We start from the raw sequence: 112,162 nt of genomic DNA, 5'->3' as shown, positions 1-112,162 counted from the left end.
ATTTTTTAAGATAAAAAGGACTGGGGATGTAGCTCAGTTGTAGAAGACTTACCTAGCATGTATGAGGCCCTGGGTTCAGTCCCCAGCACCAAAGAGAGGATGCCGATGACACAATTATATAAAAGAGAACGTAGTAAAATATGGAGGCTGGACACGCCTTATCACACTCTTAAGAAGCGCCAACAGGCTGGTCCAGGTGGCCCACCCCTGTAATCACTGTGCCTCAGGAGGCTGAGGCAAGCGTATGGGAAGTTCAAAGTCAGCCTCAGCAACTTAGCCAGACCCTGTCTCAAAACAAGGCAAGGCTGGGGATGTGGCTCAGGGGTTAAGTGCCCCTGGGTTCCATCCCTGGTGCCAAAATACATAAATACAGAAAGAAATCCCTACAGGGCAACAGGCTGGAGACATAGTGGAGTGACAGAGCACTTGCCTCACATGCTCAAGTCCCTGGGTTTGCAAACCCAGTACAAGGAAAAAAATCCAGAATGGATTTCCTGAAATAGATTTGCAGAGTATCAGAAAAAACCCTCATCTTCCTGTCCTGTGTCAGCTGTCCAAGGAGCAAAGGAAGTGATGACCACTTGACACTAACACCCATCTGCTGAAAGACAGGCCAAGTTCCCAGTCTCCTTATCAATGCAGAGGGAGCCTCCAAACACCTTGAACAGAATTTCCAGAACTACCGACTTACTAATTGTGGACCAGGTTAGGCTCTGCAGGTTGATGTGGCTGAAGTTCCAAAGTTAATGTTTTTCTAAATTTGAATGATAAAGCACAGGATACAGTTTATTACTGAGCATTACTGCTTTTGAACAGTGATAATGAAATTTTCTGTTCATTTACGACATGACAATGTTGGGATGAAAAAAACACATTCCTCAGTGTCAAAAACAATAGTTTTTAAAAATGTGTTTAAGAATGCGTCCAGCCAGGCACACTGGTTCACACCTTAATTCCAATGACTTGGAAGGCTGAGGCAGAAGGATCTCCAGTTTGAGGCCAGTCTCAGCAACCTAGCAAGACTTCTTGAAAGAAAAAATAAAAATGACTGGGGATGTAGCTCAATGGGTAAAGCACCCAGGGTTCAATCCCCAGTACCAAATATAAGGAGGTGGGGAGGGGGAATGAAGTTGGCTGCTATACTGAATTAATGACCCCAAGCTAGAAAACAAATCCATTTAAATATCCCACTTAAACCAACAAAAAGTCCTCTAGCAGCAGATATTTCTTGGTCTCTTCTTTGGTGTTTTTTCTTCTTTAGCCTGATGCGAAGCAACTGTTGGCTTGGTCAGTAGGATAATAGGAAACTAGTCATTTGGACCTGCGAATGCTGATGAGGGATTGTACACACAGGCCACATGAGAGTGGACCTTGACGATGGTCACTCACTTGAACAATTCCTCTCCACCGTGGGGGTGTTTACCCTTGTTAGGCAAAGAAATATGGTAGGTTCCCCCCAAAAAATTTATATCATTTTAAATAGTAAGTGCAGAACTGGGGTTGCAGTTCAGTGGTAAAATGCTTCCCTTGTGCCCATGAGGTCCTGGGCTCCATGCCCCATACTACAAAGAAAACACCTTAAAGAGCACACGGGCTGGGCGGGGTCTCAGTGGGAGAGCCCTTGCCCAGCACATGAGACCCTGGGTTGAAGCCTCACCACCACGTAAAGGTAAATAAGTAAAGGTATTGTGTCCATTCACAACTAAAAATATATTTTTAAAAAGAGTACATAGAAAGTACCTATGCAATAGCCTTGATTCTGTTTGCCTGCAAAATCTAAAACTTTTTTGAAAACTATTTGCCTTTTGGTGAGAACAGTTGTTTGAAGACTAGATAATATTGAAACATCCATAATCAATTTAGAAAGGATGGCTAATGATTTTCAGTGATTTCCCTCAGCTCCTGATTAATGGAAAGAAGTTATTGATACTGCTCAATTGTTGCTATTTATTCCAGGAGCCAGTGCAGAGTTTTCAGTTAATGAAGAATTAAACATGCCCAGTTATCTCACTCCTCAGTTTATACCCAAAGGACTTAAAATCGCCTACTAGAGTGACACAGCCACATTAATGTTTACAGCAGCTCAACTATGGCACCAACCTAGGTGCCCTTCAACAGATGAATGAATAAAGAAAATGTGGTACATATACATAATGGAATAATACTCGGCCACAGAGAAGAATGAAATTATGGCATTTGCCAATAAATAGATGAAACTGGAGACTATCATGCTAAGTGAAATAAACCAATCCCAATAAACCAAAGGTCAAATGTTCTCTCTGATATGAGGATGCTAACTCACAATAAGAGGAGGGGGAGTTAGGGAAGAATAGAAGTACTTTGGATTAGACAAAGGGGAATGAAGAGAAGGGAGGGGGATGGGAATAGGAGAGACAGTAGAATGAACTGGACATAGCTTTCCTATGTGCATATATGATTACATAACCAATGTAATTCTACATCAGTACAACCAGAAGAATGAGCAGTTATGCTCTATAGATGTATAATATGTCAAAATACACTCTATTGTCAAGTATAACTAATAAGAACAAATGAATAATAAAAAGACTGACCACACCAAGTGTTGAAAGGATGTGGAAAAACTAAAGACCTAAAACATGGGAGTAACAGTCACACTGGAAAACAATTTGACAAATTTTTTAAAGTTTTTAAAAAAGAATTAGAGGACTGGGGAGATAGCTCAGCTGGTAGAGTGCTTGCCTCGCAGTCACAAGGCCCTGAGTTCGATCCCCAGTATCACACACAAAAAAAAGAATTAGACATGAATATGTAGATGAAATGATTACAGGCTAGGATATTTCAAAGAGGTTGAAAATACATTAATTCAGTAAGACCTGAGGTGGGATCTACTGCATGCGTTTCAACTGAAAATTTATGCAGAGCAGAAAAAGGACTAGATGGGCAAATTTACAAATTTTCAAATTAATGTAAGGCATTTAAAACCTATAGGTGGGCTGGGCGCGGTGGTGCATACCCGTAATCCCAAAGGCTTGAGAGGCTGAGGCAGGAGGATCATAAGTTTAAAGCCAGCCTGAGCAATTCAGCAAAGCCCTAAAAAATTAGGGAGACCTGTCTCTAAATTAAAAAAAAAAATATATATATATATATATTATATATATATATAACATATATATATATATTATATATATATATATATATATAGAGAGAGAGAGAGAGAGAGAGAGAATGCAAGCTCACGCAAGTGCAAGCCAGGGATGTGGCTCAGTTGTTAAGGCCCCTGGGTTCAATTTCCTGGTACAAAACAAAAAACCTACCAGTATTCCTGGTGCTGTTCATCTGCAGACATTGTGTGGGAATTATCTGAATCCTCCACGTGTTTGGTAAAACAGTGGTGTCAGTGGTGAATCGTGTCCACGCTCAGGAGTTGAAAGCCATCAGTTCTGTGAAGCTGGGTATCTGGACTCACTCTATGCCACATCAGGTGGGTGGTTTGGCATTCGTGAAGTCTTACTTACTTTTTGGTGGCACTGAGTGACAGGCTGTCACTCTATTCCTGGATCGTACTCCCAGCCCTGTGTTTTTGTTTTGTCTTGGTTTTTTTTTTAAATTCAAGGCTGAGATTAAATGTTTTTTGAATGAGAAGAACTACCCTCAACCATTGTTATCAAATACCAAAGAGCTTGGAAATTAGTATTTGTCACAGACTCAATACTATGTCCATCAAGTCTGGAATGACAGTCTCTGGTGAATATGAAGAAAAGAATTGAATTATAAAAATGCTTTCCAAGTTGGGTGCGGTGGCACATGCCTATAATCCTAGCGGTTTGGGAGGCTGAGACAGGAGGATGGAAAGTTCAGAACCAGCCTCAGCAACTTAGGGAGGCCCTAAGCAACTTAGGGAGATGCTGTTTCAAAATTTAAAAAAAAAAAAAAAAAAAAAAAGGGCTGGGGATGTGGCTCAGTGGTTAAGTGTCCCTGGGTTCCATCCCTGGTACCAAAAAATAAATTAATTAAATGCTTTCCAAGCAATGAATATGTTGAATTCATTACATGTGGAAAATCATATGCTTATGGATTAATGTAAGTACTTGGGGCTGGGGATGTAGCTCAGTGGTAGAGCACTTGCCTAGCATGTGTGAGGCCCTGAGATTGATCCCCAGCATGTCAAAAACAAGTACTTGGCAGTGCCCATATGTATGAAGAGACATTTTCAAAGACGAAATAATGTAAAATTTCCTTATAGATCACTATTAGCAGATGAACATTTACAGTCAGTTTGGATGACAGGAAACACATACAGCAAACCTAAATTATTTCCAAAACAGAGAGTTCTGTTCTTATTTGTAGACCCAGATAAAATATTGTGCTCAATTTATTATATTTTGAATTTTGTTATTAAAAATATTGTGAAAATTTCTTTTCTCTCATTATGTAAGTACCTACATAATATCCTTCATTCTTCCTCGTGGCCTATGTTGGTTGGGGCTCAGAAAAAAATGTCCCAAAAGATGACACGTTGATATGCTGAGTAGTTTGAGCTAAAAGACACTGAAAGTCCTCAGAACCAGCCTCAAAACTCAGATCTCTGTGACCTTCTCCTGTCCTGTCCCTCATCCCTCATTCTCTCCCCTGTTAGACATGGAAAATGACAAACCCCAAAAATAGTGTGGCCTGGGAAGAGGGAGTGAGGAAGAAGGCAACATATTGATAACATTGATCCTTTCCCAATACATCCTTTCCCAGTGACAAGACAGACCCTGAGGAGGAAATGTCCATCAAGTCTGGAATGACAGTCTCTGGGAAGAGGCCAAAGCATTGATCCTTCCCCAAACAAATCCTTTCCCAGATACTGACTGCTGACCCCAGGCCCCCCATCTTGCCCAGTAAGAACAGATCTCAAATTCCTGAGTGCCCAAACTGACACGCTCATGAATTAAGTCACCTCTCAGTATAACCTGTGTAAGCACAGACACCCCCTTCGGCCGGTGGCTCGTTTTCCATCAGGAAAGTGAGTCCATCAGAGGCGTGACTCCATTGGTGAATAAAGGCTCTGCTGATCCATGAAGTTTGCACACGGCTCAGTCCTTGTGTGCTAACATCCCCAAAGCAAGTTATAGAAACCAGAATTCCTCGTCCCCAAGTTGAGCCATAGGAACTAGAGGCCTGTTTTCCAAAGTCAACCATAAAAGCTAGAAAGATCACTCTTAACTTTCCTTAGTCTTTCTGTCTCAAGCTGGCCAAAAGGAAATTCTCTCCCCTACCTTTGTCCAGTAGCAGGTCTCCCACTGAGAGGCCAAGAAGAATCTGAACAGACAGGCTTTGCCAGGTTTCCCCACTTGGCTGGTTACCATCAGATTATATCCTTCTTGTTGAATGTCATTTCTACATCTCTGTTCCTGCTTCTTTGAACTGAGGCGCAAAGTGGACATTTTCCCCTCACGTTTTTGGATCTTTATTCTAAGGCTCCCATATCTCATAAAACTATGATTAAATAAATAAATGCATGCTTTTCTCTTGTTAACCTGTCTTTTGTTACAGTGGAGTAGGCCGTTGAACATTAATGAGGAAAGGAGTCACCCCTTTCCTCTCCCAGACTTGTAAACACCAAAGCATTCACTCTCTGGTCATTTATATGAAAAGTTAGCTGACATCGACTTTTTAAATATCAGAAAGTACTCATTTCTCCCAGAAAATCATTTTTATTTTTATTTCTATATTTTTGGTACTGGGGATTAAATCCAGGGGTGCTTAACCACTGAGCCACATCACCAGCCCTTTTTATTTTTTTATTTTGAGACAGGGTCTGGCTAAGTTGCTTAGGGTCTGCTAGGTTGCTGAGGCTGGCGTTGAACTTGTGATCCTCCTGCCTCAGCTTCCAGAGCCACTAGGATTACAGCGGTGTGGCCCACCTCACCAGACCAGAATTTTATTTTTAAAGTTTAGTTTTTGCAAAACACACCTAGATTATAAAAATACACACTAGAAATTTGAGGAAAACGTCTAGATGTGGTTCGTGCCATATTTCCAGATATGTGCCCTTTGGAACACCAGTGTTCAGGTGAACTTAATGAAAGAATTTGCGCTAGGCGCGGTGGCGCACGCCTGTAATGCCAGCAGCTCGGGAGGTTGAGACAGAAGGATCTCAAGTTCAAAGCCAGCCGCAGCAATTTAGCGATGCCCTAAGCAACTCAGCCCCCTCCTACCTCCTAGGGAGCCTCTATCAGACGGCAGCCAGAGGCGGAGGGAACCACTCCACGCAGAATTCTGGGTCGACGCCCTAAGGCACAGTGCAAGGAGAGGGAAAGAGGGTGACCCGCAGGGCAGACAGACAAGCCGCAGCGAGGTCACTGCGAAGCGCACATCTACATTTATTAACGTGGAAAACCGCACAGCCTGTGGCGTCAAAGAAAGCAGGTACGAAAGGCCCTGGCTTGATCTTTGTGTGTATGTGTGTGCGCGCGCGCGTTATGTGCCTAGGAAAAAAGCTTTGAAGGGTGGATCCTAAAATGCGTAAATGATACTCCGAGGGTGGAGGGAGTGAATGCAAGGGAATTTTTAAGTTTTTAGTCTGTTATGGTGTTTTTTGTGTTTTTAACTTTCTGCTTAACACTCAGCAGGTCCTCTTTCCACATAGAAAAATAAGCGTTCAGCGTCCAGCCTACCGCTGCGCTGAGGACCCTGGGTCCTCGCGCCACTTCGCCGACAGTAGCACGAACGCGTTTTCTGAAGAAACAGGAGCACCCTCGAAGGCCTGTCTAACCCGGGACCGCGGGGACTTGGTGTCCGGCGGCGCGCCAGCGGCTCGCGGCCGAGGGGAAGGACTCCTCGGCGCTAGCCTCTGGGCGCACGAGCCGCTTCCCTTCGCCCCAGGTCCATCTGTGTCCCCGCACCCCGGACCGCCTCCACCCTCCCTCCGGCTTTTTGCGCCACCTGCAGGCGCTCATGGGCTCGACCGCCCCCACCCCTCCAGGACAAGGCAGTCATCGCCGGCAAGTTGGGGGTTCGCGATGACCCGGATCGGATAGCAAGACGCTCGGGACCTCGCCGAAAGGGGTGAGCGGGTGCCTGAGGGTGTGAACCAGCATCCCACTCTGCGCGAATTGCCGAGTGCTTTTGCACAGTTGGAAAGTTCGCGGACGTTCCTAGGGGTGCAACCCTGCAGTCGGTCCTGGGCGCGGTCACAGCGAAACTCTCTTTATCATGTTATAAATCACTTTTTAAAATTTTGGTACCGGGTCGGGCGCGGTGGCGCACGCCTGCAATCCCAGCGGCTTGGGAGACTGAGGCAGGAGGATCACGAGTTCAAAGCCAGCCTCAGCAAAAGCAAGGCACTAAGCAACTCAGTGAGACCTTGTCTCTGAATAAAACACAAAATAGAACTGAGGATGTGGCTCAGTGGTTCAATACCCCTGAGTTCAATACCCGCTAACAACAACAACAACAACAACAAAAAGTCTGGTACTGGGAGTCAGGCGCGATGTGCTCGCCTGTAATTCCAGCGATTCCGGAGGCCGAGGCAGGAGGATAGCAAGTTCGAGGCCAACCTCGGCAATAAATTGGTTTTCCTCTCATTCGATTACAATTAACGCTTCTGTAAAGTCTGTTAGTGAGGAACGTTTTAATCAACTACGAATGTTGAAAAAAGGAGGCGTGGTTGCCGGCCAGTGGGCTGTCACCTACCCGGCGGGTCCTTCCTCCGAACCACCTGTTCCAAAAGGAAACGCCCTGCTTCGACCAATCTGGAAATGAGTCTCGGGCTGCAAATCTGGGGCAACGGAAGCCCTGCGGGTGGAGTAGAGGAAAGAAGACGCCCGGATTGGGAACCTGCACAACTCCACCGCACAGAGAACTTCCTCTGCCTCCATCCATCCGCTAAGCCATGGTGGTCCGTCCTTCCCACGGAAACAGGAGGAAAGAGCTCCAGGGGCCAGGCCTCCGCAACCCGTCGAAGTTCCGAGGGCCTGGAGCTTCAGCTTCCTCGTCTGATAGACGGAAATGGCGATAAAACCCTTCCCTTTTAAGGTAGTTGCACAGATTCAATGACCCTGTGCATGCAGTGCCTGCTTCGTGGATTAGTCACCCGCCTCTCCTGGGCTTGATGTGCCTGTCATCTGTGTTCACATGACTGAATAGGATACTTACTTCATCACACTGCATTCTGGGTTTTGGTTATCTCTTTGTCGGTTGTCTCTAAAATTCTTAGATCCTATTGTTTTGTTGTTGTTTGGTACCCGGGATTGAACTCAGGGGCCCTCACCACTGAGCCACACCCCCAGCCCTATTATGTATTTTATTTAGTGACAGGGCCTCACTGAGCCGCTTAGCGCCTCGCTGTTGCTGAGGCTGGCTTTGAACTCGAGATCCTCCTGTCTCACTCTCCCAAGCCGCTGGGATTACAGGCATGTGCTACCAAGCCAGGCAATTCCTTAGATCCTTAAGGGCAAAGACAAAAACCAGACCTACCTCAATGTGCAATGAATTAGTGCTTTTGAATGAATTGAACCAGCAACAGCCATGAGAACTGGGTGAGCATGGGGAGTGGGGTAGGGATTTTACCTTCTTTTTTAGTATAGCATGTTAGGAATTTGCGGAGAACCTACCGGAAGCAAGGCTAAGATCTACAGAGAATCCAGACCAAGAGGATGCAGAAATTGAATCAGGTAAGCAAATACACACTTAGATCTTAAATATTTGGGTTTGGATTTAGGGGTGAGAGATCAAAGTAACCAGGCAGAATAATCAATAACCACAAATAGCATGACAAACCATTGCTCTCAATAACAGAGTTCAAAAAAATCTTTTTACAACTGCAAGATTCCAGCAAACCGTCAGGCATGGTAGCATATGCTTGTTTAAAAAAAAAAAAAAAAAAAAAAAAAAAAAAAAAACAGAGCCAGGTGGTGCACGCCTGTAATCCCAGCAGCTCTGGAGGCTGAGGCAGGAGGATATGGAGTTCAAAGCAACTCAGCAAAAGCGAGGTGCTAAGCAACTTACTGAGACCCTGTCTCTAAATAAAATAGAAAATAGGACTGGGGATGTGGCTCAGTGGTTGAGTGCCCCTGAGTTCGATCCCCAGTACCACCACCCTCACAAAAAAAAAAAAAAAAAAAAAAAAAGATTTCAGCAAACCAATTTCTTGTTATCACAAGCTCAAAACTTATCCTGCTCTGGTGACAAATATTTTGTGAAATCTACTATACAACCAAGACTTGTGTGGACACAGACTTTTATGTTGTCTCTGCTTGTGAACATAAAGGGAAAATTTTAAAAATCACTGCCTTGTTTTCAATGTTGTGTGTAGGTGGAAAATTAATACAGATGCTACCTGTACATAGAATGCAGCACTGTTGTTTAAGAAATCTGAATAGCATATCAACACATACTACCTACCTCTCACATTACATATATATTTTTTTTCTTTTTGGGTACTGAGGATTGAACCCAGGGGTGCTCTAGCCTAAGCTACATCCCCAGTCCTTTTCAGTTTTTATTCTGAGTCGGGATCTCACTAACTTGCTGAACTGGCCTCTAACTTGCCGTTCTCCTACCTCAGCCTTCCAAGTAGCTGGGATTTCAGCCAGGTACCACCATCCCCAGCTCACTGCTCATATTTCTTTAGAAACACAATTAACAGGGCTGGGGAGATAGCTCAGTCGGTAGAGTGCTTGCCTTGCAAGCACAAGGCCCTGGGTTCGATCCCCAGCACTGAGGAGAAAAAAAAAAAAAAAACAAACACAATTAACAGTGTCTCTCAGGTGTACCACTTGCACTGTGGGAGGATTTGAAAGATATGAGCAGATTCTGTCCCAATCACTTGTTCATTCAACAAATATTTATATGAATGGTTTTTATAACTATGTGCCATAGTTTGGACCTGAAATGTCCTGCCAAGACCTAAATGTTAAAGACTCGGTCCCCAGCTCATGGTACTGTTGGGAAGTGGTAGAACCTACTTGAAAGAAGGTAGGTCTTCGGGGGTGTACCATTGAAAGTTGGGATCCTGCCCCTTCCTCTCTCTCTTTGCTTTCTGGATACTATGAGATGAGCTCCTGTCATAATGTACAGTCTCAGCACAGGCCCAAAGCAATGGGGACAATCAATGTGAACTGAAACTTTCCTCTCGTAAGTTGATTATCCTCAGGTATTTTGTCACAGTGACAGAAAATTAACAACACACCGTATAAGACATATTTGAACCAGATAAAATGAGAGACCAAAAAGAGTTCTTGGAAATTAAAAAAAAAAAAAAACTTCACAGTAGATATGAAAAACTCTATAGAGAAAGTGAAAGGTAAAATTGAGGTTATCTCCTAAAATTACAGTAAAAATGCAAAGAGTTGCAAAAAAATAGAGAAAAATTGTGAGAACCAGTCCATTAGTTCTAACAAATGGCCATTAGTGGTTCCAGGAAAAAAAAAAAAAAAAACAGAAAATTAAGAGAAGGAAATCTTGTCAAAGATTTTTCATAATAAAGTATCCCATAAGTGACAGACATGAATTTTCAGATTAAAACTGAATGCCCTGGGGCCGGGGTCGTGGCTCAGTGGTAGAGTGTCTGCCTAGCATGTGTGAGGCCCTGGGTTCGATCCTCATCACCACATAGAAATAAAATAAAGGCATTGTGTTCACCTACAACTAAAAATATATAATACATATTGAGAAAAAACCTGAATACCCAGCACATGGTTGAAAGTAAATCTATACCAAATGTGTTAGTCAGCTTTCTGTCACTGTAACAAAATACCTGAGAAAATCAACCTAAAGGAGAAAAGATTTGTTTTGGCTCACTGCCTCAGAGGCTGCAGTCCATTGTCACTTGGCTTCATGTTTCTGGGCCTGTGATAAGGTAGAGAGTCATGACAGGGGTGATGGTGAAGTTGAGTTGCCTAAGCTCCTGGTGGTCCAGAGACATGGGCAGAAATGCAGCTGGGGGAGGGATGACAAAATACCCTCTTCCTAGGCATGCCCCCAGTGACCTATGACTTACTTCTTCCAACTCAACCCCTCCTCCTAAAGTTTCTGCCACCTCCCAGTATCCCACGAGGCTATGAGTCCATCAGAGTCTTCATCCTCAGCACTCCTGTGACCCAATCACTAGGGACCAAGCCTTCAGTACATGCATGAGCTTTAGGGGGATGTTTAAGATCCAAACCATAATGCCAAGGCACCTCATCACAAAATTTCACAGCAGTGAGGACAAACAGAGGATTCTATAAGCTTCTGGAGAGAAAAAATAAAGATTACACAGGGTCAGGAAAAATGGCATCAAATTCCCCACACAGTGCTGGAAGCAAGAAGACCAAGGAGCAATACCTTCAAAATTGTGAAGGAAAATGGTTTCTAGCCTGGAATTTATACTCAGCCAAACAGCTGAGCAAGTACAGGAGTAGAATAGACAAGTCTGGGTCATGCAAGGCTCAAAAACAAGCGTCACCCATGGGCATGGTTTTCTTTTTTATTTTGTTTTGTTTTGTTTTTTGGTACTGGGGTTTAAATCCAGAGGTGCTTTACCCCTGAGCCACATCCCCAGCCCTTTTTAGTTTTTTCTTTTGAGATGATCTTGCTAAGGACCTCCCTAAGTTGCTGAGACTGGCCTCAAACTTGAGACCCTCCTGCCTCAGCCTCCTGAGTCACTGGGATGACAGGTGAGGGTCACAGCGCCAGCCCCACATGCCTCTTCTTAATCCACAACCCCACCAGCGCTGGACTGCCATGACCTAACTTCCAGGGATCCCTCTGTGGCCTCCCCCTCACAGCCTGGAGGGGTCCCCCAGACTCAGGGAGGCTGAGGCCAGCCTGTCATGCAGACTCTCCTTGTCTTCTCTTCTTTTGGACCCTGGGTCTAATGGGGACATATTGGTCTTTCTTGGCATAGCTGGGTTTTGCATGACACTCACTTTTTCAAACTGAGCAAGAGATCAGACATAAATAGCAAAACTCAGGGAAGTGCTTACCTCTGGGGTTCCTCTCTGCCACGCCCCGAGGAAAGGGTTAACTGCCGGAGGAGGATGTTGGCAGTTTTTCTATCTATTACCCAAAAAACTTATCTACTCAATGAACACACAAGAGCCAGTACTCGTTTTATGAGAGGAGGCTGGCGGGCATGATCATACCAGCTCTGGCCTTATAACAACTGGCCCAGCTCTTCTTTATTTATAACACACACGTAAAGAGGACAGGACCCGGAGGAGCTTCTTCTGTGATGGACAGGATAGGGTGCAGTTAGGGAAGCCATTCTCTTAGGGAGAAAATTCCAGAAGGAGACAGGGAGCCACTCCCACGCAGCGCCACCTGCATCCCTGAAGTTCCTAGAAGCAAGGCCTCTGCATCCCATGGCTCAACCTAGTCTGATTCTGCTAAATATGGAAGGTTTCCCACAGGGGTTGACTTTTACTATGTTTTTTTTTTTTTTCCCACCCTGGTTTTGCTTCCTATCCTGTTGGCTTTCCTGAGGGATGTTGCCCAAAGGCTAGGGATGTTCCAGAATAAGGACACGGTTGGGTAGAGAAACTTTGTTCAGCCAGAGGTCCTGAGTTACTGGGGAAAATACATCACAGATTACATCTCAAGGAACAGCAATAACAATAATCACCCTGGATTGAGCCCAGGGGCCCCAAGCCACTAAGCCACATCCCCATCCTTTTTATATATTATTTAAAGACAGGATCTCGCTAAGTTACTTAAGGCCTCGCTAGTTGCTGAGGCTGGCTTTGAACTCATGATTCTCCTGCCTCAGCCTCCTGAGCCCCTGGAATTACAGGCATGCACCACTAAGCCCAGTTAATTTAGTGTTTTCAACATCCCTATTTTATAGACAAAGACCTGAAGGCCCAGACAGTATCAAGCAACCCAATTCAGTGTTTTCTAAAGACAGATCAAGTCTTTTATTCAACTTGGTAAGTTTGGAAATAAAAACTTGACTCAAAAACCCTGGGACTAATAAAAGTCTGTATTTTAGTTTTATATTATATCCATCTAAAGAGGACAGCTAAAGGCCAGATGTGATAGTGCACCCCTGTGATCCCAGGAGGCAGAGGCAGGAGGATTGCAAGTTTGAGGACTTAGTGGGGAACTTAGACCCTGTCTCAAAGAAAAAAATAAAAAGGGCGGGGGTGTACCTATGTGGCACAGTGCCCCTAGTTCAATCCCCAGTACCACAATAAATGGATGGATGAATGGATGAATGAACAGAGGAGAGGTAGACAGAGAGGATGGAGGAAAGACTAAGGAACTAGGTGCAGACAGAAGACCAAAGAGGAACAAGGTCACAGGCAGGCAGACCTTTTGTGCCTAGTAGGTTTTTTAAAAAAATATTTTGTTTTAGTTGTAGGTGGACATAATACTTCTATTTTATTTTTATGTGGGGCTGAGGATGGAACCCAGTGCCTCACACATGCCAGGCGAGCGCTCTACTGCTGAACCAGAGCCCCAGCCCCCCTAGTAGGCTTCAGTGGCCAGTTCCCTATGGGTAAAGCTGGTTAGTCTGGACTCATTTGCACAGAAATCATTTAAAATTTGGAGCCCTGAGTTATTGATGGGGGACAGGGATGTGGAGAATGTGACCAGTATATATCTATCTGTCTGTTCCTTTACCGGCCAGGGCTCTAGTCTCTGCCTCTACCAAGATGGCAGACCCCCTTGTTATTGCTATTGGACTTCCTCCTTGTTTTGCTTTTTTATCTGCCTGCTGGCTGGGGTTTGACCTCAGGCTCATACAGCAGGTGGACTCCTCCTGGCCACAGCCTTCCCTGCCCCTGCCCTTGAGGGACTCAGTTCCTATCATCGGGCTGCTCTGTGTCTGTCTGCATTCATCACCACTTCCTGCCACAGGCCTGGGGAGGATGGTGACTTGGGTTCCTGTAGCAGAACCTATTCCCCAAAGTCCCCCAACATGCTCAGCTTTTTCCTTAAAGCGTGGAGGTTGGGAGGACGGCAAGAGGGAGGAATCAGGTGCGCGAGGTGGGCCAGTGGCCCTCTCCCAGCAAACAAGGCTCTGCATTTCCCTTCGGATTGTATTCGTGCGCGTGGTGCTGGGGCCGGCTTGCTGCCCCAAGCCCTGCGTTCACTTTCACTTTTAGTTCACTTGGAGCTCCAGGTCCTCTGTGCTGACTCAGTGGCTTTCAGTGCGACTGTGACTATGGGCTTGCTGCACCATTGTCATGACAACACTGAATTCTCTTCATCCAAACTGCAAAGTCTAGAATGTGACCCTATTTAAACAAGCTCCTTACCGAGACTCCAGGTCAGGGACAAAAGACTGCCTTACTCAGGGCACAAGCACCCAGTTTATCCAATTCTCCTTGCTCTCCCAAGACTCACAGGGGCAGCACAGAGGGGCCCAGGTGAATGCAGTGTGGGGAGTGGTTTGCAGTGTAGACAAGGAATTCTGATCTTGGGGAAACGACTTCTTTCATGCCTGTTCTTTTCTTTGTCCTGGTAGGAGACGTTACCTCATCCCTCAAGGTTTCTTGCTACAAGCACAATTCTGAGAAAAGGCCTCGTAAAGAGTGGTAAGAGCCTTGCATGCTCAGCACCCCAGAAGATGCAGGGCTGCCTGGGGCCCTGGCAAGCTGCCACTTTCAACACCCACCCCAGGGTGGTTATGGAGATGCAATGAGACGAACACCCGGCACAATACACTCAACAATGCCAGTTATTACGTCAGCAGTAGAGTTGGTCCTGAAAGTTAAGGCAGTTCTTAACTCATTATAATGCTCAATTAATATTAATGTTAATTATTAATAAAATTGAGGCAGTTCTTTTTTTGTCCCAGTTATTGAATCCAGTGGCACTTAACCACTGAGTTATAGTGCAAGCCCTTTATCTGTATTTTATTTAGAAACAGGATGCTGAGTTGCTCAAAACCTTGCCAAGTTGCTGAGACTGGCTTTGAACTTGGCGATCCTCCTGCCTCAGCCTCCCGAGCCACTGGGATTTTACAGATGTGCACCACCGCACCCAGCTGAAGCAGTTCTTCACACACTCCTTAACGTGCAAAAGTGCTTGTGTACTCGTTGAGTAATAACTTCAATGCTGTGAGGAAGAAGGGATTCCATTTTCCAGGCCTTAAAAATATGTATGTAATATCTAATAACATCTTGCCTTTTAGATATTTTCTTCAGTGACACTTCCAAATCATTTGCCCACATTCTTTTATTTTCCAGTTGAACACATAATTCATTCGCTCAAGTTCAGTGAACTCCTAACCAGATGTGGAAAAGGACTTGCCACTTCTGACCCACCTGTTGGCATCCGACCATAGGTAAGTCATGAAACATTTGCTTTTTATCACTGTCAGTAATTTTCATTTGGGAAAATTTCCATGGACTTAATAACAGGGTAAAATGCAACAAAATATTAATGACTCCAGTACTGCGACACTGGCTGAAGCTGAAGGGCTGCTTGTCACTTGAAAGGGGACTGCTGAGGCCCATCATGAGAGGCAGCCTCTGGATGAAGAACCAAGGACAACACAGGAAGCTCTAAGATTGTTCCTCCTGAGCTGGCCTCTGGCTGGAAGTAGCTGTCCATGCCTTCACTAAGCCTGCCCTCAGTCACCTGCGTCTGCCTCTAAGAAGAGCTGATATTTGGTGACCTTTCTGCACAATCCTGTGTGCACAGGGGGCACTGCTTCGTGCTTATCAACTTATTTAAAAATTTGGGGGCTGCCAGGCGCAGTGGCGCACACTTATAATCCCAGCAGCTTGAAGGCTGAGGCAGGAGGATCATGAATTCAAAGCCAGCCTCAGCACAAGTGAGGCGCTAAGCAACTCAGTGAGACCCTGTCTCCAAATAAAATACAAAATAGGGCTGGGGCTGGGGCTCAATGGTCAGGTACTCCTGAGTTCAATCCCTGGTATCAAAAAAAAAAAAAAAATTGGGGGCTGTAGCTGTAGCTGAGTGGTAAAGCACTCACCTAGCAAGCATGAGACCCTGGGCTTGATCTCCAGAACTGCAGTGGGGTGGAGACTGGTTCTTGGATACACAGTTGGGAAGGCTGTGGGACCTCAGGGGGAAAAAATCAGAGCTTGGGACTTAGATGTCATTCCAAACCACAGTCCTAGGCTTGAAGAGATTAATAGGCAGGGACTTGAAGCTACCAAGATGAAAGAAAATTACAGCCCAAAGCGGAAGTGCAATAAAGTATATACCACAGTCAGGCACAGCGGCATAGGCCTTGTAATTCCAGGGGCTCAGGAAGCTGAGGCAGGAGGATTGCCAAGTTCAAAGTCAGCCTAAAGCAACTTAATGAGGCCCTAAGCAACTTAGTGAGATCCTGTCTCTAAATAAAATATGAAAAGTGCTGGGGATGTGGCTCAGTTTTAAGTACCTTGGGTTCAATCCCTGTTACCAAAAAAAAAACAAACAAAATAAAACCAAGTATGGCAACCTGCACACCAAAATGAGTTCTTGGTCACTGCAAATCAGTGATAAGGTAATGGTACTTAGTCTAAGAATGCAGCCGCAGCTCAGAGCATCCTGGGAAGAGTAACCCCATCTGTAGTGATGCTATTGAACATACCTGTGCTGTAACCTGTCTTCAGTATGAGGTCTGGAGTTGGGGAACTGCTGACAGTCACCCAGAACAAGCTTGCAGGGTGGAAGGGCCACAGGTTGGATAAGACCATGTGAGAGAGGATGGATACAACAAAGAGGCATGTTTCCTTAGTGAGTCACGCACTTCCTGCAAACACTGAAGGTTTCAGAAATGCTTTTGAGAAATGCAGAACTGTAGGACAATACCTTACACTCACTACTTCCTAGCATAGTTCTGGGTGCCAGGCAGCCCTACCAAGTAGGGAAAACTATCTCGGTTAGACACAGAGGAGCTGAGAACTTGCCTAAATTTACACAACTCACAAGGGGTGAAGCTGGGATTGGAACTCAGGTAGTCTGTCACAAGAGTTGACACTTGGGCTGGGGATATAGCTCAGTTGATTGAGTGCTTGCCTTGCAAGCACAAGGCCCTGGGTTCAAATCCCTAGTACCGCAAAAAAAAAAAAAAAAAAAAAAAAAAAAGAGTTCACACTTTTTGTGGGGAAGGTGGGTACTGGGGATTGAACTCAAGGGCACTTGGCCACTGAGCCACATCCCAGCCCTATTTTGTATTTTATTTAGAGTCAGGATCTCACTGAATTGCCTAATGCCTTGCTTTTGCTGAGGCTGGCTTTGAACTCTCCATCCTCCTGCCTCAGCCTCCTGGGATGCACCAACACCTTTTATCACTACATCAAGTTGCCTCTTGGTTGAAACAAAGAGCATTACCCTCTAGGATGCAGATCTGGAAGGGAACAAGCCTGTTTAGAAACTGTACCAGATAAATTAATTAGAAAATCAATTTTGCCACTACATAGTTAAGTCTTACATAGAGGGACATAGGCATCTATATGCATCTGTATATTTTGTAGTACTGGGGATTGAACCCGGGGCACTGTGCTACTGAACTACACACCTAGTCCTGTCTCCTTATAAATATTGAGACAGGGTCTTGCTAAGTTTCCCAGGTTGGCCTCAAACTTGAGATCCTCCTGCCCCAGCCTCCCCAGTTGCTGGGATTACAAGCATGCGACACTGCACCTGGCTATATCTGTCACATTTACTGTTGCAGCCCTGGAACCTATTACAGTGCCTGGAACACAGAAGAAAATAAAATTTGCTAAATAAAAAAATTAAATGAATACAAGTCTTTTAAAATGTGCATTACTGGATAAACCGATGTACAAGGCAAATAAAGTACTGCCATTTATAAGGTCCCTTCTCCATTTAAGAAACCAAATCATACTCTCTAGAATCATTTGGATAGTTTGGTTTAGCTTCAGTCCTACCCTGTAAGAAGCATATTCTATCCTAGATCAGGAGGGCTTTCACTGTCCAATATGCAAATTATAAGGACATACTAGGCTTTTGGGGGACCCAGCACCCTGCCTTCACAGTCCCAAGATCTCAGGCAACTTCAGGGCTTCCTGGAAATGCCAAAGACAATCACCAAGTCCCCAGGAGTTTTACTAGGTTTCCGGCATTCCGTAACTGCTGGTCACTTGTTCTCCATCAGGCACACGTAGCCTCTTGCTCTACCTGCCCTGGCTTCCCAACTGTGCTCTGTCTCTGGTCCTGACATGCCCCACCACCCTTTTACCTGGTACCCTTCCCCAGGCTCAGCTCTGTGAGAAAGCCCTGTACATAGGATCTGGAATGAGAAGGCCTGACTTCAAGGCAGATGTCGTATCGCTTCTTGGAACCTTGGTTTCTTTGCTGGTAAAATGGGAAACATCAGTATATTTCATAAGACTTTATAGGAATTAAACAAAATTATGTACCTGGAACTGTGCCACTTCATTTAGTTGCTTCTCAAGCATTCATAGGTACACTAAACTCCAGGAGTACTTTTAAGGACTCAGAGAAAAACAAGATGCAATTAGGATCCTTGAAAAGTTATAGTCTTGCTGGACAACAAAACGTGTAAATAACTGGAATTATAAAGCAGAATGCAAGCTGGGCATGGCGACCCATACCTGTAATGCCAGCTTCTTGGGAGGTTGAGGCAGGAGGATCTCAATTTTGAGGCTAGCTTGGGCATCACGGTGAGAGACAGTCTCAAAAAAAATTTTTTTAAAAAAAGCAGAATTCACTCAGTGCCACAGGGCATAAAATATGCTAAAGAGGAACTCTGCAAATGTTTGTCACATGCAAAATACTCTAAGGTTTTCCTTTCTGATCCAACATCTGCGGTGGAAGCACTGTCGAGATACACATTTTCCAAAAAACCCTTGCAAGGAAGATTATCATGCTCAAGGTTAAATCCTTGAATACTATAGAAAATGTAAAGGCCAAGATTCCAGGTTAAGGAAGGATTTCCTCCTGATCAGCAGAAACTGATCTTTGCTGGTAAGCAACAGGGAAATGGACAAACTTTGACTATGACAGTCAAAAGGAGTCCACCTTTCATCTTGTGCTGAGTCTTCGTGGTGGTGCTAAGAAAAAGAAGAAGTCTTGGGGCTGGGGAGATAGCTCAGTCGGTAGAGTGCTTGCCTTGTAAGCACAAGGCCCTGGGTTCGATCCCCAGCACCCAAACAAAAAAAAAAAAAAAAAAGAAGTCTTACACCATCTCCTGGGAAGAGTAGCATAAGAGAAAGAAGGTTAAGTTGGCCAACCTGAAATAATGAAAACGGAAACATTCGTCGCCTTCACTGCAAGTGCCCTTCAGATGAATGTGGTGCTGAAGTCTCATGGCCAGCCACTTTGGCAGACATCATTGTAGCAAGTGTTGCCTGACTTACTGCTGCAACGAACCCGAAGATGGCACACCTTAGTCCTAGCAGCTCAGGAGGCCGAGGCAGGAAGATCACAAATTCAAAGCCAGCCTCAGTAACTTAACAAAGCCCTAAGCAACTCAGTGAGACCCTGTCTCTAAATAAAATATAAAAAGAGTTGGGGATGTGGCTCAGTGGTAAAGCACCCCTGGGTTCCCTCCCCAGTACCAAATACATAAATAAATAAATAAATAACATGAACTAATGGCAAAAGACAAGAATACTCTGTAAGATTCTGTTTAATCTAAATGCTAGTCCCTCTTATCAAATACATGCTGAGAAGCTGTAAAAAAACAAAATCCTTCCAAAAGAGAAAACTATGGCTTCCAATTGTCTCCCGAATAAAGTAAAAACTCTTTATAATGGCATTCTTTCTTCAATAAAGAGATCACAGACTCTGTCTTGGCTTTGTTCCATTCCTTACATTTGCTCTGCACCCAGCTGAACCCAGCTCTTCCCAGTTCCTGAAACATGCCTTTGGCTTCCCACCTTCATGCTTTTGATTTTTTCTGTATCCCTTTGAAATCTCCCACCTCCAGCTTCTACTGAAATCCAGCCAGACTTTATGGCACAACCACCATGCCTCACCCAGTCTCCTAAGGCAGAAGTGATTTCTCTGATCTCTCCCTGTGGCACTGACCACATCCTGCTTTTGTGAGTGTGTGTGTGGGGGGCGGGGCCTGGGGATCTAAGCCAGGGCCTCAGGCATGCTAAACAGAAGCTCTGCCTCTGAGATACACCCTACTGCATCCTGCGTCTTACTGCAGTTATCTGTGTTCGATGTCTCCTGTAAGGCTCTAACTTTCCAAGATCTTGAGAATTTAGTGCACATATATTTGAAAGGTAACTAAATGAAGTGACAAAGTCTTAAGGTACAGAAATGCAGGGCCCCAGGCAGCTGTCCGAGCATCCTGATCAGGCCCAGGTTGAGGAGCAGAGAATTCTGAGGATCTTCTTTAGGAAGAGGCCCCACAATGGAGCACACATAGACCTGAAAGAAGCTCAAGGTCCTGACTCTCAATCTGTCTTGGTAACTAAAGTCACTCTAGGGATCTTGGTCTACCAGGGTGCCCCTGGACCCTCAGCATCCTGAGGATAATCCTCTTAAAAACTGTTTAAACCAGGTGTGGTGGTGCACACATATAATCCCAGCTACCCTGGTGGTGGAGGCTGGAGGATTTCAAGTTCAGGGCCAACCTTGGCAACTTAGTGAGAACTTGTCTCAAAATATAAAATAAAAAGGGCTGAGAACAGTCATTTGTAGAGCATTCCTGTGTTTGAGCCCCAGGACCACAACAAAACAAAACCCCAACAACAAAACCCTTTATTGAGATATAATTTATAGACATGATTCTTTCACTTAAAAATGTAATGTTCAATGTTTTTTCATCTATATTCAGAATTGTGCACCAATAGCCAGCATCATATGGAACATGTTTCGGTTCAATTTCCTGGCATCATAAAAAATCCAAAGAATATTTTCATCACTCCAACAAATAAGAAATTTGTTCCAATTTTCAGTCTCTCTCTCTTCCTCACCTCCCATCTAGGCAACCATTAATCCCTTTTCTCTCTTTCCTACTTTGGAGATATATATATATATATATATATATATATATATATATATATATATATATGGAGTCATATGATATGTGGTCTTTTGTGACTTGCTTCTCTCACCTAATGTTTATTTTTTGTACTGGGGATTGAATCCAGGGGCACTCCACCACTGAGCTACATCCCCAGTCCTTTTATTTTTCACTTCGAGACAGGGTTTGCTAGTTTGCTGAGGTTGGTCTTAGACTTGCAATCCTCCTGCCTCAGTGTCCTGAGTCACTGGGATATAGGCATGTGCAAAGGGGCCCATTTTTCCCACCCTTTTGCGTCAGGAAGGACAGAGTACAAGTCAGCCTTAAGGATGTGGATTAAAATAACCTTCAGGGAGCCCCTACCTTGAGTCACACACTTCCTTAGTGCTTTCAAACATTCTACCTTATTTAATCACAACAGTCTTATGTGGAAGTTTTTATTGTCTCAAGCTACAAGGCTTACCCGACTGTCCCTTGGAAGGCTTAGATTTAAAAAGGAAAAAAAAAAAAAAAAAACATGGGCCAGAGTAGCAAACTCCAGGCCTACAGGGACAGGGTCCTAACAGCAAGCAGGGAGTTACCAGGTATGGGAGGACAGGTGCAGTGGGAGGAGCACGTGTGTCCTCTGACGTTGGCAACTGCGGATTAGCTCTGGGCAGGTAAGCCATGTAGGCATGGGGGTCTTATATAGCCAGTTTCCTGACTCCGCAAATGATGAGGGAAATGCAGATTTTTTGTGAATCATCCGAAATTTTAGACAAGAAGCCAACAGTGGGCCAAACAAAATAACAGCACAGGTGAAACTGGACGGAGGAGAGAGACGGTCGCTGTGGACGGATTCCTATGGCTCAAAACTCATCCTCGGGCTGGAGATAAAGCTCAGTTGGTCGGGTGCTTGCCTTGCATGCACAAGGCCCTGGGTTCAATCCCAGCACCACAAACAAACAAACAACAACAAAAAACCTCATCCTCATATTCATCCCCTCCCCAGGACAGTCATCATTCAGCTGTGAATTGCCAATCCCGCTGGAGAGAAATGGTGGATGGACGCGCGATGTACTGGGATAGGGAGGGGTTTGTAGCTGCGGAGGAAATTAAAGTCACCGTGCTTGAGGATTTGGCCCCGCCAGGAGGGTAGCCGCCTTCACCACCGCTCCCAGGGCGCCCCACGCCTGTCATTCGGCTGGCGGAGGACGAGGGTCTTGCAGACTGCTCGACACGGAAGAAAACCCAAATACGCACACACGAGTTCAATTGCTCTCTTCGCCCAGAAATGGCGCTAATTAGTCCTCCTTGCCTGCCTTCCTCACAAGTCAGTGTCATGGTCGGGGAGAGCAGCGGCAGAGAAAGCGCTGTGATTACAACGTGAGAATTCAGGTCCTGGGTCCCAAGCCCCAGCAGGTGTCCGGAACCAGAATCTAGGGGAAGATATGTCCCGGGACCAGGAACCGGCGTGCACAAGCCCCGCCCACTCCGCCGGAAGGCCACTAGAAAGCGGCGCGCGGTCACCGGAAGCACTTTTCTTCAGCGCACGACCCGGAAGCGGAAGGGAGTCCGTCTTTTTTCTCTGTCAAGTGCGTTTCACCTGCGTTCCTTGCATCCCCCGGGAACGGTTCGGAGCAGCGGTTCGCAGCTTGCGGTGAGAAGCGGTGCTGTGAGGTCCCCGAGCAGCCGCCGCCATGGCGGATGTGACCGCCCGAAGCCTGCAGTACGAGTACAAGGCGGTGCGTGGGATGTCGGGGGAGGACTCTGGGCGACCGAGTGCAGTTGGGGAGCGGGAGGCTGTGGAAGGGTGTTTCAGTCTGAAGGCCTCCTGGAGAGCCACGGAAGCGAGGGGGAAATCGGATCTGGGCGAAGGTGGGATCACACGGCAACGCTTAGGTTAACCCCAGGAGGCTGCTGGGATAGGCTCAGCGCTCTCTAAGGAGGGTTTTTCCAATTCTTGGCTCTCAGTCCGCCCCCTTCCGTGTGTTCCTCCCATACTGCTCAACATTTTTCTCAGATGGGTACTGTTAGGAGCAGGGATTATCAACTGATGATACAGGACATAGGGCTCAGCTCCAGGTTCATGCGCAGCAGGATATGATATGCTCTTTTTAGAGAAAACGTTGCTGTGATTCTTTCATCAGCTGATGTGATTGTGATTGTCTCATGTCGAAGTTTTGCTAATGTATAATCTTTTCAGAACTCGAATCTTGTGCTCCAAGCCGACCGCTCTCTCATTGACCGGACCCGCCGGGATGAACCCACAGGAGAGGTGCTGTCTCTGGTTGGGAAGCTGGAGGGCACCCGGATGGGAGATAAAGCTCAGCGGACCAAACCGCAGATGCAGGAGGAAAGAAGAGCCAAGTATGTAGCCAAAGGGACACTAGTTTTTCTTCAAAGTCCACCTTCCCTTTACCAGTTGAGCAGCATTTTTGCTGCAATGTGTGATGGAAGGCTATACATCAGTGTTCTTAAAGCATGTTATGAAAATTTACCTAAAATTTGTTGGAACCTGAGTGTTTTAAAGACTCTTTGGTCTTAAATGCAAGTAAACTGGAAAATAATTTATTTGAACATAAGTTATATAAGTTATATAAGATCCACAGACATCTTAATTTTCTTCCAGGTTTTCAAGACCCTTGCTACTCCCTTGTCTCAGTAATTCTTTTTTCTTTCTCTCATTACTAACTTCCCACCACTGCTTCTTTCTCTTTTTCTACTGTTGTTTATTCCCTGCTTATTTTTTGGTAATAAACTAACTCAAGCATCCATAATATAAAAGACAGTTTTAGTTTTGTTATAATTTTTTGGGAGTTGGTTAGAAGTAGATTATATTGAAAGAAGTTTCTTTGACTAGAGAAAGGTAATGTATCCGAGAGATGAAAAACTAGTAAGAATTCGTTATATAATCTTAAATTAATGGGGATGCTTAATAGGGAGGATGTCTTATACCATTTTGTTCATCTAGTGAGAGGATGGCAGGATTTCCTCTGTCACTATGTCCCATGAATAAATGCTGCCATAAATGATTAAGGACAAGTTGGAATCATTTGCTGGAATACAGGTTCCTGTTCTCAAATATCAGACGTGTGCCATGAGACTGAGCAGGAAAGGAGGGTAGGCTTGAAGTGGTCTTGCCTAGGATGGGAAAGGTCTTCTCTTCACTTCATATCGTGTATCCATTAGGCGAAGAAAACGTGATGAGGACCGGCATGACATCAACAAGATGAAGGGTTATACTTTGCTGTCAGAGGGCATAGATGAGATGGTGGGCATCATCTATAAGCCCAAAACTAAGGAGACCCGAGAGACTTATGAGGTGCTGCTCAGCTTCATCCAGGCTGCTCTTGGGGACCAGGTAAGGTGGCCAGAGGGTGAGTTCATGTATTTGGAAAGGGAAAGTGTCACATTTGGAAGACACCAGAAGAACCTTTCTTTGGATTTCAATGTTTTCAGAATGAGCTAATACTGAGCACTTAGTTTTTGTGGAACAGCACATCAGCTCTTTGAGTAGTACTACTAATAATCATTTTCCATTTTACAGAAGAGAAGTGAGGCACAGAATAGTTAAGTAATTTTCCTAAGTCACAGAGGTAGCACTGGCAGAGTCAGCATGTATTCCAGGTGATTTTTCTCCAGCATATGCTCTTAATTTTTTCCCATGCATCATTACATTGTAGGCCATCATGAGTCTTTGAGAGGCTCTGGTGAGGTGGTGCTAGGGGAAGTATGGACAAAGGACTACCAAAAGTGTGTTGAGATAGAAGAAGACTGCTAAGTGCCTCTCTCACCTGGCAATGTGAGGCAGACTGTTGAGGAAGCTGTGTCCTGCTTTTGGAGACCACCTAGCCAATCTTTTATTTTCCCCTCTCATTGCTGGGGATTGAATCCAGGTCCTCATGCATGCTAAGCACTGTGCTCTACTATTGCGTGACATCTCCAGTCCCTCTAATATTTTAAAAACAAATGAATTTTCCTTCCATTGCATGACTTTTTTTTGTCATTGCTGGGGATTGAACCCAGGGCCTCATGCATGCTAGGCAAGCATTGTACCACTGAATTTGCAACCCTCCTGACTGTAGGTGGTATTTTTATCAACATTAATAGAAATTACTAGAGCCAGGAGTACTGCAGTTTTGAAGCCATGTAGCTCATCACATCCTGGCAACACATGAAGGGGATATTCTGCATGTCAGTGTTCTAAAAGCTGATTGTTTTTTGCTGCCAGCCACGTGATATCCTTTGTGGGGCAGCTGATGAAGTTCTTGCTGTCCTGAAGAATGAGAAGCTGCGGGACAAGGAAAGACGAAAGGAGATTGACCTGCTGCTGGGTCAGACAGATGATACCAGATACCATGTGCTAGTAAACTTGGGCAAAAAGATCACAGACTATGGGGGAGACAAGGAAATCCAAAATATGGGTAACTAAGCTCTTTGTGTCCTAATAGTATTAAATGATTTTTGTTGACCCTAAAATGTGCATCTTCTAGCACCATTTGTTAAAGGATCTGAATGTCAGGGATTTCCCATCACCTGTTGTGTGGGTTTTTTTTTTTTTTTTTTTTTTGAGGGGTTTGGCAGGTTGTATTCAAAACTGGCTTTAAGGAAGATAGAGAAAATTTTTTTTCTTAAATCTCCATATTCTTATTTTGTGTTTTTTGGAGAATCCCTTAATTCCAGTAGCCATTTCTCACTGAGATATCCCTCTCCTGCTTTTTTTTTTTCTCCTGTATAGAACTTGAACCCAGGGGTGTTCCGCCACTGAGCTACACCCCTAGCACTTTATATTTTTTATTTTGAGACAAGGTCTTGGTAAGTTGCCCAGGCCACCCTTAAAATTTTGGTCCTCCTGCTTCAGCCTCCCAAATAACTGGGATTAAGGAATGTACCACTGTGCCACCTCTGAGGCCATTTTATAATGGAGAATGTGGAAGAGGACTTGGGCAGGGCCCATGGGATAAGCTGGTAGAGAGAAGTGGAACCCAGTATCAGTGGGAGGAAGACTGCCTCAGTGCTGGCAGCACATGCGGCTGTCTCATGGACCATTTAAATCCTGTGTGTCCTTAGGCCCTAGTTCTGTGCCTCTTCATTAACTGCTCACTGCTCTCATCGTTGCAGATGACAACATTGACGAGACCTACGGTGTGAATGTGCAGTTCGAGTCTGATGAGGAGGTGAGCAGTAAGCAGTGGACCCCATCTGTGTCATTGTTTGAAATTGTTAAGGCGACAGGACCCCTTTTAGTGTAAAGAGGTCCCCCAGCCCAAGCCAGGTAGATTTTACGGTGATTTATGAGTCTCAGAAATTTGGTGTTCTTTTGCTGAAAATTATGATGATTATCTTTAGGTTTTCCAAAGCAAATTTAAGCTATTAAATATAAATGTACAGTTTTTTTCCCATGTTTTTCTCATTGGTGCATCTCAGTTGTACGTAATGATGGAATTCATTGTTACATATTCATATTCACACACAATATTATAATATAATTTGACCAATATCATTCCCTTGAATTGCCCCTTTCACTCCTTTCTTTTCTCCCCCTGGTCTCTTTCCTCTACTCTGTTACTCTCTCTTTGATTTTCATGAGACCTGCGTTGCAATCTTTCTTTTCCTTTTTCCTCTCTTGCTTCCACATATGAGAAAAATACAACCCTTGACCTATGTTTGGCTTATTTCATTAGCAATATTTTCAAGTTCCATTCATATTCTTCCAAATGCCATAATTCATAATTTCATTTTTCTTTATGACTGAATAGAATTCCATTGTGTATGTATATCACATTTTCTTTATCCGTTCATCCATTGATGAATACCTAGGCTGGTTCCATAGTTTGACTGTTGTGAATTGTGTTGCTATAAACATGGGTGTGCATGTATCACTATGATGACTTTAATTCTTTAGGATAAATAATGAGGCATGATATATTTGGGTCATATAGTTGTTCCATTCCTAGTCTTTTGAGGAACCTCCATACTGATTTCCATGGTGGTTGTAGTAATTTGCAGTCCCACAAGCAGTGTAAAGAGTTCCTTTTCTCCACATCCTCTCCAGCATTTAGACAGGGTCTTGCTGAGGTGCTTAGGTTCTCGCTAAATTGCTGAGGATGGCTTTGAACTTGTGATCTTGCCTCAGCCTCCCAAGCTGCTGGGATTATAGGCATGTGCCACTGTTCCTGGCTTGATTTTATGATTTTAAGTAGCAACAAAATAATAGACTACTCTGCTCATAGCAGTTCGTTTAATAAATACTTATTATTTATTTAGTACCTGCATTGACCATGATACTGTTTTAAGTGCACATTGTATGATGTGAGTAAACACAGCGGTGAGCAAGCCAAGTGTGGGCTCTGCATTTCTGGATCACTGCTTCCCCAGGCTTGCATCTGTATAGCTTTTCTCTCCTGTTAGCCAGCAGCTCTTGGTTGCAAGGACTGTGTGTGTATTAGGTTGTGGTCCAGGCGGTTGTCTTTGTGGCAGCTAGGGTGAGAAGCAGAGGAGAGGAGAGATGCAGCTAACGAATCCCTACCAGGTGGTCACTCTGTTAATGTGCTCTGGGATGAGGCTGACCCGAGGGAGGGGCCTGGCAGGAGGAGCTACCATAGAACAAATGGGACTTCACTTTCCTGTCTTCATATATGAATGCACACCAGTGTAACTCCACATCATGTACCACCACAAGAATGGGAAGTTAGGGCTGGGGAGGTAGCTCAGCTGGTAGAGTGCTTGCCTCGCAAGCACAAGGCCCTGAGTTCAATCCCGGTACTGCAAAAAAAAAAAAGAATGGGAAGTTAGATGGCGTGTTTGTGTGAAGTGTCAAAGTACATTCTAAAAAGAACAAATTTAAAAAAAAAAAAAAAAAACTGATCCGGTTTCAATAAGCTATTGATTTCACCCCAAAGCCATTGCTCTAACCCAGGAGCTCATCAAGAGTAACTTGGGGAGCGGTTCTCTGGTGGCACAGGATGAGTTCTGGAGCATGGTTGAGATTGGGGCCATTTCCACAGGAAGGTGATGAAGACGTCTATGGGGAGGTTCGAGAAGAGGCATCTGACGATGACATGGAGGGTGACGAGGCTGTCGTGCGCTGCACCCTCTCCGCTAACGTGAGTACCGTCTCCTTTCCCGGGCTGTGCAGCCTGCTGATACTTGGCTGTAGCCCGTTTTCCTGGTGCCTATTCCAGTTTTGCATTACTTATTGAGACGTGTTTTGACAGAGCGAGCCTCAATAAACGTTTAGTGTCCTGATTCTAAGATTTCAGCCAGTTGTCCTCCTGCCTGAGGCACGTGGTGAGGAAATCTTAGTGCAATGTTTCTGAACTCTGCAGAGCACGTTTTTCCCTCTGGAAAGGCCTCAAAAGAAGGCTGGTTGTGGGATGGCGGGGAAACTAGTTGCAGGGTGATGAGAGAGTGGTTGGGACCTGGCGAGCTAAGGGCCTGGCTGCCTTTTTAGCTCGTAGCCTCAGGTGAGCTGATGAGTTCCAAGAAGAAAGATTTGCACCCTCGGGATATCGACGCGTTCTGGCTTCAGCGGCAACTCAGTCGTTTCTACGATGATGCTATCGTGTCACAGAAGAAGGCAGATGAAGTGTTGGAGATTCTGAAGGTATGACCGAGGTGGCATTTCTGTTGAGTGCAAGCTTAGCAGATGGGGATGGTGTGTGGAAGAGCAGACAACTGTGTCCTTGATGGTGGCATTGCCTTCTCTTTAGACGGCCAGTGACGACCGAGAATGTGAGAATCAGCTGGTCCTGCTTCTCGGTTTCAACACATTTGACTTTATTAAAGTGTTGCGACAGCACAGGATGATGAGTGAGTCCTCGCCAGCTTCTCTCGTTGTGTGTGGTACCGGGGACAGGCGGGGTGGCGCTGCTTTCGTGTCTCCAGCACTTAATGATTTTCTCTGTGCCCCAAGAATGAAGACTGATTTTACATTGTGCTCTGCCCCCTGCCTCCTGTTTCTCCCCTGTGGTTGGCAGTTCTGTACTGTACCTTGCTGGCCAGTGCTCAGAGTGAAGCTGAGAAGGAAAGGATCATGGGAAAGATGGAAGCTGATCCAGAACTGTCCAAATTCCTCTACCAGCTTCATGAGACTGAGAAGGAGGATCTGATCCGAGTAAGGACTGACTTGGTCTTCGGTCTCATTCCTCAGCTGGACTGTTTGTTTACTTCAGAAAAGGAACATGGCTAGATGATTTAAAAGCAGAGATCAGAGTAGTAAAGCATTTCTCTTAAATTCCTTGGGGTTTCTCAGTGGGTACTGATTAGAATTGACACATCCACATTGGTGTGGCTAGTAACTCATCACCAGCACTATGTGGACTTTTACTGATTTCACAGTAAAAGCAGTGTTTACTTGAATCAGGAACAGAACCCATGTGTTTGCTTAAACCTGGGACTTACACTGTGGCACCTTAGGGGGATGGCCCTAGATTCTGACTTGTGAAATTCTGCTTCTGAGGTCCCTGTCCTGGGTGCTGTTCTCTCTATGTCATTTGTTTTCTTGGATCGTTTGGTGACCTCTGTGGCAGGTGTCTGAATGTGAAGTGCCATCTTTTGGTTTGGGGACTTAATAGTACCCATGAGTCAAGCACAGACAGCTAAGTGGAGACTGAAAGGGGCAGATCCCAGCACATAACGAACTGTCCTGATTCTTTTCTTTTCTCCACTGTAGGAGGAAAGGTCTCGGAGAGAGCGAGTTCGGCAGTCCCGAATGGACACAGACCTGGAGACCATGGATCTGGACCAGGGTGGAGAGGTGGGAGGCAGGCCATCCCCTAGGCCATGACAGGCAGAAAACTTACTTGTTCAGCTGGCTCACTTCCTGTGGATTGTTGTTTGTCATATTCCCAGGCACTGGCTCCACGGCAGGTTCTGGACTTGGAGGACCTGGTATTCACCCAAGGGAGCCACTTTATGGCCAACAAACGCTGTCAGCTTCCTGATGGGTCCTTCCGTCGCCAGCGTAAGGGCTATGAAGAGGTGCATGTTCCTGCTCTGAAGCCCAAGCCCTTTGGCTCAGAAGAGGTGAATGTAGTGTTTTTGTCAGTTCTCTGCTCAGTTCACTTCTTCCAGTTTGAATTTCAACCATTGCCTGAAACATAGCCTTGTCTTTTAGATAGCTTATTCCTGAAATGAACACTGCTTCAGAATTTTCCTGTTCTAATTTTTTTTAAGTTGTTGATGGACCTTCATTTTATTTATTTATATGCGTTGCTGAGAATTGAACCCAGTGCCTCACACATGCTAGGCAAGTGCTCTACCACTGAGCCACAGTCCCAGCCCTTCTGTTCTAATTTTGAGCCCAAGAGATTTTATTAATCTCTCTGGACTGCACCTTAGTGGAGGCTCATGCAGGGAGATGGCCAGGGAACGAGATTTTGGCAGTCCCACAGGGATGGGCAGTCTGCTAAAGGATCATACCTGTGAGAGATGTGCGTGGCATTTCTTCCTAGCAATTGCTCCCGGTGGAAAAGCTGCCCAAATACGCCCAGGCTGGATTTGAGGGCTTCAAAACACTGAATCGAATCCAGAGTAAACTGTACCGTGCAGCCCTGGAGACGGATGAGAACCTGCTGCTATGCGCTCCTACCGTAAGGGCTGCCCTGCTGCTTTTTCTTAGAGAATGTGGTCTGGAGTTCTCGTTGTGACATCATTCTTAATCTTCTCCCCTAGCCTATCTTCTTTATTTGATGAGAGACTTGGTAAAGGGTAGCTCGTATGTCATGACCTGCTGTTCTCTGTTTTGGAGATAAGCTCGTGGAAGTTGGGGCAGTGAATATAACCAAGTAAACAGGCTACTTGTCCCTGACTTCTGTCTCAGGGTGCTGGGAAGACCAACGTGGCCCTGATGTGCATGCTCCGAGAGATAGGGAAACACATCAACATGGATGGCACCATCAACGTGGATGACTTCAAGATCATCTACATTGCTCCCATGAGGTCCTTGGTGCAGGAGATGGTGGGCAGTTTTGGAAAGGTAAAGGTCAGATATTTGCTCCAGAAGAGATCGGTCACAGCTCTCTAAGTACTGGGAGCACATCACTGCACATCACTGCTGCTTGTGTTGGAGCATTCTGAATGCTTCCGTGCATTGGAACTTGACGCAAGTACTGAGAGCTACTGAGGCAAGAATACCTTGCACTCTCTTCTACAAGGGTTTACTATCTTTCTTTCATTTTCTGTGTAGTGATTTTCTTTTCTTTTTTTTAAAGAATTGGTGTTTTTAAAAAGCTTTTTTTTTTTTAGTTGTAGATGGACATAATACCTTTATTTATTCATGTTTAATGTGGTGCTGAGGTTCGAACCCAGTGTCTCACATGTGCTAGGAAGCACTCTACTACTGAGCCACAACCCCAGCCCTGCATAGTGATTTTCTGACGTTGCTGTTACTGCATTTTGAAGTGTTTGTAAAATGTCTCCTGTATATGTTGGTAGTAGACCTCATGGTGTAATACTAAGTCTGTGTCTGTAAAGTCCATTTCCCCACCCTTATATGCAGAGCTACCAGAGAGCCTTTGTCTACTTCATTTGCTTGAGTAAAAGTTAGCTTCGTTTGAGACTTGTTACCTATTCCCAGTACCTGACACTGAGACTACCCAGACAGGACATGGAGTCTAGGCCCTTATGTACAGTGCTGGGCGTTGGACCCAGGACCTTGTGCAGGCTTGGAAAACACTCTACCACTGAGCTCTGCCCCAGCCCCTTCAAGCATTCTTGCCTGAGGTACCTTTTCTCCCTCTAGCGCCTGGCCACTTATGGCATCACTGTTGCTGAACTGACTGGGGACCACCAGCTGTGCAAGGAAGAGATCAGCGCCACACAGATCATCGTCTGCACCCCTGAGAAGTGGGACATCATTACTCGTAAGGGCGGTGAACGCACCTACACTCAGCTGGTGCGGCTCATCATCCTGGTGAGCAAGGGATCGTGAGGACACCTGGAGACTGTTGGGATCAGGAGGGTTTATTGGGTTTAATGGTAAAGATTTCTTCAGGGCCTTTTCTGTGGGCACTAGTATTTGGAGTGACAGCCATCGTCAGCTTTGTTGTTACTATTAAACAAGAATCTGCACTTCATAGAAAAACTTAGCAGCGTGGTATCTGCTATATTTCTCATGTCTTTATGTCTGAGGTGATTTTGAAAAAAATACATACAGACAAAAAAAGTATCCTCCCAGAACATAGAAGGACTTTATAAATCAATAATCTACTCTCAGAGGCAACAAACAAGTAAGGAGTCAAGACATAGTGTTCCAGGTGCACAGAAGCATGTGTGGAAGGGCTTTCGGCCTGAGAGTCATTTCTTTGAGTGGGAAAGCAAGAAAGGAGAGCTTGGCAGTCTGGCCACTGGTTCTGTTTATTGGAACACAGCCATATCCCCTTGCTTGTCTTATTTGCAGCTACTTTTGTGCTACAGCAGTGGAGTCCAGTATTTGTAATAGGGACTGTGTGGCCCACAAGCCTAAAATATTGTCCATTTGGTCTTTAAAGAAACAGTTTGCTAAGTCCTGTGTTGGAGGACTGATTCTCCTCAGCAGGGACCTGGAATAGGAGCTCCTTAGGAATGTGGAATCCCTGGACCACCCCTTTCATTTGAATACAGTCTGCATTTTAATAAGGCCTCCAAGTCTTCTGTGCTGGCTGAAGTCTGAGAAGTATTGCAGTGGGCCATGCAAACTCGTCATGTGATGCATGAGAGCTTTTGTTCTTATTTGATATAAATATGGTCTGATCAGAAGCTTCATTTTTCATAAGGAAATTTATGTGAAAGTTAGGAATTTACTCACTTGAAGTATCAGATTTTCTTGCCATGAAGTACTGCGGCAAAGCAGCTCACACTAAGTTATTTCCTGGGGTATCTCATTGTGAATACAGTCTTCATTCTTGGATTTCTTTAGCTTAAAGTTCCCTTTTTTGTCTTCTTTGTTGGCCTCTTAGGTTATATGTCTATAAAATGGGAGTAGTTTCAGGAAAGGGGGCTGTATTTCTCTGGACTTGGAGGTAATTTGCTGCCCTTCCATTTCTTAGGATGAGATCCATCTTCTCCATGACGACAGAGGTCCTGTCTTAGAAGCTTTGGTGGCCAGAGCCATCCGAAACATTGAGATGACCCAAGAGGATGTCCGACTCATTGGTCTCAGTGCCACCCTCCCCAACTATGAAGATGTGGCCACCTTTCTGCGTGTCGACCCTGCCAAGGGCCTCTTCTACTTTGACAACAGGTATAAGAAAGGCTGGGAGAAGTGTAGCCAAAGTGACCTTCCCGCTCTCCTTACCTTTTCCAAGGAGCACTCCTGGATTGAGCTTTAGAAGGCCTTTGGGTTTCTGTGTGTCAGTCCAAAAAGACAAATATTGCCCCCAGGGCATGGAATGTACTCTTTGTTCCTGCTGCATCCCTGCCAAAGACTCATTTGTCCTCACTGTTGAACTTCTAGCTTCCGCCCAGTACCTCTGGAGCAGACATACGTGGGCATCACAGAGAAAAAAGCTATCAAGCGTTTCCAGATCATGAATGAAATAGTTTATGAGAAAATCATGGAACATGCTGGAAAAAATCAGGTCTGTTCATGGTTTGTTATTGATCCTTTTAAACTTTTGACTTAACTGATAATTAGGCAAGATTGACATAGGTATTGGATAATACAGATCACCAATATCAGAAGTTAAATGACTTATTACTGTAAAACCTGCCATTAATGGGGTAATCAGGGGGACCGGGCACGTGGCTTAGTGTACCATTCTACTAGGGAAAGAAAGGATAACCAGGGAATACACTGAACAACTTTACACTTGAAAATGAGAAGAAATAACCAGGCCCTGTGGCACATGCCTGGGATTGTCCCAGAGGTTGAACCCAGCAGGGTTTATTAACCACTGCCCTTTTTTATCCCCAGCCCTTTTTTATTTTGGGGCATGTGCCACCACACCTGGCTCTCCACAGATTCTTATTTGAAACCTTGAGTGTGTATTCATAGCATATTTAAACTTGCTGTGCAAGATTGGGTGCTATGGTTGGTATAGTTTCCCAGTTGCAGGACTATTACTGTATTTGGTGGGTTCCTTCCCCTTGGGTCTTGCTGGTCTTGTTAGGCTTCTGAACCAGCATACCTTCTTGCCATTGCTCCTTTTTCCAAGACAATTGTTTCTGGTTATTATAGTGCAGTGTCTTTTCCTGCTGCTGGCGCCCTGCGGTTGTAAGAGTGGCTATCGCAGTTGTGTTTCTTAACTATAGCAAACTGTTTTCTCCTTAGGTGCTGGTGTTTGTCCACTCCCGGAAGGAGACTGGCAAGACCGCTAGGGCCATCCGGGACATGTGCCTGGAGAAGGATACTCTGGGTCTGTTTCTGCGGGAGGGCTCAGCTTCCACAGAGGTCCTTCGGACAGAAGCAGAACAGTGCAAGGTGAGGAGGGTCCTGCTTACTTCTCGTTCCTGCCTGGTAGCTGGCCCCATGTTACCAGTTGGGTTACAGAAGCTCTGCTGGGACTGTGTGCCCCAGGGTGCTGTTTCACATAAGGGAAGGGTCATTGGATGTGGTTCTGGGGATGGGTAAGGGGCAGGGACTCAGGTGAAAAGAGATCCTTTTCCCTGGGAGAGATCCACAGGAAGATTCCCCTCGGCCCTGGGTCTTTTTTGTTTGCAGAACTTGGAGCTAAAGGATCTTCTGCCTTATGGCTTTGCTATCCATCACGCGGGCATGACCAGAGTCGACCGAACACTCGTGGAGGATCTTTTTGCTGATAAACACATCCAGGTGAGGAAGCAGGTGACGCAGGCTTAAGACCTGCTGTGTCAACAATTGTGCTATAGGTGGCTCCTGGTACTTGATGTTTTTCTGGCCCAGCTGGCTGATGTTGGAGGGTGGTGATGGATACACTAAATGTAACTTCCTGCCACCTCTCCAAGCACTCCGCACCCTGCAGGAGGGAAGGCGAGTGCATTTAGGGAAGTGTCTTAGGGGCATGGCAGAGTAAGGACCCTGCAGTTCCACAAACTCCACAATGCCTCCCAAGGTCATGACTGTTTCCTTCCCTCTTTCCATGTTGCCCAATTTAGCATTTTCTTTTTTTTTATTTTATTTTATTTTTTGGGTGCTGGGGATTGAACCCAGGGCCTTGTGCTTACAAGGCAAGCACTCTACCAACTGAGCTATCTCCCCAGCCCCCAATTTAGCATTTTCTTAGGACCCTAAGTTTATTAACATAGGCCTGTACTTCTGACTCTTAGGTGTCTCTGAAACTGAAATGTTAATTGTGGAATAGATGAGGAACTCAAGGAATTGTTTCCTCATTATTCTGGTGTCACATTGACAAGTGCTGGGACACACCCTAATCCAGTGTCCTCCTGCCCTCCTGACAGTTCCCTTAGAGGCTCTGGGACCAGGAGTCAGGGCTGTTGTCTCTCTGCTGGTGCCATCCCTTTGCCTTATCCTCTTGACTTGCCTCTCTAGGTCTTGGTTTCCACAGCAACTCTAGCTTGGGGTGTGAATCTCCCTGCCCACACAGTCATCATCAAGGGCACCCAGGTGTACAGTCCAGAGAAGGGGCGTTGGACAGAACTGGGCGCACTGGACATTCTGCAGGTACAGAGCTTTGAGTTGATTCTCAGTGGGAAAAGTATACTGTACCTGAAACGCAAGGATGCTGGAAAGAGCAGCTCAAAGGCCTTGTTCTCTAATGCCAGATCCCTAGGTCCTTTTTCTATAGCATTCTTTGTTTGCTGTCTCTGACGTAGATGCTGGGACGTGCTGGTCGACCCCAGTATGACACCAAGGGTGAAGGCATACTCATTACGTCTCACGGGGAGCTACAGTACTACCTGTCCCTCCTCAATCAGCAGCTTCCTATCGAGAGCCAGATGGTGTCAAAGTTGCCCGACATGCTCAATGCAGAAATCGTGCTGGGGAACGTCCAGAACGCAAAGGTAGAGAAGACCTGGTGCCTCGGTGGCTCCCTCTGCTGCCCCAGAGACTGAGGGAGCAGGGGTTGGATGGTCCTTGCTGTGGCACTGGGGCTGTCAGCATCCTCAATCCCCACCTTGCACCCACCTCTTCAGTGCAAGCTGCCTGGGTCTGTGGCACCTTTCCTCTTATGTCCAAGATCTTTGAGAGGACTCTTTATCTTTCTATTAATGAAACATTATAAACATTCAGAAGATGATAAACTACGTAACCTAGTAGCTGGGTGTTGATTTCTAAGCCATCTATGGAAGCCTTTTGGACACGAGCGGGTCTCCATGCTGAGGACTTTGGCTGTCTCTCATAGGACGCAGTGAACTGGCTGGGCTATGCCTACTTGTATATCCGAATGCTCCGATCCCCAACCCTCTATGGCATCTCTCATGATGACCTCAAGGGAGATCCCTTGCTGGACCAGCGCCGACTGGACCTGGTTCACACTGCTGCCTTGATGCTGGACAAGAACAATCTGGTCAAGTATGACAAGAAGACAGGCAACTTCCAGGTGAGTGGCATGAGGGGTTGGAAGTGAAAGTCTCAGCAAAAATTGTAGGCCTGGGCAAAAATTCCTCAGCTTGCTGCCTTGGTTTGAGTACTGCCTCATTACTTGGAGCAGGTCATGGACTGTGCCCTTTGAACTATGAACTTGTACAGTGATGCATCTCTCCTGTAATTTGAGTTGGGTAAATCTTTCAGCTGTGTGACTGCCCAGGCACTTGCACTGCAAGGATTTCACCCACTTGTCCTGCAGGGCCACAGCCTTTTGTCGATGTTAGAGGTTAACAGTCAGCACTGCACTGAATCTCTCTTTTCTTCTAGGTGACAGAGCTGGGCCGCATAGCCAGCCATTACTATATCACCAACGATACTGTGCAGACCTACAACCAGCTGTTGAAGCCCACCCTGAGTGAGATCGAACTTTTCAGAGTTTTCTCCTTGTCCTCAGAGTTCAAGAACATCACTGTCAGGGAGGTGAGCCTGTGAAGCACCCCATGATGGGGCGCTGGTGTGTACCTCCGAGTTGCTGAATGACTTCTTTCCTTGGCCATTTGGCTTTTCCTTGACCCGTCTCCCCCTTGTGGCAGGAGGAGAAACTGGAGCTGCAGAAACTGCTCGAGAGGGTGCCCATCCCCGTGAAGGAGAGCATTGAGGAGCCCAGTGCGAAGGTGAGCCCACCTTCTCTTGGCTTGGAGGTTTTCAGAATCGTCCAGAGCATGAGCCTTGAGGCTGGACTCGTGCATGGTGATCTGCTAGGGGTCATTGAACCCAAGGGCAACCCCCGAGCAGCACTTCCATTCCAGTTACGATTCTTTTTATACGGAGTAATAGTTGTTTAATATCTGTAAGTCAAGAGCTGTGGAAGATCTCTTGCACGGATGCCTAGAGCAGAAGTGTAATTCACTTTGTGGGACTGTCCAGTGATTGACCTATGGCCGTTGACCTTGCTTTTTTCCAGATCAACGTGCTTCTTCAAGCTTTCATCTCACAACTGAAATTGGAGGGCTTTGCATTGATGGCTGACATGGTATATGTTACCCAGGTGAGGGCAGAGAGGAACTGTGGCTGTGTGTTCTGTAACTCGTGTGATGTGTGCATCTTGAAGAAAGGCAATGAGACAGATGGAATGCCTAGCTCTGTCCTGGCTGGCTAGTTGGTTGGTGCCCATGTGGCACCAACTGTACTACGCCGAGCCCACATGTGTGGGTAGGGCAGACCTTGACAGGGGAGGCTCTGTGGGCCCTTGAAGAGACAACAGATTTACTGGACACAGGATCTTCCCCACCATGGCTGCAGTGCTCATAAATAAATTCAGAAATGGTAAAAGGTTTTATTAGTGACTCTGTCTTTTCCTGCAAGAACAGGAGAAAGGACTAAGATTGGAGGATACTTTGTCTTTTTTTTTTTTTTTTTTTTGGTACCAGGGATTGAACCTAGGAGCACTTAACTACTGAGCCACGTGCCCAACCCTTTTTATTTTTTATTTTGAGATAGGGTCTCACTGAGTTGCTTAGGGTCTTGCTAAGTTGCTGAAGCTGGCTTTGAACTTGCAATCCTCTTTCCTGCTTAAACTTCTGGGGGCTTTGAGTTAGTGTGGGTAATTGCATCTGAGCTTGAAGTAGTTAACCATGATGGGGGATTTGGGGGCAGTTGAGACTTCACAGAGGAATGCTCCATCTTCCCTCAGTCGGCGGGTCGGCTGATGCGAGCCATCTTTGAAATTGTCCTGAACCGAGGATGGGCGCAGCTTACAGACAAGACCTTGAACCTCTGCAAGATGATTGACAAACGCATGTAAGGGCCCAGTGAGCTGGGGGCTGGTCACCATGAGTTGGTCCCCAGACTGAGGGTGTGATGGGGAGGCCTGGGAGTGCCTCTGACCTGTCCTGATGCTCGAAGCGTGACTTGGCCCTGGGCGAGAGTGGGAAGGGGGAGGCCTGCTAGCATGGGGCCGGGGAGTTGGGGAGGTGCTAGTTGCCACTGTATCTCTCTGGTCTCACTGCTGACAGTTAGGTATGTCTTCCTCTGGTGACTGTGTCTTGTGTGGTTATGGCTAAAGTGTTGGAGGCGGTGATGAAGCTGCTCGTTACAGCCCTCAGAAGGGACCAACAGCTTTGTCTCCTTCCTGGGTAGGTGGCAGTCCATGTGTCCTCTGCGCCAGTTCCGGAAACTCCCTGAGGAGGTGGTAAAGAAGATTGAGAAGAAAAACTTCCCTTTTGAGCGCCTGTATGACCTGAATCATAATGAGATAGGTGTGTGGGGAGCTTTCGTCCTTATCCTACCACCCAGGCTCCAGTTCCTCAGCCTCGGGCACCCACAGCCTGTAGCCTCTCACATCCACTGAAGTACAGGCTGCTTTTGGTCTTGGGCCTTAATTCTCTGGGCTCCGGTGAGGTCAAAGGGAAGAACCTGCCCACGGCATAGAATCTGCCTGTTTCCCACGGTGATCCTCAGGCCTCCTTTGCAGACGTGCCAGGCCAGCTGGGCTGCAGCCCCCACACTCTCTCATTTCCTTGCAGGGGAGCTGATCCGCATGCCAAAGATGGGGAAGACCATCCACAAGTATGTGCACCTGTTCCCCAAGCTGGAGCTGTCGGTGCACCTGCAGCCTATCACACGCTCCACCCTCAAAGTGGAGCTGACCATCACTCCAGATTTCCAGTGGGACGAGAAGGTAAGACCTCGATGGATGGAGGGGACTGCATGGCAGGTGCTGTGTTCCCATGCTGGCTCACGTTCCTTTCGCCTTGCTGGGGTTGCCAGGTCCATGGTTCATCGGAGGCGTTCTGGATTCTGGTGGAGGATGTGGACAGCGAGGTGATTCTGCACCATGAGTATTTTCTACTCAAGGCCAAGTATGCCCAGGACGAGCACCTCATTACCTTCTTCGTTCCCGTCTTTGAGCCACTGCCCCCTCAGTACTTCATCCGAGTGGTGTCTGACCGCTGGCTCTGTGAGTGTCCCTCTCTGGGCCCTCTAGGAACAGGCCTTCCAAGGACAGTGGACAGGTCTCTTGCTCTGTCCTGGGCTTGCCTTTGTTGGGAGAGAGATGCATATGCCACCTAGGGCTTCCACAGATGGGGTGTCGGGGGCTCTGGAGGTGCGTTAGAGGAGGGCCTCCTACCCTCCCTGTCTCCTTCCTTGCAGCTTGTGAGACCCAACTGCCTGTCTCCTTCCGGCACCTGATCCTACCAGAGAAGTACCCACCTCCCACTGAACTGCTGGACCTGCAACCTTTGCCCGTGTCTGCCCTGAGAAACAGTGCCTTTGAGAGCCTCTACCAAGATAAATTTCCTTTCTTCAATCCCATCCAGACCCAAGGTGGGTGTTTGAGTGTCAGGTAATTGGTTCTCTGAGAGGCCCTTTAAGGTCACCTGGAGACAGGTGTTTTGTGGCAGGCAGGGGAGGAGGGGTGCTCAGGTACTTTGGCAGGTTTGGGAGCTCCGGGATGTTTCCCCTTGGTCACTGTTAGGTTTGTTTGCTGCTCTGCGTGGCTCCCAGAGGTGGGGTCAAGAGAGCAGGCCTTACCATGGCATGTTGTCATTTTCTCCTGCTCAGGGTGCCAGATGCCTGCTTCTGATGCCCAGCCTTGAACCTGGTGTGTGGCATTGGTTGAGACCTCCCTCCATCATTGTAAACAGGCAGGGCTGTGCTTCAAATACTTGGCTGAGAACAGTGCCAGGGTGTCCCCTCTGTTCCCACCAGTCCTGCGTTGGGTTACTGGTGAGGTACTAGTCAGTGCCTCATTTTGTGCACAAGGAAGCAGGCATAGGGAGCTGCCCCAATTGAGTCAGCTAATAAATGGCAGAACTTGGATTTTAACCCAGTCTTGATTCCAGGACTTCTGTATTAGATTATGTCTAGAAAATGCAGGAGAGTGCTGAAGGGGACAGAGAAAGGGGTTCTGCTCCCTTTAGTTGTGTATCTGGCCCCCGAGAAGCAAAGGAGGATGCTTGGCCTCTTTGGCTTAGGTTGTCCTACAGGTCTCCAGGGGACCAGACCTTGATCTTGGCCTCTCCCCTTCCTGTTTCATGGGAGGAGAAGGCAAGGCCCAGCAGGCTGGGGCAGCCTTCTGGGCTCCTGTACCATTGCTGTACCATTCGACTGTGACACTGGCCTTGTCTCTGGTTCCTTGGTCTGGAGGAGTGGGCTGCCTGCTGGTCTGTCTCTCCTCCCTCCTGACATGCCTACCGCTCCTTGGTTCTCAGTGTTCAACACCGTGTACAACAGTGACGACAACGTGTTCGTGGGGGCCCCCACGGGCAGCGGGAAGACCATCTGTGCAGAGTTTGCCATCCTGCGGATGCTGCTGCAGAACTCAGAGGGGCGCTGTGTCTACATTACCCCCATGGAGGCCCTGGCAGAGCAGGTGTGTGGCACACTGTGCCCTTTGTGAGTTTCCTCAGAAACCGTTTTATCTGTGATCCTGGATTTGGGTTTTCTCAGCGTGGCATTTTCAGAGTCATTTCTTAAAGAAGAGCGTCCCCATCCCTTAAAGGCTGACCGGGATCAGAAGGTCGTGCGAGCCGGGCTTGGTGCCCTGTAGGCGCCCAGCATGGCCTGCCGTTCTGACGCTCCCTCCCACGTGCCAGGTCTACATGGACTGGTATGAGAAGTTCCAGGACAGGCTCAACAAGAAGGTGGTGCTGCTGACCGGGGAGACCAGCACAGACCTGAAGCTTCTGGGCAAAGGCAACATCATCATCAGCACCCCTGAGAAGTGGGACATACTCTCCCGGCGGTGGAAGCAGCGCAAGAACGTCCAGAACATCAACCTCTTCGTGGTGGACGAGGTCCACCTTATCGGGGGCGAGAATGGGGTATGGCTGGACCTTGCAGCACAGACGAGGGGCTGGGGCTGGCTGAGTGCTTTGGCATTGGTCTGAGGCCACAGACAAGGCACTTCTCCACAGAGGACTCTGCCCATGGCCTCACTCCAAGTGGGTGATGTGAGGGTTTTTGCTAGAACTCTTGGTAAATAGCGTTGCTTAGTGGTGGGTGGTCTCTATGGGGCGGGTAGAACCACACACAAGAGCCCCTTGTTAGAAGAAAGGATTTTAGATCATTTTAAGTCTGTTGGGCTTTTCATGAGGCGGAACTTGGGCAGAAGATGGGGCGCCCGGGCCTGAGGTGAAGCCCTCCTCCCTCTCCCCAGCCTGTCTTGGAAGTGATCTGCTCCCGGATGCGCTACATCTCCTCCCAGATCGAGCGACCCATTCGCATCGTGGCGCTTAGCTCCTCGCTCTCCAATGCGAAGGATGTGGCCCACTGGCTGGGCTGCAGCGCCACCTCCACCTTCAACTTCCACCCGAACGTGCGCCCTGTGCCCTTGGAGCTGCACATCCAGGTGGGACCCGCACTCCCTGTGCTGTGGCCGCAGGGATCCTGTTAGCCAGCTCAGGTGACTGGTGTTGTTTCTTCCCCCTCGGTCTCCAGGGCTTCAACATCAGCCACACACAGACTCGCCTGCTCTCCATGGCCAAGCCTGTGTACCACGCCATCACCAAGCACTCACCCAAGAAGCCTGTCATCGTTTTTGTCCCGTCTCGCAAGCAGACCCGCCTCACTGCCATTGACATCCTCACCACCTGTGCAGCTGACATCCAGCGGCAGAGGTGGGTGGGGCTGGCTTCTGGGGTGGGACTGGGGCTGCAGGTGGCAGGGTGTCTGCCGGGGATCAGCCCCTCCCGGCTGAGTCGGAGCTGTGGCACCTAGGTTCTTGCACTGCACGGAGAAGGACCTGATCCCGTACCTGGAGAAGCTGAGTGACGGCACCCTCAAGGAGACGCTCCTGAATGGGGTGGGCTACCTGCACGAGGGGCTCAGCCCCATGGAGAGGCGGCTGGTGGAGCAGCTCTTCAGCTCAGGTAAAGGTAGCTCATGGAGCCATCTGGAGGTGGAGGCAGGAGGAGGCAGGAGTTCAAGGCCAGCCTGGGCAATTTAGCAACGCCCTGTCTCAAACTTGAAACTACAAAGGGCTGGGCATGTGACTTAGTGGTAAGAGTGCCCCTGGGTTCAATCACCAGCACCAAAACAAAACAGAAAAACCCTCGTGGCAGAGTGAGATTACATCCAAGGCTTCATTAAGCAAATAGTAAATTTTAGGACATGGTGCTGTTCCTGGACAGAGTACTAGCCATCCTCACTGTACTGTTAGGATTTCTGTGTTCTCATTTGATCCCCCAAGGCCCCTGTGATGCAGGTGAGAGAGATCACCCCTGCTTGCTAGATGAGGCACTATCTCAGAACCTGGTTTGCTAGTGTCCAGGCCTATTGGCCCCTAGACTTGCTTCTGTGTGGATGCCAGATTCCTGGGGAGGGGTGGACTCAGAGATGTACACGGGAGGGTTGTTAGTTCTTAGTTGTGTCAGAACTTGTCTCCAGCCAGCCTCACTCTGAGAGAGCTAACACTGCTACCAGCGGGAGCTCCGTGCTAGCTGGGCCCAGGTGAAGCAGGTGTACTGTCTCGGGGGTGGACAGTGGTTAACCTTGGGGAATCCTCCCTCAGTCTGCTCCCTTCTGCTGCTCAGGGGCTATCCAGGTGGTGGTGGCTTCTCGGAGTCTCTGCTGGGGTATGAATGTGGCCGCCCACCTGGTGATCATCATGGACACCCAGTACTACAATGGCAAGATCCATGCGTGAGTACATCTAAAGTGAGCGTACAGCTGCCGGCACAGAGACAGGCAGATCCGCCTGCAGCCCTGGTGCCCCTTGGCAGGTGTGGGAGGGTCTTCAGCCTTAGGACCTGGGCTCACATTTGCCTCTTGGTCATTGTCCTTCAGTATTTCAGCATGTTGGAGAAACAGGAGCCCAAAAATGTCAGAGGTTAAGCCACTAACTATTTGTTTTAGATTAGGAAAAGTGATTTGGTCAAGGTTATACACCTATGTAGTGACGAGAAGTCAAAGGTTCAGTCTTTCTTAGAAAAGCCTGAATAATTTACTTTTTCCAAAATGCAGATTATTTTGAAATAAATGATATATTATGGGTTCATTTTTAGTGTCTGAACCTGGTTCTTGGATTGGATTTAAGTTAGATGACTTTATAACTAGTGAAATGTGCAGCTCTCAAGTTTGGAAAGCTTGCCTTATGCATTTGATTCTTTAATGGAGAATTATTTTGCTTTTGGCATTAGATGGGTTTGTAGCGTTGGGTCAAAGACCTTGCATGACTAATTCATGGCCCATACACTCAAAAACTACTTGATGTGTAGGTGAACAAGTGAAGTGACTTCCTGAGTATCTGAGTTCACCTCTCCGCTCCTTGTATTTACTCTCCCTTTGACGTGGAAGGTGGCCACGCCTCCTGAGTGTGGTCTCCTGTTGATGCAGCAATTCCTCTTTCCCCTCCTCTGCCACCAGCTATGTGGATTACCCAATCTATGATGTGCTTCAGATGGTGGGCCACGCCAACCGCCCTCTGCAGGACGATGAGGGGCGCTGTGTTATCATGTGTCAGGGCTCCAAAAAGGTCAGTCCTGTGCTCCTGCAGCGCCGTTGAGAATCTGAGCCTCCACAGAGTTTGCAGCATCTCGATAGAGTTCTTCAGTGAACTTCAAGTTTTTTCTACCAGCCTCTGCTTCTTATTGCCCATTGTTTTTATAACAAGCCTGAAGCCACAGAATGTGGCTGCCCTGTTGTCTGTGTCCATGGAGGTCTGCTGTTGGTTGGTTCTGTCCCCTCGAGTTCCTCACTGCTCTGCCTCCATGACTTGGCAGTTGCTTACCCCTACCGTATGTCGCTAAATGTGTGGTTTCTTCATTTTGCTATTGTGTCTCACTCAAGGGCCACTTGCTATTGGTTTACCCTGGGCCCTTTTGTGACCATGTCGTCAGTTCCTTAAGACTATCCCCCCTTCCCCAATCCACAGGATTTCTTCAAAAAGTTTTTATATGAGCCATTACCAGTAGAATCTCACCTTGACCACTGTATGCATGATCACTTCAATGCTGAGATTGTCACCAAGACCATTGAGAACAAGCAGGATGCCGTGGACTACCTCACCTGGACTTTTCTGTACCGCCGGATGACACAGAACCCCAATTACTACAACCTGCAGGGTCAGTGGACTCAGGAGCACACGCTGTCCTTGTTGGTGTTCTTGGCCCTTGCTGGGCATCTCCTTGCCCAAGACTCCCCACTTACCTCTCACCCCGACAGGCATCTCGCATCGTCACCTTTCTGACCATTTGTCAGAGCTGGTGGAGCAGACTCTGAGTGACCTGGAGCAGTCCAAGTGCATCAGCATCGAGGATGAGATGGACGTGGCGCCTCTGAACCTGGGCATGATTGCCGCCTACTATTACATCAACTACACCACTATTGGTGAGGAGCCTCCCTGTGTGGGGCATATGGAGCCCATTGACTGGGCCTCAGGAGCGCAGCACAGCCCAGGCGCTGGCTCTCGTTCCTCCTGTTCCTTTCCATCTGTCTTGGCTCCTCTCACTTCCTCTTTCTCTGGCAGAGCTCTTCAGCATGTCCCTGAACGCCAAGACCAAGGTGCGAGGGCTCATTGAGATCATCTCCAATGCGGCAGAGTATGAGAACATTCCCATCCGGCACCATGAAGACAACCTCCTGCGGCAGGTGAGCACGTCCTGGAGTTGAAACTTGGCCTGTGCATGTGTGGACTACCGCCAGGCCCCCTGCAGCCCCGTCTGCCCACCGTCCTCCCCGCCCTGGCCCTCCAGGGCCTGGACCACATAGTGCATTTGGCCTGAGCATCGCAGGCAGGGTCACCTGTTCAGCACCAGCTCTCTTTCCTCCTCATTGCAGCTGGCTCAGAAGGTTCCCCACAAGCTGAATAACCCTAAATTCAACGATCCACACGTGAAGACCAACCTGCTCCTGCAGGCTCACCTGTCCCGCATGCAGCTGAGCGCCGAGCTGCAGTCAGACACGGAGGAGATCCTTAGCAAGGTGGAGTGCAGCCGTGGGGTTGGGGTGGGGGGGGCCTGGCAGCCTGGGAAGCCTCGCTGCCAACCCCGCATGCTCTCTGCTCTGCTCCCTTTCAGGCAATCCGGCTCATTCAGGCCTGTGTGGACGTGCTTTCCAGCAATGGGTGGCTCAGCCCTGCCCTGGCAGCCATGGAACTGGCCCAAATGGTCACCCAAGCCATGTGGTCCAAGGACTCATACCTGAAGCAGCTGCCACACTTCACTTCAGAGCACATCAAACGTTGCACAGACAAGGTAAGCCAGTAGCCCAGAGGGCTGGGTGGTAAGCCCGAGAGCTCCGGGTCCCAGTCTGGGCAGACTGTGGGAGGTGAGTCTCAGGAAGTGCTAGTAATGGTTCCTCTGAGGGGTCTGGCGTTGAGATGCTGGAGGCTGCCAGCCATGGGCTGTTCTTCAGACACTGCTAGTGTGGTCCTTGGGGGCCAGGGCCATTCGCTGTGGTTTGTGTCCTCTGACCTCTGTGCACCCACGGCAGGGGGTGGAGAGTGTTTTCGACATCATGGAGATGGAGGATGAAGAGCGAAACGCGCTGCTGCAGCTGACTGACAGCCAGATCGCAGACGTGGCCCGCTTCTGCAACCGCTACCCCAATATCGAACTGTCCTATGAAGTGGTGGATAAGGACAGCATCCGCAGGTGGGTCTGGCACCCACCCTGGGTCCCTGGGGGCACAGCACGATGCTGTGCGAGAGCCCACAGCCACGTCACTCGTGTGCTGCCCTGCTCTTCCACAGTGGCGGACCAGTGGTGGTGCTGGTGCAGCTGGAGCGCGAGGAGGAAGTCACAGGCCCTGTTATTGCGCCTCTCTTCCCACAGGTACGTCCTGGTGTCTGTGAGGCCCTGTCCCCTGGGCTGGTCCTGGGTATGGTGTACCTTTTCCATTAGGGGAAGGAAGTGAGTGATAATGAACTCACAGGGCTGAAAATTCATCTTGGGCCATGGGTTTTTATATGCTTACTTTTTAAACAACTTTGATGGCGTCATTATTAACAACATTGGGGTAGTGCTGTCAGCCTGACTTACTCTCGTGTGCATAAATGGCTCCAGAACCCGGGACTTTTCTAGTTGGTGTTTCTTGTCTGTCATCCCACTTCCCTCTGCTTCTAGTTTCTTGTTCTCTACCACCAGAAAGAAATCTGGTCCTCTTTCTATGGGAGAATAACTGCAGGCCAGCTGCAGAAGCCAGACAAACTTTGTGTTTATTTCTGTGGACGCATTGTTCAACAGGCTGAGGAGAGCTTATTAAACTGGGCCACAGGGGCTCTGACCGTGGAGTGGCCAGCAGGGAGGGCTCCCCCCACAGGCAGGGCTTTAAAAGAGTCTGCTTTCAGTCCTCTGGGGCAGGTTCGTCTCCATGTTAAGATTTCTCCTCTGGCCTGTTTACATTGTGCTTAAAAAGTCTCTGAGGAACAAAGCTGCCTGACCCCCAAAGATCAGAACTCTGGTGGTGGCATCAGATTCAGTGCAAACACTAAATGAGAAGGTCTCCTGGGATGAGGAAATGAGCCAGGACCAACAGATGAGGTCATCTGCCTACTGCAGGATGAAAGCCACTTGAGACGCTTTATTTCTGTGGTGGTGGGGCTGGAAGGCGTGGTAGGGTTGGAAGGCAGGGCCTTTCCGAGGGAGGTGAGCACTCTACCATTAACTAGCCTCCAACCCCCGCCCCCTTGCCTTTGGATGGTTTCAGAATCTTGTTTTTATCCATTTGTGTCACCAGAAGGAACACTGGGAAGACTGTCTGTTACTTTGCTCTTGTGACCATTCTCTCAGCTGCCTGTAGCCATCAAGTCTGACATGCTGCCGTTCTTGGTTTTTGGTCACTGCAGAAACGTGAAGAGGGCTGGTGGGTGGTGATCGGAGATGCCAAGTCCAACAGCCTCATCTCCATCAAGAGGCTGACCCTACAGCAGAAGGCCAAGGTGAGAGTGGGCTCTGGCCCCAGCTCCTGTCCTGGGGTCGGGGCAGGGTGAGAACACTTTCCTGGGACCACATCTTGACTCCCGCCTGCTCTCTCTAGGTGAAGCTGGACTTCGTGGCCCCAGCCACTGGTGCTCACAACTACACCCTCTACTTCATGAGTGATGCTTACATGGGCTGTGACCAGGAGTACAAATTCAGTGTGGATGTAAAAGAAGCCGAGACAGACAGCGACTCGGATTGAGTCCTGAGTCTCAGCTTCTGAGGGCGGGTGAGCCTGAGTCAGGGCTGGGTGCAGCTGAGGGATCTTGGTTGTGAGACCAGGTGTCTGGTCCTGCCAGAGGTCCAGCCAGTCAGGGCTGGAGTCGTCCCAACCCACCAGCACTTGCCCCTTTTCCACCTTGTCGTTTAAGCCCTGGTCCCGCGCCTGCACGTGTTGTTTCAAGTGTGAGCGTGCACAGCATTTCTGGGCATGCTCTTTGTAGCTCCTTTTGTGTCAGACATTGTAATAAAGAACTTGGAGAGATCATTTGTCCTTGTAGTGGCTCCCAGTTAAAAGCTTCTTTCTCCAAACTAAGGCCTTGGCCAAAAAGATTTGTTTTAGCCACTGAACTTCCTAATCGAGGACTTGTGGAGGACAGAACTGACCTGTCTTTTAGTTTGGTTTTAGCCTAGAGAACGGAATGTGGGCAGGCAGCATCTCTTCAGTTGGGCTAAGATGCCTCCTCCCCCAGTACATTACACAGCTGCAGGAGCCCCCTCCACCCAAGAGGTAGAACTCAGGTTAGAGGGTTCTCAGATCCACGTTGCGAAACGCCAGCGTTCCCTCAGAGCAGTCCCAGAAGGGGGGTTCAAATGCACCAGCTGGATGCACCCAGGCTTGGGAATTGATTTTGTAATGTACACCTTCAGAGCTCTTCAAATTCCTGCCTTCTGTTCTTTAGGAATGAATGTGCTCAAAAGGTAGCCGACTGTCGTGGTTCACTCTGTAATCCCAGCTACCCAGAAGGCTGAGGCAGGGGGAGTACAAGCTTCGGGTCAGCCTGGCAATTTAGAGGCACCCATGTTAAAATAAGCACCAGGGATGGAGCTGTGGTAGAGTGCTTGCCCAGCGTCTGTGAGGCCCTGGGTTCCATCCCCACTAACGGGTGGGGATTCTGAAGGGTGATTTCCTTAGGTTGGCAATTGTTTCAAAACCCCTTTACGCTGCAGAAAATTAATCCCAAGTTTCTTTGTATTGATGTTATATTCTTTTCTATTTACTATATTAAACATTTAAAAACAACTTGTTTAAAAATAACCTCATCATGTTACATAACTTCCATAATGAATCAGAACAGTAGCATATTAAGATTCTGCAGTCACTTGAAGGCCTGGCCTAACAAGCCAGCTGGGATTCTCATGACCGCTGTGTTCAATCTGTTGTATGTGGTTTGAGTTGAAGTGAGCGGACTTCACATAGAGGGGGCCAGAAGAGGGAGTTTTAAAATAACCTTTTCAGGTAATAGTTAGTGGTTGTTCTTAGATACTCTACCAAGACGGCATGTAGTTTGTTTTGGCAGTACTGAGGATTCTACCACTGCTACCTCTCCAGTCTTTTTGAGACAGGACCTTGTCCTTGAATCCCCTGGCAGGTTTGTCTCCATGTTAAGATTTCTCCTCTTGTCCTTGAACTTGGCAATCCTCCTGCCTCAGCCTCCCAGATTGCTGATTACAGGCCTGTGCCCCCCTGATGCATGCACTTGTTTCTCAAAGACAACATGGGCTCTGAAGCCTTACCCAGGCCCCCCTGTACTCTTATATTTAACCCACTGGTCTGTCCCATGCTTGGAATCAGCCTCTTAACTACCAGTGATTTTGTAACATCATTACATCCATCTTTGGGAAAACACTATAATTTGTTGAGTAACAGATCTTCCAAATGTTGACACGTTTCATTACACAAGTTACACTTGTTAAGTTATAACAAATAACTATCAGTAAAGCTCATGGTGGCAACATGTTTTCAGAAATTCTAATTCTGAATCAGCTTTCATTTTACCATTGGCAACAAATGCTGTCAATAAATGGTTCATCCTATTCATTTTCCCAAAAATATCAGCCAAATAGCCAAGTCCAAATACTAGAATTTGCTAGTTCTTCCTAGTAAAAATGGTGTGCCGTGCAGACCAGCCTGCTTTCCCTCAAGACAGCTACTTTAGTGTGTGGAAGTGCTTTATGCATCTTTCCCATTTTCTCAGTGTTAGAAATGTTCTCTAGGGGCTGGGGACATAGATCAGCTGGTAGAGTGTTTGCCTTGCAAACACAAGGCCCTCGGTTCAATCCCCAGCACTGAAAAAATAAAAAAGAAAAATGTTCTCAAGGGTAATGCTTAATACAATTAACCATTTTTACTGCTCCTATCAAGGACACACCTATGTGAAGGTGACAGTATGTTCACTGTAGGTGCCAGGCAGTAACTACTACTACTACTAGTTAGGGGTCACCACCATGATTGTGCCCAGTGTCAACCCCCAAAAGGGTCTCGGGATCCAGGAGCTGCAGTCACCTTGAGAACCACTGTCTTGCCTCAGCTGTCTTTCCAAAATCTAAGGTCACAAGTTCTATGATGTAACAAGTTAGGTGAAGGCTGCGCTTTGGGGACAACTGTCACATCCAAACCCTGGGTCTCTCAGAAACAAGCTGAGACCAAGAACTAATTATAGTGTCCCTCCACTTGTTTCCACTCCCACTCCCTGCAGCCCTATTAGACACCTCAAAAGTGAGACCCCACAGGTTGGTGGCAGTGGTCCTGGAGGGCCAGAAGCTACTGCCTCTGCAATGTGTTTTGCCCCCAGTGATGAACCAATTTGCATCTTTACTGAGAATGTACAGCTTGTGGCCAAGAATAATTCTCCCTTTTGGGGCTCATGTCTTCCCCTTTATTTTTCATTTCCTCAGTTGCCATTATAGAACAATGGCACAGGAGATGTGTGAGGTTTTCGAAGGGAAAGCAGAGTCCCCTTACTCCAAATAAACCTAAAGGAAAAAAAAATTCCTTCAGTATCGAATGTCTTAAATGCAAGGGTTTATCTATTAATTGGAAAAGCAGGACCTACTTCAAACAATTTGATGGGAAAAAAATTGAATGTTCTCATGAAGTAGGACTGTGGACTTGAACAGATTAGTTCTGTAAATCTTACAGTTTCAGAAAGGTCTGAAGTACACTCCCTGCTACACACCTAGACACACACACACACACACACACACACACACACACACGTACATAGCAATTATAAATACTATATTCACCCCCCCCAAAATGTAACAATGCCCCCTAAAGCAAGCAAACTCTGGCTAACAAGGTACTGATTTCTGTGGCTCTTTACCAAGGCCCTCGTGTCAAAGGACGGAAAAGTCCTGTGGCTCCACACTTCTACCCAAGTCCGAACAGAGGTGAAGGTCAAGGAAGCTTCTCCAGGTCCTTGAGGACTAGGAAGGTCTCACGACTTTCTGGGGAACCTTGACTCTCCAAAGTTGCAGTAGCTCAGAGGCCTTCGGGCCGCTGGTACTTCCAGAAGGCCACCTCCCCATCATCACTGCAGGAAGCCAGGAGCCCAGGCTCCTTGGGGTTCCAGGCCACACAGTTGACATCCTGGGAGTGGGCCTGTCGCGAGTGGGCAGCCAGGGAGAAGGTGGGCTGCTGCGGATCTGAGCTGGGATCCTCCTCAAACACTCGGATGGCATCATCCCCACAAGCGGTGGCCAGGGCCCCTGTCAACTGACACCTGGGAGGAACAGAGGCACAAGTAGGTATGCATGTGGCTCCTGCCTCCCTGACCTGGCAATTCCCATGCCTGTTGTCTTCCCAACTTCCAGCCTTAGCTAAAAGAGCTTTCCCAACTACAAGCTGCGACCATGGCCCTCTTCAGGGGCTTCCACTTAGCTTTCAGTATAAAATTTTTTTTGGTAGTACTGGGAATTGAACCCAAGGGTGCTCAACCTACTGAGCTATCTCCAGCTCTTTTTACTCTTTGAGACAGGGTCTGGCTAAATTGCCCAGACTAGCCTTAAACCTGTGATCCTCCTGCCTCAGCCTCCCGAGTCTCGGAATACAGACATGCACCACCATGTCCAGCTTCCTTTGCTTTAATTAGCCTGAAATATACAATTAACCTACATACAATTCTTTTCTCATATAGTATAAAGAGTTGCTCATGTCTTTATGTATTCTTAACTTTTTTTTAAGCAGTTATTTAATAGGCTATTGAATTTTACTATAATTTTACGTAAATCCATTTTTGTTGAATATGTTATTCCCAAATGTTTGCTAATATAAATAAATCTTGTATGCACATCAATTTTTTTCATGGTTTAGAATTATTTGCTAGATTCAATTCTCAGGGCCAGAATTGCTTGCTGGAATTGCTCTCCTATAGGAATGGTATGGTTTTTCTAGCCTCCTTTATTACCAAACCATAAAGACCCCAGTCACAAATTCACAGATGCAAAAATAATTCCAGGATGACGTGAGCCCAAAGGGCTGATGCTGCTCTCAGTCTGGGATCTTAATCCTGGAATAGGCCTGGGTCTAAGTCTGTTCCCTGCTCCCGTAGATTCCAGGCCAGCAGAGCAGACAGGCCTGACTTCTTTTTTGGTATTGGGGATTGAACCTAGAGTCACTTTACCACTGAGCTACATCCCCACCCCTTTTTTGATTCCTTTAATTTTTTTGAGACAGGGTCTTGTTAAGCTCTTTAGGGCCTCAGCCTCCCAAATCACTGGAATTATCACTGCACCCAGGTGACAGGCCTGATCTGACAGCCACAAGGGTAGCTGCTCTTTACACCCACGTACTCTTAAAATGGTGGAGGGCAGCACAGGATCATGACATCTCTAAAGCCCCTGCTATGGCAGAAGGGGAAGTGGGGAATGGAGATCTTACCAGGCAACGTCATAAATGGTCCTGGAGTGGAAGCCGGACAAAGTGCAGATACATTTCCAACTGGGGTCAGAACCGCTGCATGCCACCCCTGCATGACAGACTTCTTTTAAGCCCCAGATGCGTCTAGGCCTAGGAACCTCTGGGGAGTCACCGCCCCACTGCAGAGGAAACCTAGCTTGCCTTCCCTCACGCCAACCTTCCATCCATCATTTGTCCCTGTCTCCAATCCTGCCCCCAGCCTTATTACCTGCCTTACACGCTGCCAGAAAACAGACTTATGGGAAGGAAATTTACTTTGCTCTTCTGCCACGGGCTCTAACTAGTCAGCCTGCCTTCGAAGGCCACCACTCCTCGGACCGACCCACTTTATTCCCCTCGGAGGTCTTTCTGTCCTCTGTCACTGTTCCTTACATAAGACTAGGCATTCCCACCCCCAACCTCTGCTTCTGCTGCCGGGCTTTCGCTGGGCATTCTCTTCTCATGGTATTCTCGCCGTATGAAAATCCTACCTATCCTATGAAAATCCTACCTATCCTTTAGGTAGGATTTTCATACGGAAAATCTTTTCATATGGAAAAGATAGCCATTCCACAGCCTCCCCCTTCTCCCGGCACCACCTCCTGCCCTTGTGTGCATGATACCTTTTGTCTTAAACAAACTTATTTATTTGTTTCTATGTGGTGTTGAGGACTGAAGCCAGTGCCTCCCACATGCCAGGTGAGTGCTCTGCGCCTGAGACAACCCCAGCCCCCAGCACCTTACTTTTTGCCTGTGTTTGCTATGGTTCGCGGATATGTCCCATCAGACTGCACACCTCCAGATGGAGGAGTCTCCTTTAGCTCTACTACTGGACCCTCACCTTGTTCATTGCCTGGCAGATACTGACGCCAGATGCGCACAGTGCGGTCATCACTGCAAGATGCCAGGCGCTGGCCGCTAGGGTCAAAGGCCAAGCTCCACACAGTGGACTCATGGCCCTCAAGGGTGGCACAGCACACCCAGTCATCCTCTTCTTCCCGGTAGAGCTTCACTGTGTCATCGTAGCTAGCAGAGGCCAACAGCTGGAGGAGGGGGAAGGAGATCCAGCAGTTGTCTGTACAGCCCAGGGCAGTACCGTCATTTACAAGCCCTCCCCTGCCAGGACAGGCAACAGGGATCTGTTTACATACAGAGACTGATCTTTTTGGTCACACAGATCCCTATAAAAGCCAAGTGGAGGCTGAAGAGAAGAGGAAGGCTGGGCATGAGCTTGCACACCAAAGTTCCTTCCCACCAAGAGACCCTGCCCAACTCTGACCTCCTGGCTCGGGTGCCAAACGACATGCTTGACATCTTGCGTGTGGGAGTTGAGGACACTGACACATTCATACTCATCCTCTTCATCAACTAAGGGAGAAAAACAGAAAAGAGTCCAAGATGTGATCCTGTCAGGAACACAGGGGGACATCTATAAGCTGGTTGTCCACTCCACCTGGAGGGACCTGGACTCACCTTCCCAGACCCATACACTCTTATCTCGGCTACAGGTGGCCAAGAGATTGCCAGATGGGGCCCAAGCCACTGACTTGACCTCATTTTCGTGGCCTTCAAGAGTGGTTACACACTGAAAAGGGAAGAGGAATGAAAATTCATAGCAGTGTGACTCCTGGAACTTAGCCAAAACTTAAGGTCACAATTGCTATACAGTGTAAAAAATTAAGTGGCGGCTGTAGCCTTCTCACTGGTACAGCCCGACTGGCCTAGGTTGGCTCAGGTTCCTAAACCAGCCCTGGAAAGCAGACAGTGACCCTGGCCCCATGCAGCCTGGTTACCTCAAAGTCATCCTGGGTCTTCTTCCAAATACAGGTGGTAGCATCAAAGCTGGCAGAGGCTAGGTAGTTCCCACAAGGGGACCAGGCCACCTTCCGCACAGTGCGCTGATGGCCTTCAGAAATAACAGACTTGCAGATCCAGCTGTCACCTGCAGGCAGAGGACAGGACAAGCTCTGGAGCTGGATGCACAAGACGGTGCTGGAGTACCATCAGTGCCATTAATAACAGGAGCTATAACCGGAGCCCGCTGCCAGATCAGGCCAAATCAGTGCAGTTTAACAACGTGCTTTTACAAAGATACAACTGACTGCTTCCTCTGGAAACAGCCTTCTGCATCAAATCTGAGGCTCACCCTCCTGGTTTAAAACTGTCAATACTCCCGAATGCCTTCAAGATAAAATTTAAACGCCCCGGTCCAGTCCAGGTGCAGGCTACTATCTGACCACCTTCCTCGCGCCTCGGAAACGATCTCAGTTCCCGCTGCGATCCCGGCCTGTCTGCAGACGCGCCAGTACTTGTAGACTCCCTCTCCTGACGAGCCCTTCTCCGGATGGCTAGGTTCCACTCGAAGGTCGCCTCTCCCCGGGCATTCACACTATGCGCCAGGCTCGAGCAGCCAGGCCAGGCCTTACCCTCGGTGCCCCAGATGCGGATTCTACGGTCGCCACCGCACGAAGCCAGCAGGGTCCCCGCGGGGTTCCAGGCCAGGAACCAGCAGCGGGAGTCCGGGTGCGCCGGGACGCGGCTAAGTAGCACCAGCGAGTCCTTCATGGCGGCGGTTGCGCGGAGAAAGAAGTGGTGGGTACAATCGGCGCGACGACCGGGCAACGCTTGCTCCAAGCTCCAGCGGCCTCCGGAGCTCCAGTTTCCGCCCGCGGGCCAGGGTCGTCCCGGGAACTGAAGGGCCCGCGGCCGCGTGGCCCTCTGGGAGTTGTAGTTGCTGCGCCCCACCCCCTGCAGAAGAATCGCGGGAAGAATGTGAACTACAAGTCCCGTGGGGCTCTGCGCAGAATCCGCGGCGTGCGCAGGCCGTGACGTGCGCAGGGGACGGGGCCCGACGCCGGAGGAGGTGGTGGCCCGGGAGGAGGAAGCCGGAAGTGCATCGGACCCGGTCGGTCTGGGTGTTGTGGGATTGGGGCCTGGGATCGCTCAGCCCCGGGCAGCGAAGAAGCCCGTGACGGGGCGGAGCGGCGCCATCCCAGCCCTGAGGCCTGCTGACCGGTGAGGAGCAGGGAGCAGAGCGGGGAGGGTCATTTTTCCTCGCAGGCTGTACCCCAAAGTGCCGGTCCCCGATACCCGGTCCCAGATCCCCGAGGCCCAGCCGCGTCCTGCGACCCTGGGCACCTTCTGGCCCCCACCCCGGGGTCCAGACCCCCGGCCCCCAGTAGCGGACTCCCGGGACCTCCGCCCTCCCTGTCCGGGTCTACCCAGACCCCACCTAGTCCCCGACCCTCTCTGTGTCTGGGTCCCGCATCTCTAATCTAGAGTTCCCGACCCCGCCCCCCGAATCCCGCAGTCCTCCAACCTCCGCTCCGCCCTGGGTCCCACCCCCCATCCCCCGGTGTCGGCTCTTAGAGCCTCACACCGGCAACCCAGTGCATCGCTCTCCTCCCCGGGACAGGGACAGGCAGGCTCTGCGCGCCCCGCGGAGGTCGGCGGCGACCAGCAGCGACCGCAGAGCGACGGTGGGCCGCCCCGGGCATGTATGCCCCCGGAGGCGCAGGGCTGCCCGGCGGGCGCCGGCGGAGGAGTCCGGGAGGCAGCGCTCTGCCCAAGCAGCCGGAGCGTAGCCTGGCTTCGGCCCTGCCTGGCGCCCTGTCTATCACGGCGCTGTGCACTGCCCTCGCCGAGCCCGCCTGGTTGCACATCCACGGAGGCACCTGTTCCCGCCAGGAGCTGGGGGTCTCGGACGTGCTGGGCTACGTGCACCCGGACCTGCTGAAAGGTGAGGGCGCCGTACTCCTGCCCGCCGGGCCAGGGGGGCGGTGCAGTATGTGGGACTAGCCGAAGCAGAGGTAACAGGGGGCTAGCACTTGGTTGAAGGAAACAACCCCATTCCTGGTTGGTGTTCATGCCCACCAGGTGGCTCTGTATGGGGTCCGGCCCCTAATTATTTCAGATGTTCTCCAGCTAAGCACCTACTCCTTACAGCCATGCTAATCCGGACTACTTGTTATTTTAGGATTCTGCCGGCGGAAGGGTGCTATATATGGAGAAAAGATAAGGGTGTTAAGTGTCACGATTAGCCATCCTCTCCTAAGGAACCTATGAGATACTGGAAAGCAGCTTTGGGTCAACCTGACTGGTGGAGAAAAAAAGGAACTTTTAATATGACCAGGTTCTAAAAGATATGTTAGTGTTCTATGGTATTTGTGCTTTTATCAGAGAAAAAGGGGGTCCATGGCATTTTAGGTCATCAGAAGTTATTTCCATTGCCAAAAAACAGTTGGAATTTGACTCCCAGAACCCTCACAAGTATGCCTAACTGAGATAAAATTGCTTTGTTGTTTTTCCAACCACGTAGGCAAAAGAAAGTGACTGTTCTCTTTACTTGGCAAAGTAGGAGTTCAGAGCTTATGGAGGAACCTGTCCCGAGAAGCTCTATGGCTCATCCTGCCCTGTCCTGCCTCCAGTTGTGGGGGGAAACGCTGTGTGGTGTGAAGCCAGGACTACACCACCTAGTTTCTAACTTAAAAATGGTCAGCGGACCCCCAGGCATCCCTTAGAAACATCACAGTTCATCACCCCCAAGGTCTTTTGGACCATTCTTGAAGTCTACCTATTTCTACCTATTTCCTTCTGTACCACTCTCTGGCTGTGATGTATTCCAGGTATTTACTGATATTTCCAGTATTAGAAACCCTTCCTGTTAGATATCTGTATGTTGCCTCTTGAAGGATTCAGGCCCTGGACTTTGTTGAAAAGGTCTGAATATGACCCTGTGTGCATTGGGTCTTACACCACTTCTGCAGGTCTATGCTGAGAAACCTAATCCTGTGGCCTCATGTTGTCTTTCTCTGATCATTCTCTTAATGTTTCACTTCTCTTGAGTTTAGAGATTTTATAGAGAACAGGCTGGGGGCTTCTGGTTTGCTTCCAGATTTCACCCCAAATGGTGCTCTGGCCTGGTTGGCTCTTTAAAACCGACGGAGGCATGCTGATGTGCAGCTTTTTCCACGTCATGTAGCTGATGGCACAAGGGCCATCAAATTCAAGAGGGTCTGTGTGATCTTCCCCTCAGCACATTCCCCACACCTGCCTTTCTGGAAACACCTTCCCACCACGTCCTCCAGGCCTTCTGCACTTCATTCCATGTTGTTTCAGGAGTTCAGTGTCACCTGCAAACAGGGAGAATTCATGGTGCTTCCTCTTTGCAGAAGAGGGTGTGGGGAGTTCATAAAATTCACATGATGCTGGGAGAGGCAGTCTGATCCCACATCCTTATTTCAGAGATCCAGGAAACTGTGTCTCAAAAAAGTGAAGTGTGCATAGCTGAGACGCCCTCCACGCCAATGTACAATGATTCTCTCATTTATGGTTTTTATTCTGTTTTACTTCAGCCATCATAAAGAATGACCTCACAGATTATACTGCCTTAGTGTGTATCCTTGTCAAAGGCAAGTGAAAAATAAAAAGAAATTCTTGGTGTAGGTTTTCCTTTGTACACATATATATTTACCCTTTCTAAGAAATTATTCAGAACAGATTTCATCTTACAAAAATCTGTTGCCTTAACCTTTACATTATATTTGCTATGTGTTTAGAGATCTTAGCCCACGTCTTGTTTCTGTGACTTGCCCATGGCTGTCTCCTTGGACTTCGCAAGCCAGGAACACATGGTGTCTGTTCGCAAGAGAGTTGGCAGTGGTGCTTCGTAAGCTATCACAGAAGAAGGCAAGGAATCAGGAGGTCCATGATGCTTCTCCTCTCTTTTCTCTGTTAGTTTTGGCGTCCAGTGGACTTTCAGACATGTAGCGTCCTGGGTGACATGCTGATTCTCAGGGCCTGACAGATATTGTGGCTTGACCCTGCGTATTCCCCATCTCAGGAGGAAGCAGAGCTGGAGGATAGAGATGGGTAGATGCTTCCAGAGGGAGAACAGACCCTGCCAGGCTTCCCCATGCAGTGAGGAGTGGGGCGGGCCAGCTGGCTGCCCAGTGCCAGCATTGGCACTATGCAAAGTGCAGGCCCTATCAGCTTTTGGTTTCTCCTAAACATCTTTTTTTGGTAGTACTTCACAAAGGTCTGGGCTCGGATACACTGGGTAATCTGTTCAGGAGCACACAGCTGATCTGAGTGGCACTGATGCCGAAGTCCACACTCTATCGCCACCCCACCTGAGTGCATTCGGGTTGTTTTTTTTCGTCAGAGCTGCCGGAGGCTTACCATTTCCCTGTTCCGGTTGAGTTCTGCTCACAAGCCCAGCCAGAGCTGTGCTTTTTATCCCACTCTGCTTCCGTGATCAGGCTCCAGTTGGTGATCCCAAGGCAAAACCACTCATCCTCCCGCTCAGCCAGAGAGCCTGGAGTGCAGGCCAGCTCAGAAGTTTCTGTCCTGGGTTCTTCCATCCCCCAAGGGCTGCCTGCTAATCACATAGCTCTTTAACCTGGCCTCAGGTCCAGAGCAACGTTCAGACCTAGGGAAGGGGTGCTTCATCCCCTCTCTGTCTCTGGTGCAGCCAGCCAGGACGGCTCCACCAACAGCCTTAGGAAACATCTTTGGAGAATGAGGAAGTTTGGGATTTGAAGTCAGGTGACTCATGATTGACAGCAGCCACTGCCAGATGAAGGGCTTTGGTGGGAGGGCCTGTGCACCTGCGTACTGATAGGCAGCTGGCACTGCCAGGGCCTGCAGGGCCTGACCTTAGGCACCGGGGCTAGCATCATTGCTGTCTGTGGGATGACCTGTCTGGGCAGTAGGGGGCCCTGTTGGTGGCCTGTTGGAGACCTGTCTGGAAGCTCAAAAAGTCAGTGAGGAGAGATGGCAGGTAGGTCAATGCACAGAGAGAGGAACTGGGATGGTGGGGAAGTGCCTCTACCTCACAGGAACCTGAGCGGGGGAGGGAGAGACGGACAACAGCAGGGAGCTGGTCAGAAGCCACTGTAGCTTCCTGCCTACTGCCCACATGGGTCAGGAGGGGATTAGAGTAATGGGCAGGTAGACAGGAAAAGCCAGGGCCTTCAAAACAAGTCCAGCCCTGTGACTCACCAGTGACCTTGGGCAAAGTCAGTTCCCTGGGATCCTATTTCACAGCAGCTGCCTTCTCTGATGACTCGAGGGGACAGTCAAGCAGTGTTTGTTACCAAAATAAACAGACCAGAGCACAACTGCAGAAGAGGATGTATGTCTTGCCAGAGCATGGTGGGCTGAACCCCTGGCCTGACCCATGTGCCCTTCCTTTTCCAAAAATAAAGTCACACCTACTGAACCCTGGGGGGCTGTGTCTCTAGTGGTCCTCTGGAGAGAGCAGGTATCGGTTGCCCACCCTGCCATGCTGCTCTCTAGGATGGGAAGCAATACACATTAAGATGGTGTCCCAGGAAAGGCTCTGAACTGAATCCTCAGTGGTCTGGGATGACTCTACCTGCCTTCGTGTGTGCTGAGACCCCCACATGAAAGACCACTGGTGACATGGTGGCAGGTTCCTGGGACATCCATTAGTGTCACCCAAAAGGAAGTTCATGTTGACTTTCTCATAAAATCTGACAGCTTCCTCACAGCTTTGGAGTGCAGAAAGGCAGTTGACAAATCTGCCCCTTCTCTGTGCCACACTGTGAATGGTGGGGTGAACCCTCAGTGTGGTTTAAGCGGACACCTCCTCCGACCCACACTTGCTGACCAGTTGGTGTAAGAGAAAGACACTGAGTGACGTTGCTGTGGCTCAGCTGGAACAGCCCCTGGCAGAAGGGGTGGTAACAGAGCAGGTGGCTGGCTGCTCTGTCGTGGGCAGGGCTTCAGCTGGCCCTTCTGGTGCACCCTGTGGCCGAGACAGGAGCAAATTTTATTGCTTTCATTGATCAATGAGAGAAAGAGGCTGAGGACCGTCAAGTGACTTGCTCAAGGTAATGTGTAGGATCTGGCACCAGCTCCAGAGCCTTCCTGGTGTCCTGACCACTTCCTGGAACTGGACCCCTAGCCACGATGCTGCAGAGCCTTAAATACCACACTAAGCAGATTCTGCCCAGTAAGTCCCCTTATGAGCCCTTCTTCTTGTTTAATGACCCAAACCTTTCTTGCATTTTTTTCCCTGAGATTTCCTGCTGCAAGCTGCTCCTTTAGCAGCCAGCAAGCTGCTGCTCTGAAGGGCTCCGACTGCATTTCTGTTGACTTCTGACCCTCCGTTCAGAGACGCCTCTTTAGGATTTGATTGATTTTCTCCATTAGGGAAAATAAAGCAGCTGACTGGGGCTGTGATTCTGAGCAGCGCAGGACCGGGTGCGGAGTCACAGTGACCTGGAGCCTCTGACTCCATCTGAGCCGGGTGATGACTCCCCAGGGCAGCAGGAGGATGAACTAAGGGAACATTAGACCCACCCGATTCACTGGCTGTTCCCTTGGGCACTCTGGGCACCTCCTTCGGTGCCGTTGCCTTTGGCCTGGGTCTGGTGGACATATGAAGGGGAGGGACATCCTCTGAAGCTTTCAATCACATGCACGTCTTCCTTATTATTAAACTAAATGTATTCTGAACCCCAGGCATAATAAAATTTTTAAGGATAATAAAATGAACATCCTGTGCTCACCAACCAGCAGAAGCAGCAAACAACCCCTTTGCAGCTGCCTCTGATCCCTTTCCTCGCTCAGGGCTGGCTGCACTGAGTAACCCAGTGGAGCCCAACACGACCCACTTCAGAGCAGCCTGTGGTGTCAGCCCTAGCCTGCCTCTGCCAGAACATTCCTGGAAGCATCAGAAGAACACTGTGCCTGGCCCCATACCCACGTCTTGCACAGACCCAAGGAGCCGCCTCAGCTTTTAGCAGTATTCGCAGCAGAGCAGGAGGCAGCCCCTGCCTCCTAGAGCTGTCCTTTCAGGAGGCCCCGTGGGTTTCTGGGCTCCTGCAACTGCAGTGTGTGGTCTCCACTGTGCAGGGGCTGGTGCCATCACCGCTGGTGCTGGCTGCAGGCAGTGTGTGGTCACCTGGACTGTGTGCTCGGGCCCCAAACTGATGGTCAGAAGATGAGATCAAGACAGCCCTGAGGGTAGCTCAGTGGTGACCTGAAGCCAGATGGAGGCACATGAACTTCATCTGGGTCCAGCTAGCATTTGACTGAAGGCAAGGTGTACATGTCAGTCACAAAGGTCCAGTGCCTCCCTCTGCCCAGGACCCCATGATGGGGCTATGTGCTGGGTTGAGTTGCTTTTGTTGTTTGGCGTCCCCTGCCCCTTGCTCTTGGACTTTCCTTCATCCTTCCACCTTCCCCTGGGATCTGGGACAGTATTCTCGGAGTGGAAGGTTTGGACCACCTGCCTGAGGGTTACCTGCGCTGTGTGTCAAAATCCAGGTTTCTTGGCCCTGTTCCAGACTTAAAACTCAGACCTTCTGGGGGCCTGAAATATGCTTTCAACCAGCACCCCCCCCAGACACTTGGAGGGCTTGAGCGTCACCACCCACAGAATCAGCCTGACCAAGATTCAGGAAGAGTGGCCAGCCTTTTCCCAATTTTCCTAAATCACTTGACCTGTGGCCTGAATGAAAGAAGAGCTCACCAACATCTGGAAGGGGAGGGAGGGGCAATTAAGGCCCATTGCTTTATTTTTGCTGTACTGGGGATTAAACCCAGGGGTGCTCTACCTTGGAACTACATCCTATATACCACCCCTTTTTTGGGGGGGACCAGGGATAGAACCCAGGAGCACTTAACCACTGAACCACATCCCCAGCCCTTTATAATTGTTTTAAATTTTGAGACAGGGTCTCGCTAAGTCGCTTAGGATCTCACTAAATTGTTGAGGCTGGCTTTGAACTCGAAATCCTCCTGCCTCAGCCTCCTGAGCTGCTAGAATTACAGGTGTGTGCCACTGTGCTAGCTCCCTAATCATTTTTTTTGCCTGGCATGTGTAAGACCCTGGGTTCAATCCTCAGCACTGCATATAAATAAATAGATGGATATATAATCGATTGACAACTAAAAAAAAATTTTTTTTTTTTGGCGTTGCTGGGGATTGAACCCAGGGTCTTGTGCTTGTGAGGCAAGCACTCTACCAACTGAGCTACATCCCCAGCCCCTTGAAAAATATTTTTTAAAAAAGGTTTTTAAAAATTTTTGGACAGGGTCTTGCTGAATTGCCAAGGCTGACCTCAAACTTGCAATTCTCCTTCCTCGGCTTCCCAAGTAGCTGGGATTACAGACAGGGCCGCAAAATCTATCATTTTCTCTCTCTCTTTTTTTTTTTTTTTTTTTTAGTGCTGGGGCTGGAACCCAGGGCCTCACACATGCTTGGCAGGTGCTCTACCACTGGCGTGCATCCACTGCCCTTTTTATTTTGAGATGGGTTTTCACTGACTTACTGAGACTGGCCTTAAATTTGGGATTCTCCTGCCACAGCTTCCCAAGAAGCTGAGATTACAAACATGTGACACTGCCTGGTTGTTTTCACCTTTTTAAAAAAAAATGTCTTTTAGTTGTCAGTGGACCTTTATTTTGTGTATATGTGGTGCTGAGAATCGAACCCAATGCCTCACACATGCCAGGCAAGCAAGCGCTCACCACCGAGCCACAACTCCAGCTCTCAACTTGTATTAATACGTAAAATACTTAATCATGACATGATTTCTTTTGGGATCAGACTGTATTTTATTCTGTGCTTCTAGAAGCTTTGGCAGTTTGCATAGCTATCAAAAGAGACTGACGGTATCGTGTAGTTAAAAACTGGTGCTCAAGTGCTATAAGGAAGGTAAGTTGCTGTGGGGTGCCTGGTTGTCCCAGGATCTGCCTTCACCCATACTGGGCGTGACTCTTTGAATATTGCTTCCATTTCCCCATTCTCTTTCTTTGGTTCACTCTCACTTGGGTGGAGCATGCATGCCCCCTGGGGCTGTCAATTTCTGAGCCTTTGGGGACTTGGTGTGAATCTAGTTGCTTCTTGGCTTTTCCCACTGCTCGCTCATGCTTGGCTCCATCTGGTCTGAGTCAGTTCTAGGCAGTACTATACATCCTTTTACTTTCCAATTTTCAGTTTTGTTTCCTAACTCCCTTTCTCTTTGTGTGAGTCTATGCCTTTGTTAAAAAATTGTCTTCTGGTAGGGTTCAGGGAGGGGATAAAAGTACATGTGTCAGTGCAGTCCACCATCTTTTCTGATTATTTAATACTTTCTTGTAGTTACTCATTTCTCTAAATGCCTTCAACTTCTTTTTCCCCCTTTTCATTTTTTAAATTTTTTTTATTGTGGTAAAATATACATAACATGGGCTGGGGTTGTGGCTCAGTGGTAGAGCACTTCATGTGTTAGGCCCTGGGTTCAGTACTCAGTACTGCATATAAATAAATAAAATAAAGGTCCATTGACAACTAAAAAAAATACTTTAAAAAATATATATATTTTAAAATGTGTGTGTGTGTGTGTGTGTGTGTGTGTGTGTGTTTGTGTGTAAAAAAAAAAATTTACCATTTCAGCCAGGTGTGGTGGCACATGCCTATAATCCCAGCAGCTCAGGAGTCTGAGGCAGGAGGATCTTGAGTTCAAAGCCAGCCTCAGCAATTTAGCAAGACCCTAAGCAACTCAGTGAGACCTTGTCTCAAAGTCTAAAAAAGGGCTGGGGATGTGGCTCAGTGGTTAAGTGCCCCTGGGTTCAATCCTGGTACCAAAAAAAATTTTTTTTTTTACTATTTAAACCATTTTTAGTGTTCAGTGACTTTAAGAATGTTCACATGTTGTGCAAGCATCACACTACCCATTTCCAGAATTTTCTCATCATCCCAAATTGGAATCCTGTGCCCATTATAAAACACCCTGCTCTCCCTGGCATCCACCATGCATTCCACATTCTGTCTCTAGAAATTTGACTCTTTGAGGTGTCTCATATAAGTGGACTCAGACAGTATTTGTCCTGTGTTTTGCTCATCTCTAGTATTGTCTTCAAGTTCAACTTCATTTTGGTACAAAAAGAGAATGAACGAGTAAGTTGAGGCTCCACAAGAACTGATCTCTGGCCTTAGCCTCTCTGTCTCCTCCCAGACGATAATAGGCTTCCTCCACCAGCCCAAAGCATCCTTCCCGCTGAGACAGCATGGCACAGGGTGCGGGGGAATACTGGCCTGGCCTGGTCCCACTGGGAAGAGGAGCCTTGAGGTGCATGGGAGCGGGACAGGGTTCTTGTCCGCAGCTGTGGAGATTGTCCCACCTCTCTGCAGACCAGCTTGTTGCAGAAACTAAGCCAGTGTCCTTTAGGGCTCCCTGGCTCCCAGGATGGTGGGGGGGTGCTGCCCATACTGGAGTTGACTTGGGTCTGAAGCTTTGGTTCTCCTCCCACAGATTTCTGCATGAACCCCCAGACAGTGCTGCTCCTGCGGGTTATTGCTGCCTTCTGCTTTCTGGGCATTCTGTGTAGTCTCTCTGCGTTCCTTCTGGACGTCTTTGGGCCCAAGCATCCAGCCCTGAAGATCACGCGTCGCTATGCCTTCGCCCATATCCTCACCGGTAAGCCTAGGCCTGCTCACCTGGGAGAGACCCTAGCACGGGTGGGCGTACACTGTGGAATGGCAGGTGGGACTCCTCCCTGTGAGCAGACACCGTTGCAGGTGCTCGCGTGCCAAGCTCTCACCCTCACAGAGCACTGGAGTGTCAGCAGCTTGCTTCAGTCATTTGCAGAGGGACTTGCCAGAATCATGAGCCTACTCAGCGCTGCTGGAGAGAGGGAATATTGTTAGAATCCTGCAAGCAACCCCTCAGCTCTCCAAAAGTGGCAGTTGGATTTGATTTGAGCTCAGGACCTGGAAAGAGCAAGGAAGGAACCAGGCCATGACCCCATGTTTCCCCTTAAGGGGACCCGTGGGCTCTCCTCCTTCCTGCTTTTCTGCAGGCCTTTGCTTGCATGTGGCTGTTCTCCTTCCCAGGAGGATGGGCTGGTGTGTCTGTTTGACTTGTGGTAGTGCCAACCAACTCTAGCTCCCAAATTTTATGTCTTTATCTATTCTTTTTAGGTCCCCAGTGAGTGACACCCAGGCACCTTAGTATCCCAAGTACAAATTCTTAAAGGAGAGACTGCCTGGTCTAGGTGGAGTCAGCTCTTCCTAGCCCCTTCCCTCCCCCACCATAGAGCTCCTCCTGCAGGGCCTGCAGCCAGGCAGCACCCCCAACCTTGGAACGGAGCAGGAGGCTGTGATGGGCTCCTCAAGCATCCTAGCCACAGGGCGCCTGCTAATCCCCTCTGTGCTGTCCCTCTGTCCCCCAGTCCTGCAGTGTGCCACCGTCATCGGCTTTTCTTACTGGGCTTCTGAACTCATCCTGGCCCAGCAGCAGCAACATAAGAAGTACCACGGCTCCCAGGTCTACGTCACCTTTGCAGTTAGCTTCTACTTGGTGGCGGGAGCTGGCGGAGCCTCAATCTTGGCCACCGCAGCCAATCTTCTGCGCCACTACCCCACAGAGGAAGAGGAGCAGGCTCTGGAGCTGCTGTCGGAGATGGAGGAGAACGAGCCCTACCCTGCGGAGTACGAGGTCATCAATCAGTTCCAGCCGCCCCCTGCCTACACACCCTAGTGCCAGCGGGCTCTCTTCCTCCACAGCCCTCCCCCTGCGCTGCGGCTCCTCTCACGCCCAGAGGGGCTGCTTCCCCATCAGGCCTCACCAGTAGGACCCTGACCATCTTCACCAAACCTTCCCCAGGAGAGAGTCTGCCTTTAGGGTTGTTCACCTGTCCCTCCTCCCCAAAGCTGGGCTCCAGCAACTTTATATAATGCCTTCTCCTTCCTGACACCTCTGTCCCCTTCCGTTCACTAGTCACTACCAACCAGGGATGGTCAGACAAGTGTTCCCCCATCACGGGCCACATCTTTGGGACCAGAACTCCCTGGGGAGCTGCTGATAGTGGACAGTCCCAGAGAGAAAAATTGTCAACGGGACCCAAGAGAGAAAGGGGACTGTGCCACCAGGCTCCGAGTCATTCCACAGGTGTGGCTCTGGGCTGCCCCCTCGTTCCTCCTTGGAGCGCCCCAGTCCCAGGTGGCCCACTGCCTGGATTCTCTGCACTTTAGTCTTTGGACTTCTCCTCCCGGGCTCTGGCTTGAAGGGGAGAAGGAACCGCCCTCCCCGCTGACCCTGGCGTTGTGAGGTTGCCGCCAGGCAAGGAGAGCAGGACCTGCAGGAGCCCGGGCTCGTGGTGCCTGTACCGGATCAGTGTGAAGGGGACTCGGTCTCCAGCCCCTTCGCCTTTTAAAATTCAAGGAAAAAACAAAACCAAGCAACAACCACCGTATTCTCTTTTTAAAATAGGGACAAGGCTGTTGTCATTTTTCAGAAATGTATCCTGTCCCTTTTGGCTCTGCAGTGGTTTGGACCACAGCTACTTCTGAGCCCTGGTCGCCCTGGCTGGGTCTCCCAGAAGAATGCAGCCCCTCTTCCCCGGCTCCCTCCTCTCAGTCATGGCGGCTCCCTGGGGCCTTCCTGTGGAACCAGAGCTGCATGGCCTCAGAGGGGCTGAGGACTGTGGCCTGGCTGGCCGGCCAGCGTGGTGCTCCTCAGGACTGCAGCACTGAGGTGAAACCTGGCCTCAGCTTGGGAACAGGGGCCACAGCAGGGCAGGACCCTCCGCTCTCCACATAGGAACTTGGACCAGGTGAGCAGGCCTTTCTGTAGCCTGGACTCAGCGTGTCCCCAGACTGTGACTTGGGCTACAGCTCACTGCATGCCCCTCTCCCCTTCTTGAATGTACTCTGGTCTTGCAGTGTGCTCCTGGCTCTTTGTTGCCCGCCATCACTGGCTACCCTGTTTGCTCTGGGCCTAGCAGAATTCTCTGCCTGAGACCTAGGGAGAGACCTTCAGCGTGGATCCAGTTCTCTGGAGTCTGTGTCCAGTGCTAAGCTAAAAGGGACAGGTTCCCATCTCTTCCCACCCTTGAGGTGATAGGCAGTTGGAGCAGGAATGTAGAGTGGATGCCGCCTTTGGGCTGTGGCGGAAGGGCACGGTCCCTGGCCTCCTTTGGCCAGATTGACCCGGGATGTCTGGGAAGATGCTTGTGTGGGTGAGGACCATGTCTGCACATGAGTGAGCGGCTGCTTGGAGTTCACTGCTGTGATGCCAAAGTGTGCCCCAAGGTGAATCTCCCACTCCTGCGTGTCCATCTCATAGGCAGGAAAGGCTGCCTGTGATACCTGAGCACAGAGCCAAGGAGCCGAATTACGTCTGTCTGTCTGTAAAGTCCTGAGTTTGTCACTGGCAGGTTTCTGAGGTGTGGCCAACTCTGAGTGTGGGTGTCTGAGCGAGCGGGCCAGAAGGCCAGGCGCCAAACTCGCATGCCAAAGTGAACGGTCACCTCATAAGGACCTGGATGTGGCCCTGTGGACCGTTCCACGTGATTTGGAACCCACTTTATTAGCTTCCCGTGCCTCTGGCCTTTCTTTCCCTGCCATCCTGACACTGATAGTTTGTCATAAAAAGTCCCCCAGTTATGTTTTTCTTTTCTAGGAAAAAAATTAAAAAGCAAAACAAAACAAAAAACAGAAACTACAGATAAGAATATAAGTGCCAATGACTGCCTGTCATTTTTCTGTCACAATTTTCTCAATTTGGTCAGCTTCCTTCCTCTCAGAGAAAAGCAGGGGACATAGATGTGGCTTGTGATTTAAAACAAAGTTAGAAGGGACTTGGCGTGTGCCTGCTTCATGCACATGCGTACCCCCAGCAGCCTCCTAGCCCTGACACCTTCCTCACAGGAAGTGTCCAAGGCCTGTGGCTAGACACGGCAGATGGCACTGCCCAGCCTCGGCCCAGAACCCCTGCATCCCCCAGTGTGCTGGGGGAGGAAGACTTCAGCCTCTTAGCTGTGGCTCTGTAAGGGCCGCCCTTTCATTGGTATGACACTGGCAGAGGCCCGGGAGGAGGTGGTTCAGAGTGTGACCTGCAGGAAGTGCTTCCGGTGGTGCTGGGCCCTGGTGGTTCTCTCACTCCATTCGCTCAACCCCCAGTCTGGGCCCCACGCACGTTACAGCACGTTATGGTGGAAGGGCTGAGGGCCTCCTTAGGGAGCAGCCCATTTAGATGTTTTTTTTCATTCCAGGGAGAGAACATGTCTTTCTTAGGAATGTGGTTCTGTCGGATGTTCTCAGAAGGGCCCCTTGTGTTATGCACAAAGAACCATTAGGCTCAGTGAAAGAAACCCGGTGACTGACATTTTATGTCCTGGGTTCAGGAGATGACCTTGTGCAAAGAGGTGGGATGGAATGAGTTGTCTGCTGGCCACTAGAAACTGTGCTGTGCCCGAGGGAGGAAGAGGCGGCTCCAGGGGGAGGGCATATTCCCACTGGGAATGGCCAGGGCAGGCCGTACTCCTGCACCGATGGCCACAATGTGGTGAGCAAAGGGCCGAGGTCCCTGGAATGCAGCAAAATCTGTGGGGACCGTGGAAGGGTTTCGGGGAGGGAAGGGCGCCCAGCTCCATGGATGTGACAATCTAAGGGAGGCCCTCCAGGTCTTAAGTAAGCGTGGGAGTGCAAAAAGTAGGGACAGATGGTGCCCGACACCTGGTAGGAGGGAAGCAAGCAGTCAGCCAGGAGCCAGGTAGGGACCCAGCAACCCCAGTCCCTGCCCATCCACTTGCATCCATCCATCCATATGCCACAGTCAGAAGGTAGGGTCAACTGCAGACCTAGACAGTGGCATCGAAGAACAGTACAAAGCCCTTGGGAAACAGGAAGTGGTTGTTGCCCAGAGGAAAGGCCATTCTCACCAGATACCCCAAGGATCTCCAGCTGGCATCTTGCCCACCGTTGTACCTGCTCCGGGTAAATATGCTAATGGACACAAAGTTCTGTAGGGAGACGGAAAGGAACTAATAAACTTCCTGGCCCTGTTTTCAAATGGCCTACAGTCTTCCTCTGCCTTTTTATTTTGTGGGAGTAGTGCTTTAATGGAGGTTGGGGTGCCTGGAAGGGAGACAACGGCTCCTTTTTGATGGGCACAAGCGAAGGCACTCTGCTAGGACCAGTGGCTTGAGAACTAAGACGTCAGTTCCTCACTGAGCTTTGAGGGACACGCTTGGCTTCATTGCTGTGGGAGAAGGCAGCTTCCTTGGGAGACCTTCCTGATCCCAGCGATGGTGGACTGGCCAGCCCATTCAGCTCAGCAGGACAACATGGTGGTGAAGGACAGGTAGATGACTCAACTCACCTCTTTGTGGGAATGAAAGAACTTTCAAAGCCCTACCTGTGGCTCCATCTTGCTTAAGGGTCTCCGAGAGTGGGACCCGAAGGGTGCAGGGCCCATAGGCAGCCCTGTTGGAAGGTTCCTGTCCTCGTCTCGGTGGACAATGGCAACTGGCCCTGTAAGGGACCTTCTCTGTGGTGTGATGGACCATGGGACCCAGAGGCCCACTGTGTTCCGCCTGCCGTCGAGTGCTCTTGCTGGGATTTCCAGTGCCACCACTCTTGGTAGAGAATTTGCTTCTGGAATCACCTTGGGGTGGCTGGTGGCAGGCGGTGTGGTAGTCGGGGAGGTGCCTCCTCGTGATCCACTGGGGGCGAGGGAAATTCGCCCATGCAAGCATCCACACATGATTTCTGTTACAGTGACAGGCCAAAGTCGTCCTTGTTGTTCAGTTCCTTAGGCCAGGGGCTCAGCATTCATTCACCAGCTAGCCTGAGCCAGGGCAAAGGGTGCAGGGTAGTAACACACACAGCCCCCGCCCTGAGGGCTTTCCTGCCCAGCTGCAAGAAAGAGGAAACCTGGGAGGGCCAGAGCCTGACAGTCAAGCTTCCTGAGGCGGAAGAAATTCCACCCGAGTTGAAGAATGCGTGGGACTTAGTGAGAGAACCATGGGATCCATGGCGGGGAAGCAGGAAGGAAAGGGTGTGGCTTTGGGGAGCACTGAGCTGCCACCCTCAGCAGTGGTGACACCCAGTGGAGAGGTGTAACAGGTCATCAGGTGGAAGGACTGCAGGGCTGGGCACACCACAGTTCCCACCAGGGTGCCTACAGCTGCAAAACACAGAAGTCAAATGTGTCTTAATGAAATGGGATGTATTGGATCCCATAACTGCAAAGCTCAGGGTAATCTAGGAGGTTTGGCTGGGTCCAGCCCTCAAACAATGACAGGAGACTTGATTGCTCACCACCTCTTTGCTCCTTTTTCTGCTTAGGCCAGATTCCCAAAAGTGGTGAATATGGCCGACAGAGGGCCCAGGCTCACGTTGCCTCTTTATTTAAGGGACTGGCATGACCGATCTCAGCCGGGCTTAGATCATACTTCTTTCCCTGAATTGTGGCCGAGAACTTGGAGCATCATCCTGTGACCCAGCCTGATGGTTGCCTGTGGGGTCTTGGCAGTGGTTGGGATGTGTGAAAACAGGGGCCAGGCCACCCCCAGCAGAGATCCGGCTGGCAGGAGCCTTCAAAATGGAGATGAGCTGCGCCTAATCTCTCCCTCCGCCGCCGCCGCAGTCATGGACACAAGGCCACTAAGCAGCTCTGCTTTCTTGCAGAATTTCAGTGTGTCCTATCCTCGGGTAGAGGTGGACCTTAAAGTCGGGCCTATCCACTCTCAGTGGCAAGCTGAGCCTGCTCACCCTGACCCTGTCTCTGGAAATTTCTTTTGCTTCTCTCCTACCCTTGCCTCTTCTTCCTGCTCCATTCCTGCACCCACCCCAGCTGCTGACTCTCTGGACTTTTTCTTGTCCACTCCAAGCTTGGTGCTTTGCTGGAGTGGTACTTGGTACTCCTGAAGACACAACTTGGCACACTTCCTGGCTTTGGTGGGGAACTGCCCACCTAACACCAGTGTCACCCCATACCTCCCTCCTGAGGTCAACCTGAGGGGATGGGGAGGGGAAAGGCAGGAGTGGACTCCAGGCGGCGGGTTGATAGGCCCACCACCTTAGCATACATTTCTGCATTCATTCCTCAAAACTCCTGAAATTTTTGGTGATCTTGGAATGATGCTCTTTTACTTTGGTTTCTCCAGAGAAATAGAATCAATAGGATGTGAATTGGTTTGGAAAGGACTTTAAGGAATGGGCTCACACAATGATGGAGGTTGATCAGTTCCCAGATCTGCAGGATCAGGAAGTGGAGAGGCAGGTCGGCATGGTGTAGGTCTAGTCCGAAGGCTGGCAGGCTTGAGACCCTGGAAGAGCCGATGTTTCAGTTCCAGTCCAAAGGCAAGAAGAAAGCTCACGTCTCAGCTCAAACACCGGTAAGTGGAATTCCCTCAGGGACGTGGGTGTAGCTCGGAGGCAGAGCACTTTTCTGGCCTGTGCGAAGCCCTGGGTTCAGTCCCCAGCACCACACACACACAAAGGTTAGTCTCATGCCAAAACATCCTCACAGAAACACCTAAAATAATGTTTGACCAACTCTGGGCACCATGTGGCCCAAACTGATGCATAAAATTAAACATCGCAGATGCCACCTTTAATACTAACATTTAATATCTAACAAATATCTCTGTGGTGCATTTTCCCCTAACCTTGGGACAACTGACTTCAGAAGGACGTTGAGAAATTGGAGAGGAGGTAGGGGATCGTGGCGTAGGTGAAAGGTATATGTTAGTAAGCTTTCCATTTCCTTAACAGAATACCTGAAGCTAGGCACTGAGGTGAAGGCTCACAGTTTTAGAGGCTGAAAGTCCAAGAAGGGGCAGCCATATTGAATCAGTCTCTGTGGAGAGGGTAGGCATCATGGTGGGCAGGAGCCCAGGGCTGGGGAGTGACCTGGCCTGTTCTTTTATGACCACCCTCTCATGAGAACTAACTCAGGGTCCCACAAGAGCTACCCTAACCTCTTCTGAGGATAGTGCTCCAGCAAGACCTAGCGACCTTCCACTAGGCCCCACCTGGTAAGGTCCCGCCAACCTTAGTGCCACCACACTGGGAACCAAGCTCCTAATGCATGCACCCTTGGGGGACACACTTTAATCTATATCCAAGCTGTAGTAAGGTGGGGACTAATAATACAGAGTCCTAGAGAAAAGGATGGAAGAGCCATCTTAAATGTCTGAGGAGGAACGGCCTGGTTCACTAGATGTGTGACCTGAACAGGTGCTTCATCTCTTTGGGGCTCTGCCTTCTTATATGTAAATGGGGGGCAGAACTGAGTGGATTTCAAGTTAGTGCCAGCCCTGAAGCTCCCTGACTTCCCACCCTCCATATCCACTGTGGTAGGTAGATCATGAATTTGAATTTAAGCTTAAGAAAAAAAAAATATTTAGGGAATATTTTATACTTGCTGAAAACTTGCAAGAGTAGGACAGTGAGTTCCTGTATACCCCCTAGCTAGACTTATGCATTGTCAACACTTCCTCACACTTGGGATTTTTTGTTTTTTGTTTTTTTTTTTTTGGTACTGGTTATTGAACCCAGGGTCACTTAACTACTGAGCCATGTCCCCAGCACTTTTTATGTTTTATTTTGAGACAGGGTCTCACTGAGTTGCTTAGGGCCTCCCTAAATTGCTGCAACTGGCCTTGAACTTTGCAATCCTTCTACCTCAGCCTCCTGAGTTGCTGGTATTATAGGTATGGCCACAGCACCCAGCTCACGTTTGTTTTTGTTTTTTCTTGATATTGGGGATTGAACCCACGGGTACTTAACCACTGAGTCACACCCCCAGTCCTTTTTATTTTTATTTATTTATTTACAGTGCTGGGGATTGAACCCAGGGCCTTGTGCTTGCGAGGCAGGCACTCTATCAACTGAGCTATATCCTTAGCCCTTTATTTTTATTTTGAGTCAGGATCTCAATAAGTTGCTTAGGGCTTTGCTAAATCGCAGAAGCTGGCTTTGAATTGGCAATCCTCCTGCCTCAGCCTCCAGAGCTGCTGGGATTATAGGCGTGCTAAGGCTCATGTACTTAAAGGCTCCGTCCCCAAAGCAGCAATGTCCAGAGGTGAGGCTTTTGGGAAGTGATTGGATAATAAGGATGCCAAACTCATCCGTGGGTCAATCCCTCTGATGGATTAATAATCTGAATGGATTATTGAGAGGTGGGGCTTAGATAGAGGAAGGAGGTCACTGGGGGTGTTCCCAAAGGCCTTATCTTGTCCCTAGCCCTGTCCTCTCCTCTCTGCTTGAGAGAACTGTCACTGTGCTGGGCCTGTGACAGGTGTTTTGGTCACAGCAATGAAAAGCTGCCTAACAGTCTTATTCTATGACATTGTCATCACCCCCAAGACAAACCGTGTCCATCAGCAGCTACTGCTCATCCTGTCTTCCCTCAGCACCTGGGAAGCTCCGATCTTCATCTTGCTGTCTGGGTTTGCCTAGTCTGGACATGTCTTATACATGGGAGCATACAGCATGTAGCCTTTTCTGTCTGAGTTCTCTTACTTAGCATACTGTTTTTGAGGTTCATTGAAGGTAGCATGTATCAGTACTTCGTTCCTGCCTGGTGTGGCGCACCCCTCCTGTAATCCCAGCAACTGGGGAGGGTGAGGCAGGAGGATCCCAAGTTTGAGGCCAGTCTCAGCAACTTAGTGAGGCCCTAAACAATTTGACCATCTCAAAGAATAAATAAAAAGGGCTGGGATGTAGCTCAGTGGTAAAGCGTCCCAGTACCAAAAGAACAACAAAACTAGACAAAACAAAACAAGTCCCAGAAGGAGGCAGACTAACCTGTCCAGTCATAGCAGCACTAGACCTGGGGAAGCCTCCCTGACCTGAGGAGTGGTGCCTCCTGTGGAGCAGTGGGATTCTGTTCCCTGCCGGTAGCTGGCTCCTCGAGGAGCTGGTACAGCTGGCCTCTGCATGACCAGCCCCTCCCCAGCTGCCTATCAGAGCAGCCGGTGGGTCGTCTTTTACTTTCCCTGGAGCGAGGACGGGAGCTGACCACAGTGGTGCCCGGCGGAGGGAAGTTGGCAAGTCTCCCAAAGGCTTCTGGGAAAAAGTGAAATTTAAGATGACTGGAGGGGTGAGGAGACCTCAGGCCTCGCTGTTCCACGTGGCTTCTCGTCACCCCCACCATCTGGACACCCTGCCTTTGTCCCTCAGCTCTCTAATAACCGCCCCCGCCTGGCCTGCTGTGGTCACGCCTCTACATCCTGGCTCTCCGGACTCGGCCGACTTACTTAGGCACGGGTGTGTCTTTGGTGCCCTAAGACACGCTTTCAGTGACAGTTCTTTGTCCCTCTGTACCTACCTGCTAGTCTGCAAAGAGCAAGTCTGCTTCCCAGCAGCCCCTGGTTCCGGGGAGTTGACCGGAGATGTCGTTGGCTTTGCAGTCTCACATACAGCCTGGTCCTTGATGACAAAAACAGGTGCTCTCATGAATCGTTTCGAGGTTACGAACTGGGAGTGTTACCGAAAGCTCCGTCCATAACGAGGACAGGGCTTTGAGAAAAGGAAAAAGGGTTATTGCTTTGCTAACAAAGGAGACGCACAGGGACTCCCGTCCCAGAGGCGGTGGTTCTGCCTCTCAGGGAGAAAGGGGGCTTTTAAAGAGGCCACGCAAAGGCTCCAACCCACCTGTTCTCCGCTGGAGTTGTAATTCGCTTGTTAATTTGGGAGGGAGTCACTTCTGAGAGCTTCGGTTCCATCCCCAAAGTCTGGATGACTTTGTCCCTGTGGTGGGTGTGCTCAGGGACAGAGCCCTGCCCAGACAGGCAGGAAGGGGATCCTGCTCCCCTGAGAAGACGGAGGGGGAGAGATTAGGGAGGACAGGGAGAGTGGAAAAGAAACTTGTCCATTGTAAAAATAAGTTGCCGAGGCCAAAGCAAGACGAGAACAGGTGCTCCTCCTAACTCTGCCATGGCCCCGCAGTGGGAGCCGTGGTCTCTAGTCTGGGACCTGCTGGCCATGGGGCAGGGGGCATGCAGGTCATCTGCTGAGGGACACCCGACAGCAGTATGTAGGGCGGGCCGTGGTGCTGGCTGCGTGGCGTGGCTCCAGGGCAGCAGGCGTGAGCCGGAGAAGGAGAAGGGTGGAGAAGGTGCAGGGGTTGCGACCCCGGCCATGCCAGGTGAGGCGGGAGGGGAAGAGGAACTTGATCAGGGGAGGCTGGATTGTCAGCGGACTCCCTAGCATTCTGGAGCTTCGTGGGACTTTAGAGTTGTTCTAATGGGGAGGGCCCAGGCCTGTCCACCCAGCTTCAGCCGGGCACCAGATGGACACTGTTCCCAGAGAGGCGGTGTGACCTTGGGTGAGGGTGCTCTTCCTTGGGGGCTGCTGTCAGCCTGCAGCACTCCCACCCCCTCGGCCACCCTGACCCAGGCCTTTGTGTAAGTTCTGGGAACATCTCTCTCTCTTCCCCTCTCCTAACCACTGAGCCACTTCCCCAGCCCTTTTTTTGTTTTATTTAGAGACAGGGTCTCACTGAGTTACTTAGGGCCTCGCTAAGTTGCTGAGGCTGGCTTTTTTTTTTTTTTTTTTTTTTTTTTTTTTTTTTTTTTTTGCAGTGCTGGGGATTGAACCCAGGGCCTTGTGCTTGCAAGGTGCTGAGGCTGGCTTTGAACTCGTGATCCTCCTGCCTCAGGCTCCCGAGTTGCTGGGGTCACAGGGCTGCACCACCATGTCTAGTGCATCTCTTCTTCTTTTTTAGTTGTAGTTGGACACAATACCTTTATTTTATGTATTTATTTTGATGTGATGCTGAGGATGGAACCCAGTGCCTCACCCATGCCAGGCAAGCGCTCCACCACTGAGCCACAACTACAACCCTACATCTCTTCTTTTTTTTTGGGGGGGGGAGTGGGGGGTGCTGGGGAATCGAACCCAGGGCCTAATGCTTAGAAGGCAAGCACTCTACCGACTGAGCTATCTCCCCAGCCCCGCTACAGCTCTTCTTAAGAGATCTGAGAAGTGTTTTCTCGTGGCCCCTACAGTTCTCAATGCCTTTCCAGTTCCTTGTTCCAGGACTTCATGAAGTGTATTTCTTGACTGTGAATTTGGAGTTCTTTTAGAAACACTTCTGTATCTTTCAAAGTCTGTTCCCTATTTATGCTTACACCACTTTGAGTGCATTCCAAATACTTGTAGCAATAACAACCAAAACAAAACAAGACACAAACAAAAAAGAACCTTGACCATGACAACCCAGTGAGATTTCTACGGGTCTAGTGGTCTGGGGATATTGAGCTATTTTTCCAAGGTGCTGCATCTGGCAGTCCTTAGAAATAGGTCCAGTGTCCAGTGTGGGACTCAGGATATAGCTTGGTGGTAGAGCACCTGCCTGGCATGTGTGAGGCCCCAGGTTCAATTTCCAGCAACAACGTCCAGTGGCTTTGGATTTTGGAAGCGACGCGCACTCACTGGATTCTTCTCTGAAGTGTTAGGTTATTTTCTAAGTAAACTAAAAGGCTGACAGTTTTGAGTGAGGCCCGGAACCAGAGGAGGCCTTGTCAATGGTTTTGCCTGCTAGTCAAGCTGCTCTGCTCCTTGGCCCATGAGCCAGCGGAAGTGATGGTGCTGAAGTATCAGCGTAGATACTGAGGGAATCACAGTGCAGACACCTCATACTTTGAAGCAGAGCTGTGTCACCTGTGGAGAATTCTTCTATGTGGCTGCCCTAGATCCGTTTTGATAAGTTAGACTCTCTCATACCAGAAGCAGATATCTGCTTCATGCAACCACTTCCTGATGGGACAGTTAGATGCAACCTGCTTGAATGACCAGCTGACCTTCACCCTGCATAGACTGTCCCGGTATGCTGTAGTGACTATGTGTTCGTCAGTGTGACTCCATGGAATTCACATCTGCTTGCCCTAAATCCACCAATTAGAACCACCCTGGCAAAACCGTGAACCCCAAGAAAGGCCTTGGTCTCTTGCTCCCCACCACCTGGCTGAACGTGAGTGACCTGGACAGCTCCCCCACCCCATTGGCCCTGTGAAACACGCTGCCCTGTCCCCCTGGTTTCCACAGTAACACACTCCTGTCATTCCGTGTCTTGTGTTACCTCCTCTGTGTCTCACTTGGCCAACATCCCCAAACCTCTCCTCCCAGTCAGCTGCCCCTAGGGGGCTATTTTGGTGGAAATAAAGTAGACACTCATCACAAGGTCATCTGCCAGTGTAAACAAGTTTCCAGTAGGAGGGACGCCTGGTCACAGGCCAGACACAGGCATTAGACTGTGTCCTGGGATATAGAAGGATCCTGTGAACGGCACATTGTGAACACCCTTGACCAAATCTCTGGAGTTGTCAGGACAGGGCGACAGTTCATAGTCATCTTCCAGAGACCTCAGGACCAAGTTAGGAAAATATAACACTAAGCTCTACAGACAGCTATCATAGTCCCCCCTCTCCAGTTTATTCTACTCTCATGCTTTCAGTGGTTTGCTACCCTAGCTCACCTGGAGTCCAAACTACTAAATAGAAAATCCCAGAAATAAACAATTTAGGTTGGCACCATTTATGGTTTCAGGCACATCCATAGGGGTCTTGAAATATCCTCTGCAGGCAAGGGGAACTGCTGTTATCTTTAGATACAGCTTCTAGAGTATTACTGGGCTCTGGCAGAGACTGAACACTTGTTTTGGCACCACAGATCATGAACTGCCCCTGACAAACCGAGTATTATTCCATCCATCAAGCCGTATGTCAGGTGTATGGACAGCAGCCATCATGACACAGAGTGCTGTAAATGGGACAGCCCACAGGTCTGAATGCACAGGAAGTTCCAAGAGCACCTATTCCTGCTGCCTCACCTCTTTCCCTGTGACTCGGCCCATGGTCTCCTGGGGAGCCCCATGGCCAGCTGACCCTGGAAGGAAAAATTCAAGTCAGGTTCCTGCTTATGTTTCAGCGTTATATTGGTATCACCCACTGAAAAGTGGTCCTGAGGTCCTGAGAGCTGTCGCAGTGGTGCCACCTGTAATTTCAGTGAGGATGGGAGGATGGCAAGTTCAAAGCCAGCCTCAGCAACTTAGCAAGGCCCTTAACTCAGTGAGACCCTGTCTCAAAATAAAAAATAAAAATGGCTGGGACGTGGCTTAGTGGTAGAGCGCCCCCTGGGTTCAATCCCTGGTACCAAAAAAATTATATAAGAGGTCCGGAGGACAGTGTTCAAAGGAAGTCCTTGAATCCTCCCTCCCCATGGGCTGAACTTTGAACCGTGCATCTGGAGGAGAGCTGGCCAGAGCTGCAGGTCTAGAAATGGGTGAAAGACTAAGTGTTTCCCCCTCAAATCTGGGAACAAGGAAAGTAAGGGTGCCTGTTTGCACCACTTCCACCTAACACTGTACTGGAGCTTCTAGTCAGTGAAATAAGGCAAGAAAGAAACATGCACAGGTTGGAAAGAAGAAATAAAACTGTCTTTATTTGCAGAAACCATGATTAAGTAAAAAATTCTAAAAAATCTATAAAAATAAGCTATTAGAACTAACAAATTAGTGAGATTGCAGAATACAAAGTCAATATAAAAACAATTGCACTTCTATATACGAGCAATGAAGAGTTACAATCAAAATTTAAAACTATTTTCAACAGCACTGAAAATCAGACAAATATTTAGGAATAAGTTTAACAAAATATTTGCAAGACCTGTACACCAAAAGCTTAAAAAAATTGTTATGAGAAATTAAATGAAGACATTAATAAATAAATGGGGCTGGGGTTGTGGCTCAGTGGCAGAGTGCTTGCCTGGCATGTGTGAGGTCCTGAGTTTGATCCTCAGCACCACATATAAATAAATAAACTAATTAATTTAAAAAAAAAAGGTCCATCAACAACAACAACAACATTTTTTAAAAAGTACCATTAACATAAATGTAAAAGTAAAAATCATGACATTTTTAGAGGAAAACACAGATGATCTTTGTGACATTTGGGTAAGCAAAGATTTCTTAGGACATGAAGAACACAAACCAAAGAAAATAACAGTGAATTCCATCAAACTCAAATACTGAGCGCAGAGGCCCATGCCTGGAACACAGCTACTGGGGAGGCGGAGGCAGGAAAGCAAGCTCCGGGCCAGTCTGGACAACTTAGTGAGACCCTGTCTCAAATTTAAAACTTTTTAAAAGGGCCGGGGATGAAGTTCAGTGGAAGAGTGCTTCTGGGTTCAATCCCCACTACTGCAAATTAGAATGGCTACATTTAAAAGACTAACAATACCAAGTGCAGGTGTACCTTGGGGATATTGTGTGTTTGGTTTCGGATCATTGGAATAAAGCCAATACAAAAAAGTACGTCACATGTTTTTTGGGTTTTCAGTGCATAGGAAAGTTAACGCTGTACTTTTACCTATCAAGTGTGCAAAAGCATTATGTTAAAAATTATACCTGAGTTTAAAAATACTTTATTGCTAAAAAAATGCTAACAAGCATCTGAACTGTTGGAAAAAATGGTGCTGATAGACTTGCTTGACCAAGTGTTGCCACAGACCTTCAATTTGTATCAAGTACAATACCCGTGAAAATGCAGTGAAGGGGAACACAAGATATGTCTGCACTGGCAAGAATGTGGAATGCCAGAACCTTCTACACTGCCAATGGGAACACAAACACTGTAACTACTTTGGAAAACACATTAGCAATTTTAGCAATTTCTTAAAAGGCTCAACGAACACTGTGCAACCTAGAGATTCTTTTTTTCTAGGTGTTCACCCCAAAGATTTGCATGCCAATATCCAGAGCAGCCCAAAATGGAAACAATTCAAATGTCCATCAAATGGATAAGCACATTTCAGTGTATCCATACAATGGAATATTATAGAACAAAAACAAAGTACTGATACAGAAAAGCCAGACTCAACAAAACCAATACTTGTCAATTGTTTCATTCATATGAAATTCCAGAAAAGGAAAAACTCCAGTGACAAAAGCAGATGGATGGCTGCCAAATACCAGGATTGGCTGCAAGGGGCACAGAGTTTTTCAGAATGATGGCAATGAAGTATTTTATGGCAGGATTGTGGTAGTGAACCTAGAACTTGTCCTGTTTACTGCCTGGAGAAAGGTTCCATCTCGCAGCACAGGAAGGAGGAGCGCAGGTGCAGCCCTGCTGAGTCCCTGAGTTGAAGGTATGGAGTTGGAAAGTCGGAAAGTCGCAGAGGGGACTAAGAAGCATCGCTCCTGTGGGTCCTGCAGCTTGGTGGTGGGTCTGGGGCCCTTGGTGGTCATTAGGGTCAAAAACGGGAAGCAGCCCTGGGAGTAGAGCAGAGAGTGAGTACAAGCTGGAACCTACCAGTTCCTTCTCACCCCATCGGACTGCAAAGTTGCTGAAGGCAACACCCCTGCTTCACTTCTACCTCCCAAGTCGCGTACAAGTTTCTTCTGTGCCACTCTAACCAGACTTACACTACTTGGAAGGGCATTTTGGTAATACCCAGCTTGACCAAGGTGACAATAATACAACATAGCACGCACACACACAATTTAAAGAATCATCTCCCACCGCTCGCTACTTACTTATGTGAATGCTATCTCAATTCAAATGAAAAATAAGAACAGATTTGATGATTAACACTCTTATTTTCTAGTGTAGCTATATAACCAATCATATTAATTGAAAAGTCCTATCTTATTGTGAAAAGTGTCTAACAAATTTTATTTATAATCACTTGACATTTCATGTATGCTTTCTAGTGTTGTTTACCAATAATATTAGAACTAAAAACTCAGACCAAAAACCAATTGAACTTAAAAGACTTATGATCATAAGAAATTTTTTAAAAAATTAATTCTATTTTGTGTGACAAAGGCATATGATCAATAAAGAACTTATGATAAGGGAAGGTGATATAGCTCAGTGGAAGAGATGTGATTTTTTTTTTTAAACGTGTATTTTTTAGTTGTAGTGGACACAATATCTTTATTGTTATGTGGTGCTGAGGATCAAACCCAGGGCCTCACTTGTGCTAGGCGAGTGCTCCACCACTGAGCCACAACCCCAGCCCCAAGTGATGTGTTTAACAGGTGCAAAGCCCTGGGTTCAAGCCCACCTGTTGCCAAAAAAAGAATATAAGAATATTTAATATTACAGGGCATTATTTGTAATTTTTTAAGTAAAAATTATAAAGTACTGGGGACTGAAACCAGGAGTGCTCTATCACTGAGCTACGTTCTCAGCCCTTTTTATTTTGAGACAGGATCTCATTATATTGTTCAGGCTGGCCTTGAACCTGTGATCCTCCTGCCTTAGTCTCCTGAGTGATTATAGGATTACAGGCTTGTACCATCCTGAGGACTAATTTTGATGAAAACAAACACAACAACAGACAGATCTTTTTTCCTTAAAATTAAGGAATTCACTTCTATGACTGTCACGAAGCGCTGGGTGAGTTAGCAGTAGTAAGTCTGGAGGTAACTACACCTGCTCTGAATTTGCTAGCTACAATCACAGTTATCTCTCTTGATCTCAATGGAAAACCCAGACTCATATCACCTCAACATTCCTGGCAAAGGCCAAAACCAACTATGTAGGAGGTTTTTTCAGAGGAGAAGACAACTCTTGTCTTCCCAGATGATAAATCCTCCACTTTGCTTTATGAGGCAGATAGCAACCCCGAACCACGAATGGGTTGGAGTCTGCGCTGGCCTCAATGGCTTCCTTTCACCCTGGGGCTCAGCCTACTATATCTGCAAAAAGCCTGGCTCAGTGAGGTGTTAAATATTATTTTGTTACGTACACATTTCTGAAAGGGAAATAAACTTCAATACCAATCTCCAAAGTAAGATCCAGACAGCCTGGACAAGATAGGAGAGACCTAAATTTTAGCTTCTGGCAATTTTTTTTTCTTTCTTTGGAGAAATACATACTTTTGTTAAGAATATCTAAAATTGCATACATTCAGTTACAGTAAAAGTAAAATTCCTAACTGTCTTGGAAGAAGTAGCCCCTTTCACACCAAGACGTTCCATTAGCTGCTAGGAAGGAACTTTCAGCATTAAGCATCTGTGCTTTAGGAAGTGTGGTGGTGGGGGTGGCTTCTACCTCCCCATCACTAACACATTCTCACTAACACATCCACATTTTTTTGTTGTTGTTTCAGATCAGGACCTCCAGAGAAGGCTACAGGAATTTATTTAACTAAAGTTGCTCAGTCTCTTTTCTAGATGATCTAGAGTGAACTTTGCTCATTATGTCAAATCTCTGCTTGCAGGCGGTCCTGTCCACCATTTTTAAAGATGTGCTTTAAGAAGCATGCCTCCACCGGACAGGTGGCACAAGTCAGTAACCTCAGTGGCTGGGGAGGCTGAGGCAGGAGGATAGCAAGTTCAAAGCTAGCAGCAAATGCGAGGCGCTAAGCAGCTCAGTGAGACCCTGCCTCCAAATAAAATACAAAATAGGGCTAGGGATGTGGCTCAGTGGTCGAGGGCCCCTTAGATCAATCCCCAGGACCAAAACCAAAAAAACCAAAACAAACAAGAACACAAAACATGCCTTCTACCACCTGGTGCGCGAACCCTTTATGTGGATGACAAGTCTCCTCAGTAAAATTCCCTGCTATCTTTGTTCGGAGAGACTTGGTTCCAGGAGACAAGCTCTGCCTTTCCTTTTCTTCTTTACTTACTTATAAGTAAATCATTCTTCACTCGGATCTTTTCTGATTGTGCTCACTGGTTCCACATCACCAAGGGGCGAACCCACTGTGTTCGGTTACCATTCTTTTTGTCAATGAAATTCTTAACTATAAGCTTTAAAAGAAAAAATAAAATAAAATAAGTAATTTGGAGTAGGGTTTCCTACAGGTCACCCAGCAGTTTCGTTTTAATGAAATCGGACACAGAATAGTACTTTAATACCCTCTGAAACCATTTAGCCAGGTTGCCCAGAAGCACAGGTTTTAGCAAACCTGGCTGCTTACCGAAGGGCTGCCGCATTGTCAGATTGCGACAGGTCCCCTGCCCACGTGGCTCGCTCTGTACAGTCCTGCGTTCTCAGGTCCACTCGGAACCCCGGCCCTCCGGGACCGCCTCTACGCCGCGAATATTCAGGAGGGATCCAGGGTAGCGGGCGGGGAGGCCGAGGGGGTTTGGAGGTCAGGACCCCCCCCCGCCCTCCGGGCTGAGCAGGGTCCTCACCAGGGGCTTCTCGGCCGCCCCACACCGGGCCTGGGACGCCCCCATTCCCACACAGGACTCTAACTAGAGAACTGGGCGACGGTCCCCTGCCTCTGGAACAGCTGCCCGCGGCGCAGGACTTCCGGGCACCCGGCCACCGCCCTCCGCGGGGCGGAGCGGCGGGAGATGGCTGCGGCGCGGGGTCCGACGGTCACTCCCCCAGGCGCCCTTGACTGGTTCCACCGCCGTGCCACCTACCTTGCTATCAGGCGGCCGCGGCGTGGGGCGCGTAGGGGCGGAGAGAGCGGTGACGGGCATTTGGCGCCGCCAATGAGCGCCACGGCGTCGGGATCGCGGCCAATCAGAGCCCGGGCGGCGGAGACGCGGGTAGGTTGCGGGCGGGCGGCGCGTGTGGCGGACTCAGAGTGCCCGGGACCTTTCCTGCCGCGGGGCCCGGGTCGCCCGCCTCGTCGGTTCCCGCGAGCCTCGCACCGCGACCCCGGCGCCCGCTGGACACGCGGAGCAGCGAGGGGCCGAGCCCGAGCGTGTCCTGCAGCGGCGCTCGCCCCGGAGGGGGCTCTTCTCAGCGGCTGCCGCGGAGACATGAGGGGCGGCGCCTGGCCCGGGCGACGTGAGACGGGCTCCGGGCCGGCCAGTTAGGAGACCCGGCGGACGGCCGCCCGCGCCCTCCCGCGCCCTCCCGCGCCCTCCCGCGCCCTCCCGCGCCGGCTCCGCGGCCCGCGGCGTCGCGGCGGCGGCATGTTCCCGCGGAGGCCGCCGGCCGGCCTGGCCGCCTGGTTGGCGGGCGCGCGGGGCGGGGGCCTGCTGGGCCTGCTGGCCAATCAGTGCCGCTTCGTGACGGGCCTGCGCGTGCGGCGCTCGCAGCAGATCGCGCAGCTCTACGGCCGCCTCTACTCGGAGAGCGCGCGCTGCGTCCTGCTCGGACGCCTCTGGCGCCGGCTGCGCGGCCGCCCGGGCCATGCCTCTGCCTTGATGGCGGCGCTCGCCGGCGTCTTCGTGTGGGACGAGGAGAGGATCCAGGAGGAGGAGCTGCAGAGGTGAGCCCCGCGGCGAGTCGCCCCTGTGCCCCGCGGTCCGTGCCCGCTTCCCTCGGTGCTCCTGCGCGTGGCGGTGCCGCGGACCGAAGCTGTGATAGCGATTCCCGTCATTGCTCGTGTTTACTCGCTTCGTCGGGTTAGAAGCAAGGGCTGGACGTGTGCGTTAGTCTAGGAGGGGGACTCTGGGTGGACAGCGCGACCTGAGCACGACCTTCGGACTGGGGGTGTAGCTCCGTGGTGGAGCACCTGCTTGGCAGGCGCGAGGTCCGCGCTGGATTCCCAGCCCTGGGGGCAAAGAAAGGAAAAACCCCATTGTAAAAGTGGATCTGTAGAAGGGGCGCAGGCCCTTCTTCACATAATCTTTAACGTTCCCAGAAAAATGTAAATTCGCAACGGCTTTAATCGCGACCTGAGGGTGTAGTTCTGCCGTGTACAAAATGACTGCCATCCAGATGGGACTCCAGCCTTGGGAGAAGTTCCCAGAGAGAGCTGTCACCGTGACTCCCATCTTAATGGAATTAAGAGGCAGGGAGGGATTTTGCACCAACCAATAACCCACACGTTTTGTCCTATAAGAATTAGGTGAGATTTTTGCTGCGTTAGAATTTTGGGTATACTGTGTCATTAAGGTCTGAGGTTTCGCTGTCATCATTAAAACCTCTGGGTGAAAAATCCAGTACCATTGGTTGTATTTGTTAATCTGCAGTTCTAAATCTCAGACTTTATGTAATCTAAAGATGTACTTTAGCACTTGAATTAGAATGCCTCTGTATGTACTTTCTTTTTTCTTTTCTTTCTTTCTTTCTTTTTTTCTTTTCCCTGTTCCTGGAGTTTGAACCCCGTGTGCATGCTAGGCAATCTCTCTCCCACTGAACTACATCCCCAGCTATTCTTTTTCGTTGTTATTGTTGATTTTGGTTTTGAGACAGGGTCTCACTAAGTTGCCAAGACTGGCCCTGAACTTGTGATCCTCCTTCCTCAGCCTGGCCAGTAGCTGGGATTAAGGCAATGTGCCACCAAGCCTCCCTTGTATTTTCTTTTTAACAGATATTTTTAGACTGTCCCCTCCCGCATAAGCATTCTTTTAAATTCTGAAACTGTGATTTCAGAAACCAGGACAGTTCCTGCCTGATAGATCCCACAGAGTATCTTTATTCTAGATCTTGAACAGAGAGACCACCTGTTATTCCACATTTTTGGTTAGATTGAAAATGGAAGTACAGCAGTCAAGTTTGTACCATGGCCTGTGTGGGAAGTGTGATACCCAGATGCCAGGCAGCTATTTGTGCAACACTATGAATTGTGGGTAACTGCAAGTCTATCTTAAGAACTGGGAGTGCTTTTCCTAGCAGGAAGGATGACTTTTATATTGCAGTTTAAAATCCTAACCACAGGACTGAGGGTGTAGCTCAACTGTGGAGCCCTTGCCTAGCATGTATAGGGCCCTAGATTCCATCCCCAGAGCTGTTAAACAAACAACCCCCCTCAAATTATACTAAAATCATAACCACACACAGCCTCAATCACAAAATAAATTAAGGAATCAAAGCATGATAGCAGTTTTGCCTACTTCCTATTAGCATTCTTTTGCTATTTGGCTATTTGTGTTAATCATTCTCTTGTAAGAAATAAAAGAATGGGAAGAAAACTTTCAGATTAAGAAATTACCAATTAACTGTTTGAATTTTCATTCTGTTTTTTAAAGTTTTTGTTTTAGTTGTCAATGGATCTTTTATTTTTTTTCTTTCTTTATATGCGATACTGAGGGTTGAACCCAGGGCCTCACACATTCCAGGCAAGTGCTCTGCCACTGAGCCACAACCCCAGCTCTTCGTTCTGTTTTTGATGATGAAATTCCCATGTTCCACGTTAGTGACCTTTGAAAGGAAAATCTTCAGGTGGATCTGTTCAGGAGCGAGGAGAGAGATCAGAAAAGGGTTAGTCGGTACAAAAGAGAGGGAAGGAATTTGGGGTGGTGGGAGGTGAATAGTGTTGGAGTTTAGTGGTAGAAGACGTTCTTTGACTTACTTGATGCACTTTTATGGGTGATATCTCCTGGAGCTCTGGATAGCAGTTCTCCCATCTGGTGGAGCCCTCAGGGAAACAAGTTAAGAAGTGAATGTTTTGAACTTCCAGTTATTAACAGTCACTACCCTCTGTGGCGGTGGGGTCAGGCCAGTTGCTGACTCAGGCTTTCCTCCCCTTTCCTGCTCTTCAGACTGTCTCTGAAACTGGGAGCTGTTGAAACACCCTTGGTTCTAATCCAGCTCCCCAAGAGGGATTGTTCAGGGTCAATCAGCTTTGCAGATTCAGGAGTTTAGTTGAAGTGCAGTCAGAACACTTTTTTTGTTTATTTGAGTGCTGGGGATTTTGAACCAGGCCTCCATCACTCTACTACCTGGCTGTTCCCCAGTCTCTAGAGCACTAGTGAGCTGTCTTTGGGCCTTCCTCCAGGTTACTACAGTAAAGGCTCACATTTAATGCTTCATTGTCTTTGTTTTGTTTTGGGGTTATTGGAATAGAGCCCAGGGACACTTTACCACTGAGCTACATCTCCCCTCCCCCTTTACATTTTTAAAAATTTTAATTTTTTTTTTTTTTTAATTCTGAGATAGGATCTTGCTAAGTTGCTTCGGACCTTGCTAAATTGCTGAGCTGGCCTCAGATTTGTGAGGCTGCTATCTCAGCCTCCCGAGTTGCTGGGATTACAGGGGTGTACCACCAGCTTGGCTTAATACTTTATTGTCTACTTCATGCTTCAGTTTTGCTTTTCTTATAATTAAAATTTGATCAAGTTGTTTATCTTGATGTTTTTTTAGTTTGTTACCTTGATAGGGAGACTTTTTATATTATTAATTGAAGAGTGGTTCCTTATGTCTCAGTTCTACTAGCTTGTAATGTTTACATTTTATTGAATAAAATGTGCATACAGTCTAACTTTTTTGCTTGATGTTTAAGTATTGTATTTGCTTTAGAGCAGGCACTGCTGAGATTGTTTCGGCTTGCTTAGGACATTTTGGATTTTATTTGTTTTAGTGCAGGTGATTGATACATATTGGGTAGTTTCCAGAATGGAATACAGTTGTCTCAGGTCAAGTACAATTCTTTCATTGTTAATGGAAGAAAGAATGATTGTCACATAACCCCTAAATTACAGACTTTGGCTCACATGTGTTGTTTCCGTACCCACTTGTCCTGACATGAATTAATTCTGATCCTTCCATCTTGGTTAAATAGGAAGTGTGCAGAATATATCTTTTAGAATGTGAACTTTAAAGTGGCAAGTTTTTCTTAGATATGTGTTTCTGTTCACAATAAAAAAGAATTAATTTTGCTTTCTATTCTTTTGTGTTTGAGAACATTTTGCTAAGTAAAATATTGATCTTATTTAGCAAAGAAGTAACTGGTACAAAGTGATTTTGACTTGCTTCTGGGGCCATATGAAGAAATTAGATCTTTTAATCCTTGCTCTGGCATTCTTATCTAATTGACTTAAACAAGCAGAATAACTTTTGCTCACGATTGTTGGTATTAGTTGGCATTCCGTGAGCCCAGGGCAAATTTTATGGAGGAATTCAGTAGTAAATTTTTTTTTTTTTTGCTATGAAACAGTTAAAAAATTACATAACAAAAGGGGAAGGATATTAAGAAATATGAAAATCTAGGGGAAATGTTCCATTGACTTCATTTTTTTAAGGTACACCTCATTGCTCTAGAAATTTAAGTAGAATAATATAGCTGCCAGTAAAGTTACATAAAGAAAATTGGCCTTTTTCCCAATTCTGTGTTTTAGCCTTAAAACGGAATACATTCACATTTTCTGTGTGTTATTAACTAGATGAGTGATAAGTGTGAACTCTTTTTGGCTTGGGGAACGTGTGTGTGTGTGTGTGTGTGTGTGTGTGTTCTTAATTCTTTTACCATTAACTAGTTTATGTCCTTTATTTCAAGACGTGTTCCAAATCAGTCAAAAATTCCTACCTTTGACAGTAAGTTTCTAATGTGAGGTATGAGATTATATGAGGTGAAAGTTGGCTTGTTGAAATTCCTAATTGCCAAATGGTTACTGATTTTAGAGACTGTGTCTTGCTTCATGCAGAAGATGGGACACCCCTCGCCCCCAAACTTTGTTAAACTTACTTAGTTTTCATTGTAAGTCTTTAGTGCTACTGCTTTCAGCCCAGCCTTCCTCAGATATTGAGGCGATTTTCCTTTGGAGACAGGGAAGCGTAAACTGTCTTTTCTTGATCCTTTGACTAATCTGCTGGTTTTGTTACTATTTGGGGAATGATCCCTTTTGTCCTTTTGTCTCCTTATTAGTTTAAGTCTCTTAGATAGGAAGGTTCAGATGCCTATCTTGTCCAAGGAGATGTATGGTGAGAGGGTTTATCCTTTCTCCACTTAGTATGTACAACAGTGATTGTGCTCCTGTGTGTTATGTCTGTTCAGTTTAGAAGTTGAGAATCTTTGAGAACATTTAAGCCTGGGGACAGAAGAGCTGTGTGATCCATACATTTCCCTCACAGCAATCTTTCTCCAGCGTTTGTATTATGCTGTTTTAAAGAATGTCAGCTGGGTGTGTTGGGCGTGCTTGTACGTCTCCCGTTGTCCCAGCTACACAGAAGCCTGTGGCAGGAGGATCACTTGAGCCTAAGTTTGGGGCCAGCCTGAGCAACTGAGTGAGACTTCATTTCAAAAAATAACAATAAAATAAATAAAAAGGAACATCAGCTGGGCACAGTGGCAGGAGAATCAAGTTCAAGGTTAGCCTGGGCAGTTTAGCAGAACCCTGTCTCAAAATTGTAAAAAGAATGGGGAATGTAGTTCAGGCCTCTGGGTTCAATTTCCAGTATCTGGAGTGGAGAAATGTCATGCTTGCATAAGACATTTCCATCCCTCTTCAAGTGAACTTAGTCTCAAATTTAATCAAGTTACACAGGATCTTTAACTATAGGCGTTCAGTAGTCAGTTCCTTGCAAGGTTGTTCACAACAGTGACAAGAAGGCCAGAGACACAGGTTGGCCAGGAGAACAACCAAGTCTTGCTCCAGGAATAATCTGCCTAGAGTAGTGTTGCTGGAGTTTCCCCCTAGATTGGTTGCACTGCTGGATCTCCTCAAGGTCACAGAATAATCTTCCAAAGATCTTGTGCCTTTGTATCATTTCCTTAAGATTCAAAACCCCTCCTCGAAGTCTAACTTTAATTAACCTCACTTAAATTAGGAGCTGAGCTTAGACTGCTAGGAGTTAGAAATGGAGGGATCTCAAACAGTCAAAAATGGCAAATACTGCTGGACATGGTGGCACAGCCTGTAATTGCCTGTAATCATAGCCATGTAATCATAGCCACACCAGCAACTGAGACAGGAGGATTCCAAGTTCCATCATTCTCAGTAAATTAGCAAGACCCCAAGCAACTTAGCAAGACCCTGTCTCAAAATAAAAAGGGACTGGGGAATGTGACTCAGTGGTTAAGTGTCCCTGGGTTCAATACATGGTATGAAAAAAACAAAACAAATATCCTCCTGTATATATATAAATGTTAATAGCTAAGTCCAAAGTTTAAAATTAAGTGAATTGGAATTTAGAGCTAATAGGATTCTTTAACAAATAATGTCCTACTGGATATGGTAGGGCATGCCTGTCATCCCAGGACTTGGGAGGTGGAGGCAGAAGAATCACAAGTTTGAGGCAAGTGCCAGCATCTTAGCAAGACCCTCAGATACTTAGTGATACCCTATCTCAAAAAAAAAGCAAAAGAGACCAGAGATGTAGCTCAGCAATAAGGTGCCCCTGGGTTTAATTTCCACTATAAAAGAGAGAGAAGAGAAGAAAAGAAATAATGTCCTTCTTTTATAGATAAAATATCGTGTAGAAGATTGCACAGCCACTTGGTGACAGAGACAGGGACCAGAATAAAGATCTGTGGATTCAGCCATTACTTTGTATTGCTCTAAGCTTTAATCTTGGATTGCCAATAATTTTTGACTTTTAAAACAATTTATTGCAGGCGTGGCGGTGCATGCCTATAATCCCAGCTGCTTGGGAGGCTGAGGCAGGATTGTGTGAGGCCATTCTGGGCAACACAGACTGTAACTCAGAATCACCTCAAAACTATATTAATGTATTTTTTAATTAGTGAGGCGTACTTCTATCTTTTTAAATTTATTTACTCAATTTATTCATTAAGCATTTGTTGAATGTTTACTATTTACCAAATAGATGCTAGGAGCTGGAACTACACACAGTTAGGAAAAAGATTCCTCACCATTAGGAAATTTATAGTTTTATCAAGAAGACAATCCAAAGATAGATTAACTGTAGTGTAATTATCTCCAAAGAGAAATAAAAAGAAAATGTCTATGGTTAATTCTGCCTTGAAGTTACACTTCAACCTTGTTTCCTTTGATGCTTGGGGAGGAGAGAAAGGTCATTTTAGTGTGTCAGTGTTTGGGGTCTTCCTCAGTCTTAAATCATGCCAATTTTTCTTTCTTGTCTGTGATTTGGGCAAAATACAAGCCACACTTTAAAAAAAATGAATATTGTTTTAAAGTGTTTCACATATATAAAAAGTGTTAAAGAATAAGGCAGATGTTACTTTTAAGAAACAAAATATTGCCGGGTGCTGTGGTGCACTCCTGTAATCCTAGCAGCTTGGGAGGCTGAAGCAGGAGGATTGGGATTTCAAAGCCAGCCTTAGCAATGGCTAGGCACTAAGCAACTCAGTGAGACGCTGTCTCTAAATAAAATACAAAATAGGGCTGGGATGTGGCTCAGGGGTCAAGTGCCCTTGAGTTTGATGTCTGGTACCAAAGAAAAAAAGGAAGTAATATTATAGGTACAATAAATTTTCTTCTGTACCCTTTCTTGTAACATAGTCTCCTTTCTTCCCTAGATGTAACCATTGTCCCAGTTTGTTGTGTATCATCTTCATCTCTGTCTTTATACTTATGTATATGGCTCAGGGGAGATACAGGGATACCTAGCATGATATCTGGTACTGTTTTACATATTTTAGAAATGTGTGCAATCCTGAACAAAATACTGATAAGCCAGATCTTGTAACATAAAAAGGATTATACTCATGAACAAGTGGGATTTATCTCAGAAAGAAGGTTGGTTCATCATACCAAATTGGTCACTTTACCACATTAATAGAATAAAGGACAAAAGCCACATGGTCATCTGAATGGACACAGAAAAAGCATTTGACAAATCCAACTTCATTTCAGGATTTAAAAAACCAGAATTTCTTAGCAGACTTGTAATAGAAGGAAATTTCCTCAAACTGATAAAGGGCTTCAGTAAAAAGCAGCTGACAGCAGTTGGTGGTGAGATGGAGGTGCTTCTCCTAAGGTTGGGAGCAAGACAGGCATGTCTGCTCAGCCCTCCCTTCAACAGTGTGCTAGAGGCTGTAGCAGGGAAACTAGGCAAGAGAAGGAAATAGCAGGCATCCCGACTGGAGAGGAAGCACTCAAAACTATTTACAGGGGGCTGGGGATATAGCTCAGTTGGTAGAGTGCTTGCCTGGCATGCACAAGGCCCTGGGTTCAAGCCCCAGCACTCAAAAAAAACAAAAACCAAAACAAACAAACAAACAAAACTATTTGCAGCTTATAAGATCTTTTTTTAAAATGTAATTAATTTTTTTCTTATGTGATTTTGTGTGTAGAAAATATGAAGGAATCCACAAAAACTGTTAAAGCTAATAAACTGACAGCTAATAAGTTTGCAGGATATAAGATCTGCATACAGAAATCACATTTTTATACACTGTTCAGAGGAACAATCTGAAAAGTAAGAAATTTCCATTTATAACAATATCAAAAATAAAATATTTAGGAATAAATTTAACAAAAGAGGTGTAAGGCTTTTATAAGGAAAACTGTAAAACATCCTTGAAAGAAGTTTTATAAAGATACAATAGATTGGGCACAGTGGCTTACACCTGCAGTCCCATTGCCTCTGGGGATTGGGGCAAAAAGACTCGTCCGAGCCCAGGAATTCAAGGCCAGCTTGGACAACATAGCAAGACCCTCCTCAAAAACAAAACAAAAAGCAACAACAACCATGAATAAGTGGAAAGACAACCTGTGTTCAGGGATATTCTTAAGATGGAATTACTACCCAAATCAGTCTACCGGTTCAGTCCAGTTCGTATCAAAACTCTAGCTAGTGTTTTACAGAAATTGACAAGCCATTTACACTCATGGAAATGAAAGGGACTCACTTTTGAAAGAGAAGAGTAAAATTTGGCAGACTTACTCTCCTGACTTCAGAACTTACTACAGAGCTACCACAATGAAGACGCTGGTACTGGCATTAGGGTAGACATGAGATTGTTGGAATAATATTGAGAACCCAGAAATAAACTTTTACATTCTTGGTCAGTTGGTTTTCAGCAGGGGTGTCAAGACGGGTCAATGGGGAAAGAAGTAGGGCTGGGTTAACTGAAGAGGTACACAAGAGAATGAATTTAGACCCCTGCCTTATGCTGTACATAGAAATTAACTCAAACGCCTTAATGTAAGCTAAAATTCTTAAACTCTTAGATGAAAATTTAGGCATCAGTCCTTTTGATGTTAGATTAGGCAGTGATTTCTTAGTTGTAACCAAAAACATTAGTAATCAAAGCAAAAATAAGTTAGACTTCACAAAAATTAAAAACCTTTATCATCAAAAGACACAAGACAGGTAAGACAATCCACAGAAGGAAAGAAAATATTTATAGTTCATATTTCTGGTAAGGGATTAGTGTCCACCTGTAATCCAAGTGGCTCAGCAGGCTGAGGCAAGAGGATTGCAAAGTCAAAGTCAGTCTCAGCAACCTAGTGAGGCCCTGAACAACTCAGCTAGACCCTGTCCCAAAATATAAAAAATAGAAAGGGTTAGGGATGTGGCTAAGGTTAAGCAACCTGGACCAAAAAGAAAAAGACAATCTCATGAAATGGACAAAGACTTTCAATAGAGATATTTCTCCATGGAACACACAAGTAGTCAATAAGCTTGTGAAAAGGTAATCCACATCTGTAGCCATTAGCAATTTTATCAGTTCAGACTACACTGAGATATCACTTCATGCCCACTACTATGGCTGGAATAAAAAAATGGATAATAATAAATGTTGTCAAGGGTGTGGAGCAGTTGGGATCTTCATCCATTGGTGGCAGGAATCCAAAATGGTACAGCTGCTGTGGAAATAGTTTTGGCAGCTCCTCAGAAAGTGAAGCATTGAGTTACCATGATCTAGCATATTCATTCCTAGGAATCTTCCCAAGAGAATTGAAAACATGTTTATACAAAACTTACACATGACTGTTCTTAGCAGTATCATTTGTAATGACCAGAAAGTAGAAACCAAGTTTCTATTGCCTGATAAACAAAAGGTGATATATTCATATGATGAAACATAATCAGCCATAAAGGGAATAAACTACACTTTCATGGAGAGACTTGAAAACATGCCAGGGGAAAGAAGCCAGATACCAAAAGCCATGTATCATGTGATTCCATTTATTTGAAACATCCAGAATAGGCAAATCCATACAAAAAGTGTCCTTGTGAGTGAAGGGAGGCAGGAGTGGGAGGAACTGGTGATGGTACAGGTTTCTTTTGGCGGATGGAAGTGTTCTGCACTTAGATAGTGGTGAGAATACCCAGCCTTTGTAAAGGTCCCAAATGACATTTCACAATCATGAACTTTATTTATTTAGTTTGTACTAGGGATTGAACTTAACCACCAAGCCACATCATATTCTTTTTTTATTTTATATTTGAGACAGGGTCCCTCTAAGTTTCTGGGGGCCTGGTGAAGTTTCTGGGGCTGGCTTTGAATTTGAAATCTTCTTGCCTCAGTCTCCCAAATTGCTAGGATTACAGGGTGTGCTACCACGCCCAGCTGCAGTCAAAGACGTTAATAGTGATGTTGAAGGTTAATGTACTGGGACTTAAGCACTTAACATATAAATTTGTTGATCATCTTTATGCTCAGCCTTGAGGTAAGTACTATTATTCCCATTTTACAGATGTAGAAGTGGATACTGGTTAAATAATATATTATTTTTGACTTAATGAGAGAGCAGGAATCCAGTGCAGGAACTGAGTTTTCACCACGCTGTCCTGTTTTAAACCCACACCATTCCTTTGCAGGCCTCTGTATGGACACTTCATTTCACAGGACTGACTGACCACTGCCCCGGGCCTGTGTTTTGGTTTTTGCAGATCCATTAATGAGATGAAAAGGTTGGAGGAAGTGTCAAATGTATTTCAGAGCTCAGGAGTTGAGCGCCACCCTCCAGAATCAAAATCCCAAACAGACGGGAATGAAGATTTGAAGGACAAGGAACAGCCATGGGAGATGGTGATGGATAAGAAGCACTTCAAGCTGTGGCGGCGCCCAGTTGAGGGCAGCCACCTTTACCAGTACCGAGGTGAGCCGGCATCCAGGTGCGTGGGACCCGGGGGCCTCCCACGTCTCTAAACTCTTCCATTCTGGCGGTTTCTCGGGGTGTTTACCAGGCTTTCCATTGGTTGTTTTTCCTCTCCCAGTGTCTTCCTTGACACATGGATCTTTGTCCTCGCTGTCCTGGCCTTGATTCTACTTTGAGAACCTGCCTTCCAGAGCTCTCAGTACTCTAGAATTGATATGCAGTTTGTTGATAGGAACAGAGCCAAGTCCCAGGAGCATGGCAAGCATCCCTTATTCTTTCTTGTCATTCTAGTTTTTGGAACCTACACAGATGTGACACCCCGGCAGTTCTTCAATGTTCAGGTGAGTTAATTTTTTGCTCTGGATTTCCGAGCTTCCTAGCAAGCCATTTACTACTGTCCACATGAGTAATTTTTCTTACTTGAATGATGTTGGCTTTGGGTTATCTGTCTGTGTCTGTGCTTCTTTTCCCATGTCATGTAGCATCTGGGTGAACATTTGACTTATAATTTCTATATATGTCCTCTGAGGATGGGACTGATTTCTGCCCATGCCCCACCCACCCCCAGACTGAGAAGATCAAATAGGATTGATTAGTGTACTTTAATGTTCCACAAGGCTTTATTTTGAGGGCAAGTTAAATATACTATGGTCCTCTGTTCCTAAATTCTTTAGTGAATATTTCCTGAAACTAGATATAGTCTTCTAACTAACCATGGTACTTCTATTAAAGTCAGTAAATTCATATACTTCAGTGTAATCTTCTGCTTGTATTTTGGTTCTGTCAGTTGACCCAATAATGTCCATTTTATATAGATCCAGTTAGGATTCCATTTAGTTGTTAGGTGTCTTTAACCTCTTTTAAACTGGAACATGTCCTTCATGAAGATATTTACTTAATAAAGATGAATATGTTTGAGGGCTGCTTTTGTCCTTGGGGTGTTCCAACAATAGTGGAAACGGGTAGGATCACCCAGAGTTCTACATAGGTATTTTCACTCATTGGTAATATGCAAGTGCACTTTCACTTAAACACTGAAGTTTGTCAATTTGTATTATATTTTTATTATTTTGGATATGTCTGTCTTTGAAATTCCTTAGTTACTAGTGATGCTAGAAATTTTAAAAAATGTGCATGCTACTTCCATTTCTTTGAGGTGTCTGCTTATCCTTTGAGAGTTTTTGTCTGTTTAAACCTGTTTAGAATTCTTCCCCTACATATTTATGTCCTGCATATATTGTGTTTTCCCCAGACGTGTCTGTCACAATATTTTTCCTTATACTTTTCCAGGGCTTGGTTTTTAAGATTCCCTTTCAGTCTGAGAGGACTTCAGAAGACTCACCTGTAGTAAGCAGAGCCGCCCTCATGCCTAGGCACCATCGGTTAGGTTAGACTGCTGTTTGTATATGAGGCGATTGGGTCAGAGGTCCAGTCCAGGCATCTCGGAGGCTGTCTGCAGTTTGGTTTCGATCGTCTTGATCTTCATGGTCTTGTCTTTCACAGCTGGACACAGAGTACAGGAAGAAGTGGGATGCCCTGGTGATCAAGCTGGAGGTGATCGAGAGGGACGTGGTCAGTGGCTCTGAGGTTCTCCACTGGGTAACCCATTTTCCTGTGAGTAGTTTTACTTCTGGTTTTATTTCTGTCACGTCCATGGGATGCAGAATACTAATCTGCCTCTCCCCTCTGTAGTATCCGATGTACTCTCGGGATTACGTGTATGTTCGGCGGTACAGTGTGGATCACGAGAACAACGTGATGGTGTTGGTGTCACGGTATGTATGGCTGCCGTGCCCTTGCCCAGTTCTGTAACGGTGAGTGTCACTTACATGTCTGTAAGCCTGCCTGCTCTCAGTGCCCTGCCAAGTCTCCTGCAGGCTTCCCGATGGCAGCCAGTGTCCTACCCTCCCAGCTGAAAGAGGAGTGAACTGTGACTACCTAGGAAGATTGAAGGGAGGCAAGCTTTTAATTAAAAATTTTTTCAGAGGCCAGGCACAGTGGTGCACGCCTGTAATCCCAATGGCTCTGCAGGCTGAGGCAGGAGGATCAAGAGTTCAAAGCCAGGGCTGGGGATATAGCTCGGTTGGTAGAGTGCTTGCCTCGCAAGCACAAGGCCCTGGGTTCAAATCCCCAGCCTTAGCAATTTAGCGAGGCCCTAAGCAACTCAGCAAGACCCTGTCTCTAAATAATATATAAAACATGGCTGGGGATGTGGCTCAGTGGTTAAGCACCCCTAGGTTCAATCCCCAGTACCCCACCCCGATTTTTTTTTTAAGTTCCCAAATGTTGACAGTTTAGGGGAAAGTGCAGTTGGTTGGACAGGCATGCTACCAACCTGTGCCAGAAGAACTTGCTTTGTGTCCAGGACCCCATGTCTTGTACGTGTTCGTCTCCTGACTCCTTGTTTTGTTTGTTTCAAGCCCCTTAGGTCCTGCTGGGCTGCAGCTCCCTGAGGTTCTACAGGTAGACCACTAACCTGCTTTCCCTCTCTCTCCAGTGCGGTGGAGCACCCCAGCGTGCCCGAGTCACCGGAGTTCGTCAGAGTCAGATCCTATGAATCCCAAATGGTTATCCGTCCCCACAAGTCATTTGATGAGGTGAGTTTTACTTCATCCAAGAGATACTATGTCATGGCTTTGGAATTTTCTCAAGAAATGCCTCGTGTCTGAACTCGGGGTGTGGTTGGGTGAGTTTTTAGAGGGCCTGGCATCTGTTGGCATCAGCTGGAGGTTTTTGCTTGTTTTGTCCCAGGGATTGAACCCAGGGGTGCTTAATCACTGAGCTACATCCCTAGCCCTTTTTATTTTTAATTTGGAGACAGGGTTTCAACAGAATTGCTGAGACTGGCTTTGAATTTGTGATCTTCCTGCCTCAGCCTCCTGAGCTGCTGGGATTATGGGCCAGGTGGAGCTTTTTAAAATACATTACTGGGAACTGGGGATGTGGCTCAGTGGTAGAGTGCTTGCCAACCATGCACAAGGCTCTGGGTTCAGTCCCTAGCACCACAAAATAAATAAACAAGTAAAATACATTGCCAGTCAGGCAGGGGTTGTGGCTCAGTGGTAGAGTGCTTGCCTAGCATGTGTGAGGCACTGGGTTCAATCCTCAGCACTAAATATAAATAAATAAATGTCTATTAATATCTTTAAAAAATATATTTAAATAAAATACATTTCCAGTCCTAGCCCAGACCTGATTCAGCGGGTCTGGGTTGTGGCTTGCAGATTCACTTCTTTTTTGTGCGGGAGCAGGGAGCTTATAAATAAGAGATTTCTTTCTTTCTTTTCTTTTTTTTTGGGTGCTGGGGATCGAACCCAGGGCCTTGTGCTTGCAAGGCAAACACTCTACCAACTGAGCTATCTCCCCAGCCCCGAGATTTATTTCTTACAGTTCTAGAGCCTGGGAAGTCCAAGATAAAGGTACCAGCAGATCCCATGTCTGCTGAGGGCTCATTGTTAATTTACATTTTTGAGACGTTCTCAGGTGAATCTCAGGCTCACCTCTCAATTATGGCTGGGGACCATATTTGGGGACCCCTCCTGTAGGGCGGTATACCTGGAAGATCTCTAAGAACAGAGTGGTGATGGTGTATGGTTCCTTTATCTGAGAGACAGGCATCGACAGCTGCTGACTCTTCATGTGCTGCCAGCTTCCATCAGACCAAGAGCGAGCCTTCTGTAAACCTTTGACATTGGGCAAAGCACGCGGATCCTTCTGGATTTCTGCTTCCTTATCTGTAAAACAGAGATTTAGACTAGTGCGCTCTCTCTCTCTCTCTCTCTCTTTAAAATTCTGTAGATTTTATTAGAAAAGAATATTTTCTTTAGCTTGGTAGACTATTTTAAAGCTAAAACTGTTGAGTACACACATTGGTGACAGTGGTTGCTGTTTTTGTTCTGTCTTACTTTATAATGACTCTGTGTCTCCCGGTTGCTTTGTTTGTTTTGGAGCTGCATGAACCATTTGTCAGGTTGTTTTATTTATACCACCTGCAGTAGGCCTTTGGCTGTGACACACAGTGGCTGACCTCAGGCAGGTGTTTGTGTTTTCCTGAGGGATATCTATGTTTGCCTCTGTACTATTTATAGAGTGGGATTCTTCAAGTCACAGATTGCTACCCATTAGTGTGAGATATAATTAACTTAGGGGATTATGGTCAGTTTGAAAGAAAGAAAAAGTAGAAAGTGTCAGCATATTTCATGAAATTTATTTGGTTACGTAAATGTGTATGAGCGTGTGTGAGAGACACAGAATGAGTTGCAGTTAAAAATATTTGAAAGTCACTTTCTCTAGAAGACAGTAAAGAAGTAAGGCTCCTGTTGATGGCTGGTTACCCTTAGGGCAGGGAGACTGGGTCAGGCTAGGAACCCTGTGGGGGAGGAGATTTACACCTTGCTTTATTCCTTTTAAGTTGCTTTTGAAATTCGAATCATGTCTTTGTTCCACCTGTGTCGGGGGGGGGGGGGGGGGGGGGGGGGGGGGGGGGGGGGGGGAAATTGCTTCAGTTCAGCATTGCTCCCTTGAGAAGTGATGGGCCTGAAACAGCACATGCTCATGACCTGTGACCTCTGGTAGGCACCCAGTAAATAGCTAGCTGCTTTGGCAGAACAGTGAGAATTATCGTGATGTGTATGTTGGGGGCACGTGTGAAAGTGGTGCTGAGGATTGAACCCAGGACCACTCAGCTACTGAGCTACATCCCAGCCCTTCTCTTGGTTCTTAATTTTTTATTTTGGGACAGAAACAAAGTTTCTGGGACTGGCCTGGAACTTTTAATCCTTAATCCTCCTGCCTCGGCCTCCCCAGTAGCTGGGCGTACAGTCAGGTGCTGCTGTACCTGGCTTGAGTTGAGCTTTGTAAAAAAGGCAGATGATAGTAGAGGAGACCAGGAGGGGCACTGGAGATAGAGACACGCCATTCAAACAGACAGCGATAGAAAGGAGACCTGTGTGTGCTAGACACCTGGGTGCGGGGTGGGGGTGGGGGGTTAGGAGCATGGGTAGACCACATTTACCAAGGTCAGTCAGAGGGTGCTTGGAAACCAGGCACTTGAGGTGGCTTTGCCACTTGGAAAGTAGGTCCTTCAGCCAAGGTAGGACATTTTGTCTGTCTTACTTTATTTTTGTTTTTTAATATTTTTAGTCATAGATGGACACAATGCCTTTTTATTTGTTTGTTTTTATGTGGTGCTGGGGGTGGAACCCAGTGCCTCTCACATGCTTGGGGAGTGCCCTTCCACTGAGCCCCAGCCCAGCCCCCTGTCTTACTTTTTGTCATGGAGAATTTGAAGTGTGAACACACTTACTCATGTGTACGTGTCCCCGACTTCAGCAGTTATCCACTGGGGGCCAGGCTTGTTTTGTGTGTTTTCCCTTCTCTTCAGGATTGACATTGCTAGGTAAGCCCTGCCACTGAGCCTCCACGCCAGGCTGTACCCTTCCCTTCTCCACATCCTTAGTTATTATTATTATTTTTTTTATTGTAAACAAATGGGATACCTGTTGTTTCTCTGTACATGGTGTAAAGGCATACCATTTGATCCTTAGTTATTTTGGAGCACGTTCTAACTTTATTATTAGAAGAGTCCAATTCTTGTATAGATATTTCAGCATTTATTTCAAAAAGGGATTTTTGAAAACATAACTTGTGTCATAATCATGCATAAAACAATTGACAGAAATCCCTAGTACCAAATATTTAAGTCTAAATCAGTGTTTCAGTTTTCCTGATTGTGGACTGTTTTGCCATGGGACTCAGAATTTGAGTGAGACCAGGCGTTGGCATTGTGTGCGCTGTCTTTGCGTCTCTGTAAATCAGTTAAATCGTCTTTCCTGATACTGGTAGTTAGGTTTGGAGGCCTGAGCAGTTTCAGGTTGGTGGGTTATTTTGAGAAAGACCACTTTATTAGCGAGGCAGATAATGCCTGCTTTGCCCTTTCTTTGTGAATCTGTAAGTTGTTGATGATTATCCATTATTTTGTGAGAGGTTACTGAATACTGATATTGTAATTCTTTCCTCATGCCTTTCTGTATTGGTTGGAATACTTCAGAGACATAGTTCCTCATCAACTACTTGGTTTCCTATAGGTCACATAGAACAGGGAGATGGAGAAATGCTCAGCTTGTTTTATTTACTGTTTTCAAAATAAACAGATTGGTTCCTCATTTCAGAATCCTCAAAGACAAGGTTTTGTCTGTTTTTTTTTTTTTTTTTTTTTGGTTTTGTCTATTTCTTGAAGAAGTATTATTAGAAACACAAATTTAAACATACTAGGTTAGTGTTTATACATTGCAGTTATTCTTATTGATGCTCAAACTGATCCAGTTTTTGGCTACTGGGGGCCTCTTGTTGGCTTCAGTCCTTTGAACAGGACCCCAGGAACTTTCTCGCATTAAAAGATGTTCCAGGATCATCTTTTATATTTTTTCGCTTTAAACCTGGAAATTAGCATTTAAGAAGTTCTGGTTCCTTTTGTTGGAAAACGGTGTCTCAGTACCACAGCTTAGCTGTTAGGAGCGCTGACAGCTGCTGGGTTATTTATTGGTTTTAGGCCCTTTTAAAAGATAGAGCTAAGTGACAGATTTTACTTAGATGTTTAAACAAATCCTAAGTATATATTAATACTTTTGATTCAAATTCAGGGTTATAGAATTTTTATTTATATTTTCTACTCATTATCATTCCCTGTGCTGTCTCACTCAATTTCCAGCACCCTCAACATAGCTAAGTACTCACTTGATGTAACCTAAAATGCACACACAACAGTCTCAGAGCAATACCAACTAGACCACCAGTAGTGTGACCATAAGAATGTATCTTTGTGTGAATGTGGTGCTGAGGCTCAAACCCAGGCCCAGTCCATGCTTGGCAAGTGCTCTACCACAGGGCTGTGCCCTGACTGGCTTTTTATCTTTAGGAAATGTGTACTGTGTACAAAATGTTGAATTTTTAAAGTCACTTTAAATAGGTCCTGTCTCTGTAGTTTTGTCTGCCTACTTAGTTTCAGTAGCTTCTTTATTATCTTTTATTTATTTTTAATAGACATATAGTGGTCATACATATATTTTTGGTGTACTGGTGTGACTTCGGTACACATATACAGTATATAATAATAAGATCAGGGTTATTGCCATGTCTGTCACCTCAGACATTCATTATTTCTTTGTGTTGGGGACGTTAAAATCTCATTGAGTTTAGTCCTCAGTATTTCAAAACAAGCATCTTCCATACTACGTGGGCATAGTGGTACATGCTTGTAATGCCAGCAACTTGGGAGGCTGAGGCAGGAGGATGGAAAGTTCAAGGCTAGCCTTAGCAACTTAGCAAGGCCCTAAGCAACTTAGTGAGACCTTGTCTCAAAACAAAAAATGAAAAGGGCTGGGGGGCTGGGGATATAGCTCAGTTGGTAGAGTGCTTGCCTTGCAAACACAAGGCCCTGGGTTCAATCCCCAGCACTGCCAAAAAAAAAAAGGGGGGGGGGGCAGGTGCTGGGGATGTGGCTCAGTAGTTAAGCACCTCTGGGCTCAATCCCCAGTACCTCCCCATCCAAAAAAGAAAAAAAAAAAAAAAAAAACCAACAAAACAACTTCCTTACTATCTATTTTGAAATATACAACTAATTGACTAATTGTCAATCAAACTATAAAACATTGGAAGTTACTCCTCCTACCTAACTGTATATATTAACTGTCCTCCCTCCACTGGTTTTTGTTTTCGGTCTCATGCTTGCTAGGCAGGTGCTCTCCAACTGAACCAAATCCCCAGCTTTCTCCTTGGGTTTTGGTAGTGGGGATTGGACCCAGAGCTGCTTTACCACTGAGCTACATCGGTAGTCAGTCCTTGTTTTCAAATTTTTCATTTTGAGACAGGTCTTGCTAAGTTGCTGAGGCTGGCCTAGAATTTGTGGTCCTCTTGCCTCAGCCTCTCAAGTTGCTCGGATTACAGGTGTGTGCCCCTGCACCCGGCTCCCCAGCCCTTTGGATTTGATTTTGAGACAGTCTTGCCAGTTGCTTCCTGCCTCAGTCTCCTTAATAGCTGGGATTACAGATATGCCCCGTGGCCCCCAGAATCTCCCCCACAGGCTCTTTATTTACTTTGCATTTTTAGTATTGCTCTGAAAATTTAGTTTTAATAAGTAGAAATATCTATTTCAAAGGTCAGATCTATAAACAGTGAGCACAGTGGTTTCGATTTTACCTTCTTCCGCCCAGTCCTTCCTTTCCTACAGTAACCATGACATTTTTGGCTTCATTTTGATAATATCAGCAGCCATGGAAGAAAGTCCAGGTCTCTTGACGTCCCTATCCATGTGTTTTGTGGGCGGAATAATTTGAAATCTTATGTTTGTGCTGACTCATGCTGTCCTCTTGCCAGCCCTTGCGGTGTGCTCTGTCACGTGCCAATTTCCTCTGCACCCGCAGTGTCTGCTGAGGCGCCTTCTCTCCTGTGAGTCAGAGGCAGAGCCCATCTGTCTTCTCTGCAGCTCCTCGCACACTGCTGGCGCGTAGCAGGCAGAGTGCAGATGTAAAAGCGCGTCTCTCACCCCTCAGCGGGACCTCTTAGGATCAGGGCACTTCAGGTTATCTTAATGATTGCTGGCCCTTCGCTGTTTTAAAGAATGTCAGGGCTGAGCCAGAGGGAGAGTGGTGTGGGATTTCAGTGGTCAGAGTTCTCGGTTCTCTCACGGAGCAGCTGGGTGACGTTGGGCATTGTCACGCAACCTTTTTCTGGGTGGTTTCCTTGTGTAAAATGGGGGATAATCGTACACATAGTATAGGATTGTTGCAGTTCCTGGCCCATAGTAAGTATTGTATGGGTGTTTGCTGTGTTATCATTACTAGTAGTAGGAGGAGGTAAAGATAAGATCTCGAAGCTTAGACGTGCCTCCATATCTGAAGGACTCGGCATGTAGCTGGATTCTCAGCTGATTTCATGGGTGAGGAGTAAGGCTGCACAGCTGGGTTGTAACAGCAAGACAGGGAGGCCCGCAGGGAGGTGCAGGGGTATGTGCCGGGAGACCCGTAGAGACTCAGCATCCAAGTTTTTTTTGGGAGCTGGTCACATGGCACCCTCCACTTAACGAGTGCCAGCAGCATTGTAGACCCCCAGAGAGAAAACCTGTTTGGCCTAAGTGCCAAGGGTTTGCATTGCCTGGGCACAGGGAGCCCCCCTTGTGCAGCCTGTGGACTAGGACACTCCAGGAGCCACGTGTGCTAGAGGTCACCCTGGAGGCAGGTGGAGGCAGGCCTTGCTGTGCAAGTGGTCTCGGGCATCAGGTGACGCTCTTCTTCACAGGTTAAAACAGGGCCTGGGTGTCGCGTGTGGAGGCTGGTGTTACTCAGGTGCCCTAACCTTCACTGTGTTTCTTTTCAGAATGGCTTTGACTACTTGCTGACCTACAGTGACAATCCCCAGACTGTGTTTCCTCGCTACTGTGTGAGCTGGATGGTTTCCAGTGGTGAGTGGAGATGGGTACAGGGCTGGGAACTGGGGTGAGCATTCTGCTTTTCTCTGTCTTCTTAGTGGCAGCAGGAAGATCAGTACTTGTCTTCCTGGAATCCTGCTGGGGAGATTCCGCGCCCCTCCCAGTTCGTTCTAGCCTGGGGGCGGTTTGAAAGAATGAGAATTTCAGGGTCTCAGAGGACAGTTTTTACTTTAATTTCTTTAGTACAGGGGGATTGAACCCAGTGGCATTTAACCACTAAGCCACAATCCTAGCTAGCCCTTTTTTGGGTGGAGTACTGGGGATTGAACTCAGAGACCCTTGACCACTGAGCCACTTCCCCAGCCCTATTTGGAGACAGGTCTCACTGAGTTGCTTAGGGCTTTGCTTTTGCTGAGGCTGGCTTTGAACTCGCGATCCTCCTGCCTCAGCCTGCAGAGCCGCTGGGATTACAGGCTGTGCCATCATGCCCAGCTACCCCAACCCTTTTTATATTTAATTTTGAGACAAGGTCTCACTAATTTGCTGAGACTTTGAACTTGCAATTTTCCTGCCTCAGCCTCTTGAGTTGCAAGTATTATAGGTGTGTGCCTCTATGCCTGGCTAAAGAAGAGTTTTTAAAACATTTGCTTCAATGTCTTAAATACAGACTGTGTACATTAATGTACTTACATTTTTTTCTTGAGTAGTGTTGAAAACTATACGATTTGGCCTAGAAAATGTAATTATGGGTGATCACCTGGGGAAAAGCCCACCACCCCTCCTACAGAGGCCACACCTCACAGCTGTAATCACACCTTCCCTGTCGAACTTCTTGTCCCAGAAGGGATCCTCATGTGATTTTTCTTCCTTCTGATGTTCTGTAGGCAGTTGCTTATCCTCAGGGGGGAAATGGAGAGAAGATGAGGTATTTCTGTTTGACATTTGTCTAAATTAAATTGACAGCTGTTTTGACAATGCCACTGGTGTGTGTTTTACTCACCTAAAAGAGCCTTTGGGGATGTAAGTGACCTGATCAGTACCCCTTCTCCAGGATCAGAGCTTGTGGGTGTTTTCACAACCCACACAAAGGGAACACATTCTGAAGGCAGCTGCCACTCGTAGGTGGCCACTCAGGCTGTTCTTGGTATGAGGAAGAGCAGCTCCCCACCACTGAACAGGACTGTGCAGTTTTGAGTCTTCTGTTGGTTTGTACATCAAATTAACTAGATCCTCGCGCCCCCATCTCCCCCAGGCATGCCAGATTTCCTGGAGAAGCTGCACACGGCCACTCTGAAAGCCAAGAACATGGAAATCAAAGTGAAGGACTACATCTCGGCTAAGCCCCTGGAGATGAGCAGCGAGGCCAAGGCCACCGCCCAGTCATCCGAGCGGAAGAACGAGGGCAGTTGTAGCCCTGCTCGGATCGAGTACGCCTAAAGGGTCTCGGGAGAAGAAGGGACGGGTTCCTCCAGTCTGTCTCCGTCCCTCACTCTGCTATGGAATGGGACAGCCGTGTGTATTGGGAAGAATGTGCTGGAGCCATCAGTGCAAGATCCTTCAGGAACTCCTGTCTGATTTCGTGCAGAGCCCTTGTTGCTCTTGATCAGCGAGAAAGCGGGACTGGGACGTTGTCATGTTCTCAGGCCGACTGTTGAAGGTGCAGTGTTTGAGCTGATCTGGAACCGGCCTCTCGCCTCAGGTTGGGAGGGGACGGCTTCGTGCGGCTTCTGAGGGGTCCTTGCTGGCGTTCCAGATCCCACCCAGTTGTCAGCGCTTGGGAGCTGCTGCATTCTGCAGGTCGGCTGGGAGTGTGTCGGCCAGTTATTTCTCAAGGAGGGTCGCTGGGAGTGTCTTGGTAACAGTCTTGCTGTACATGGGTGTGAACAGCCCTTGGCCGTGTTAAGTGCCTTGTCGTCACCTTGCTTTTATCTTTAGGGGCTTGAAGTTTGTACCAAGAGATTTCTCTCCCCACCGGCTCACCTGACCCCACATTTTCATGGGAACCGGCCAGCTCCTGCGCACGCGCATAGTCACTAAATCCTTCCCTGTCCTAGCCTTCGCCATTTGCCAGGGGCGCTGGAGACGAGCTTCCAGTGTCATCAGTGTTTTGGCAGGGTCAGTGGAAAGGCTCAAACATCACATTTAAATTTATTTTGGTTTTTCTAACCTTTGTGTCAAAAGGAGCTGGGGTGGTTTCTGCGTGGTAACACGGCATGGATGACACAGTTCTTGGTTCAGACGTTGTGTCCCCACTTGAGGGCTGACTTGTCCTCAGCAGGCAGAGGAGGGGCTGGCCACTCCCTGGTGCACTCACACTAGACCAGCTGCTGTCCTGACAAGCAGGTGAAGTCTTGTCCCAAACACTAATACAGTGGGGATGTGGCTTATGTGACCCTCTTGTTCCTCTAAAAAGTTCTCCTCCTCTCTCCAGAGCTGAAATGCAGGCAGACTGCACCCTTTGATAAGGTCACAACCATACGGTATCTGCTTGACCTCGGGCTTGCTGATGGTCCTGTGGCAGTCTGTCGAGAATAGGGATCAAGTTTTAAAATCCTCCTCCCTCCCTTTTTTTCTGGAGTTCAAATGGCTGAATTTTTACCTTTTCTCCTGCTTGCTGCCCTGTCGTGGTGTTGAAAAGGGACTCTAACCCTGGAACTAACCTAAACCCCTCCTGACCTCCTTGTTTCCTGACCACTTTTGTGCCAAGGAAGTAATTGCCCCTGTTTGTGTCTCCTGAGTTGCTGGCAGAGCAGAGACACCCTGGGTGGTCCCAGCATCTTTGCATCAAGGATTTCTCTCCTTCCCCAGAACAGAGGAGGAGCCAGGGAAGAATCCCTGGGTTATTAGCGTCCGAACTTAGCGCCTGCGGGTGTGAGTGGGTGTGTGTGAGCGAGTGTGCATGAGCGAGTGTGCGTGAGCGGGTGTGCGTGAGCGAGTGTGTGCACAGGTGCTAAGCAGCTGTGGTTGCCCATGTTCTGACTTAACGGCTATTAGACTCTGTAGAGTTACTTATGTCATTGTAATGATTTCACTCCTAACTGTGACATTTTTATCAGATGTGTGAATAAATACATAAAGATTGGTACGAAGGCGTGTGTGCCTCTGAGTGAACAGCGGTGGGAAATTGCGCGCTGGCCTTGCCCTTCCTTTGCCCGCATCTCAGAGCCGTGGGCTGCCCCTGCAGGAGTTGGCCTGGGGAGCAGGAGGGCTGGGTCTTAACTGTCAGCTTGGGGCCACAAAGCTGGCCACCTGGTGATCAGCGTGGCAACTGAATGTGGTCCCCTCCTTCCATGGCATGTCATGTGCTGGAGCTCTGCGGGTGGTGGAACTCAGGAGGGTCTTGAGCGCAAGGTGAGTGGAGGACACTGGGGACCTCAGTGGAGTCCTGCTGGGGGTGCTTCTGCCCCACCCGGATTTGTCCCAGGCAAATCCCAGGCGGCTCGCTGTGTGGCTCGCTGTGTTCGCAAGCCTTGAGCACAGCATGAACTTGGGCTTTTTGTGCTTCCCTGGGGGACAGACATGAGCATGCCACTGGCTCCCACCTGTCTGCCCCATGGGCGCTCGGCTTCCTCTCTCATTGCCAGCTGCAGCCCTTCCATGGCCACCTGACCCTGGCCCTCAAGCCCTTTGTCCTCACTACTTTGATCCAACTTTGCATTTTTCCTCTTTTCCTTATTCTTCCTCTCCTGCTCTCCTTGGGCCTGGAGTGGCAGGTGGGAGCTGGTGGCAGGCTGGACCCTCTGCAAGCGACCTGCAGGTCCTTTGCAAGGGGAGTGCTCTGTGCATTTTATTTGGCACATGGAGCTGCTGCTGTTCCTGCATGTGGCAGAGTTCTCGAGTGTTGGCCCCTTCGAACCCTGGGGGTATTGTTTGGTACTGGGATTGAGCCCAGGGGCACTCAACCACTGAGCCACATCCCCAGCCCTTAAAAAAAAAAAAAAAAACCAAAACTTTTATTTATTTGTTTTTTCCATTAACTTTTTTTTGACAATGATAAATTTTTAAAAAAAAATATTTTTCATACACATATAGAGTAATGATGTCTGACTCAATCAACTGTCCTTCCCATCCCTATCCACCCCACCCCTCCCCTCACTCCCCTCTGTACAATCCAGAGTTCCTTCATTCTTACCTATACACCCCCACTATGGATCAGCATCTGCTTATCAGAGAAAACATTCAGCCTTTGGTTATTTGGGATTGGTTTATTTTACTTAGTGTGATCTTTTCCAGTTCCATCCACTTACCTATAAATGCCATAATTTATTCTTCTTTAAGGCTGAGTAATATTCCATTGTGTATAGATACCACATTTTCTTTATTCATTCATCTGTTGAAGGGCACCTAGGTGGTTCCATAGTTTGCTATCATGAATTGAGCTGCTATAAACATTGATGTGGCTGTGTCACTGTAGTATGCTGATTTAAGTCCTTTGGGTGTAAACTGAGGAGTGGGATACCTTCCCAGTCCTTTTTTATGTTTTATTTAGAGACAGGGTCTCACTGAGTTGCTGAGGCTGGCTTTGACCTTGACGATCTTCCTGCCTCAGCCTCCCGAGCTGCTGGGATTACAGGTGTGTGCCACCGCTCTCTGCTCCCATAGGTTTTTTGTGTGGTCTTGCACAGTGCAGGGACTTGGGGACATGTGTTGTAGTTGTGCTTCACGGGTTACTGACAGGACTCTGGAGAGGCCTTCATAGCCATTGTGGCTGCACCCAGCGTGCACTTGGCAACTGTGAATGGAGCCTTAAGACGAGGTGTCTACCTTGAAGTGTCACGTATGAAAGGTTGAAGTTTTCAAAACCACCTGTGCCATCCGTACCTTTACTGGTGGTCGCACTGTGTGTGCGTGCCTCCCCTTCACACACGTTTTCATGATCATTCGAAAATAGCTTGCAAACAAAATATTCCACTCCATAACACTTGAGCATGCTTTTTTTTTTTTTTTTTTTTTTTTGGGTGCTGGGGATCGAACCCAGGGCCTTATAAGGTAAGCACTCTACCGACTGAGCTATCTCCCCAGCCCCTTGAGCATGCTTTTTAAAAATAGTTTTTTAGTGTCGATGAACTTTTTTTAAATTTGCGGTTCTAGGAATCGAACCCAGAGCCTCACACGTGCTAGGCAAGTACTCTGCCACTGAGCTACAGCTCCAGACCCTTAAGCATGCTTTTTATAAGAATGTTAACAGTCCCATTAGCATGTGAGGTAAATGACAGTCATAATATTTAATAGTGCCATTCGTACTAAAATTTCCCCATTGCTTCCCCAATGACTTGCAGTCCCCTCAATCCTGGCTCCAGCGAAGCATCTCCTCGCGCTGTCTTGCCCTCTGCTTGCCTGCCCTTGGCAATGTAACTGTACCTGTGCTTTGTACACAGTGGCACAGAGCAGTTCTCAGACTCGAAAGCTTTGCAAACCCTGGGAAGCTTTGCAAACCCTGAAGCCTGGCCTCACCACAAGTGTCAGCGCCTGGCATGGAAGTGTCGCGTGTTGCATGTGACCACGTGGCCAGAGCAGGCTGCAGTCTCCCCGGCTCCTTGGTCGATGCGCAGAGCTCAGGGTCGGCCGCTTGGGCCGTCTGAGCACGCGGTGTGCCAGGCGCAGCTGCGTGCTTTCACCTGACCACACCCTGGGAGCACGGCCAGCCCTGGTGTGTAGATGAGGAAATGGCATCAGAGCGTTAAGTAATTTTCTTGCTCAAGGTCACACAGGACGTGATGTCAGAGCCAGGATGCTGACCTAGCTTTGACCTCTGTGAAGACCAGGTAGTGGGCTTGCCCGGGCTCATCTCTCAGATTCAGTGCTGGGCTCCTTCCCCTGGGCCTTGTTTGGAAGCCTGCGTCACAGTGCCAGGTTTATGTGGCTCATGCCACGCCCCAACTCCATCCAGCTCCGTGGCCAGTGCCCGGCCTTCCTGTCACCCTAACTGCACCCTCATCTGAGTGAGTGCTGCTCTGTGAGTGCCTGAAAACTTCAGGACGTACGCTGCTCCCAGTGACAGCTTAGTGTAAAGTTATCAGGGATGGGGGGTCTCTTGGGGACATCTAGAAAAATACTTAATTTCAGGATGTATTTGACCTGTCTCTTCACCCAGCATGGTCGGACAGAAATCTAAAAATGAGAACAGTCTCCATAAGATCCGAGGACTGTGATTTCTAGAATACCACTCACAAGTCTCTTAAAACTCAAGCAGCAGCGTGTGGATGAGAGTGACCTCCATGTGAAAGGTCTCTGAAGACCTCAAGGAGAGCCTGAGGGAGTATCCCTCAAATCCGACTCAGACTGTGCACTGTCGCCGTCGCCTCGATGGCCCCATGGCTGATCATGGCCCATGAGTGCACTGGGGAATTTTTAAACATCATAAATGTCCTCCCTTTGTAACAGGGTCCACTTCATGCTTTGATGTAGCCCTGGCTGCTCGGCCACTGCCACTTATTTTTGAAATGACATGTCTCTTTCTCCTCCCTAGTCTCAGGGAAGCAGGATCCCCTTCCTGCCCATCCTAGGCAGGGCTCTCTGTCCCTGAGCACACCCACCACAGGGACAAAGTCATCCAGACTTTGGGGATGGCACCAGAAGCTCTCAAAAGTGACTCTCTCCCAAATTAACGAGTGAATCACAACTCCAACAGAGAACAGGTGGAATGGAGCCTTTGAGTGGCCTCTTTAAAAGCCCCCTGTTCCCTTGACAGGCAGAATCACAGCCTCTGGGACAGAAATCCCGTTTTTCTCCTTTGCTAGCAAAGCAATAAACCTTTCCCCCTTTTCTCAAAACTGTCCTTGTTACTGGATTGGCAATGGGGACAAGGACCAAGCTTTCGGCAACATCTTGATCATGTATGTTTTTATTTTTTTGGTATGGGGGATTGAACCCAGGGGTGCTTAACCATTGAGCCCCGTCCCTGCCCTTTTTAAAATTTTATTTAGAGACAGGGTCTCGCAGAATTGCTCAGGGCCTTGCTAAGTTGCAGAGACTGCTTTGAACTTGCGATCCTCCTGCCTCAGCCTCCAGAGCCATTGGAATTACAGGTGTGCACTTGATCATGTACTTTTAAAGAGCATAACCACACCTAAAGACACAGGGCAAATGTGTGACAGTGGTAATATTTGGGTGTTTTTACAGTTGGTGCATTTTTCCTGTCTCAGTTGTGCTGTGTATGTGAGGATTATGTTCAGCCTCAAGAGATGGAAACTGAGAGGAGCAGAGGGGTGCACCCCTGAAATCCCAGCGACTCAGTAGGCTGAGGCAGGAGGATCTTGAGTTCAAAGCCAGCCTTAGCAAAAGTGAGGTCCTGTCTCTAAATAAAATACAAAATAGGACTGGGGGAGTGGCTCAGCGGTCCAGCGCTCCCGAGTTCAATCCCTGGAAGAGATAGAAGCTGAACGTGACTTGGACAAGTTCACCATTGGTTCTCCTGTGAGTGCAGCCAGTCCGTGGCCGGCATGGGATTCCGTTGGCCTCCCCCCAAACTTGACTAGTAAGCAGCCTGCTGTTGCCTGGAATCTGATAACACAGTTAAGGCAGTTTGTAGTCTGATGTGTTATCTGTGGTGAAGAAATACCACGAACTGCAAAAGAGCCCTTTCAGTTTTTAACTGGGAACGACCAACAGTTTCCCGGGAGAGACAGCTCATGGAGTGACGGGTGTCACCAGCGTTTGGGCAGATACAGTTTGGGGTCCCCGCGCCAAGAGCAACAGAAGGTAGCTGTGTAGTCACCACCGTGAACAGCACGTACCAGGCTCATTTCACGAAGTTGTGTTTAATCCTGCGTCTTTACCGTGGCTTACATTTGTGTCCACTGCCGTTTGTGGTCTCTTTTTGAGGTAGCTTTGACAAATTCTAGTTTTCTTACTTTCTCTTGATCGTATTTCCGGACACACTGTAGTTTGTCAATGCCCTTCGTAAAATGTGAACCCCTTTGTTCCCTGGAAGGTGGGCACCCGAGGGGGCTGTGGCTGTCACTGATGTCTGTGTTCTCAGGGCCTCGATGGGGCTGTTCGGCGACCAGCCATCTTGCCTGCGTTCCATTAGGGAGAACGGAAGTCCCCTCCCTTTGAGGACACTTCCCAGAATGCACACCATTTCTGCCTACTGGCCAGAATTTAGTCAAAAGACCACCCAGCCACTGGAAAAGAGTCTGCGTTCTAAACAGTCATATACCCAATTGAAATTCAGAGGTAATTTTGCAGAGGAAGGAGGGGTGAGTGGAAATGGGGACCGCTGGCCGGCCTTGCCC

At 47.7% G+C, this 112,162-nt stretch overlaps 4 protein-coding genes, 1 long non-coding RNA gene and 1 other non-coding gene across 8 annotated transcripts; 3 read left to right on the top strand and 3 right to left on the bottom strand.

Annotated features, from left to right (window-relative positions):
• The first annotated feature begins 22,433 nt into the window (after positions 1–22,433).
• On the top strand, positions 22,434–50,493 carry Snrnp200 (small nuclear ribonucleoprotein U5 subunit 200). The gene is made up of 45 exons (XM_047523579.1): positions 22,434–22,605; positions 23,067–23,230; positions 24,053–24,224; positions 25,095–25,287; positions 25,985–26,040; positions 27,871–27,969; positions 28,317–28,469; positions 28,576–28,675; positions 28,843–28,979; positions 29,538–29,621; positions 29,717–29,890; positions 30,319–30,456; positions 30,687–30,842; positions 31,608–31,778; positions 32,893–33,086; positions 33,300–33,423; positions 34,116–34,265; positions 34,506–34,616; positions 35,313–35,444; positions 35,597–35,785; positions 36,127–36,324; positions 36,639–36,791; positions 36,905–36,985; positions 37,276–37,359; positions 38,005–38,111; positions 38,451–38,569; positions 38,837–38,991; positions 39,081–39,270; positions 39,465–39,638; positions 40,526–40,686; positions 40,910–41,137; positions 41,473–41,664; positions 41,754–41,932; positions 42,033–42,184; positions 42,848–42,956; positions 43,680–43,788; positions 44,188–44,377; positions 44,478–44,642; positions 44,782–44,903; positions 45,093–45,236; positions 45,332–45,508; positions 45,747–45,907; positions 46,006–46,087; positions 47,101–47,193; positions 47,292–50,493. Exons 1-45 carry the CDS (start codon positions 22,561–22,563, stop codon positions 47,433–47,435), a joined length of 6,411 nt encoding a protein of 2,136 aa, XP_047379535.1. The 5' UTR covers positions 22,434–22,560; the 3' UTR covers positions 47,436–50,493.
• Positions 50,494–50,536: 43 nt separating this feature from the next.
• Ciao1 (cytosolic iron-sulfur assembly component 1) lies at positions 50,537–54,855 on the bottom strand. Its single transcript, XM_047523580.1, has 7 exons — positions 54,560–54,855; positions 53,927–54,075; positions 53,607–53,718; positions 53,413–53,501; positions 52,975–53,176; positions 52,116–52,203; positions 50,537–50,958 (listed from the first exon to the last, which is right to left on the bottom strand). The coding sequence occupies exons 1-7, from the start codon at positions 54,696–54,698 to the stop codon at positions 50,718–50,720; spliced, it is 1,020 nt and encodes a 339-aa protein (XP_047379536.1). The 5' UTR covers positions 54,699–54,855; the 3' UTR covers positions 50,537–50,717.
• A 136-nt stretch (positions 54,856–54,991) lies between these two features.
• Positions 54,992–68,956, top strand: Tmem127 (transmembrane protein 127). Its single transcript, XM_047523581.1, has 4 exons — positions 54,992–55,148; positions 55,549–55,872; positions 64,403–64,567; positions 65,322–68,956. The coding sequence occupies exons 2-4, from the start codon at positions 55,629–55,631 to the stop codon at positions 65,627–65,629; spliced, it is 717 nt and encodes a 238-aa protein (XP_047379537.1). The 5' UTR covers positions 54,992–55,148; positions 55,549–55,628; the 3' UTR covers positions 65,630–68,956.
• On the bottom strand, positions 62,077–62,149 carry Trnav-cac (transfer RNA valine (anticodon CAC)). The gene has a single exon. It is a non-coding gene; the product is annotated as a tRNA-Val (tRNA).
• Positions 68,957–78,684: 9,728 nt separating the features above from the next.
• Positions 78,685–84,139, bottom strand: LOC124963273 (uncharacterized). Of its 3 annotated transcripts, none has more exons than XR_007104695.1 (3): positions 83,273–84,139; positions 82,525–82,648; positions 78,685–80,155 (listed from the first exon to the last, which is right to left on the bottom strand). It is a non-coding gene; the product is annotated as an uncharacterized LOC124963273 (long non-coding RNA). The 3 variants fall into 3 exon arrangements; XR_007104696.1 differs by lacking the exon at positions 83,273–84,139 and adding an exon at positions 82,819–83,259; XR_007104694.1 differs by lacking the exon at positions 83,273–84,139 and adding an exon at positions 83,036–83,259.
• Stard7 (StAR related lipid transfer domain containing 7) lies at positions 83,400–107,014 on the top strand. The gene is made up of 8 exons (XM_047522896.1): positions 83,400–84,072; positions 94,293–94,501; positions 94,793–94,842; positions 96,005–96,115; positions 96,194–96,276; positions 96,999–97,098; positions 103,874–103,958; positions 105,178–107,014. The coding sequence occupies exons 1-8, from the start codon at positions 83,774–83,776 to the stop codon at positions 105,360–105,362; spliced, it is 1,122 nt and encodes a 373-aa protein (XP_047378852.1). The 5' UTR covers positions 83,400–83,773; the 3' UTR covers positions 105,363–107,014.
• The last annotated feature ends 5,148 nt before the right edge of the window (positions 107,015–112,162 follow it).

This window comes from Sciurus carolinensis, chromosome 13 (assembly GCF_902686445.1).
Source record: "Sciurus carolinensis chromosome 13, mSciCar1.2, whole genome shotgun sequence".
Taxonomy (NCBI): Eukaryota; Metazoa; Chordata; class Mammalia; order Rodentia; family Sciuridae; genus Sciurus; species Sciurus carolinensis.
Note: the sequence above shows the minus strand (reverse complement) of the source record. Positions and strands in the feature narration are given on the sequence as shown.

Coding starts and splice junctions, on each gene's coding strand:
- Tmem127 (XM_047523581.1), top strand. CDS start 55,629: ATGTATGCCCCCGGAGGCGCAGGGCTGCCCGGCGGGCGCCGGCGGAGG. Junction 55,873..64,402: donor GCACCCGGACCTGCTGAAAG/GTGAGGGCGCCG, acceptor CTCCTCCCACAG/ATTTCTGCATGAACCCCCAG. Junction 64,568..65,321: donor CTTCGCCCATATCCTCACCG/GTAAGCCTAGGC, acceptor TCTGTCCCCCAG/TCCTGCAGTGTGCCACCGTC.
- Stard7 (XM_047522896.1), top strand. CDS start 83,774: ATGTTCCCGCGGAGGCCGCCGGCCGGCCTGGCCGCCTGGTTGGCGGGC. Junction 94,843..96,004: donor GGCAGTTCTTCAATGTTCAG/GTGAGTTAATTT, acceptor TGTCTTTCACAG/CTGGACACAGAGTACAGGAA. Junction 103,959..105,177: donor GAGCTGGATGGTTTCCAGTG/GTGAGTGGAGAT, acceptor CATCTCCCCCAG/GCATGCCAGATTTCCTGGAG.
- Ciao1 (XM_047523580.1), bottom strand. CDS start 54,698: ATGAAGGACTCGCTGGTGCTACTTAGCCGCGTCCCGGCGCACCCGGAC. Junction 53,719..53,926: donor AGACCCAGGATGACTTTGAG/GTAACCAGGCTG, acceptor TTCCCTTTTCAG/TGTGTAACCACTCTTGAAGG. Junction 53,177..53,412: donor TTTGGCACCCGAGCCAGGAG/GTCAGAGTTGGG, acceptor CCCCTCCTCCAG/CTGTTGGCCTCTGCTAGCTA.
- Snrnp200 (XM_047523579.1), top strand. CDS start 22,561: ATGGCGGATGTGACCGCCCGAAGCCTGCAGTACGAGTACAAGGCG. Junction 41,933..42,032: donor GCTGACATCCAGCGGCAGAG/GTGGGTGGGGCT, acceptor TGTGGCACCTAG/GTTCTTGCACTGCACGGAGA. Junction 46,088..47,100: donor TTGCGCCTCTCTTCCCACAG/GTACGTCCTGGT, acceptor TGGTCACTGCAG/AAACGTGAAGAGGGCTGGTG.